This window comes from Ictidomys tridecemlineatus, chromosome 5 (genome assembly GCF_052094955.1).
Source record: "Ictidomys tridecemlineatus isolate mIctTri1 chromosome 5, mIctTri1.hap1, whole genome shotgun sequence".
Lineage (NCBI taxonomy): Eukaryota > Metazoa > Chordata > Mammalia > Rodentia > Sciuridae > Ictidomys > Ictidomys tridecemlineatus.
Window position 1 is genome coordinate 162,995,546 of NC_135481.1, and position 144,179 is coordinate 163,139,724.

Genomic DNA, 144,179 nt, shown 5'->3' on the forward strand with positions numbered 1-144,179 from the left:
TTTCTTCTTTCCTAAGGTAGGGTGGGATATAAAACCATGGTGGTTCCACCCTGACCATGAGGTGAAAACAAAGAAAGATTAGAATTCACATGCTTTTAAAAAGGGGGAAAAGGGCAAGGAGGGATTAAAAAAAGTACATGTTCTTCTAAAGTTCAAAATTACACAGCAGCTCTTAAAAAGGCACATAATCTTGTTTCTCTTCAAGGCAAAGAACATAGTCTGACAAATAATTTTGGCTAAGTATTTTATATATCCTTCAGTCTTCAGTTTCATTTTAATATCAAGGTTGTTGTTTTTGTTGTTTTCTTCAAATTTTATAGCAGTCATGACAAAAAGTCTGTTTTCATTTTAAATGGGCCAGAACTCTAAAGGATCTCTCATGTTCTTCCTCTCATTCCATGGCTATGGTCCTCCCACAGAAGTAACAAAAGAACAGAGGAGGAAAAGGTACAAAAATGCCAGCATGAGCAATGTTTTCCCATCAAATCAAAATTTATATATATTTGTAGGTTTTCAAGGAAAACATTTTTTTTCTCTTAGGTTGAACAGACAAAAAAGATCCAAATCCCTAGATAATAGCATCCTTATGAAAATAAAAACAATGTGACCCTGCAATGCTTACAAAATATAGATGTGGTATTGAGTTATTCTAATTACTTGATTTCAGCCAGTAAATGATTTATAGATTGCTCCTTGCTTCAAAATGTATTAATTTTCTATGTGAAGACTATCGATTTCTGATGAAAATTCTGGACTACAGTAACACTGAATAAAATATTTATTGTGACTTTTCCGTCTGTGACATAAGATTGTTTAATTTTCCTAGCTCTCCAAATGACACGGTTGCAGAACCTCTTTCAGCTGGTCTTGCCTGAAAATAATAATGATAAAGATTCAAGATATTAGAAATACATATATGTAGTCCTTATTCCCTTAATCTTTTCATATAAGAAAACCCACCCTAAGTTAATAAACAATGAAAAATAAACAGAAATAATGTTACCTGAGAATCATGATACTTCCATCCTATCATGTAATAGATCTGGTATGTGGCAGGTACTGAACCATCTTCATTTCTGTACATTTCTATAAAGACAAGTAATAGTTAAAGTCTTAAAAAATGCAAGTGGGGAAAAAATTTGCTCAATAAAACTCACCTCCTGCAAAGATAAATGGGTACTAGGATACCATATTTCACTGTATAATCATCACCACCACATTAATGTATGTTCACAAGTATTCTGTGCATCCTACTCTGTGCATCCAAAGACAGTTTTAGTAAATTTAAAAAAAAAAATTGTAGTTGTCTTTGTTAATTTTTATGTTGTGCTGAGGAGCGAACCCAGTGCCTCATGTATTCAAGGCAAGTGCTCTGCCACTGAGTTATAGTCCTAGCCCACAAATGATTTTTAAGTGATACTAGCACTTTTTTTACAAAAAAAATTTGGCACAAAATCTAATACGATTATGTAGTGAAATATGGCAATTGCAGGGTTCTTAGAATGCCTTACACAAAAAATTCTTAACATGGAGAGACTGACAATAAGCAGATAAGGGTTATTTGGAAAAAGATACAGAGCTACTGCATCTATATATCCGAAAGGAAGAACATGAAGTCTGATGGTACTTAACAGTTAACAAGAAAGCACTGGCAATGTTAAGGGAATTAACATGACATGGCCCAGGTGGAAAAAGCAGCCAATCCTTTACCTCTGTAAACCGCTGCAGCTGCCAGCATTGTTTCTCTGTGTAGCAGGGCTTTCCTATTCCAAGAACAGTTACTCTCACCCATACCTACAAGTATACCAAAGGCAATTTGAGAGAAAACAGCAAATACTCAGAACAGCTCAATATCACTGATTTAACATATCTTATCCAAAAATGAATCTATCCTCAGTCTCTGATTGTCATGTATAGTACAATAACCTAAATCTCATTTCACTTTCAGATTATAGGTGCCTGATTCTTAAGCACAATTATTTGAAGCCTCTTGAATATTAAGACAGGTAAAGAAATCAATTTTTAGGAGGGAAACCCCACAGTGTTTTTCTTACTAAGACTAGTCTAAAAATAAGTTAGTTTGACAAAAGTAAGGTGACTGGCCCCTCAGATGAGTCATCAGGATCGATAAGTACCTTTCTAAGAATGTCACATCTTATGCCTTTTAGTTGTATTCTTTTAAAAAGGACAGGATAATGCCACAATGCCTTATTCCTTCTAAGCCAAAAATGTAAGCATTCTTTTCAGAGACACTTCCCTTAATATCTTAAAATTTATTTTTAGACTTCTTTCATTAAAGTTGATGGTTATGAGTAGGATATTATTCTACTATCTGTTTTTTTTTAATATCTTTTTATTTTGTTTACTTGTTTTTATGTGGTGCTGAGGATCGAACTCAGGGCCTCTCACGGACGTGCTAGGTGAGAACTCTAACACTGAGCCACAACCCTAGCCCTATTTGTTTTGTTAAATGTCCTTTATTTCTTTTAAATACTTTTTTAGATTTTGATAGATCTTTATTTATTTATATGCAGTGCTGAGACTGAACCCAGTGCTTCACACATGCTAGGCAAGTGCTCTACCACTGAGGTACAACCCCAGCCCTTATTCTACTATTTGTTAAAAGTTAATGTTGCATATTTGATTTTTTAAAATATATAAACAAAATTACTATAAAAGACTACATTTTGATCCAGTCTTCAAAATGAAAAGAATTTTTAAAAAGGAAAATTCTATTTATTCTTTTTTTTTTTTTTAAAGAGAGTGAGAGAGGAGAGAGAGAGAGAATTTTCAATATTTATTTTTTAGTTCTCAGTGGACACAACATCTTTGTTGGTATATGGTGCTGAGGATCGAACCCGGGCCGCACGCATGCCAGGCGAGTGCGCTACCGCTTGAGCCACATCCCCAGCTCATATTTATTCTTTTATTTATTTATTGTACTGAGGATTGAGCCCAGGGCACTTAACCACATCCCCATACCTTTTTAAGAAAATTTTTTGAGACAGGGTCTCCTAAGTAGCTTATGTCCTCACTAAGTTACTAAGGCTGGTCTAATACTTGTGATCCTCCTATCTCAGCCTTCCGAGTTGCTGGGATTACAGGCATGCACCACTGTGCCTGTCTCTACTTACTATTTACATTAAACTTTACTACACTATCAAATGTCAGTTTCTTACTTTTGTTTTTTCTACTTTCGCAAATCGAGAAATGAATGAACTCAATATCAGTATTCAATAGATAGTCTTCTAAGTTTTCAACAGCTTTATTAAAAACAATCAACAAGTTAGCTGCAATAACTAAACCTTTCTCTTCTTTCCAATCTCAGAAGGTTCCTGTTATCCTCTAAAATAATGAATCTGATTCTAAGTCCATCCTACATCCTTTGAGTTTAGTGGCATCAATTCATGAAGAACAATAGATATAAACTAGTAGATTAATCATCAAGAAAAATGTGGAGCTTATTCCTGCTGTCAAGAAGCAATTAGACTATTTTAGAACTATTACTCTGAGTCTTCAGGGTGACCAAACTAGATGCCTTCTAAAGGCTTCTACATAATTTAATTTTAAAACATTCTCTTACATAGTAAGTAAACATAAACTGAGACTTACATTGGAAGAGTTATTGCTGATGAAGAATATATTTTCATTTCTGTTAAATTTCCCATTGCCCTGGCTTACTTACAGAGTAGATATAGACAAAAAGAGGGGAAGCCAGATTAACTGTTTTTTAATGTAAACATGTGATGCACCAGACATTCTAAAATGCCTTTGAAACAACCAATACTTGGATATACTAGTTAACTTTATTAGACATATGCTGTCTCTGCAGGTCTGGCCCAGACCAGCCATGGAGAAATGCAAAGAGCACTGCCATATGCATTGGTGATAACTGCTGCTATAGTAGTTCATTCTTCCTTCACAAGAGAAACATACTGCCTTACTTTCTTTGTGGAAGCAGTGTAGAGTGGTGGAAAGAATCCGTATTTTGGGATCATAATGCTTTATAACCTGGGACAAAGTGATCTAACCTCTCTTAGGCTCAATTTTGACATCTTTAAAATGGAATGACATATAATACATTATGATGAAGCTTTACTGAAGACTACCTAGGAAAAATATTTCTTACTTCAGAAGTATTCTGGGCTTTGGGATAACAGAAGAATCAAGCCAGCAAATAATTGTTTAAAACTCTCACAGTGTTTTTAAGGTTAAGTTCAACTGCTTACTAAAATTAAAAAAACCTTATGATAGTTTATCAGGAACAATACTTGGTATTGCCTAAAAACAATAAGTGAACTTACCTTAAAACCACTGTGAAAGCCTCGAAAATTTCTCATGCACTCATCAGTTGATAGGTAACATGTTTTGTAAAATTAGTCAACATTCTGGACTTTTTTTTTTCTGTGAATTAATAATAATGGTAGCTTAAATGAGACATAAGCGCAACCATTGAGAAAAAAGTATAACACCAATATAAGACACAAAAACCAATTTGAAGGTAACATTCTAGTCAGCAAAGGAGCATATCTGAAGTCTCCTAGGCTGCTCTTATCTGCCATAAACATTTTCCCCATCCTATCTGCTCCTGACATTTTACATAGCAGAGTGGTTGAGATTTAAGGTTACGTGACTTAGGCTGCTTGCATGTATAATTCCTGACTACTTACTAACTACATTATCTTGAACAGTAACTTCTCTTTGTGCCTTAGTTCCCTTATATATAGTCTTACCTTCTTCATTAATGATGCTGGATGGTGAGCTTTCTAACACACTAATCTGACTATTCATCTTTAGGCAACATTCTTCCAAGATACTACAAGGCTCAACTGAAAATTCACAGAAATCTCTGATGCTCTATTGTTTCCTACCATCTCCCCATTCTACATAACCAAGCAATACTGAGTTACTGTATAGTGTTTTCATTGGGAGAGTGAAGAATCTGCATATCTTCTTATGACTCCATAATTTTATAGGAGCTAGAGCTAGTTGTATCCTAGATGTAGAATACATGCCCTCCAACCAAAGCAGACCACTTCTGGTATATTCATTATAATTTAGGTGCTGCCTTTTTTGCAAAAGTTTCCCTAGACATATTTAGGGCTTTTTCCTTATGTTTCTCTCATTTTACAGTTGAAGGCTTGTCTATTTCTGTGGATGGGTCTGTCTGTCTCTCTCTTCTAGAATATCAGCTACTTGAAGGTCAGGAGCTATGTATTTTCACCACTGGCTCAGTGGTTGGCACATGGTACACACTCAATAAATTTAAGTTAATGAATATAATATGCATCAGTTAATGTTTATATCCAATTTGTTACATATCACTTTTTAAAGTTATATTTAGATAATTCCTCTTAATCCTCTTATGGATCATAGATATAAAGGACCAAAGTGTGCCAGATGTCATGGTACACACCTGTAATCCCAGCTACTCAGGAGGCTGAAGCTAGAGGATCTCGAGTTCTGGGTCAGTTTGGGCAACTCAGCTAGACACTGTCTCAAAATAAAAAAATAAAGGGCTGGAGAAGGTAGTTTAGTGGTAGAGCACTTATCTAGTACATATGAGGTCTTAGGTTCAATCCCTAGTACCACCAAAAAATTTAAAAAAAGACTCAAGTACATGACTTTTGTAAAAGTTCTACAGTAAAAGAGAAGAACTGACAAAGTCTCTTGAAGGTAAATATTAGGAATAGTTCTCAAAATATCAGACTCATTTAAAAAGGTTAGAGGAAAGTTTTACCACTTGGGAAGGGACCTGAGGCAAACTTCTGGGGAGCTAAAAATGTTCTATAAATTGGAAAGTGGTTAAAAATGCAAGCAGCTCTACCTATAAGACTAGTGAATTTTACTGAACACATATGCCAACTTCATTTTTTAAAAAAATATACATATATCAAGTATGCAGTAAGGACTTTGGATTTAAAGTATAACATTTAATGTGAGCACAGACAAAAGATTTCTGTGCCTCAAACTATGCACCTGTAAAAACAGGATATCTGAAAATTGTACTAAGCACAAAGAACCATATTTTAAAATCAGTGGGCAGTAACCTTTTCCAACTGATAGGTCTAATTTCTAGTCTCTTTTCCTTCTTGAAATGAATCATGAGTACAGCATTTATTATAGAACAGAACAAAAATAAATACCATTATTTGAAGAACAGTTTTATCATTGGAGCCTAAATGAGAAATAATCAGCTCACTACTATCTCTAAGGCTTTGGATAAAGTGGGCTCCCTGATTATGTCAGGGTGAGTTTTAGTACTTGGGGGCAATACTCAGGAAGAGGGTTTTGTGATTTTTTTAAACTGATCGTCTAACATTTTGAGCATGTACCTATAGGATTCTAATTCTGCACTATATATAAAAGGTGACTAAAATGATGTTTTCAGCTACTCAATTTCTGCTTGCAAAGTTGACAGAGCACAATACTCAAGCCAGACAATGCGTGAAACGGATCTTATTACCAATAGACAACTACAAGCTAACAGGATCAGTTAAGACAGCATCAAAGCAAGAACTGGAAGCAAGAGTTTGGTCCCAACTCTGCCACTAACAGTCAAGTGTTCTCTTTTCTCACTTGTAATACAGGGGTAAAGTAGTTATCAAGAGGACAACTGAAGGAAGCAAGCACAGAAATGCTTGCAAAACAAAACTATAAATCTATAAATAAAAACTAGGTAGGTATTTTTATCATCCTATTTTAAATTATTTTATAATTTTTCAGGACCACATAAAGGCTACCCCATGTAAATATAATTCTGGTTTCACGGAATACACATTTAATTCCTCTAGCTTCACCCATTTCTATGCCCTTAGTGAAAAAGAAAGCATTTCACAAAGTCTCACAAAGGAGGTCAGCTGAGGGTCACTTTTAAGAAAATCACTTCTCCAGCAGCCTTCTCAAGCGGCTTGCATACCTCACCTCTTTAGGAGTTGGGAGGTAGGGTTTGTGCCCTTGCTGCTCCCCAGAGCCTTTTTCATGCTGCTACTTCCTCCACCCTCTGAAACACCCTGCTGAGTTCCATACCATTTGGCCACAACCACCTCCCACTCCTGCTCGCTGTCAAACATAACAGCTTCATCAAAGGGTTAAACACTTGGCTCAATTTTTCCCTAAACTCCAGTCCTGCCACCATCCTGGATGACTTCAATGTTAATAATCATCAAATTCCATGGCCTCTAAGATTTTTTAATTTACTCATCTTTGGTAAAATTTTCTATTACCCTACCTCTGTCTTTGTATCTGGGGTAAGTCCCAGCCTGAGAGTTATCACTATCATTATTTTACTTCCCAAATCAAACATCCCATTTTCTGACCATATCTTTCTATTCCTCCAGGATTTTCAGGTACTTCAACCACAACCATTCTCTAACTGCTTTTGGAATTGCCACTGCATGGCTTCTTTCTCCCAATTTGTTAGCTCATTTGCCCCTACCCCCATTTCCTTTTTTCTCCAGTCTAGATTCTTTGGCTAATCATTTCAGTTACATTACTGCTATATCTTTTGCTTTTGTCTTTGTCTCACCAAGCAAAACCCCAACCCAAACTAACCTTGCTTATATCTGCTTATCTGTGTCTAATTCTCAGTTGCCAACTACTATAGATGTATCTGACCAAATTCAAATGCACCCTTCAAACTCTGTAACTTGTCCTGGTTGATTTACCTCCCCTTTCTTTCCAATGACTATTTTGAATCTTCCAACAATTCTCTAACTTTTGATCCTTTCATTCTCAACATATGGTATCACTTTGTTTGAAAAAGATAAACCCATGAGATTAGAACTTCCTGTTATCAAACATAAACACCTACATCCATTAGGACCATCCCACTTCCCTTCCTTCTATAAAACTGTCCCTCCCCTTATCCAATGTCAACTCCATCCTTTTTATCTCATTCTACCTTCTCTGAACCTGATATCACCATTATCATCTTCTCTCTTCTGGAGTCATCTCTCCTATGGAAGAACCTGAGTTCTTACACTCAGCAGTTAAATAAATTCGAGTCTCAGGACAAAATAAAACAAAACAAAACAACCCTTCATCTCATCCCCTATTTCTCTTTTTCCAAAAGTTGTAACCTTTTCATACCTCACTTCTTCAGTCAGACCTCTTGAGCAGAAGGTATCTGCTCTCTCTTGCTCCTTGCCTTCCACTTATATCTGAACCTACTCCCAATACCACTACTACTCTACTACCCTAACTCCAAAAAGGAACTCTCACCAAAGTCACCAATAACCTTCTAGTTCTTAAAGCTAGTGAATTTTTCTTTCAGTCTGCATTTTGCTTTTGATGCTGTTGAGTGCTCCTATTGTTTTGCAACCCTTTCCCTTGGTTCAAGGAATTCTAAAACTTTTCTGGCATTTCTGTTGGCTATTCCTTCTCAGTCATTCTGTAGCCTCATCCTTCTACCTGGCTGTTATATAAGGCTCCTAGGGGTCAGTACCAAGGAACTTTCCCTATTCATTCCATGCTCTTATCCCAGGAAATTGCTTCACAAATGACTCACAACTTTAACCATGCCAGTGGTCTTCTACTTATAAACCCAACTACCTACATGACATCTCTGATATTCCAAAAGCACTTCACACCTGATATATTCAAATATGAACATAAAACGTGAATATAAGAACTGTCAGAACTGTCTCTGCTCACCCACATTCATCTTCTACTCTTTGTCTGTGAAGGGCACCAACCATCTGGTTATGAGCTAAAAACTTGGCAATTATGTTTGAAATACTTCTGTCCTTCATCCATCCACACATCAAATTCATAGGAAGAACTGTCAAATTTCCCTCCTAAATATCTCTGGGATGCATTTTCTTTTCCCAATTTCCAATGCTACCACTCTAGTATAAATCATCATCACCTCTTGGAAAGCTTTACAGCAGTAAGTCTCACTATTAGTTTACCTGCCAATTCTTGCTTTCAGCCTATAAATCTTATGTTGTGTTCCCCCTATTAAAACACTTCAAAGGGGCTGGGGATGTGGCTCAAGTGGTAGCGCGCTCGCCTAGCGTGCGTGCAGCCCGGGTTCGATCCTCAGCACCACATACAAACAAAGATGTGTCTGCCAAGAACTAAGAAAAAATAAATAAATGTTAAAATTCTCTCTCTCTCTCTATCTCTCTCTGTCCCCCCCCCCTCACTCTCTCTTTAAAAAAAAAAAAAAAAAACACTTCAAAGGACATTTTAAGGACAAACAACCTTAACAAGGTCCTAAGTTCTGTGACCCCTATTTATCAACTGTTTCATCATATGTCCTCCTTCTTCCCTGTAGTGTAGCCAAAATGCCTTCTCAGTTTTTGTCATATTCTTTCTTACAAAGGGCCTTTGCATACGCTGTTTTCCTTACCTGGGACTTACTTTCCTTCCCTTTCCACCTTTATTTTTTTAAAAACCAGCCCAATTGCATCTTCCTCAAACAAGACTCCTTTGAGTCTCTCTGATCAGGATCAATCCTTGATAAAACTCTAATCCTAAACCTATCTAACTACCTGCTTCCTTGTACCTGAACCTGAGATGCCAACTTCTGCTGGAGAAAGTCACTGATATGTTCTACCATCACTAGAAAAATCCTGCCATCTTTCTAAAAGCAGCCAGAGCCCTAAATACCCCTACTTCACAGAACTGACTGCAATTATAATTTAACACTTATCTTTGTGACAACTGTCAAGTGTCTGCCTTCTCCATTTGAAATTATAAGCTACATGAAGATAGTATGCTTTCTCCTCATCAATGGATCCCTAGTGCTTACCCCAACGCCTGCCAGAGTGGACTCTCAAAATATATCTCTCAAAAGGAGTCTAAAAATTGTTTAAAATGCATTACCTTGTAAGTCTTCCATCAATTCAAACATCCCAGGATAGTTAACTTGAATTTCATCCGTATCCTATTTAAGAAGGAAAAGGAATATCCATTTGACATTCATCAATTAAAAAAAAAAAAAATCCAAAGTTGAGAAGGGGCTGTAGAGATTTCCTAGATAAAGTCTTCATGGTAAGCAGAAAATTTTCTTTATAATATTCTTTACAGTTATTAACTGGCTTATGCTTGACTTAAGAAGATCTCAAAATGTTGAATAAATACTTTTCACTTTAGACCTTGTTCTATCTCATTCTCTTATATTATGACAGAATTATTCCTAAAACTCCATCAACTGGTTATAGTTCTCTCCTTGGGAACAACATGGAATAACACAATTCTGTACTCTATAAACCATGACCCTTTTCTCTTAAGTCTCTGAAAATTCTTCCAGGACAAAACAGTTTTGCTTTTTGGCAAGGGAGCCAGTCTTGTAGATAAAACTTACAGATCCTTATATGTTCTGACTACATTTCACAGGACATGGTCAATATCAATCTTTCTTAAAATGCAGTACCAGAATTGAGTCAAATACAGTCATGTCCCAACATGTTTTCATCCTACTACTACTTCTGTTTTTTAAAATATTTTTTTTAATTGTAGGTGGACAATTTATTTTCACTTGGTGCTGAGAATCGAACCCAGTGCCTCACACATACCAGACAAGTACTCTACCACTGAGCCACAACCCCAGCCCCTTCATTATACTTTTAATAATTCAGCCCAAACTATACTGGCTTATTTGGGAAATGAGCACATTGCTGCTTCATGTACAATTTATTTCTCAAATGAACTACTGAATAATGTCTCCCCCTTCTTCATGATGTTTGACACCAGAGTTCATTGTTGATACAGTAGCAGAGATCACTGATGCTTCCCAAATATCCAGATGTCTTTGATACTTCTCAGCCTCAGACATTCTTTTCAGGCCAAAAAAAAAAAAAAAGAGGTGCCAGGTACTAAAGGGCTTGTGAGCCTTTCCTTGTCATGTCTCTTTTGCTGTGGTGACCTTAAAGGACACAAGGGCCAGATGGCATAGCTACAAAAAGGCGACGGGAAGCTGGAGTGTAACTCAGTAGTAGATCACTGTTCAGCAGTGAAGCCCCAGGTTCATTACCCAACACTGGAAATATATAGAGCTCCAAAATAAGATGTGCTGTCCAACCAGTATAAGGCTGTGATGTAATAAAATTTTACTGTGTTAAGAACTAAGGTGAAGGAGTTTGTGTCTATTGGAAACTAGTTCTAAATAAATGTCATTAATAGATGACCGACTAAATTAAGAATATCTACCAACCAACTAAAAACAATGAGGTAGATATGTCTGCAGGAGAAGGTTTCCAATATCTATGAAAAAGAAAACAAGAGTGAATATGTTAAAAAGAAAAATGTGCAGATTACTACATATGTGGGTTAAAATCTGATCTATAAGGAAAATTGTTTTGAAAGGTAAGTATAGGATATAGTTAACAAATCTTTGGGGGGAGAGTCAAAGTATCAGTAGTTAGGTGGAGCTTTCTTTTCACTTTAGACCTCGTTCTATCTCATTCTCTCTCTCTCTCTCTCTCTCTATATATATATATATATATACACACACATATATACATACACACATTTTATGAATTAAAAAAACCATTTGCATGGATCAGGTTGTGTGAAGGGCTTTTATTAAGACCACCTTTGGATAGTTGGATTATGAATATTCCATCTATACACATTTCTACACTAACAAACTATTTCAAAAGAGACTCTGGCTATGGGTGGGTGCATGAGATGGGGTAAGAGGTTCTAAGATTAAAAACAAAATTCCTACGAGGCTGATACTTAATTATTAAGCAGTACCCTTTAAAAACAACTTTTCAATAAAACCATCTAAAACTACTATCTCCATCTCAATCAAAAGAATATCACCACAGCTTTCAAAAAGGCCTTATTCATGGGCTAGGGTTGTGGCTCAGTGGTAGAGTGCTCACCTACCATGCATGAGGCCCTGGGTTCAATCCTCAGCACCAAATAAAAATAAAGATATTATGTTCACCTAAAAAAAAACCCTAAAAAATAAATATATTTTTTAAAACAGATCTTATTCAAATTAATCTGCAGTCACCCCATCCCCACACTCTCTCCTGATGTTTTAGAGGCTTTACATTACCCTAGATTGTTTTTTCACTTCAATTACAGATTTGTAACAGCAATATAGGGGATAATTCTTAAGAGGACAGACTGTGAAGGTAATCTCTTAAATATTTTAAGTAAAATATATATTAGAGATTAAAGCTTTAAACCAGTGGTTTCTGATTTATTTTTAGTCAAGATCTCTCTCAAGATCTGACAAAACCACAGGTACTTTCCTTCCAATCTGAACGATGAAAAACAAATTTGCATGTTATATTCCAGGATTGCTGAACCCTTTAAAGTCTACTGAGAGGTCCACTATAAATCCAAAACATCAGGCAGGAATCTTTACTGTTTTCACTGCTATATTCAAAACCTGAGATAATGTCTGGTGTATAGAAGGTACTCAATGTTTGTTGGAAAACTAAATAAATAAATAAAATAAATGGAATAGAAGAACACTCACTGTAGTATTGTTCCTACTGGTTAAAAAATAGAAAACATAAATATTGTTCAGAGGGAAATAATTAAATAAAACCATGGTACATTCATACTAGGAAACAAAATGTAGAAGTTGAATAGGAGGACAAATATATCTACATTGATTTAGAAAACTCTAAAATATACCAAGAATAAAAAGTACATTTCAGAAATATTCATATGTATAAGTGCTATATATAGTACTGTAAAGTAGTTCATGGAAAAAAAAAAATCTGGAACATTACACACCAAACCGATAATAGTAAGCTACTTCTGGAGCAGTAGTTCTCTCAAAAAGTGGCTTGGTGAATCCTGGGATCTCCAGAACCCTTTTGGGAGCCTATAAAGTCAAAAAAATTTTCATAATAATATTAAGATATTATTTGCCTTTTTTATTTCTTATTCTATGGAGGTGTAGATTCTTTCAGAAGCTGTATGGCATGTAGTGTAGCAAAAATGTAAATGCAGAAGCAGACATGAGAATCTAGCTCTCTTTTATTAAGGTAAACATTTCAGAAATTTGTAAAACTGTGAAGTAATGACATTCTTTTTTTAAAAAAAATATTTTCTAGTTATTGATGTACCTTTATTTTTTATTCATTTATATATGGTGCTGGGGATCAAACCCGGTGCCTCACACATGGTAGGCAAGTGCTCTGCCACTGAACTGAGCCACAACCCCAGCCCAACATTCTTAATTTCTTAATTCTTTAATTCTCAATTTTCTTTTTAGAAAATATAGTCCTTTTCCATAAAAAATAGGTTTTTGTATTAACAAGTAATTGGTATATTATTGTTAGCTCTAAATGAATTAATAAATACTAAAACAAACAATTTTAATTTCTAATATGTATTAATAAATACCAAAACAAACTTAATTTTAATTTCTAATATGTAGTCAAATAAATAGAAATCCTTTAAGGTCTTCAATAATATTAAAGTTTGTAGAGGCGTTCCCACACTAAAGAGAAAGCTGCCTTCAGAAGAAAGCCAAGATTTGGGGGATTAAAAAAAAATGATAGACTTTTACTTTATCTGTATAGTTTAACATAACATACATATATATAAAATATGTGATTAAAAATATATGCAAAAGTACAATGAACCCTCAATGTACACTTGCCTGTGTCAATAATGTTGGCTTTGTTTACAAACTCACGCAAAGCATTTTTTTCTGATTTCCAGCTGTTCAATATCTCAGCAAAATTTCTACTGACTCAGGCCATTTAAAAGTTTATAAAAAAATCAACACTAGACAGAGTTGGGAAGTCTTGAAGCTTATCTTTAGTTCCTAGCCTAGCCTTCCAGACTATTATTTCTTCCCTTTCCTGGAAGCCTCTTTGTAATATCAGAGACCTGCTAGTTTATACTGCTTGCTTTCTGTCAATACAAGGAAGGATATTACAATCTATTTTTTTGGTTGGTTAATTTTAGGAAATACATTTACACTAAATTATCTCAGATAGCTATTTTAATTTTAAGCCTATCAGCTCTAATTATGCAATGAGAAACTTTTTTTAAGAAATTCCAATTTTTTCTAATCAGGTTTAGAGATTTTCTAAGACTGAACGATTTGAAAAATCACAGTAAAGCTATTCAACTCATTTATGAAAAGAGTAATGAGTTCTTTAGAAAGACTGTACTATTGGAGGAGGATGCAAGGGGCCAATCACTGTTTTTCTAAACGACTCCCTCTTGGAAGCCTATTCCTGGAAAGTGCTAAAAGTACAAAAATGGGGAAAGAAGAAGGAAGAAGTTAATATTTATTGAGCATTTGTCATGGTCCAGCCATTTTACAACCTTTATCTTATTTAATATTAACAGCCACCTAAGGGGAATTGAACAGGCACTTCACAGAAAAAAAAATATGAATGGTCAACAAATATATATATAAAAGTTTATCATCTTTAGCTATTAGAGAAATACATTTTCATTTTTAAAGAAATGAATGCCCAAGGAGTGATACTGGACAAATTATATTGTTATATTGCGTGCTTGCAAATATGTAATAATAAATCCCATTATTATGTTCAACTATAAATCATCAAAAAAGAAAGAAAGAAAAGAGATTAAATAAATGAATGCTCAAAGAAATGAAGAAAATTACCTACATTCCTTCACTGGTAAAAGGGAAGAGTAAGGATTCAAATTACACCCAATGGACACCAATGCTATGTCCCATCACTGTACCATGCTGACTCCTTGTTTCTTCTGCACTGCCTGCCTTTGGGTCCTCTTTCTAAAACTCTTCAGTTGGGCTGGGGATGTGGCTCAAGCAGTAGTGCCCTCGCCTGGCATGTGTTGGGCTCTGGGTTCGATCCTCAGCACCACATAAAAATAAAATAAAGATGTTGTGTCCACTGAACACTAAAAAATAAATATTAAAAAAATAAATTCTCTCTCTCTAAAAAAAAAATTTAAAACTCTTCAGTCCTAATGGAGTAGAACATCCTACCTTCTCTAACTCAATATATAAGACTAGGCCTGGTTTCTGCAGTTTCTCATTGCTGCCTCATATGGCACTGTTTTAATTAAGAGATGGTGATGCCCTGTAGATATCTTTTATTCTATTATCTGTAATGCTCTAACTCCCATATTATATTTAACTATGGATTTAAAGATTCTGTAAATTAAAAATGCTGTAATTGAAAAATGGAGCAGTATGTTTAGAAAACAGTCTCCTCAATTAACTAGGGTACATTTTTTGGAGTTACTTATTCTGGTAACAAATACTGAAAATTTTACATTCCTGCCTTGTATCAATCAATTTTGTATTTATGCACAATAAGAATTGTCAATAAAAGCTTTCCTTGAACTAAGCAATTAATGGATTACTTGATTCTCTTGATAGTTACCACAGTCAGGGTATTAAAGCCAGCTCTCCCGAGCAGATGTCCTAGGTCATTGACAGCAGTAAAAGGAGAAATGTGTGGAGAAAATCCTCCTTCCCTTTCTGTTTCGGCTAACTGCAATGAACACCGAAGCTCATAGAGCGTGTCACCTCCAAACATTGCACCGACGAAAACTCCATTTGGTTTTAAAACATAATGAATCTGTAATAAATATAAGATAACAAAACTATTTAAAATTGTACATGTAGAAATGTTAAAAGAATAAATACATGATGTCTAAATCAGTATTTTCCCAAATTAACAATAAGATATATAACATCTAACATGATCACAAATTTCAGAAAGTTACTGCTGTATGATGAAGTTATAAAGAGAGATAATACACTCACTAGTAATAGTTAAATCTATTTTGATGCCTCCAGCATTGCTTTTATGGATTACAATTGATTTGTCTTTTGGGGGTATTTTATTAAAAATATTAATCTCTGTAAAAATATGTTGCATGTCTTCAAATTTTATAATAGACACACTTACTTTTATAGTCAGAAAAACACTGAAAGAAAAAAAATTAAGTGTGGTAGATTGCAAAAATCACAGTCCTTCCTGTGTCTGTGCCCTCTGAAATGACATTCTGTGATAATACATACGGAGTCTATTTCCTTTTCCCTTCAATTTAGCTGAATGTCTACTTCCTTTTCCCTTCAATTTAGCTAAATGTAGTAGAAGTGACAGTGTATTAGTTTCAAATCTAGTTCTTAAATGGCCTTGCATGCCTCACCTTTTCTCTTGGAGCCCTGCCCAGGTCCCACATTTCGAACAAGCCTGAGGTAGCTGGGTAGAGGATAAGAGACATACGAAGTGGAGATCAGCCAGTTGTTTCAGCTGAGGCCATCTTAAACCATATAGTTTCCAATGGCAGATGGTCACAGACACATGAATGAGCCACACCAGGTCCAAAAGAATTTCCTAACTATATCCAGCCCAAATTACCAACCCACAAAATCATGAGCTAAATAAATAATTGTGTTAAGCTACTAAATTGGGATTGTTTATTATGCAGAAAAAGGAAATCAATAGAGAAATCACAATTCACAGCATTAACCCACTAACAAATTGGTTTTCTTTAAAACACAATTATTTTCTATCTTTAAAGCAAAAGCAATTTATTATTTAGTTTTTGGTGGACACAACATCTTTATTTTATTTTTATGTGGTGCTGAGGATCGAACCCAGTGCCCCACGCATGCCATGTGAGCGCACTACCACCTGAGCCACATCCCCAGCCCCAAGCAAAAGCAATTTTTAATTGTTAACTTGTGCAAAATACTGGCCAGACTGAACTCTAGACACATAAATGTTTACCCAGTGATTCTCTTAAGATTATAACTTGTAACTAGATTTGACTGTTTTCAACAACAAAGACAAGGAGGACTTTTTAAAAAATATTTTTTAATTGTAGATAGACCTTACTTTTTCAAAAAAATTTATTTATATGTGGTGCTGAGAGTCAAACCCAGTGCCTCCCTCACACATGCCAGGCAAGTGCGCTACTGCTGAGCCACATCCCCAGCCTGACAAGGAGGAATTTTAACCACACTAAGCTCTTCTAAGCATTATCTTAAATTTATATTTAATATATCATAAAGTAATTACAAGTAGTAAACAAACAAAAATCTTTTTCTTCTTCTCTTATACCTCTTCAGTATTACTTCTTTCTCTTTGTCACTTAAATTTTACACACACACACACACACACACACACACGATTTATTCCTCAGCTCTTTGCAGCCCCTCTCTACCTTGTAGGTCTTATCATCAACTATGATTTCACAAAGATGACTTTCCAATTTCTATCTTCAGCCTGGACATCTTCCCAGAACTCTAAACTCATCTTGAACTGCCATTGTCATGGATATTTGTCTTAGCAAACTTATCACTGCCACGGCTCCCACTCCATTCAAGCAAAATACCTATTCTCAAACCAAATTCCTTTTGTAATTGTCGTATTTTGGTTAATTCCCATTTTCTATTTCCTTTATATAATCATTACCATCACCCTACTTTTGCTAATTATTCCTCCTAATATCCTCATCCAAAACTTTAAGATGATCCAAGCAGCATGGGAGGCTCAGGCAGGAAGACCACAAGTTTGAAGATAGCCTTAGCAACTTAGCTAGTCCCTAAGAAACTGAGCAAGACTCTGTCTCAAAATAAAACATAAAAAGGGATGGGGATGTGGCTCGGTGGTTAAGTACGCTGGGTTCAGTCCCTGGTACCAAACAAAAACAAAACATTAAGATGAACTTTTACTCTTTCCTCACTTTGATCTTCAGAGCTAACAAGTCATTAGACTATTTGCAGAATGCTAGAAACTTCTCCCTTCTTTTAACTCTTATCATTGTCACTTAGGTTTAGTTTCCTCAAGTCTGGACCACTGAAACAATCTCCCTGCAGTTTAACCAAATTTCTCCATGAATTCGTTTTCTAAGAAACGATATTATTGTGCAGGGTTATTTAATTCCCACATAAAACAGAACACCATAACTAGCAAAGAGTATGTGCCCAGCTATAGGATTTATTATCCTGCCCACCAAGCTTTTCAAACATGTCACTTTTCTCCTTAAAGTTCTCCAGTGGCTCTAAATTGCATAAAGAGTAAACTTCAGATTCCTGATCTGGCAACAAAGTTCCTCTTTTATGTGGTCCCAATATACCTCATCTCCCAGCACAAACTAATCCTCCAACAGCTTTCTTCATTGTTCCTTCACGCTGCTGAGGTTCTTATGCCTCCCCACCTATGCTGATTCTGTCTTCCTGAAATGCCCTCTCAATCCAAATCTCACCTAACCTCTAGTACTCAAGTAATTCCTTTCTAAGAACTTTCCTAGTCAACTCTAAGCAACAGTGATCTCTTTCTCTCCTTTGAATCCATTTTTTTTTTAACTTACTCCTCTCCTTTTCACTGATAAATGTTAGTTGACAAGCATTTCCCTAACACTTTCTACATATAAGGCATGGAGAAGATACAATATAAATAAATAGGATTTTAACCCTAAAATATTTTTAAGCAATTAAGGGAGAGAAGGAACCCAAGAGAAAATGTCTTTATGTCAATATTATTTTGCACAGTTATTAAGCCTTTCACATATATTCAAAATTTGTCTTTACCTCAATGTACATTTTTTTCAATGTACACATTTACATGCCAAAGAACACCAGCCCACCAGAAACATACCCAGCCCACAGAAGATTGTAGTTGATTTGATTCCATTCTCCAATTGTCACATCATGATGAAAACATCTATAAGTTTCTAGTAGTAAATAAGAGAGTAGTAGAATCAAAGGAAGGTTTCTTACCTGTTCAAGTGCTCTAGGAAGATCATTCACCCAATGCAAACTAAAATGTAGAAACATACTTATTTTAGCTTCATTAGTATAATTATCATTAATATGATAAAGCAAAAACATGGTGTTAATTATGAAGTCTGAAATTATATATCAATATTAGCAAATATTAGCAAAAGTGTTTTCATACAATCTTTAAATAATAAACATTTCTAGGGCAAAATCTTTTGTCTGCCAGTGAATAACTGTACTTACATAAAAAATCTGATATGATTATCTAACTAGTCTTCATCACTTAATAAGGTAAAAGTAATTTCTATTTGGCATTTCATCCAAATAGTAGTATTCAGAGGCTTTATTCGAAGAAAGAAGCTCATTAATTAAATCAATCAAGATATTTTCTGTTAGTCTAAAAATAAAATTATCAGCAAATAAAATTAAATAAAATAAAATTATCAGCAAATCTAAAACTTTCCCTAGGCAAACAGAATTATTCAAAGCTTAACTCAGTGAGTTTTCTGATAAACATCATCCTACCTTTTCTGCATTTTAAGATTTTATTGTAATTTTTTAGAGCAGTTTACAATTCATATCAAAACTGAGAGGATAGTACAGAGATTTCCCATATACCCCCATGCTGACACATGCAATCTCCCCCCTTATCAACATCCTTATCAGTATAACACATTTGCTATAACTGACATATCTACAATGACAAATCATTATCACCCAAAGTCCATAGTTTATAGTAGGATGCACTCTTGGTGTACCCTCTATGGGTTTAGACAAATGTATGATGTTTATCACCATTACCATATTATATAGAATATTTTCACTCCCTGAAAAATCCTGTGCTTTGCCTACTCATCTCTTATACCATAATCCCTAGCAGCCACTGATCTTTTTTACTATTTCCATAGTTCTTCCTTTTCTGGAATGTCATTTAGGTGGATCACAGAGTATATAGGCTTTTCAGATTAGCTTCTCTCACTTAGTAATATGTGTATAACTTTCCTGCATGTTTGGATTAGTACAACCGCTCTGGAAAGCCATATGGTGACTTCTTGAAAAACTAGGAATGGAACCACCATATGACCCAGCTATCCCACTCCTTTTGACTCTGTCTAAGGTTCTTTTCATAGATAAAGACTCTGTATATAATACAGTTTTTCATTTCCTAACAGAATGGGTTTCTAAATTTGCTCAGTAGGTATAAAAAACAAACAAACAAACAACAACAACACACTCAAGAAAACAGCAAAGATCATCAACTCTCCCAGTTAGCCTATGACTGAGGGGTTTTCTAGAACACAGGACTATCAATGCTAAAACTAGCAAAGTCCTGGGCAGACTATGATGGCTGGTCATCACAAAACAGTTATCAAAAGGTTTAAATTGGATGTGACAAGCACAACAAACCTTTGAAAGAAAATCTATTTGATTATAAAAACAAAGGAGAAATAAGAGGCCACTGAAAATATTTTCTTTTCTTTATTGAACTCAAAGTTCTTTGAGGATAGGATCTGGTCTGATTTCATATTTGTATTTTCTTCAAAGCATCTAGATTAGTGCCTCATGTAATCTGTTCAAAAAATATTTATAGTAGTTTTTTTTTTTTATAGTAAGTGTAAAGGTACATGGTAGAGAACACAAAGGAAAAAAAAATAACCTTGTAGACTATCTTTCTATAAGAAAGAGTTAAAGTTTGAGAAAACATCAGTTTTCCCTTATTTGCCAAATGACTATAAGAGTGCTCTAATACTTGAATACTATGGCCAGTATACTCTTTCAAACTCCTGTCCCCATCAATACCAATTCCAGAATACTAAGTTAAATTGGGAAGGAATCCCCTGTATCACAGATAAATCTGTTTTAGCCATTTGTAGAAAGTTGAGAATAAAGAGAAAGCTGAAAAACTAGCTCATATTATCTCTATCAGAAAGCACTATATCCATAATCCTTTACCAGAGAAATCTTAAGTTTATACATTAAACTACCTGGTTTGTAATTTTAAAAGTAAGTGATTAAGAATTTACTCCATTATCCATTTTTTCTACCCCATAAGAGTAAAATTATGGCATAAATAATCTATTTGTAACATATTTTTTAAAAGTACAAATGGATTACTAACCTTAAACTGCTTACCACCAGGTCAAATGTATTTTCTCGGAAGGGAAGAAATTCTTCATCAGCTAAAACACTGACAGTAGGAATTTCTGTTTCTAAGGAATTTTTCTAAAGTTTAAGATAAAAACAAAAAACAAAAAAACAAAAACATATTTATATAGGCTCAATTGCTAACACAATCATTGTTAAATAAAGTTAATGTTATATTCCCTGGTAGTTTCTCTAGGAAAAAAGTAGCACATAGAAGGTATTAAAAAATATTTCTTAAAGGACATTTAAGATCAGCCAAAAAACTGATGAGTTGATTAGAAAAACAAACAGGATACCCATCTCATACCATGTCCCCCGCAAAAAAACAATCTCAGAAAGTAGAAGCTTCCAGTGAAATAATTGCCATAAAGAATATTACATGAAAACATGGGTGAATACGTTCATACTTAGATTTTTTAAAAGTCTAAATATAACTCAAAAACTAGTCACTATAAGTGAAATGACTAAAATATTTGATGATAAGCTAACTTAAAACTTTTAAAAAGCAATAGACAATGCAAACAAACTGGGGAAAATATTTACAATATACAAGATAAAGGCTTAATATTCCTAAAAAACAAGCTCTTACAATCACCTAAAACAAGTTGTGAAATTCACAAGAAATACCAATAACCAAGAGATACCAACAGCTGTTTGGCTAAACCAGTACTCAAAGAGAGGCACCCCCCCCAATTTTTTTGAAAAAAGAGATTTTCAATTTTGCTTATCAGATTGACTGACAAAACAACTGACCCAGTGTTGAGAAAGAGAAGGAGGAAAACATATTTTCAAATAATATTATCATTCAATCTTTCTAAAGGGCAGCCTGGAGAAGTATTACCAAAAACTTAATATCAATGAATCCATAAATTCCACTACCAGAAATTCATTCCCAGACAGAAAAATAATTTGAGCAACACAGTTATTTCACATAAAGATATTTACTGCACTGCTAGTTATTGAGAAACTAGAAATATAACTGCTTTTCAATAGCAATTAAGCTAAATAAGCCATAGGATATTCATATATTGAAAAACTATGTAGCCATTTAAAAAGATAGTACAGACACAATTATTATTAACAAAAAAGAATGACATTCTGTGAAAAATGTAGAATGCCATAATATAGTGCATATAAAATTAGTGGAGGGGGACAGTAATATGTCTGCAAAGATACAGACTAAATCTCACCAGTTGTTGCCTCTGAGAGGGAGAACTAGGGGTGATTTTTTTTAATTTTTATTTTCTATACTGTTTAATTCTTCTTCATGTGTATCACATTTATGATCAGAGGAAGAAGAAAAAAAAAGCTAGCTATTTTCATTTTGAAGGAAATAAAGAACTGAAACTATTACCAGGAGATCAGAAACCAACAGTGTTAAAAGCTACCTACCAAAGCATTTTCTGCAATGTCTGTTTGGAAAAATTTTCCAACAGTTTCCTGCAATGGAAAAATTAAAGCTGATCAGATGATCAAAAACGAGCAAATATATAAATGTAGTAACAAATAAAACAATTGTTGAAAAGATTCATTTTTCAGCTTTATAAGGGTATTTTTCTGCCTAACAACAATATGGTACACAAATGCCTTTAATAACATATTAAAAAACACATTTAAACACAAGCAGCTTACTATATTAAGTACATTTAACTTTATTTAATAAAATAAAGAACACAAGTGCAAATACCTACATCCCTACTTTACTCCACTGTGTTAGGGTTCTGTATTAATTTTTTCATGGTTTAATATGCAAATTTCCATAATCTTGTGCCACACATCAAGATGAGCTTCCTACTTATAGTTACTCAAAGAATTTACAAAGGATAGAGGAGCTTACACATAAAGACTTAGTATTAGGGCTTAAAGGGTTTCATTTTCTCCATTTCATGTAACCTCTCTTCCTTTCAAAAGGAAAGGGTACTACACTATATCTGTTCCACATGAAAACTTTCCACACAGCTCTTTTCTCCAGGATCCTGTTCCTTCCATTTTCTCCTCTACCAATCTTCAATCTCTGTCTTCTAGTCTTTTCCTTCACCTTACAACTGGCAGAAGCCACACACAAACTCAATTCTAAGCATCTTCTAGTTATTTGGTTTATAACCCAGACTCTACTTACTGAGGTTTTCTTTATAATTTTTGGGACTCTATCTTCCTTTCACTGCTCCAGTAAACCTATTTCTGGAGGTAAGTAATGGCCCAAGCACCAACATAGCACTTTGTTGTTGCTGCTCTCAGTCCTGTTTCACTTGACCTCTTTGAAGCCCAACACTGTTAGGCATCTCCTAGAAACTTAAGTGCTTTTTCTTCAGGATCCCCTCCTCTATTAGAAAAGCAGGCCCCTTTCAATTCTTCCACATCTGCTTTTTCCTGCTCATAGTCTAGCAAGGGTACACTGTACCACAAAACTCTATGATTACCTGATCACTGCTGATTACCTGAGGATAAACAGTGTGCAGATAAATGCTTAAGGACAGACTCTTGAGAAAGAAGAAAAAGAAAAAAAGGCACTCTGGTACTGTTTGCTGATTTTCATGTTGTAACTACTCCAACAATGATGGATTTCATTCTAACAATATGGTATTGCTAGATGTGGAGCTGAGATGGACACAACTGACTTTCATGAGCCAGCTCCAGCACAACTCTGTGAGGGGTGAAGAATGAGACCAATCAACTTATCTGTTTCACTTGAAAATTGAACTAAGAGTCTTAGAAAGAAGGGCAGAGGTCCCTGAGTTGGAAGACCATGAAGACCTCAGGGTTCTGATATACACTTAATACCTGACTCTTAGCAGGAGACTTATTTGAAGCATTTGTCAACTTCCATGGTGTAAATACTTCTGCCATGGCTGATTTCCCAATGTCAATGAGCAGAGGATTGGGGAAGAGAAAAATGGCTTTTCTGAGCTGGTATGAGCCACCGTTAGCACTCCACTGAGGTAGGGTACTACTTGTACTGGGGCTACATACACTAATGAACACTAGGGATGGTCTATAGGGAAAAAAAAAGGATGAAGCTCTGGCCATGTAGCACCCATGTAATTCCAGAAAGCACAAGAACAAAAAGGTCTTCATACTGATATTTCAAAGTCCCTATTCCTTGTGAGGCCTGGCCAGATCCATAAATTACTTTAAGAACTCTGTGCAGGGGCTGGGTTGTGGCTCAGTGGTAGAGCACTTGCCTAGAATGCATGAAGCACTGAGTTCAATCCTCAGCACCACATTAAAATAAATAAATAAATAAATAAGAACTCTGTGCAACAACTGTCACTGCATTTCAAGTGGTTTGGGTGGACTTCTGCTTCTTACATCAAGAGATAGGCTAGGAATATCACTAAGTGATAGAGCACTTGCGTTAAGAATTAAAAAAAAAAAAAAACTTTCCAGTTGTCATTGGACCTTTATTCATTCATTTATAAGCAGTGCTGACAATAGAACCCAGTGCCTGACACATGCTAGGTAAGTGCTCTATCACTTAACCACAACCTCATCTTTCTTATTATTCCTGGCATCTTTGCTGGCTCTTCCTCATTCTTCCAGTTGTGAATGGTTGTTTTCTACATCCTTGCCTCAGAGAGCTTACCTATTTCTATGGCTTTGCTTGTAATCTCTGAAAGAGACTTCTAAATAAGTACCATATCCTCTACTTTGCCAGAATTACCTTGTCCCAAATCTTTTGCTATCTTTTTAAGATAGGCATTACTGCTCACATTTTATAGAAACTGAGGTCTAGAAACACTGGATAACTGCTCTAAGACCACACAAACAGCAAGTAGCAGAGCTGAAATTTCGAATCCCTATCTGTCCAACTTCCAACTCAGTGCTCTTAACCTCAACACTCTAATTCTAGCTCCCCATTTCCATCTACTTGCCAGATCTCAACAATCATATATTCCTCTGATACTTTAAACTCAACATATTCAAGATAGGAATCATCCCTTGCTCCTTGCTGCATTTCATTCTGATTTTTCCCAATCTCTAAAGTCTTAACTTTAAGATTATCTCACATTTTTTCATGCATTTATCATTTAACATATCTTCGTTGTAGGTTATAGGTACTGAGAATTAGTAATGAACAAAAATGAACAAATCTAATATGAAAAACAAACATACATCAGGGTTAATAAATGCTATGGAAACAAGTGAGTAGAGTGCACTACTTTAGAAAGTAGTCAGGGAAAGGATCTGTGATGAGGGGTTATTTGAGCAAAGACTTAACAGAAATAAGTAAGTTACACAAGTATCTTGGGGAAGAACATAGAGAACAAGTGTAGCACAAAGCTTTGGCCTGTTACATGACAAACCAAGGTTGCTAGGATTGCTAAAAATAAGATTTCCTCTCATGGAAGGAAATGTCAGGGCCATGTTAAAAAGCCATACCACTGAGGGCTTTATGGACTGGACTCTAGACTATGACTAAATTAGATGAGAAATCAACTGTTCCGAGCAATGGGCTAAAAATGACATAACCTACATTTTAAAAGGATTACTTTGCTGTTCGAATAGATTAAGATTCCAATAAGAAAGCTACTGCAAAAATCTAGGGAATGGAGTTGGGGCTGTGACACATGCTTAGCATGGGTGAAGCCCTGGGTTCGATCCTCAGCACCACATAAAAATAAATAAATAAATAAAATAAAAGTTAAATTCATTAAAAACAAATATCTAGGCAAGATGTGATGGTAGCTAAGACTGATAAGTAATGGTGAGGGTGGTTAAAAAGTAGTAGGACTACAGATATACATTGAAATCCAAGTAAGACTCACTAATAGTGAGTCATCAAGTTCTGTTAGGTTTACTAGGTCTCATATATCCCATCTTGTATATCTGCTGCCTCCGAATAGGTGGCAGGTCTTTATCTCCCATACCTGTACCACCTTTAACGCAGCCTCCTAATTGATCTATTTCTTTATCCTCTCCCTTCTTTTTCTTCCTGCATGTCATCCTCAAATTAATCTTCCTTAAACATTACTGTATCACATCCCATAGCATTTTAACTTCCCTTCTGCTCTGCTCTGTCTTCTAATGTTATGAAATTCTTTAAAATAACATGTCAGGTTCTGTGCCTCTGAAAAGCCAAGATCCCTGCGAATTTTTTCCTTTCCTTTAACTCCTGCCACATTTGAATGACTGTACTGATTCTATGGCATGTACTATTATCAATAACAGTGTTTTAGAAGCCTCATAAACACCCCCTCCCATCCCACACTGGTCCAAGTGTGTGTTTTTATCTACAAAGAAAATTTTACATAGAATTTCTACCTTAACCTTTGTGTCCAGCACAATGTCCTATACATAGCAGCTAAAAGAATGAATGTCTTTATGCTTTGAATTAGAAATGCAAAATAAAATGGCATGAATATTAATAGTCTCTTTATATTAAGATACAAAGAAAGATTTTTAACTGATGACATTAACATTTTTCTACGTAAAAAACTTAGCTTAGTCATATTTTTTTATAAAAATGTCGATCTAATTTTTCTAAACAGTGCCAGGGATTGAACTCAGGGACTCATGCATTCTAGGAAGGTGTTCTACCACTGATCTATGCCTCCAGCACCCGATTTTTATTGTGAATTAACACATTGTTTGAACAAACTAAGAACAAAGAGAAATACATATAGGCTTTTCAAAAAATATATATAATAAGTAGAAACACTGGATAAAATGAATTAGCAATTCTGATATAAACAAAATCTAAATCTTAATATGATTCAACTGAATTGATTGGCCAATTCTTTTTTTAAATATTTTTTAGTTGTTGATGGATCTTTATTTTATTTGCTTATTTATATGTGGTGCTAGGAATTGAACCCATTGCCTCACCCATATGAGGCAAGAACTCTATCACTGAGCTACAACACCAGGCCCTAGCCAATTCATTTTTAAAAGTAAATAGTTGAATAGATATACCTTATTCAAATGCTGTGCTATGTAACCTCTTCCACAACCAACATCCAAAGCAAGGGTGAAATCTCTAAAATATAAGACACAGGAGTTATGTTTTATAATACAGTCCATAAAATAATTAAGAACCAATTTTTTCTTCAGTAGAAACATTTTATTGAAGGCAATTCTTGGAAAATTATATGGTCTGTCTTTTCTGCCTTGCCTCGCAACTATATCCACCAGAGAGGATACTATAAAGAGAAAGTCTATCTAATCCAGTCATTCATTCACAGGACCTCATGAAGAACCAGTTTTACCACAAGGTGGCTCCATGATGTGAATTAAAAGAACAGATTTAATAACAGTGTTTTAATTTAACAATACATCCAGATAAAGAATGAAGACATTAAATGTAAATTAACAATGAAATACTATTGACTTAGTAATTATCCCATTTCTCAAATTCGTTGAGTATTAATATGCTAAATTAAATAAAAACATTTAATAATAGGTAACTTTTGCTAAAAATTTATCAGGCTCAAAGTATTAAAAGTTCTAGGTGTCCTGAGTTAAGTAGGTCAACATGGGTACTTTTAACTAATAAGGAGCAACAAAATTTTAATTCGGTCAGTTTGAATCTTAAGGCAAAAACAGTATCCTTCCTACCACGTTGTCCCCTTTAAAAAACATCATATCATACTATATCAGTATAGACATCTAATTATAAGCCATATGTTTAAGATAATTTATGACAAAAAGTTAAAACTTCATCTACTAGTAACATTTCTTCCCTAAAAAACTAGAAGAGTCCCTGTTCAATTTTTCTTAAAAATATATGTCAAAATTATAGAACACCAGTAGTTAAAGAACCTGTGGTGACAGTCAGTCATTTTCTGTATTTTTAACCTAATGTTCAATATCTTGATTATGAACATAGGCAATGTGGTGTAGTTACATACACAGGTTTTAGAATTAGAAAGACAAAAGTTCAGATTTTGTGTCTGCAATTTACTAGCCCTGTCACCACTGATTTAACTTTGCTATATTCCATTTTCTTCATCTAAAAATGAAAACATTACAACTTTCCATCAGAGTTGGTGTGTCACATGAAATAGTGCATTTAAAATATTAGGACAGTACAAACATTCAACAAAAATTAGCTAAATTAGTTATATTACTGATTATATAAACTTATTAAGAGAGTCTCAGATCCTACAAATAAAGACATTTAAGAGTTAAGTTTTGAAAAGTCAACAGAAGATCAATATTGAGAATATAAACTACTCTTTGTAAAAATAAAATATCAATGCAAGGATAGTTAGAAAAGTATATTTAACAATTTAATTCCAAATACTTATGTTTAAGACTTGCTATTAGGCATAATCACAGGTCTCTTCATAGACTTAACTGAGCTTTGTTCAGCCATGACATAAGTTTGTAAATTGAAATGGATGTAGAAAACTTAATGTTTCCTTTATTATATCACAAATGACCTATAATCCAGTCAAAATGATTACAGTAGTTTTTTGTTTTGTTTTGTTTTTCTTTTGGCTCTTTAAAATAATGGAACTAAAGAAATAAATGAAATGGGGGACCTATTTGAAACAATGAAGCATTTTTTTAACCTTAAAAATTAATTCATCCCAAGGTACTTACTTTGCAAAAATATATCTAAAATACAGTTGGAATTTGTGATTTTATAAAATTCCCTTTTTTACAGACAAATATAATAAATTCACCCAACCTTGGTTTACTTTAATGGATGGCTTTTAACCAAAAGTGCCTGTAGTCCCAGCTATTCAGAAGGCTAAGGCAGGAGGATCATTTGAGCCTAGGAGTTTGAAGCCAGCCTGGATAATACAGTGAGACCCAAATCAAAGGTAAAATAAATTAAAGTTGATTATATTTTAAAATAACCATCATTTACCTGGATATGTCATATATACGGTCTGCAATCCGATTTCCAACCTAAAAAATTACAAGAAGCAATGAAGTATATATGTCAAGTAGGTTAAACAGAGAAGTAATATTCTTTCCCCAGTATTCCACAATCAACAGGTTACTTATGTTTTAGCATGATGATAAGTAATTCCCTTTATCCTTTTCCTATTTTAACAAGAAAATTTCAAATCCTGAATAGGAACACAAAATATTCCAAGAAACAGGCAAATTATTCTTCAGAAATTAATTTAATGAAATCAAGATGAAACTTTCTTAAGAATGTGTGTGTATGTGTGTTTACAGTTTTACATTCCATAAGATCACAAAAATGCCGGGCTGGGGCTGTAGCTCAGTGGTAAAGTGCTTGCCTCACATGGATGAGGCACTGGGTTTGATCCTCAGTACCACATAAAAATAAATAAAGATATTGTGTGTTCATCTACAAATAAATAAATATTTTTAAAAAAAAGATCACAAAAATGAAAAGTAACAGGACACAAAAGGCAAATTAATGCCCAGATATATTAGCATGAGTATATGTAAAAGTGAAAAAAATTAGTTAGCTAAGATTTATTACAGAAAAGAGTAGATACAATGAAAACTAACAAATCTTATGGAACTCTTAAATGAGTTAATAATTTTTTGAGAGATATTTGCAAATTAGAAAAAGTCAAATCTGGGGCTGGGGTTGTGGCTCAGCGGTAGAGCGCTTGCCTGGCATGTGCGAGGCCCTGGGTTCGATCCTCAGTACCACATAAAAATAAATAAAGAAAAAGTCAAATCTGAATGAACCCGTCCCCCATCCTCATTCCAATTTAAAACAGGTCATTTTACTGGGCTACCTTCATCTGGCAGGAATAAAGATGTAGGGGTCTAATATTCCCTACATTTTACTCCCTCATAAACATCCCAGAGTTGCAATATGTGCTTTGTTGACAGGAGGAGTGGCAAGGAAGGAGGTATAGCACAAGTCTTTTCCCAGAGGAATTCACTTTGTAGATCATTCCTAATATCAGTGCATTTGTTTATTATAAAATAACTCTCATATCTCATTTATTATAAATCTGCACACTGACAAGGCTTCAAAATGTAATCCAGGTGCTTTTCTTGGAAGGAAATAGGGATTAGGAACACACATCTTCAAGTACATTAAGTACATGCCACCATGAACTCTTCAGGAGGAAACCAGTAACTGGTAAAATCAGTATAGTGTTGCACTGTTCCTTACAAATTGAGAGAGATGAAGTTTATTGACAGTTGACTTTTCTCTCTAATAAACTCTATCAACCTCTAAGCATTGTCTCATGTAAGGCTTCCTAAAAAGTGACACACTGACAATCACCTGATCAAGCCAGTGACTGCACAAAGTTGTGTTCAAAGTAGGGGCCTGATTAACGTGTGGTGCATTAGCTTCAAAAAGCTCACTGAACTTAACTCCAATTTTGCTCCACCCCTGAAGGAATATATTCTGATCCCTGAGTTCAGTGCCGTTTCAGTATAAACTCTCAGTCCATAGACTTCCTAGGCAGCAAGGGAAAGAGGTCCCTCAGACTAGAACAGACAAATCAGGAGATCTCAACTTAATTTTCCTAAAATATAAATAAGATCACATTACTCCACTGCTTAAAACCACTTACAGGCCTTACGCTCCTCTAGGGCAGTGCTACAAAAAAATCATGAGTACCAAGCAAGTAATGTAAAAATTTTTAGTGGCCATGTTAAAAAAGTAACAAGAACTACGAGAAATTAATACATTTTATTTAACCCAATATGTTAAAAAAATCATACTAACGTACTCAACAAAAAAAAATTGAGATAATTTATGTCCTTTTTTTGTATTCGGCCATTGAAGTCAGGTGTTTATTTGACACTTATAAAACATCTCAATTGGACTAGCTGCATTTCCAAGTCTTAGTAGCCACCAATGGCCAGGAGTTTACCATCCTGGATGGAACAGAAAGAGATTAAAATCCAAAGTCCCTAATAACGTGGGCCACCCTGACCTCTTTTCCCATTACCTCCGCCACTGGAACTTCATTGAAAGCTTCTATAAGGTCCTTTCGGACTCAGGGGCTTCACAATAGTCTTTCCTTTTACCTCTGAGGCTCATCCCACCTTACCCCACTCCCCTGGCCCATCGCTGCAGGGGCAAGTAGTTTGCCTGAGCAGCCGGGCCAGACCAACGCAGGCGCTATACCACTTGTTTCCCTCACATTACTTCTCTAACTGAAATTACATTTCTTGTTGTCTACGCCTGTCTCGCCTTTTCCCCCTTAAGATGAAACCATGGAGGTAACTCAAGCAACATTTTGCTGAATGAATGAATGAATGAAAAGGCACGTTAAAAAAATATCCAAGTCCAGCCTTTCTTTGGTGACAGTAGAGGCCGAGAAGAACACGCTGCGGGTCAAGGTCACAAGACTAGATCCAGTCGATCCAGGCCCAAAGAGAGTTCCCGGATCCGAACATCACAGGGTACGGACTGCCGGCCCGCGGTGTCCCCCAAACCTACCTCCTCTCTCAGGTAGTCAAACTTCATTGGCTCGGGCTGCTGGGCCGCCCAGTTCTTCTGTTTTCTCTTCAAATTCCGGTCAAAGATATTCAGGGCTCCGGGCGAGGTATTACCAAGGGGAAACACACCGGAAGCGACTTCTCTGCCGCCAAGGTTCGCTGCTAGGACCCTTGCCGCCGGAGGCCGTCGCCACAGGCGCCAGAGCCTAGCCTGTCTCAGCATCTTCAGCTGCGACGCAACTGGCCAGCGTGTTTGTCTTGCGCCTGCGCCCGCGCTAAACGGAAAGAGGTGAATGTAGAAGTAGTTTGGCCCAGTTCGCGTGCCGTTACGGCGGAGCGTCACGCGGAGGATTGTGGGTCCCATGTGAGGCTTGTGGAGAGTTACAACAAGGTGAGTGGGAATGGACTTGAAAAGAAGGGCTCTGGAGCGGCTGCACCAGTCTCTGACAGGATCCCCTTCGGATTTGTGAGGGGAGCTCCGCTTCTTCCTTCTCCGTCCTCGCTGTTGAGGCCCTCTCAGTCCTCTTCAAGGCTGCTTCTTTGGAACCTCAGTCCAGTAGGTTCCGCCTGAAGATTGGGAGATGGGAGGAGGCGTTGGTTCTGGGTCCAGTCTGGTATACCTGCGTTAGAGGGTGGGGTGGACTATCTGGATGAGGGCACGCATCCAGAGGTGAGATCAAGTCGATTTCCGGTCTCTGAATATTTGATGTTTGTAGTGTGCTTTATTACATTACCTCTACTAGTTGGATGAGACGGTACCAACTTCGTAAGGCTGTTCAGAGGATTAAGTGCTATAATGTATCTAAAATTCATAAATGCATCAGCGAAACATTTTTTTCTCGGGATATGCAAAAATTTTTTTTCAAGTTTAAGAAAAACCATAGCTTTAGAACCGGCCTTCGTTTTTGAAAGAAAGCAGTACCTTACAATTTGATCAGTCCGTTTTTGCTCTTAACAATCAATGACTTCAGACGGTTTGCAAAACTCAAAACTGGGTAAGCCGAATCATCAGAGACTTTACAAGGGACCACTGCTAGTTCATTTTCTCTCTCTCACTTACACACACACACACACTTTCTCTCTCTCTCTCTCTCTCTTTCTTTCTCTCTCTCTCTCTGTGTGTTTTGGGGGATCAGCTCATGTGGGCCATAGTCGCTTCTACACAATTAATTATAGAAGGAAGTGGTATCCACTAACTAAAGTGAGACTTACGTGGTACTTGGAGGATGGTTGAATTTAAAGAGGGAACTTTGTAAGCTAACCTGATTTGATTGGTCTGGTTAGTTGCGAAGCTAACCTTGTAGTACTAAATGCTGTTGGGAGTAGCAGGAGGTAAAGAATAATAGAGAAAATGGGACCGTTTGAAGAAACAAGTGAGACCAATTAAAGCTGGGGAATCTTCATTACGTCAGCTTTCAGCCTATAATTATAATACATATAGGTATACAGCTAAAAATATGGAAATTCTAAGTGAGTGTAATGGGCTAATAAACATTTGCCCTCTTCCATAAAACCTTGAGATTCTGCTTGGTTTTCCTTAAATTTGTTTCTTCGAATGATTTGTAATAGCTAAGAGGATATTTTTATGTTTTTGATTTTCTTGCATGACCCCGAATAATTTGGAGAGATTAAATAAGACTTTTTACTTTTATTTTATGTACCTTTAACTTAGAATATGTTATGAATTAATGTTTTAAAAACATTTATATTAAGTATTTAAATATTATTTGATACTTAATATTAAACTAATATTTAATATTAAATAAGTATTTGATATTGATTTGATATTAAGTAATATCTAAATATTATTTACATTTCATTGATGTATGTAACGTGTTTTATTTGTTTTTTAGTATTTGGTTTCTTCAAACATTTGTTCAGTGAGAGATTTTAAAATGTCATCCAAACAAGAAATAATGAGTGACCAGCGGTTTAGACGAGTTTCAAAGGATCCCAGATTTTGGGAAATGCCAGAAAAGGATCGAAAAGTCAAAATTGACAAGAGATTTCGAGCCATGTTTCATGACAAAAAGTTTAAATTGAACTATGCTGTTGATAAAAGAGGGCGCCCCATCAACCATAGTACTACAGAGGACTTGAAACGTTTCTATGACCTTTCAGATTCTGATTCCGACCTCTCTGATGAAGATAACAAAGCACTGAACCAAAAGAAAATGAAGAAAAAAACCCAGACCAAAAATGAAATAAAGTCCAAAAATTTGACTGAGAAGAAAAAAAAAGAAACTGAAAAAGTTAGTCAAAAGGATTCTGAAAATAAAAATAATGTAGATAATTCTGAAAGAATTCAGCAAAAGAAAAACATATGTAGATTTAAGAAGACAGATTTAGAAATAAGTCCCAAAAAAGATAGTGAAGAATTTACACATAAAAGTACACAAGTGAAAAAAAACATTGAGTGTAGTGCAGACTCTTTTCCCAAAGGAAAACTAAGGACAGTAGGCTCAAGCACCTCTGAAATTGGGAAATCTACCAAAATCATTTGTCCGAAGACAAAAAGAGAAAAACAATCAGGTTGGTTGGAAAGAATTAGGGATTCTTTGATGTTAATCATGTTTATTTTTATATTGATCTTTTAAAACAGTAAACAGTTATGATAAGTTGGGAATGTTTAAATGCTTATATGTAAATCTAAAACTATGAAAGAAAAAATAACAAGATTTATTTTTTATTTAGTGCTAGAAGGCAGATGTAGAATTCCATTCTTAATGATTTTGATTTGTGTTGGGCATTAGTAAAGGCTATATGTGCTAACCAGATAAAGTGTTAATATGTAATCACTTCATAAGAAGAGATGTGTCTGAAGGTAAGGAGAATTGTATATTCATGTATTAATTAATTACTTTAAATATTTGTGACTAATTTGTGGTAGCTAGAACATGGGGTATGGTTCCCCATCTTAAGGCTTTTGCTAGCTTATTTGATGCCTTCGAGCAAATTAGAAAAAGGTATACTCTGAACACATAGCTCTGCAGAGCTCACAGTTTGGTGGGGGATAACACTTTTGAGAGAAGTAACAGGTTGTTTTCCCCTGAACTAAGCCGCTCTGCAGGATACATGGTTTGATGAGTAAAGATGGCTTTGATTTCAGCCCTTTCTCCTTTGTAGATGCCCATGTGCAGATAATAGCCCTCTAAACTCTGTGAAGTGGTCCTAGTCTAAAGTAGCACTATCCAACAGAAGTGCATAATTTTTGAATTTTTAATAGCCATGTTAAAAAGTGAGAGGAAGGGGCTGAGGTTGTAGCTCAGTGGTAGAGTGCTTGTCGCCAATGTGTGAGGCACTGTGTTCCATTCTCAGCACCGCCTATAAATAAATAAAATAAAGGTTCATTGACAACTAAAAAATATTTTTAAAACATTGAGAAGAAGCAGATGAAGTTAATTTTAATAACATATTAACCAGTTATATATAAAAAATTTAGTTTGTAATCAATATTTTATAAATTAATGACATTTACATCCTATTTTTGCACTAATCTCAAGTTGAATGAGCCATATTTCAAGTGCAAAATTGCTATTTATGGCTCCTTGCCACTATATTGGACAGCATAAATCTAAAGTGGAAGAAAATCAGAACCAGAGAACAAAATAAAATAACAGTGCCATAAAAGATGTTTAGCAGAGAGCTATAGTAGTGCATAAGAAGGGGCTGCTCAAGATGTGATAATCAGATAAAAAGTGCTAGAAGATGCATTGTTTTGATTGAGGTTTGGAAAGGATTTAAGTTTGAGGATCAAAGTATTCTACATATAGAGAACTATTTGAGCAAAGTTATGATTATTCATGTTGAAAAAGAGAACCATTTGTGATTAGATAAAATCTTGAAGAGGTAAAAGGGTAATAGATATAGAAATGACTATTTGGAACTAGGTAAGAAAACACCTGGCATCTAGTTTGTATTTACATGTTAACTGTTTAATAAAATTTTGTGTTCCCTCTGACAGCAGGAAATTTTAAATATTGATGTTGCTCATAGTTGATGTTGTAACTGAAAATTGGTGGTACCGATGAGCCAGATTGGCTACAATTATAGTATCCAAGGAGGATAGGCATTAGGATAAGACAGGAAGGTCTTGAGACAGGAATCATATTGGGAAAGTAGGAAGTATTAGGCAGTGGGCAGAATTCTAAATAGTAGAGATGAGGGTTTCTGGGACGGGGTCCCATTTCACTTGTAGCAGAACCAGACAGCAAACCTCATGCAAAATAGAAAAGAGATACGAATCTAATTACTGAAATTGAGTAAAATTGGACTGAGATCACAAGGTTGATGTGATGCTGAGTTTGTGAAGTAAGCTAGTCTAGCATCCTTGAGGTTCCTGTTAGTTTAGGGCACTGGATTAATATAACATCATTTTAATCCTTTCAACTGGTTTTAACAGAATATTCTTAAAATTCTTTTCTCATTTAATTTTATCAATAACCTTGAGAAATGAAAGATATATCAAGAAGCCAAGTTAAAGTGATTTATGTAAGAAACACATGGAACTGGAACTATAATTCATGTCTTCTGACTCTTTTTACCCCACCATGTTGCTGGCGTTATTTATATTGGTTCCACAATCTGGAATTAAATGCAAGGTCTATAAGGAAAAAAATAATATAAGGAGTTACAGTTTCATATTTGTCATCATATAATGTTCACGAGGGGTTTCGAGCTGTAGCTGAGTGGTAGAGAGCCTGCCTCAAATGTGTGAGGCACTGGGGTCAATTCCCAGCACCACATAAAAATAAATAAAGATAGTGTCCATCTACAACTGCAAAAATAAATAAAATGTTCATGACCAGCACTTGTAGGCCTAAGAATTTATTTTAAGTAAATAATTGGAAGTGTGTGCAAAGAATATGATTGCAGCATTATTTTTAAATTAAAAATGTTAACCTAAATCATTAAATGATTGATTAAAAATTATAGTAATACAAACATCTATGATGTGTAAAGTTTTAAAAATAGATTGTTTAATATCACCAGCTACTTTGAGAAAAATTTTGAGGGTTATATACCAAAATAACCCTGAATGAGAAGCTACTTATCATCTTAATTTTCTTCATTAAGCCATATTTTCTTAATTTTTTTTGCAGTGTACATTCATATAATTAGGGAGAAAATGGTAAAACAGCTTTTTAAAAAGTAGGTAATAAGTAGTAGTGTTTATAATAACTACTAGACCAGTTAAAATTGAAGAATAGGGACAGTCACTTATTTTGTAACCCCACTTTATCTAAAATGAAGCTTTGGGGCTTGGGTTATGGCTCAGTGGTAGAGCATTCTCCTAGCGTATATGAGGTCCTGGGTTCAATTCTCAGTACCACATGAAAATAGAGTCCATCAACAACTAAAAAAATTCTTTTCAATAAATAAATAAAAATAAAATGAAGATTTGTATGTTGTGGGCTCATATGTAATTATGTATTATTTCAACATCTTTGAAAACAACCACTGCATCACGTCTGTGACATTAGGAATATTTAGAATAAAGCTAACTTTTAAAAGTTAATTTAGTTATCTTATTTCTCAGTATTGCTTAAAAGTGAATTATGCTTAACTCATAATATCTTACTTTCACTTTTATGTTCTTCTGATGCCCTTACACAGAACTCATGATAATACCTTCTTTTTCAAATTGCTAGCCAGTTATTTTTATTACTGTGTACTTTGTGAAGCCAGAAATCAAAGCCCATTTCCTTTCCTCCTAACAAAATGCCTTTCATTCAGTTAATCTTAAGTCAAATGATATCTGTGCAAAGTCTTTCTTTTCATAAATATTCTTTGCAGACAAACTTAAATGTCTCTGGGGCTTAAAACATGGATTCATAAATCAATAAAATTTTTCCTTATTTATGAACTATCAAGGATGGGAATTATGTTACATATCATCTCATTTCCCTTCAACTGTTTCAATGCTCTGTATATAGTAGATAATGAATAAATACTGTTAAGAGTGTAGGACTAAGAGAAACCAAGTTTCAGGTTTTTTTTAAAAAAACTTTTAAAAAAAATTTTTTGTTGTATTTTGTATACCTTTATTTTATTTATTTATATGTGGTGCTAAGGATCAAACCCAGTGCCTTACACATGCTAGGCAAGTGCTCTACCAATGAGCTATAGCCCCAGCCCCAAGTCTTAAACTTTTAAATTTGCTTTTAATTCTCCAAGGTTTGAGTCTATGAGTAAGCAGAAATGTAAGCATCAACTTAAACATAATAAATTATGTAGGATATGGGGAGACACACACACACAGTAGTGATTGCTTATAGAAGTAAGAAACAAGCCTGAACGGGCTGGTTTTTTAGTGCTGAGGGCTAAAAAGGAATCCTAAACAAAATATCTTGATAAATCAGTGACTCTAAATAACAGTTAGTTACAAAGTTCAAAAACAAAAAAGTTATCATTTTTCTCTTTATAGGTAATCTCATCGAAATCACAATTTCTGTTGTCAACCACATATGAATGAGTCAATTTTATCTCACAACTCTGAGCTGTATTTCTTAATAACTAGCAGCCTTATTTATTGATGTTTTCTCTTGGAAAGGCACTTTAAATTTAATATATTCAAAACTGAATTCATAATCTCCCTTCACCAAAAAAACTAATTATTTTCCATTGTTTTCTATTCATCTAGCTAGCTAGCTAGCTAGTTAGCTTCCTGGTTCTGTAAGCCAAGAAGCCAGAACTCATCTTTGACACTTCTGAAACTTATGTTCCTTGTATCAAAAACCCCTGTCACTGATCATTACTTTTACCTCCTTAAAGACTCGGAAGTCTTCACTTCTGTACAATTCTACTGCCACCAATCTAATGCTATCTTCATTTCTTGTCTAGAGTATTCTACTGTCCTTCAGAAAGCTCCATTCACATCTACTTTTTACTCTCTCCAGCCAGTTTTCCACATTAACAGTCAAGGTGACTTCAATTTGCAAATCTGACAGTGTCCTTTTGAAAACATAGCAATGGTTTCCCATTTATTTTAAGAAAAAGTCCATCCAACCTGATCTGCATGGTTTTTGGATATTATGACTCCTATGTGAATCTTTAGTTCTATCTGTTTCTTAAGTGATTGCTATCCACAATCCAGACAGGATTATTGACTTTTTCCAACTGGCAGATCTTTAGATGCTTTCTTTGCTGTTTATAACAAAATTCCTTTATCTATTAATCTAATTTGATTATTTATTTTTCAGATAGTAGCTTAATTATATCATTTAGAAACCAGTATTATATGTTTTCAGAAAGCATGATATAACTTTCCTTTTTAGAATTTATCCAAGTTATAATTTCTTTTGTTGTGTATATAGGTTTGATTGGTTTTATTTGATACCTGTTTATTGATCTTCTTCATTCAAAGTACAGTGAGGACATTAATTACTTCATTTTTGCCAGTGATTGTCTAAGATAGGCCCGCCATAAATATCAAAGTCTATTTGCATGAGCTGGATATATTTTAAAATTTCTATTAAATAACTTAAGTAACGCTGAATTTTTTCATAGAAGTTTTATTTTTACTGTATAAAATGTCACAATATCTTGGATTCAATTTAATTCACTGTGTACTTTTCTCCTCCCTTAACATTTTGCAACAGTTCCATTCATAGTGGCAAGTGACACGAATGGTAAAATGTTTGACAAAGACACTCTGGAGGAAGATTCAGACAGTGTTAGTGAAATAGGAAGTGATGAGGAATCTGAAGATGAAATCACAGGTGGTAGTGGCTCTTCAGCTGATGATAATGGAAATGAAGATGATCAAAAGGAAGATGAAGATAGTGAAGAGGATACTGAAAGTGACAGTGGCCCTGATCTTGCAAGGGGTAAAGGAAATGTAGAAACTAGTTCTGAAGATGATGATGATTTGGCAGATTTATTTCCAGAAGAGCCTGGTTTTGAGCATGCTTGGAGAGAATTAGATAAAGATGCTCCTCGGGCTGATGAGGTAACATTTTAAATAAGATTATTTATGAATAACTTGTTATAATTATCTTGTATGAATAGTAAAATCAATATCATGAAATTAAATGGAAAGGAAACCGTCAGTGTACCTCAGTAGTAGAACACTTGCCTAACATGCATGAAACTCTGGGTTTGATCCCCGACATCACAAAAAATAAAATAAGTTAAAAAACCTTTTTTGGTAATAGTATTCTTTGTGTGTTTTGGAGTTTTTGGTTTTTTTTGTTTGTATTTTGTCATGCTGGGAGTCATACCCAGACAAGTGCTCTACCACTAAGCCACCCTTGCCCCCCTCCCCTAACCACATAGTAATATTTTTCATGATTCTGATTTAAACTTCTTGATATGGAATATGTTTATATAAATTAGAAGATGTCTGTCCAAGCAGATAAAGAAAAAATTCTACATAACTAATTAAAATTCACTTGAAATTTTTACAAAATACTTGTTTTAGTTAGTAATTTACCTTCTGTACCTACTGCACCTTAGGGAAATGTTATGGGGTCACATAAGGCCCCTCCCATGCATGGGTGACAGATAGTTTGACAAATTTAGAGTTTAAAAAAAAATCATTTCATGTCCATGTTCTAATTTAAGAACTGAGAAGCAAGTAAGTAGGTTTTTTTCTTTTTAGGTTTTACTATTGTTTAACTCTCTGGAAGTTCTCTTTTACATGTTGAAACAGCTTAGATAACTACTGATAATTTCATAACTTGTGGAAAAGAAAGTATACTTTTGAATTTTTATTTTTCAATCATTAAAAATAATATAAATTATACAATACTTAATTCTTTTCCTTTCTCAGATTACACATCGGTTAGCGGTTTGCAACATGGACTGGGATAGATTAAAGGCAAAAGATTTGCTGGCTCTGTTTAATTCTTTTAAACCCAAAGGAGGTGTTATATTTTCTGTAAAGGTGAGAATTAATTTCATTTTAAAGTAAAAGTTCTAGATATTTAAAGTTAGATTTGACTTTTTTTTTTTTTTCCTCCAGTGACTTAAAATGTTGTGGCTGTTTTTTTCTTTTATAGAAAATAATTTATCTGGAAATTGTCCATTACAACTGGGCATGAAACTAATGTAAACAGGTTGTAAGTGTTAGGAAGAGGTAAAATTTTCTTGATGGATTATATGATTGTGTACACTTTAAAAGCCCAAATAAATTCAGGTTTGGTAAAGCAGTATGGTATAAGATAAATATTAAGAAATAATTTGCATTCCTCATTACTGGCATTAACCAATTAAGGGAAGAAATTCAAATTGCATTGGCAACAAAGGTAAAGTTTTTGGGAATTACCTTAATAAGTATTTTAAGACCTATATGAAGTAAGCTAAAACATGATAAATGTGGTAAGCCAGTGTAATGATTAAGTATCCAGACTTTGCTTCATGATAGACCTATGTCAAAGGTTCATTCTCATAAATTCTATGTGATCTTGGGTACTTAATGCTCTATTCATTTAGCAAATGGATATAACAATAGTACTTTCTGTGGTGGTTATAAGGATTAGGAGCTCACACTTAAGTCTTTAATACAGTTTCTGAAGTAGTTCACATTTATTTATTTTTTTATTGCTCAAAACATTACAATGATCTTGACATATCATACATTTGATTCAAATGGGGTATGAATTCTTATTTTTCCACGTGTACAGATTGCAGGATCACATTGGTTATACAGCCACGTTTATACATACAACCATACTAGTGTCTGTTGTATTCTGCTACCCTTCCTATCCTCCCCTCCTCTCCCTTCCCCTCCCATCACCTCTCTCTACCCCATCTACTGTAACATTTATTTATTTTTTATTTTTAAGACAAAGTCTCCCTAAATTGCATAGGACCTCACTAAGTTGCTAAGGCTGGCTTTGAACTTGCAGTCCTCCTACCTAGCCTCCAGAGTTGCTAGAATTATAGGTGTATGCCAATGTGTCTATCTCTTATTTAAATATTTTTAAATGTCACTTCTATAGTTTTATTGTAGTTTGAATCAAAATCTCAGTTCAAGTTAAGAAAAGGATGCCAATAGTTATCCAAAAGAATAAACAAGAATGGGGCTGAGATTGTCATTCTGCTTGAATACCTGTTGTTGAGATAAATGGACAAGTCATTGGATAAAAAACTTAGTTCATATCTTTACCTTAAAATAACCCAAGCTAAACTCCAGCATTAAGCAAATAGGAAAAAATTAAAAATCAAACCAAAGAAACAAGACAAAAAAGAATTATATTTTGTGAATTCTTGGGTTCTAGGAGATGGGTAAATAGGAGTTTTTAGATCTACAAAAGAAAAAAAAATCAGATGTAACTACATATATGCATTCTAGGTCAATTACTATGTAAAACTCAAAGTAGTAAGAAAAATTCAAATTATCTTGTTGGTAAATTGTGTATTTCAGACAGCTTAGGAAACATTAGGTAACAAATGTATATTAAGCTCGGCAATATCAAACAATGTAAATTAATATAATTATATTTCTTGACTCTGAAAGTAGCCAAGATTAAAAAAAAATACCAGTGAGAGTAAATTCTTTTTCTTATACCCAAACTATATTTAATTTATATGGTAAGAGTGTCAGCAGTTCTTTTCTTTAGTATTTGAAAGGTTTTTTATTTTTTTATTTTTATTTTTTGTAGTTGTAGGTAGACAGAATGCCTTTATTTTATTTGTTTATTTTTATGTGGTGCTGAGGATCAAACCCAGTGCTTCACGCATGCTAGGCAAGTGCTCTACCACTGAGTGACAGTCCCAGCCCTTGAATAATTTTTTTTAAAAGAACGCATTGGATAAACAGTATGACAGAAGTAAGTTGGATATTATAAAGTTGATTTTATTATGTTTTATGTCTTTCTATTTTATTTAAACCATTTAACCAGTCCATTTTCTTATGTTTTATTCAGAATTCCTTGAGCTTAGAACCTTATTTTGCATTTCTTAATTTTTCTGTTGGATCCTAGAGTCATCTTGCTCAAGGTGGTGTGTGGAAGAAATACTATTTTTTTTTTTTTTTTTTAATTTTTGTTCAAGTCCCAGATCTGTTACTTTTTAGCCAAGGTGATTTATTTAAAGGAAAGTCCTTGGGATGCTTTACTTTCCTGTAATGAGTTTGAAAGTGAATTGCTATTTTCATTGAGTAAAGTTGTGACTCTGAAAGTTCTTGACCTTGATGAGTCTACATATTGTATGGGAATGAATGTATAAATTACATCTATCTTATTTTTTGTGTTTAGATATATCCTTCAGAGTTTGGAAAAGAAAGGATGAAAGAAGAACAAGTTCAAGGACCAGTAGAGTTACTAAGTATTCCTGAAGATGCCCCTGAAAAAGACTGGTACTAAGTTGCTATAGAACATAAGCCTTATAAATTCATGTCATTATTTTAAAATTCTGGTTACTTTCACAGGACTAAAGTTTACATTTGAACCATATATGATTCAAACAGGTCTTATAAAACAGATTATAATCTGTCAGAAGTGGCACACTATTCAAACAACATTTTGTGCATATATTTATATATTCTTGGAAATATTGCAATTCTTTTTTTTGGGGGGGTGGTATCAGGATTAAACTCAGAGGCACTCGGCCACTGAGCCACATCCCAGCCATAGTTTGTCTTTTATTTAGACCCAGGGTTTCACTGAGTTGCTTAGTGCCTCGCTGTTGCTGAGGCTAACTTTGAACTCACAGTTCTCCTGCCTCAGCCTCCCAGGTGGTTGGGATTACAGGAGAGTGCCACTTAGCCCAGTGAAATATTGCAATTCTTGAAAAACATTTCATGATTAAACTGAGTTAAAACTTTTCCCACCCTCATGACTCTGAATTAGTAAGTTTTGCGTTTTTTCTGAGATGTTACTTTCTATGTAAGTTGTACTGAAACTATTTACCTTTAAATTATTTAGGTTTTTTTACTTGAGGGGCTGGGATTGTGGCTCAGTGGTAGAGTGCCCGCCTAGCATGTGCGAGGCCCTGGGTTCCATCCTCAGCACCACATAAAATATAAATAAATAAAATAAAGATATTGTGTACAACTAAAAAATAATAATATTAAATAAATATTTTTTTAAGAGGTTTTCTTACTTGAGATTAAATAGAAAAATTTAAAAGTACACAGTGGGTACTATAGAAAAAAATTAAGATAACTTTAAAAAGTCACTAGGTGGAGCTATATGTACACTTAATTAAAATGGTGATTAAATAGATTGGTGGGAAGAGAGGCATATGAAAACCTTCAAAGAATATGCTATTATGTGAAATTAAACTTAAAGCTATTTAGACTTGAAGACAGATGAATCTGGAGCAAACATTTTGCAAGATCAGGAATTTCTTTGTAATAGAGCTAATGCTTTCCAAGCATATTTTATAATGTGGTAGTTTGGTCCAGTGGATTTATTTGAAAAGAGTGTGTATTGTAGCAGAATGAACAAAATATGTATTCTAGAAATAAAATTAAGATTGTTGATAAGTATATGTAATTTCCACACTCCTTTTCTAGATAATAAATTTTTAAATTGAGCTTAAATATTTAATGTTCATAAAGGAGAAGTTATAAAGGAGAGATGACTTGATTGAAGGCTAGCTTGTAATTATTTTTCTTTTTTTTAAATATTTATTTTAGTTGTAGTTGGACACAATATCTTTATTTTAATTATTTTATATGTGGTGCTGAGGATCAAACCCAGGGCCTTATACGTGCGAGGCAAGCACTCTACCACTGAGCCATCACCCAACCTGTAGTATATTTTTCTTAAAATAGTTATTTTTATTTTTTAAAGGCAGATAGATTTCTGTGTTTCTATATAAGTAAGTTTAATGATTTTTTTTTTTCTCCCTTTAGGACCTCTAGAGAAAAATTAAGGGATTATCAGTTCAAACGACTGAAGTACTATTATGCAGTAGTAGATTGTGATTCTCCTGAAACTGCAAGTAAAATTTATGAGGATTGTGATGGCCTGGAATTTGAAAGTAGCTGTTCTTTCATAGATCTAAGGTAATTCAGTGTGTGTCATACCAACTACATCTTACAGCACAGCATGATTATAAGAAGTAAAATACTTGAGCTGGTGGTACTTTTTGTTGTTTTTTGTTCTAGAAGAATTATTTGCTTTTTGTAGTTGAATTGTCATATAGAACCTCACCCCGAAGAAAGTGAAATCATTCCCACATTTATGCGCTTTTAAACACATTAAGTGTCTGTTTTAAGATGGTGTATTTGTGTGATGGTATATCTTTGCAACTCTTTTAGAGCTTGGGAGCAGATGAAGTACCTAAAAAAAAAAAGCATTTAAGAAGGAGCAAAGGAACTTGCTAATAGACTGTTATCTCTAGATCTGCACTGTCCAATATAGTAGCCATTAGTCAAATCTGGTTATTTTAATTTGTTTAATATAAAAATTTAAAATTAAACTTGCTCAGGCAACTGGACTAATTTTGGACAGAACAGATACCATCTGCCATCTTCACAGAAATATTCTGTTGGACAGAACTGGTGTAAATGCTGTTTCAGTAAATGAATGGCATTACATACTAAAGTGTTTGTCAAGAAAGGTACACTTTATTATATAAACCTAATAAATCTTAATTATCCGTTTACCCCCCAAATAATTTTTAATAAAATGTATAGCACATGCTTTTTATATGTATGTGTAAACACTCACCTATATAAATTGTGAAACCTAAATATAATGGATTTCTTAGCTCTGTACATTTTTTCCCCATTCCTTAGCCTAAGCCTAAAAATTGTCAAATTACACCAGCTAATTTACTTTTAAAAGCTGCTTATTTGTGAAATGAAATTGTAGTATAATTTTGTTAAGGCTTTTGGTCTTCAATCAACCTTAAACATTTCCTTAGTTTTAGTGATACCTAATGGGCATGAACATTTACCATTAATAATTCTGTTTGATCTTCAAGAGTATCATAAAGCAAGCTACTGACTGCTATTAGTAGTCTCGTCTTTGTGAAACATGATCGATCCATGTGTGTTTGCACTTGTATTAACTGGCTCCTAAATATAAGGTTTCTATCTATATAAGTATTCACTCATTTATGAATTTTAGAAATTTTATACCTATGTTATTTTTAACACTGTTTGCCTTTTCTGCATGGGTGTTCTATAGAAACTTTAATATTGTTTATATGTATAAACTACAACTAATTAGTTGAGAATCTAAATGCTGCTTGTTAATCACTGAAACATATGTTTAAATAAATTTATTTATTTATTTTTGCTTCTTAGGTTTATACCAGATGATATTACTTTTGATGATGAGCCTAAGGATGTAGCCTCAGAAGTGGATTTAACAGCATATAAACCAAAGTATTTCACATCTGCTGCAATGGGAACATCAACGGTATTTCTTAGATTTTAAGAAGAGATTTGTGTATTATTTACTTACAGCATCTTTAAAAATGGAAAGTATCAACGTTTCAATGCTCAAGTACAAATAGAAATGAGACATAAGTAGGCTTATATTATCTACTACATCTGTTTGAACCTGTTTTCGGATTCTAGTTATACCTTTAGGCCTGAGTCAATCACCTGCTAATATTTCTTTACTTCTGTCTTTCCCACACTCTTAGTCAAACAGTTTCTTTGGGATTGGAATATAGCTCAGTGGTAGAGCACTTGCCTAGCATGGCCCTGGGTTTAATCTCTAGCACCACTTAAAAATACTCCCCCAAACAGCTAAATTTTTTAATAAGTAATATATTAGCTATTAATAGCCTAGTGAATAGGAGAAAGAAAGTAACAAATTTCCTCAAATGACAGTTAAGCAAAGCTAGTGAAAGTCTACAACAGGAGCATGTTTTCTGCTGATATTGTCAAACTACCCCTTTTCACCCCCCAGTACTGGAGATTAAACCCAGGGCTTCATACATGCTAGCCAAAGACTGTACCATCAAGCCTTTTAAAATATTACTTTGAGATAGAGTCATGCTACATTGTGCTGGCTGGTCTTAAACTTGGAGTCCTTCTGCCTAGCCTCCAGAGTAACTGGGAGTATAGGCAGGTGCCACTGCACCTAGCATAATTGAAAATTTAAAACAAAACAAAACAAAAAAAACAGAAGCAGAATAATTTAGGACTATTAGTTGTCACATTAATACTTAATAAGAAACAGCCAAAGGATTTCTGTGTGTTGAAATAATTTGTTGCTTAGTGGACTGATTTCTTCTGTTCCTTACTCTAAACCTCTACCCACAGCTATACTTTGTAGCAGCCACACTGGCTTTCCTTTGCCTTTCCTGTACTCTCCAAGAAGGGGCTAGTGGCAGAAGGAGATCTATATCTGCCACCTGCAGTGGGAACTATATGGTATTGATTTAGTTACTGAGTATAGTAAAACCCTACTATAGTGTGGAAAGTAAAGTCTGAAAAATTCAGTCACATAAAATGTAAGGTCATGTTATTTTCAAAATGAAATAGTGGCCTTAGCTAGCCATCAAGTCTTGATTTTTTTTTTTTAGTCCTTACTGTATCATTACCATTTATCTTAGTTCCAGCAATAGACTTAATATCAGAGTAGGGATAATTCTAAATCTTTTTTTAAAAAATTTTATTTGTTCTAACTAGTTATACATGACAGTAGAATGCATTTTGACATTGTATACAAGTTGAGCACAACTTCTCATTGCTCTGGCTATACGTGGTGCAGAGTCACTCCAGTGGTGTAATTATACATGTATATAGGGTAATAATGTCTTGTTTCATTCTACTCTCCTTCCCATCCCCACAGCCCCACCCCTCTTCCACCCCCTCTGCACAAACCAAAGTTCCATCATTTATCCCTATCTCACCCCCTATGTCCCACCCCCACTATGGATCCACATATGCTTATCAGGGAAAACATTCAGCTTTTGGTTTTCTCCATCAAACTTACTGTGCAACATTGATTTTTACTTCAAATAATGGAGTATCCTGCCTGTAGCAGAGAAATAGGAAAGAAATGATATAAGTTCATTAACACTAATTCCCTTGCCACAGGTAGAACACTGTTTATTAATCATGTCATTCATATATTTTTTTTAGCATATCTTTACTTGTTTAACTTACAACTGTTAAACATCCAAAATAACAGTATTCTTATTCTTTAACAAGTGTGAGTTGTTGACATTTCCATATTTGTTTATTTTGTTTTCATTGGTAAAGGTGGAGATAACTTGGGATGAGACTGATCATGAAAGGATCACAACACTCAACAGAAAATTTAAAAAGGAAGAGCTTTTGGACATGGATTTTCAAGCCTATTTAGCTTCCTCTAGTGAAGATGAGGATGAGTTAGAGGAGGAGATACAAGGTACTTGCTGATCTTTTATTAACTGTCATGGAAATATATCCTTAGCAGTAATTTAAAGGGGAGAGTCTTAATTCTTAAGCCATCTGCAGAGCATATTCATATTCATAGTATTAGATACGTCTTTAGATAGTTTTTGAAAAAAAATTTTTTAAGTGTTTTTTTAGCCTGAATTTCTTTAGCCATAAGCATTTTATTTAAAACCCTAGACTTAAAAAGAGACCTGGCCTTTTATACTTGTTGCGATTTGTATATTTATATAATCTCTCAATGAACTTGTAAAATGCTATGTTAATCCTCCTTTTTAAACAAAGAGATTGGGGATTAATTGAATATATTTTACATAACATTTTTTTCAATAAGTTTAGAACATTCACTTCTGAAATTAAGACTTGCAGCCTTAACTTATTGAAGTCTGAAAGCAAAAATAAGCCAGGCATGGTGGTGCACAACTGTACTCTGAGCAACTTGAGAGGCTGACTAGGATTGCAAGTTCCAGGCCAGCCTCAGTGACTCAATGAAACTTTGACTCAAAACAAGAAAAAATTAAGAGGACTTGAGATGTAGCTCAGTAGTAGAGCATCCTGGGTTTAATCCCTAGTACTGAAAAAAACAAATAAATAAATAAAGGCAATATTTCTTTAAACCTTTGTTTTTATTAATTTATTTATACATAGTGTTGAAAATCGAACCCAGTGCCTCACATGCTAGGCAAGAGCTCATCACTGATCCACAATCCCAGCCTTCCTGAATAATGTAGTAATCTTTAAACAAGTTTCATATTATCATCAAGTGTTGTAATGCTACTTATTTTTAAATACCACAGGTTGTAATATTGCCATTTTGTACTACCTTTAAGTTTCACCTCTTCCTGTGCTCTTTTTTTTCTTTCTGAATCTGGGATCATTTTCATTCTTCTTGAATATGCCTTCAGAATTTCCTGTAGTGTGTGCTGGTGTCAAACTGTTGAGGTTAGTTTGTCTTTCAAAACAGCTTTATTTTGCTTTCATTTATAAAGAATTCCAAGTTGGCATTCCTTTCCACTGCCATATTTATAACTTCATTCTGTTATCTTCTGACTTGTCTTTAGAAATCAGCTACCTTTTTAGACTTTTTAAAAGTTTGTCTAGTCGCTTTTAATTTTTATTTATTTATTTCTCCAGTTTCACTATGATGTTTCTTAAAGCTGACTAATTTTTGTTTATTGAAGTTGGGGTTTGTAGGGTTTCTTAAATCTATGATTGGGTATCTTTCATCAGTATTGTAAAATTCTCAGCCATTGTGTTTTCAGGTGATTTTTCTCTTACCCTTTTGGTACTGTTAAATATGTGTTAGAGCTTTTCACTGTGTCTTCTCTATCTAGTAAATTTTGGGGGCTGGGGTTGCAGCTCAGTGCTAGAGTGTTTGCATGTGTAAGGCACTGGGTTCCATACTCAGCACCACATAAAAATAAATAAATTTTTTATCCATTGTTTCCATTGCATTTTGGATTTTTTTTTTTAACCAATTTACTGCTTGTCTTTTCAGCAGTGTTGAATCTGCTAATAGATCTATCCATTGAGTTCTTAATTTTTGTTATTATATATTTCAACTTCTGGAAGTCCTTTTCCCTTATTTTTCCTGTCAACAACATCATTTTTATAAGTTTTATACTCACTGCAGATAGCTTTAACATATTCTTTTATTTCTATAAGTAGTAAGCATGTTTTTATAGTCTGACAGTTTCAATATTTCATATATTTTACATTGGCTACTATTTTTTTAACAAGATGTTTATCTTTATTTACTTGGGCCTTGTTATCTTTGTGTGCTGGTTTAATATCTGATATGAGGTTATCTTTCTTAAGAGAGTGAACTTCATTTACTTTTTTCAGTCTACGACCACATTTCTCCAAGTTTTAAGGCTTCTATGGATCAAAAAGTAGGAAATGCTTTCAGAGTAAACTGAGTCTTTAACACTGAGATCATCTCTCCAGTGTTCCTTTCTTAATTTTGACGTGGTAATTCTCACTAACTTATCAGTTGCTTGAAACATTTCTTTTTTTTAAGTTTCTAGAGCTTTTTAAAAGATTTTTAAAATATTTCATCCAACTTTATGTTTTCAGTGAAAGGATTGATCTCAGTTACCTACTTTGCCTTATAGAAACAGAAAAATTCTCAGATTATTTTGATTCATTTAAGATTTTTCTTTTGATGATTGATATGGTTAATGGTTACTTTTAAATCGTAAATGCTGTATGCTTTAAATAACCAAAGCCCCAAATAAATGTTTCCTGTATTAGATCTGTCTTGAAAATTTGATTGCTTGGTTATAATTTCATGTCATTTTTTGCTTGATAACATATGCCAGATCCCTTCACATATTCATTCTTTTTATCTAATAGAAGAATTCCCAACTATGAAAAATTATGAGTGAGAGGATTATCACTGATATAAAGTGAAGAACCATAAATGTTAAACATGTAGATAAGTATTTTAAATTAGCAAAAATTAGTATCTTTTAACTTAATAATTTATAGTTTGCTTTTTGGTTTTCCTTTTGCAAAATATATTATTTTTATAGACTATTGATAAATAAATGCAAAAATGCTTCTTTAGTTTTAACATGGGGCCATTAAGCCTTGACTTTCTTAGATCCTGTGATTGGTCTATTACTATTTCTTTTAGACTTTTGAATATAATGCTTCATTTTTAAAAGTTTTTCATAAAATACTAGTCTTGAATAGTATTCCATACATGGAATGGAAAAATCATGTTTAATCATTCTAGTTTATTTGTTGAGACATCATGTAATAAAACCACATAATTGCTTAAGTATTTAATAGTCTTTGAAAATATATAATTTGCAATGGTAGTTATGTTGGGCACAAAAGACTTCACATATTTTTAAGGCCTCGGTGGCTGTTGCTTATTTATTTTTTTGGCATTCTGAAGAACTAAGTGAACATTTTATTTCTTGGTGCTGTGCTTTTTACAAATAACCTTTATGTCCTTTTCCCTGATAAATGTGGAGAGACATATATTTATTTATGTTTTCTTTTTATTTGTATGTCTTTTAGACATTTAGCACTTTTCTGAAAATTCTGGATAGTTTTTCTTATCTCAGCTCTAAAATACAGGGAAAAGATAATATTCCATGAATATTTGTGAAGTTTGGATCCAAGTTTTTCAAGTAGGTTTCTTTGGTATGGGAAAACTGAATTAAATTTTTAAATGGCATGATTGACATTAGGATACATAATATTATGAATAAATAAAGATTAATTTGTCAGTACATTCTCGTTAAGAACTTGGGTTTTATGGGTTTCAAATCCTGACTTCACCACATAGTGAAATAACGTAGATTAAGTTTTCTAACTGTCTTCCCTACTTCTTTCTTTCTGTATCTATGAAAGAAAGATCATAATAATACCGGGATCATGGTTGGAAAGATTGAAATAATGTACATAAATTAATCAGTATACTACCTTGCCTTATATATTTTTATTTCTTAAAACTTTAAAGTTTTGATTAATACCTGTTCATTTGAAATATACTACTTATTAAATTTTTTTAAGGTGTGCCTTTTTCGTCAGTATTTCAACTGAGAGTAAAATTACTTTTATCTTTAATTTATTTCCTCTGATAGCTACATTAGTATACTTGAATGCTTTCGAGTTACTAGATGCTCCTGATTATTGTTTATGAGAGTAGTTTACTCTTAAATTTTTTTAAAAAACTACTTATAGAGTACTAAGACTTTCACAAAGTATTGTCCTTGAATTGGGGGGAAAACCAGACCTACATGAGTTATTCCACATTTTAGAGCTGGAAAAAATCAATTTAAAGTAAGCCATCAGAGTCTTACCACTAAAATTTCAACCTGGAAGGAGGTTGCTTCTAATTATGTTTTCAGAAGTAAGCTTTTAATAGAAAGAAATACATTGCCATTTTGTTAATGTGTTCCTGATGTTTTATCCATTGAATTACAGGATTCATGACAGAATTCCATCCAACATTATTATTGTGGCACAAACAGGAAAAAAATGAACTTCAGCTGTTCGAGTGAAAATGTGTGATAGGATGGAAAGAATGTCCATTTTGCCATTTTTTTATTCTTTTAGAGGGAAGGGAAAAATACACACACACACACACACACACACACTCACATATAAAATTATTCAATTTTTCCTTATCACTTTTCTTTTTAATACATAAGGAGAATACTCACACTGATGTTTCACAGGTATCTACTTAGTAATGTCAAACGTTTTTGGTGAACAGTAAGCCATAGGTTTTAAAAGGAAGGGATTTCATTATTCTGCTTCTAAATTTTCCTCTACTAGGGACATTTAGTCAATTCAGTGTGTCTGTATGTTTTGCATTAAAACCCAAGTTCTTAATTTATGTTTTTGACTTGGAGAATTACAGTGGAAATGTAGAACAAACAAACTTCACGTATTAGTTTTCTTTGATATTTGTTGCCCATGAATTTTATACTGTTTCTTTGTATTCGAATTATTTTTATGAAAGTAGGAAATGGAATTGTGAATGTTTTTCCACACAGTGAAATTAATTGAATTAACTCCTAATTTATTTGTTTTCATCATTAGTAAATTAAATTAACAAGATCCTTAGAGTAAGTGTGATTGCTTATAGTCAAATGGAAAGAAATTAGTGTTCTTAGGTTTGGATTTTATAACTTCTTTTATCTCTTTTCTTCAGCCTAAGAAGCTAAATCCATCTACCAAATTCACTCCAAAATATTCAGAACATTTGATTAGAATATTTTTTAAGGTACTGGATGGCAAGGCACAGAAAGTCCGCTGTCTGTAGTTCTTATTAACTTGCAGCTTAAAAGGAAGAGAAGTCTAAGGGTGTTGTATAATTAGAGAATTATTTTAAAATATGATAAAAAAGGGCAGTTCCCATGTAAAGTACTATAACACTGCTACCTTATATTGCAGCTGAGTTTTATTATACATAAGACCTAAGTCTTTCATTTAATTCATTTGCTTGTCAGAAGTTGAAGTCCTTTTTCAATATTCTGTGCTTTCGGGGCTGGGATTGTAGCTCAGTAGTAGAGCGCTTGCCTATCATGTGTGAAACACTGAGTTCAATCCTCAGCACCACATAAATATAAATAAATAAAAATGAAGATATTGTGTCCATCTACAACTAAAAAGATAAAAAAAAACCCTAAAATATATATTCTGTGTATGTCTGATAACATTGTTTTAGAAAATTGCTGGAGTAACTGTGAGATCTAAACACTGGAATTAGAAATGAATTGTTTCTGTGTATTAAATTATATTGATTTTTCTGTTAGGTGATGATGGAGTCAATGTGGAAGATGGAAAAACTCAGAAGAAAACTCAGAAGGATGATGAAGAACAAATTGCTAAATATAGACAGCTCTTACAAGTTATTCAAGAAAAAGAAAAGAAAGGCAAAGAAAATGATATGGAAATGGAGATTAAGTGGGTTCCAGGTAAGAATTAGATACTAAATGTGTTCTGGTTTTTCTTTATTTAGGGTTTTGACTGCATTTTAGATACAAAGGTAAAGAACCCAACTCTTCTTTGGAAATACAAGTTTAGAAATCTTATTTTTCAGAACTGTTTTGGTGAGGAAATTAATGTGGCATTTATTACTTCAGGACTAGCATTTTAGAGTCTTACAAACATACTCTTAATTAGTTTCTTTGATCTATTAACTATAAATTATTACTACCCATTAATGAAAGTAGACTTTTCCTAGGCCTGACTCTTGTACTCTTAGAATATAGAAACTTGAATCTAGTTACAATGTGATCTGAAATTACTTCATATACTTCTTTTCAAAATATGTAATTCTCAAGTGGTCTTTCTCCCATAATCCCTCCTATCCTATTCATGAGGTTTCACTAACATATAACATGTATTATATATATATATATATAGTCTTTTATCACAATTTTTTATGTAAAAAAAGAAATATGGTGTAGTAGAGTAGTACAACACTAGAATAATGCTAATTAAAATAATGTCAAAGCTAGGATAAACTGGAATTGTTCTATAGCACTCACATTGTATTTTTTTCCAATAGTCTTGGGGCAAGTCATCATGTGCTTTTGCAACTGATATCATTTTTGCAGATTTCTGCTGTTTACATTCAGTTGTTCCCTCAGTATCCTTGGGGAATTGGTTCCAGGATCCACCATTAATACCCATATCTACAGATGCTGAAGTCTCTTATAGAATAAAATGTTCTGTTATTTGCAAGTAACCTACGTAAATCCTCGTGCACACTTTAACCTTCAGATTACTTATAATACCTAATACAATGTAAATGCTCTGTAATAGTTGTCTTACTGTTTTGTTTAAGGAATAATGACAAGAAACAAAGTCTGTTCATGTTTAATACAGACACAGTGTTTTAAAGAAAATATTTTTGATCCAGAGTTGGTTGAATCCATGCATGCAGAATTCATGAATACAAATTTTTGCCCATGTTAATGAGAACTTTTGGTCTGTAGTTGTCTTGAAAAGTCCTTGCTATCAGGATAATGCTGACCTCATGAAGTAAAATGGGAACTGTTCCCTCTTCCATTTAGTAGTACCTTTTTATCTGAACTTTTTCATTTGTGGATGTAATATTAATAAAATGAAAATGTAAAATGAATTATCATCTATAATTCCACTACTGGTATTCAACCACTGCTTAGATAGATTGCTGTTGAATATACTATTTCTGTTTAGCCATATTTGTAATCTTTCACTACAATAGATCTGTGGAATTGAAAAGAAAAATGACAGGTTGATTCTAAACCCACAAATATCAGTCCTTTCTTAAATCTCTTCACTTTCATCCCTAGCCAAGTAATTGGCTTGCTGCTTTTTTTTTGGCCTTTTAATTTGAAAGACTGATTTTTTTGCACAGATGTTTTTTCTTTTTTCCCTTGCAGTAGAACTACTTTTATGTATGTGAAGACTAGTAGAGAGCAACCAGGCCACAGTGAGAAGCAGATGCTGGCAGTCAAGCTAACTTATAGTTAGTTTTGTGACTTCCTCCCTCACATAGTAACTGCACATATGCTGTGGATCAACCTGTGGTTCTCTCACAAGCTGTTAAAACTACCAGTGTCAAAACCTCAAATGTTAAGTCTCACATGCCAAGTGTCTAGGATGTTATAAATAATCTATAGCTTTTCCATATCCTGAATTATTTTCTTAGGATAGCTTCCCAGAAATAGAAGTAAAGGGCATGAATATTTTTTGTATCTTGAGGTTATTGCCAAATTTCTTTCCAAAAGTGTTATACCAGCTTACAATGCCTTTAGCAATCAGCAGAAGTGCCAGTTTCATGGAATTATCATCACTCTTGGGTGTATATATATTCTTTTTCTTTTAATTGAGTGGAGAAAAATTAACTTTCTCAAACAATTACAATAATGTTTTAAACATTCTACACTGTAATATTTTTGAAAGCCCTGGATTACCTGAACGCTTATTATATACATGCATATGTGTACATGTGAGTATAAAAATATAAAGGGTCTTTTACATACTCTACATCATATGAGATCAATGAGCTAATCTTTCTGAACATTAGTTTATTCATTTGGAAAGTGGGACTAATAATTCCTTTCTTGTTCAATTTAAGATATTTATAAGGCACCTTATAAACCTCAAAGTATGGTTTATGGCATTTGTGTTTTGGTGGATTTGTGTGTTTGATTTTCTGCTGTTATACTTTAGTAAACCACAGAGGGTCAGTATGAGATTATGTCATTCCTTGGTCCTTCTGTTGCTTGAGTCTCCAATATACTTAATTCTTCAGAAAAATAAGTACCTTTAATCATTGTTTGGTTTGATTTTTAAAAGAAATTTTAGTTCAAACTACTTAAACTTTCTCTTTTTACATTGGGTTATACAAACTTGTAACAAGAGTTTAATTCCTGAAGTATAACTTATTAGGGGAGGTAACAGGTTCATGGTTATAACAACTGAAATGAACTACTCTTTCTATTGATATATTTTCCTATGGAATTGTAATAATATCTTATTAATTAGAATTATAAATTATAAAAATGTTAATTATAAGTTGTTAATTTGATGTATGCAAAGTAATATCTCCTATCTCCATGTGCTGCTGAAGTTATCCTTCTTGACTCACTTTAATTACTGGATAAAGTTATGCATGTAATTAACATATTAGGTTTTCATCAATGCATTTGCCTCAGTGAGTTTGTGATATACCTATAAATGAAGTTTATATCAGTTTTATTTCTTACATAACCTTATCTGTATTAATAGTTCAATTAATTTGCATGGCAATACTTTTTTGTAGATAATTAATGCAAGCTGAATAATAATAATACCTATGGAATTTTATTTAGAACATGAACAAACAATGTGTTCCTAAAAAGGAGCTGGGGATATAGCTCAGTTGGTAGAGTGCTTGCCTCACATGCACAAGGCCCTGGGTTCAATCCTCAGCATCACAAAAAAAGGCCTCTTTTTTTTTTTTTTTTAGCTGAGTCTAATTTAATAGACACTAATGAGAAAAGGATATCTGGTCTTTTATTCTACTCAACATTCTTCAGTGCCCCAGCTTTCATAGTTTAACCCATCAAATACTTACTGAGCACCAGTTGTATACAAGAAATTATTCTAGACATATGTATGAAAGACATACACAAACACCTGATCTTGTGGATCTTATATTCTGGTGAGAGGAGACAGATGATAATCAGACAAGAAAAACATTTGAGCAGAGACTTAAGAAAGTAGAGAATGAGCTATGCATAGGAAGACTGAAAGCAGAGAAAATAACATGAGTTGCTTTGAAACTATAGTTTATCTGTTGTGTTTGAGGATTAGTAGAAATAACATTGTAACTGGAGTGGAGAGGGTGGAGAAGCAAAAAATAGAGGGCAAAAGGGTAATTTGGAATCAGATTTGAAGGTCTTGTAGGCCATTAAAAGAGTATGAACCTCTCCTGTGAGATGAAGAACATTGTAGGTTTTGAGCTGAGGAGGAGGATATGACTTTTATTTTTAATGGGATCACTTTTGGCTGCTCTGGCTAGTAGATTAAAGCCAGAAAACGGAAAAAAAAAAAAATGGGGAGTAGTTGCAATAATGGTGAAATAATGAAGATTATGATTAGAACATGTTTGCAAGAGAACATCAAAATTCTTTTTTTTCCCCAAATGTTAATTTGATGATTCCAATGTCAGATACCAACTAGACATTGTAAGGAATCAAATAAAAGTTCCCGGAAGAAGTCAGGGATAGAGACATAAATTTGGGAATCTTCATTGTATAAACCTCTGAAAGTGAAAGAACCAGGGTAGTGAATACAGGTAGAAAAGAGGCTCAAAAATAGATATTCATGCCCTCTAGCATTTAGAGGCAGAGGGAATGAGGAGGGACCATCCAAAGCATCTGAGAAGAAACTGCCAGAGCTTTGCAGAAGGAAATTCAGGGTTGTGGGACATACAGTAAAGAGAATTTTAATGAGAATAGAGCTCAATAAAATAAAGACTAAGGATGACCATTGGATTTGGCAAAGTAATGATCATTGGTGATATCAATGGTTCTGGTGAAATGGTGAGGGATGAAAGTGACTAAATCAAGACTAGGAGTAGAAGAATTGGAGACAAAAAGTATAGCCAAGTCCTTATTCTAAAATATTTGATAGAAAGTTGCAAGCACCATGACACTTCATCTCAAAAAACACTTCACTGCATAACTTGTTAATACAAAGACATTCTTCTACAGCAAGTATAATGCCATAGTCATACCAGGGGAAATATAATAGTAAAGTTTTTTATTTCAATAATCTATAGTTCTTCCCTGATCCAATATCCAGTTGACTAATAGAATCCCACTATCTGGTTTTGTCTGTTTGCTTATAATTCATTTAATAATTTTTGAAAGAGTCCTCTATAAATGAGATTATATATGTCCCATTGCTTCACATAAAGATATATAATGTTAGTTTGTCTTGTTATTTGTGATATTAACTTTACTCACAGCAAGTGGCATCTGGCTGATTTCTCCATTGTAAGGGCACATTTTTTCCTTTGTAATTAGTAAGTAGTTTGGGGGAAGTAACTGTGTGAATATCTTGTCTTCCAGCATTTTACCTGGTGGTTTTAGTATTTATTGATAATCTATACTTGAGTATATTGTTGGTTGCAAAATACTAATTTTCTGTTTCTTTCATTCCTTCTATATTTGTTAATTAGCACTCTAAGTAGTAGAGATCCTTCTCCAACCATTTTCTAAGTTACTATGTACTCATGGTTTGACAGTTCTTAAATAGGTTCCTATAATGGATCACAGAAAAATGGATAAGAAACCAGAAAGGAAAGTGAAAGCAAGAAATAATTTTCTTTAAAATGAGAAAAGTAACTACATGCTTTATGCCTCTGGGAATGAGTTAGAGATAGAAAAAAAAAAGATAATTCAGAGAACTGTGTTCTAAAGTCAGTAACAAGAGTTGGGATATTTTTGTACAAGTGGAGAAAATGGCTTCTGGTAGATGTGCATATAGTTAGTTCATCCATTTTAACAAGAGAAAAAAGTTGTTGAAAGAGAGTGCAGGAAGTCAGACATGGTGGCACATGCCAATAATCCCAGATGTTCTGGAGGCTGAGGCAGGAGGATCATAAGTATAGGGCCAGCCATGGAAATTTAGACCCTGTCTTAAATCAAAAAAATTAAAAGAGCTAGGAATGTAGCTCCATGTAGAGTGCCCCAGGTTCGATTCCTGGTACTGCAAAAAAAAAAAAAAAAAAAAAGAAAGAAAAAAGAGAGAGAATGCAGAAGGAAATGTATGTAAATAGGATTGCTAAGCAGTAATAAGAATCCCCTTGTCATTTAAAGAAGATGAGTTGTCATGATTGCATGTTTTTCTTTAGCTACGTTTTTTCTTTTTAGTTACATATAATATTAGAATTCATTTTGACATAATTATAAAAGCATGGAATATAATTTGCTCTAATTCAGTCCCCAGTACGTCCCCTTTCTGTCCGCTCCTCCCTCTCCCATTCTCTTCCCTCTACTCAACTGATCTTTCTGCTATTTACAGTTTTTTTTTTCCAGTTAATGTCTTATATTCATGATGGTGAGATTCACAATTCATATATATACAAAGGAAAAGTTGGATCAGATTCATTCCACTGTTTATCCTTATCCTTTGTTTCTCCCTACTCCAAATATATATTTTTTCTTCCATTGGGAAGTTTAAATACACAAGCATCAAGGACACGAATATATGGCTATTGTGTTATTCATTCTTTATTCAGAAATAAAATGTTTTGAATCAGTTGCACATTCCTTTTGTTAGGCAGCCCTATTCCAAACATTTTCAGACATCTCAAAACCTGTTCACTATTTACTTTTGGCTATCTCTATTTCCATTTATTGCCAATGTATTCATTCTTTGAAATATATTTATTTACAAAAAAATTTTTTTTGTTTTTAGTTAGAAGTTTAAAATAACCAGATGTTTAAATTTTTGAGTTGAGTTTAGAGGAGGACATTAAATGGAAAACCTGAACTTAAAAATAAGTTGAAAGAATTTGCAGTTTAAGCTGGGCACAGTGGCGCATGTCTGTAATCCCTTTGGCTTGGGAGGCTGAGACAGGAGGATCATAAGTTCACAGCCTCAGCAACTTAGCAAGACCCTGTGTCTAAATAAAATACAGAATAGGGTTGGGGATGTGGCTCAGAGGTGAGTGCCCCTGAATATACAATCCCTGGTGCCTCCCTGCCCAAAAAAAAAAAAAAAAAAAAGTTTGCAGTTTGCCTCCTATTTTTGTGATGGAGAGGGTACCAAGTCACAATGCACTGTTGTAACTTGCACAAAGTCTTACAGCTGGTAAGTGACTAGAATTTTAAAATTTAAATGTGTGCTCCTTCCTTGAATCAGTCAGTTAACAGGTTACCTATAAAGGCTTTGTAAGGTATAAGCTGAAACTTCATACTGTGCAAAAACATTTGAATCATGTGTGGAATGTGTAATAAAAATGAGAAGCAGCTAAAGTTATGTAAAAATGTTACTAGCACATTTTCTCCGTAGAGTTGCTGGGAAATTTCTCAGTGCTTCCTGAATTATTGAAAGATCTTTTTTTTTCCTCAGTAACATTAAGATTTAGGTGTTTTGTTTTTTTTTGGTTTTTTTTTTGTTTGTTTAAAGTCTTCCAAGACTATTTAAAAACTAAGGGCATTTTTACATAAGTAGTTTCTCAAGATGCTAAAATTCTCATACCTTAAAATGTTTCAGGTTAATTGATCTCTCTATTCTTTTTGCCTCCATAGAATCCCAGTTAAATATATCCATCAATAAGGGACTCTATTTGCAAGTGTCTAGAATGAGTCTTTTAATGAAGTCCATTCTTTACACATGTATCACACCAATTGTACTGTTTGCCTTGTGCCACTATTTTCAGACCATAGTACTTTTTAGAAAAATAAGTTGTGATCTTTTGGAAGTCTGCTCAAAAAGAGAGAACTTATAACTTGCTGCATATATTATTTTCCCAGAGCCCACAGCTATGCTTTTTGAAGTTTTAAGTTCTTTAGTCTTTAAAGCAGGACTTTTGCCTATTCTATTTCTGATTTTCCCACATCATCATCCTATCTATTTACCAACTGTCTGGCTAACAAATTGTCATTTTTCTTTGCATATGTTCCATATGTTATTTTGAGAGAATTCATTCAAACTACTTGCTTTCAACAGTTCCATTATTGCTGTCTTTTTCCTAAAATAGAAGATTCATATAACCCATAAATTTACTACCTTAACACATTCAGTTTTATACATGTTCTACAACTACTTGATTATATAAGGCCCCAGTTTTATATTTCACTTTTTTGTTTCATTTATCATTTATTTTTATGTGTTTTAAAATAATTTCATGTTTGTCTCACATTCCATTGCATTTCTGGTTGATAAACTATAAATCACCCTCCTAGTGGTAAGATTTTAGGCTCTTTATAATGTCTTGCTATTTTGGATAACATAATAACCTTTTACTGAATTTTCTTGAGAAAGAAATTCCTAAGAGTAGAACATCTTGTGTCTCTTATCATGTATTGCTTTTTGAAAGAGTTCTGTTAATTTGGGTGCTGGCTGAGGAACAAATTATTTTTTAGTTTTTGAAGACTCAGAAATGCTGATAAAATTATACATAAAGCTAAATCTAGTTTTTATAGTAGGTTCTTCAGATTTTGAAGCCATGTAAAGGATTAGGCATAAGTATTTTTTATAGATGTTTGGTTTGATACAAAACTTAACCCTACTCTGGGAGCATATGCTGCATTCCTATGCTCTCAAAGATTTGCCAGTATTTTTCAGTGTTTTTTGGCTATGCCCTTACAGATCTTTCTTCATTGATGATAGTGCAATAATAATTTTAAGCTTTGAGGTCGAAGGTGAAGCTGGTAAAAACTTCTGTAGCTTGAAATGTGCCTAGGACTGCTGATTTGCTGGTTTCTTGTGGGAGGAACCCTGTGTTATTTCTTATACATTTACAACATTACCTTCCTTGCTTTAATCTTTGAGGGTGTGTGGAATAGCTCTCATTAAATGAGTTATCGAAAGACATATAATTAAGTCTGCCCACTCAGCAACATGGAAAACGTTTATCTTTGAAGTTATTTGGTATGAACTTGAAAATTTGATCTTATATATGCCTAAAGATAAGTGCCACTAGTTTAACTTGGATGAGTTTCCTTTGGTATTTGGAATGATATGCCTTATGAGTAAATTGAAGCATGTACTTTGAAGGCATATGCATTCCCAAGAATTGACTTGCATTGATTAGGGAAGTCTGTTTAAGACTTAACCAAACTTTTTTTGTGCATTGTCAGCTTCCATTGTCATAAAACATTTCATTTTAGGTTCCCATTGCTCATTTTTTTCTGGGAATATAAGGAGATTAAAATGCCTTTCAAGTTATTTGGATGCATTATTTTAATTTAGAAGAATTATATTTTAAAATATAGTTGAGTGAAGATAGAAGAAATTTTCACTTACTGGATGCCTGTGATATATCAGGAACTATTAGGTGTTTTATTTATTTAATTTTTTTCTTGGTAATTTTTAAAATTATTTCTTATATACATGACAATAGTGGAGTGCATTACATTCATAATTTTTATCCATTCACAGCACAGTTTTTCGTAACTCTGTATATAAAGTATGTTCACACCAAATTATGCCATTATATATGAGCTCTCTTCTTTTATTACAATTTTTAATACACCTTTATACCACAATTTATCATATCTGTTTGTATCTAAGGTATGTCGACACCAAATTCACATCTTCATACATGAATTTTATATAATAATGACCGTCTCCTTACCACTATCCTTGTTATTCCCCTTCTCCCTTCTTTTCCCTCCTACCCCTATTCCCTATCTAGAGGTAATTTTCCACCCATGCTCTCCCTCCCTATCCCACTTTGAGTCACCCCCCTTATATCAGAGAAAACATTCGGCATTTGTTTTTTTGGGATTGGCTAATTCACTTAGCATAATCTTCATTTAGCATAATCTTCACTTAGCATTGGAGAAGATTATGCTAAGTGAAGTTACTAGGTGTTTTAAAAACAATTTTATTTATTTTTTTCTTGAAGGTCCTTGTTATAAAAATTTATTTATTTTTTTAATTAGTTACACTTGACAGTACAATAATCTTGACATATCATACATTTGAATCAAATGGGGCATAATTTCTCATTCTGAGTGTACAGGTTGCAGAATCACATAGGTCACACAGTCACATATATACATACAGCAATACTAGTGTCTATTTTATTCTGCTATCCTTCCTATCCCTCCTTCCCCTCCCCTCCCATCATTTCTCTCTACCCAATCTAATGTGACACACTTCTTTTTTTTTTCCCCCTCACATCATCATACATGTGATCTGCAAACAATGAGGGTCTCCTTCCTTCTTCCATGCAATTCCCCTTCTCCCTCCCTTTCCTTCCCACCTTTCTTCCCTATTTAGTGGCAATCTTCTTTTCATGCTCTTCCTCTCTATCCCATTTTGAGTCACCCCCCCTTATATCAGAAAAGATATTCGGCCTTTGTTTTTTAGGGATTGGCTAACTTCAGTTAGCATAATCTGCTCTAATGCCATTCATTTTCCTGCAAATGACATGATCTTGTTATTTTTTTTAATGCTGAGTAATATTCCATTGTGTATAAATGCCACATTTCGATAAATAAAAGAATTTGTAGCTAGAAAACCAGCACTTCAAAGCATTTTGGGCAAAATACTAAACGAAGAGGAAATGAAAAACAACAACGAATATCAACAGTGGGAGGTAGCACAGTAAAGGGAAAAATTAATCAAGGAGGGAAAACGAATCAAGTTAAATAACAAAAATAAACAAACATGGCTGGAAGTATAAAACCATATCTCAATAGTAATCCTAAATGTTAATGACTTAAACTTACCAACCAAGACATAGGATAGTAGACTGGATTTAAAAAACAGATCCAACAATATGTAGCCTACAGGAGACTCATCTGATAGGAAAAGACATACACAAGCTGAAGGTGAAAGGTTCAGAAAAATCATACCACTCACATGGACCTCGGAAGCAATTTTACATTAAATTCATAAAAGTGGTTAATACCTTACTTTGCAGAAGAAAAAAATGGAGACACCTACTTGCTTAAGGTAAAAAGCTGGGAGCAAGAACTAGTTCAAATCTTCATCTATCTGCAGAACTCATTAAAAATATTTAAGGGATACTTCTCTGGGATGCTAATTAAATCTGGGGCCTAATCTCTTAGTTTAACGTTCTTGCCAGTCTGAATGTGGTTACCATTGTGTGCACAAAGATAAATAAGACCCTCAGAGAATCTTACTTGAGAATTTGGGGAATTTTTTTAAAAAAATAGTAATAATTTACCTGACACAACCCACTTTGTGCTATTAAAACCTCTTAAAAGTGTGAGAACATTTTAGTTCACAACTAGGATCACATCTGACAATATCTGAGAAAGGCTTCTGATTAATAAGCTGTTCTGAAGGTTTAAAAAAAAGGCAAAGGGAAACTTTTAACATATTTACTGTTGGAGACTCAGACTTCTAGGCATGTATATTACTAGTTGGTATTTCAAGATTCTGATGTCTTTTTGGATCCATAGAATATTTAATCTGTCATAGATTTCCTTAGTGGGTAATGTCACCAGATAATTCATCAAAATAGAAACAGTGATTGCTTATAAAAAAGGCATGGAAATATTGAAGCCCTAAATTTTAATATTATTTTGATTCTGCATTAGTCTAACTTTTTTTATGTTGTATGTAGGAGATTGCCAACACAATATACTCAGTTAATTAAATATACAAAGTTGAAAGAGTAATCACCTTAAGTGATTACTTTGTTTTAAAGAGTTCCAACTATCTTACCATTAGTGGATGCCAAATTTGCCAAAATATTGATCCTTTAACCCTTAGTCCAGCCAGAGCCCCCAGACTATTTCCTTATCTGATTGCTTTTTAGTGTGCTATACAAACATTGTCATTTTATAGATCTACCATAATGGGAAAAAGGATGGGAAGACACTACTTTTTAAGTAGTTATTTGGAAAGTCCTTTTTTTTTTTTCCAGAAAGAAGTGCAGAAGTTCTTATCTGTAATTTTGCTTTCTGCAGTTTCACTTACTCATAGAGACCAAAAATATTAAATGGAAAATTCCAGAAATAAACAATTCCTAAGTTTTAAATTGCATATCATATTCTGAGTATTGTGATGAATTTTGTGCAATCTGGCACATGGCATGTGTCATCCCTTTGTCTAGCATATCCGCACTACATACACTACCAGTCCTTTAGTCATTTAGTAGCCAGATCAGTTACCAGATTTATTGTTTTAGTAACATACTGGTTGTAATATAAAATTTAGTGCTATACAAGTTTCAGGCATGCATCAGGGTCTTGGAGTATTGTCCATGGATAAGGGGGAACCACTGTGGTCATAAAGTATGGGTAATATATATAAACTCATCTGCAGAAATGTGGAAGAACGTAGTTAGACTGTAGCAAGAAAAACACTCTTGAATTTAGATGTAACTAGCTGTTATGAAGATTTTTAAATATTAGAATGCTAGAGAGAATTAAGTAATTTTTTCTTTTATAATAAAAAAATTTGAAATTGATTTAGAAATGTCATTTTAACTGTACCCCAGCCTCAATATATCATATATTCATAGCTTCTGTGGTCAGAAACTTTCCCAGATAGAAAAATAATTACGTACCTGTGAATTTCAGGTCAATAACTTACAGATGAGTTTTTCAAATACAGTGTATAAAGTGAGACATACTTATAATGAAATTTGAGATAGGATTGACAGTTTGATGTGATGATAGAAAAGGCCTAGAGGACTTGAAGTCAGAAAATCTGGGTTTAAATACTTATCATTTTGGTAAAGATTAAATCACATCTAGTTTAGCACACAGTTTTCAAAATGTGTGCCAAAAAAGCATACATTCATTCATTACCTTTTTAATTTTTCAATTTTTATTTAGAAACAATCAGATATTTAAATGATAATATATGCATGCATACATATATGTGTATATGTGTGTGTGTGTGTAATTTGAAGAAAAATAATTCTGAAATTTCTGATATTCGCGTAGACATGACCAATTCTATAGTCCTATAGGTGATACCCCAATTCCATCCTCCTACATTTTGTGTTAATCATTCCCTTCCTTTTCTACATATTTTATGACAGATGCATGTTTTCCCAACAATCTGTTGTTTTTTGTTAATTCTGAACTTTATAAAAGCATCTTCTGTACTCTCATGTCATTTGTGCTTTGCCATTGAAACATTCTGGTTTGTTGTCTATGTTGTCTTGTATATGTGGTTTATTCATTTTCACCAATACATGGAATTCCATTTATTAACTATCACAATGTTTCTAGTCTACTGCCAGTTATTATAGTTTATTGTTATTACTAACAATGCCTTTTAGAATATTATATTTGTTAATATTTTTCAGCTTGTCATATAGGTATATATTAGAATTTCTTGGATATATATAGAATTTCTTGATTGTGGAGCATCCTCATAATTGTATTTACTAGGTCATGCCTAATTGTTTTCCCAAATGCTTGTACCATCTTTACTCTTATCAGTAATGTGAGTTCCCATAGCTCTTCATCCTTACCATTAATTGATATTGCCCAACTTTCACAATTTTGCTAGTTAGACATATAATCAATGGTGTTTTATTATGGTTTAATTTGTATATTCTCAAATATTTATTGAGTTCCTATTATGTACCAGACTCCAGTCTTATTATTGGAGATAAATTGCCAATTAAAATAAAGGTCCAGACCTTCGTTGGGCACTATACTCTAGTGTGAATGGGTTGTGATAGGAAACAAAGGATTTACTAAACAAATTTAATAAGTAAAATATGTATTATCTCAAGTGGTGATCAAGGACTATGAAAACAAAAACATGAAGCCCAAAAGGGCAATAGAGAGTTCAGGGTTAGGAATGGCTAACAGTTTAAACAGGATAGTCTGGGAACTCTTCACTGAGAAAGTAACATTTGAACACAGACCTAATTGAAGTAATAAATAAATAAATGTGACCACCAGGAGTTATCCTGGGAAAGAATATTTCAGGCCAAAGAAGCAACAAATTTAAAGCATCTCCAGGAGGAAACATTTTTGATATGTCCTGGCATAATGGAGAGACAAATATGGCTAAAGCAAAATGAGCCCTGGTATGGAGAATGGAAGATGAGGTCAGAGAGGTATTCAAATCGTGAAGGGTTTTATAGACCCCTAAATGATTTAGGCTTTTACTCTTATGTGAGATGGGAAATGGAAGTGACATGATTTGCCTTTAGTATTTAAAGAATTATTCAGGCATTTTATTAAACTACTAAATGAAGATGGTCATCACTTTGTGGTTTCTGTAAAATGACTTTATGTATTTTGGCTACTTTTATCGTTGTCTTATGTTTGTCTTCATGATACACAGGTGTTCTTTATATATTTTGAGCTGATATTTTATCAGTCATATGTTTTGCAGATAATCTTTTGCTAGTTGGTGATTTTTCTTTTTTACTGTGTATAATGTCTTTTGAAGAACAGAAATGAATGATATGGGAAATTTGTTAAACTTGTCCTTTTATTCTTAGGTTCACAATCCTTGGATTAAGACTCTTGCCATTGGCTCATTGTGGCCCTCTTTTATTTATTTATTCTAATAATCAATAAATGAGCCCATCGCAAAAGGTAGAACTTTGCAGTGATTTACAGAATTACTTGTTTGGTCCTCCCCCTTTTCTCCATTCCGAAGGTACCTGTTATCCACATTCACTATTCATTCCTTTGCTTTCCATTGTGTATAATTTTTTAAAATATTTAATTGAAATTTAAGGATTGAATATGTTCAAGATATATAGCATATGGATCTGATATATGTATTATTGTATAATGATTACCACAAGCTAATTAACACATCCATCACCATTCATGCTATACATAAAATCCTCAGAACTTGTTCAACATAACTGAAAGTTTGTACTATTAGATCAACATGTCCTCATACCTACCACTCTCCTCTTTCAGCCCCAAGTTCTAGGTTTTAATTAGAGCAAGATGATGACATTGTTTGGAAATGTAATGCACTCCTGCTGCTGATGTACTGTGAATTCCATAGAATTTAGTGGTAGAGAGCTGGAGGGGCAAACAGGGACAATAGTGTAGATGTATAGTTAACTTTAAAGGAATTCAAGCATGGATTGTTATGGGAAAATTGATGATTAGAGGCTTTTTATGGTAGAAAAAATGAATAGGAATAAAAGATAAGAGATTATTTCTTGTGGAATTATTTCTGGAGTTAGATGGTGGTGAGGCTGAAAATGTTGAAGATTAGAGAGGGAAAAGTATCTTCTGTTGTGGATCCTCTGAGCCAGTCCCCCTGATAATCTCTTTTTGGGTTGGGACACATTTACTCTGAGTTCACAAGAGATGCAAGTGAGGAAGCCAGTGTGACTAATGAACATACTATCTTTTTTTTGTACTAGGGATTGAACCCAGGAGAACCACTGAGCCATATCCTCAGCTTCCCACTCCCCCACTCCCTGCCTTTTTTTTTTTTTTTTTTTTTTTTTGAGACAGGGTTTCATTAAGTTGCTTAGGGTCTCACTACAAGGCTGAGGGTGACCTTGAACTTGTGATCCTCCTGCCTCAGCCTTCTAAGTCACTGGAATTATAGGAATATACCACCACCCCCAACTTGAATGGATTATCCCCCAGTGTACACTTTTGAATCATGTCAAAAGAGGCATGACCTTATTCAATAGTAGTCTTAGGTCCCTAACTCTTAAAATCTATTATCTTTGAGATTTTGAATTAAAGGACAGTTCACCTAAATCTTTTTGATTGATTGTTTGTTTTGTTTCTTTTGCTTTAACGCTTGCTTGTCATTAGTTGGATACCCAGAATCCTGAATTGAGAATCTTTCAACAATTCTGAAAACTTCTCCAGCATTTTCTCTTTAAGTATTGTATTTTCTTCATCTTATTTGTTTTCTGGAACTTCTGTTTGATATGTATGGTATTTTCTCACTCTGTTTCTGAAAATTCATATTTTCCCTTTGAATCTATGTAGCATGCTGTGTAATTTCTTCAGTTTTCTCTTCATTAATTCTTTTTCTGCTGTCTAGTGTGCTTTTGAACTTAGCCTTTGACTTTGTATCATTTCAACTGTGTTTTTCCCCAAAACCTGATTCATGCTTTTCATGATATAATCTTTTAATTTCCTCTTGTGTTTTTTAAGTGCTGATTTTTTTTGTTGTGTGTCTGTAATTCCAAATTCATAGCCTTTATTGTTCTGCGTTGTAGTGTTTTGTTTTTCCTTACTCTGGTTCACAGTGAATTTTGATTGTCTCTCTTTGTCTTGGATCTTTCTTGTAGGAATTTCAGGGGCTGGGTCAAAAGTGCTTCTTTTAGAGAATATTTGCCAGGTGCCTGAGGGCATTTCTCATCCAAAAACTATTCAAACTGAATTAGATTGAATATTTGGGGCCCCAAATGAGTAGTGTGAATTCCAAACCCATGGATTTGTGGGCTTGTGGTTATAAAATCTCTGGGAGGGAAATACATTTTTACTTCCCTTGAACTGCCTGAATTCAGATCCCAAACAAGCATCTATCCCATCTGAATTGTAGGGGGAAGAGGTACATCATTCACTGAGGGCAAACTTAAGGATCCTGGCTCTAGTGGACTTTGATGCGATCTCCCACCATGATCATACTACAAACTTTGTCTGCTTCCTTGGCCAGTAGCCCATAACAATTCAAGATCCATACTAGACCATAGTGGAGTAATGTGTGGGTCCCCAATAAAAACTCCCTGCTTCTGAGTGAGTTTAGTAGTTGCATCTGAGCCTCTTGTTTTGAGTAGGGTCTAAGAAAATCCATTTGTTTCCTTATACCTTAGCCATTCGTTTAGAAGTTTTCAACCTTATTCATAAGCATGTGTGAAAATAACAGTAGAACAAGCAAGTAATTATTCAATTCTCCTATCACAAATTAATGAGCAGAATGGCTTCATCAGACAAATGAGGCCAGAATTTTAGTTTGTTAGTAGGAAAACTTAAATACATTGTTAAATTACAAACTGCTTGAAAGGCAAAGAAAACATACAGATAAACTGCAGGCCAGTGCAGGAAAAAATAGCTACTTAATGAGACCCAAATGTTGTCTTGTATTTGAAGTCAACTTTTTAGGAATATTTGATTCTAAGAAGCAGGGAAAATTTGATTTACAGAAAACTGAATATATTTATAAGTGGGACCTCCCCACCCCTTCCAATAGGGATTAAATTGAGGGCCTCACACGTTAGATAAGTACACTACCACTGAGCTATATCTTTAGTCAGGAAGGTATCATTTTAAAGGAAGAGTAAAAGGAGGTTTGGAAGAGGTTAGAGAAAAGATAAGCTCAAATTCAAGACAAATGCAAAACAGTTCCTACCCAATGAAATAGCTCTTAGACAGTCAACAACAAGAAGTATTAATATGTATATTTCCAGCAAGCACTTTGGGGATGTCTTCTGTGGATATTCATTGAATGTTTTGGGAGATAAAGAATTTACAGTTATATGGAAAGCAATTTCCAATCTGAACATCCTACCTAAAACAACTTCTTGTCCTCATTTTAGCTGTTTGTGTTGTTTCCATATAGTAGATATAAAGTATTCTTATGACAGTAAGTACAACCAAAGTGCATTTGTTGGCTGTAGCTGAGTGGTGATTTTTGTTGTTTATTATTATTGCTCCTAAGGATAGTTTTTATTTTACTTTAAAATTTTACCTCTCAGCCTACATGTGCTATATGACATAGCCTTCCTCTAGCCACTAGGGTTGCCTTCTTTTTTTTTTTATGTCTTCTAATATTTTTATTATATTCTTTTCTATAAATATGGATATGTTGTGTGTTTATTTTTTATTTATATATGACAGCAGAATGCATTACAACTCTTATTATACATATAGAGCACAATTTTTTCATATTTCTAGTTGCATACAAAGTATATTCATACCAATTTGTGTCTTCATACATGTGCTTTTGATAGTAAAGATCATCACATTCCACCATCATTTCTAACCCCATGCTCCTTCCTTTCTCCACCAACCCCTCTGCCCTATCTAGAATTCGTCTATTCCTCCCATGCTCCTGTTCCCTATCAATACCACTATGAATCAGCCTCCTTATATCAAAGAAAACATTCAGCATTTCATTATTTGGGATTGGCTAACTCCATAACTCCACTTAGCATTATCTTCTCTAACTCTATGCATTTACCTACAAATGCCATGATTTTATTCTCTTTTATCGCTGAGTAATATTCCATTGTGTATATATGCTGCTTTTTTTTTATCCATTCATTTATTGAAGGGCATCAAGGTTGGTTCCACAGTTTAGCTATTGTGAATTGTGCTGCTATAGACATTGAAGTGGCTGTGTCCCTGTAGTATGTTGATTTTAAGTCCTTTGGGACTTAAATCCCAAGGAGTGGGATAGCTGGGTCAAATGGTTCCATTTCCAGTTTTCCAAGGAATCTCCATACTGCTTTCCATATTGGCTGCACCAGTTTGCAGTCCCACGAGCAGTGTATGAGTATGCCTTTTCCCCTACATCCTCGCCAACACTTATTGTTTTTTGTATTCTTAAAAGCTGACATTCTGACTGGAGTGAGATTCTGAAATCTTAGAGCAGTTTTGATTTGCATTTCTCTGATTGCTAGTGATGATGAACATTTTTTCATATATTTGTTGATAGCTTGTATATCATCTTCTGAGGACTGTCTGTTCAGTTCCTTGGCCCATTTATTGATTGGGCTATTTGTTTCTTTTGGTGCTTAGTTTTATGAGTTATTTATATACCCTAGAGATTAGTGCTCTATATGTTGTGCGAGTGGTAAAAATTTGCTCCCAAGATGTAGGCTATCTATTCACCTCACAGATTGTTTCTTTTGCTGAGAAGAAGCTTTTTAGTTTGAATAGTTTTAATCCATCCCATTTATTGATTCTTGATATTAATTCTTGTGCTGTAGGAGTCTTATTAAGGAAGTAGGGGCCTAATCTGACATGATGGAGATTTGGGCCTATTTTTTCTTCTAATGGACGCAAAGTCTTTGGTTTTATTCCTAGTATCTTGAATTTGGTTTTCCAATTTGTTGTTCTTGTTTGGAAAATTTTCTGATATTATTTCATTGATAGATTGTTCTTTTTTTTTCCCCCTTTGGAACTCTATGCCTTACTTTGTCCCAATAACACTTAAAATTGATCTTTTTATGCTATCCCATATTTCTTGAATATTCTGCTCAGGGTTTCTTACCATTTTCTCTCTGTGGTATACATTCTTTTCAAGATTATATATTTTGTCTTCTTTGTCTGAGGTCCTATCTTCGAAGTGGTCTAATCTGTTGGTGATGCTTTCAGTGGTACTTTTAATTTGGCTTATTGTTTCTTTCATTTCAAGGATTTCTGTTTGTTTTTTCTTTATAACCTCTATGTCCCCATTGAAGTAATCTTTTGCCTCCTGTATTTGTTTATGTAACTCTTTTTTGAAATATTTTGCTGCCTATATTTGCTTTCTTACATCATGGTTTAATTCACAGAGCATTTTAATTATGTACATCCTGAATTCCTCCTCTGTAATTTCATCTGCTGTGCTGGCTATGGATTCTAATAGTGTGGTATCTTGATTTGTTTGGGATACTTTCTTCCCTTGTCTTTTCATGTTAATTGTGTGTCTTCCCTTCTAGTTCTGTGAATCCAAGATATTACCGTGTTTTCCCTGTTGTAGGCTTATAGTGCCCCTGTAGGATTCCAATACCTTCCTTTGAAGGTTATTGACAATGTTTACAGATCCCAATATAAACAGTATACCACCTAAAAACAAATAGTTGCTAATAGACATTTACATTTGGTCAGAATGTTTAGAAATGATGAATTCAATTATTATCTGCAATATAATCAGTAGGTTTGTAAATGGGTTTACAGTTTCTGATGGTGGATAAAGAACTGGAGGTGAGGTGTAGGAAGATATGCTGAGGAGGTTGGAGGTGAGGATAAAAGTTATTATATCTTAGTAAGTGTGAAATAGAAATCTAAAGAAGTAGGTTAGTAGCAGGAGAATAGAGAGTAAGTAATTTTGGGTAGACAAATAAGAGGGAAAACAATAGAGTACATAAAACAAATACATATTAAGAAAAATAAAAAATGTCAAAATAGTAAAAATTGGAGAATGAAGAGAAAAAACAAAAAAATATATATAGCACAACTGGAATATACTATTCAGTTGTCTCAAACTTCAATATCCTAATTCGTGCCAAGTACTTGGTTTCATGTATGTTGGGGATGTGAGGGCAGGAGTATACAGAGGGAGAAGAAAGAAAAAAAGAAAGAAAATATCTCAAAGGAAGAAACAAGGATTGTTTAGTTTGAGATCAGTATCTTTCTTGCTTTCCTTCTCATCCAATAGGTGGAGATATGTGTTGTTAGCTGGCATCTCCGCCCTCAAGATGGTGAAGGTAACCAGGAAGGTTTGGTTGTTCTTGGGTAGAAGGCAACTGGAAGTGGTGTGTGGCACCCACCAGTCCCTGAAAAGAGATAGCACCTCAGGGGTCTCTTTTTGGGCCTGTTCCTGTGCTATGAGCACCTGGTCTTAATCTCCTTATCTCACCTGAAGACCTCCTACCTCCTGATCTCTGTTAGTCTCTAAACTATATCACTCTCACTCTCTCCCTTACTGCTTCCTAATAAAGACATTTCTCTCTGGGTCTCTTGTGTGTGGTGCTTTGGGCACGCTGTGCACCTGCCCTGAGAGCTGTTTTTGTTGGGCAGTCACTGTGCCAGTTAGTGGCTGATGGGGAGAAGCAGTTGCTAGAAACTGGGTACCTTCCAGCCATAGTTCCAAACTGGGAGTTGACCCCACTAAAGATGGTGATGAAGGTGACCCAAGATGGAGGCATTTGCTTTCAACGATGGGGTATTGGGTCAGGTGAGGGGAGTTGGGCAATGGCATTGGATGATGAGTTCAGAGACTGGATCTGTGGCATGCAGTGTTTGGCTATGGCTGTCTTTAGAGCCTGTGTGTAGATCCCCAGTATAGGTGGGCTACGATCATAGGGGATTATCTTCGTTGCTGCAGAGTCCCAAAATGGAGACAACCAGGATAGCCCCACATAGGTTGATGGGTGTCCATACAGGAGTGGCGATCCATATAGGAGTGGAGATCCTGTGCGTGGGTAGCTACCAGGTGTCCTATGTGGGAGCTGCATCTGGGATTTCTGCTGGGGTGGGTGGTTGAAAGTTTTGTGTGGGTGCTGATTCCAGTAGTCTCACTTGGGTACCCGCTAGTCCTGCATGGGCAAGTAGTTGGGAGACCTACTTTGACACTGAGATCTGGAGCCCTGTGTGGGTACAGTGGCTGTGATTCCTATCTGGAAGCAGGAATATCACTTGCAGAAAAGCAGTATTCTCACTTGAGTCTCAGGTCAAGGAGCCACACAGAATGCTGCCTTGAGAGGGATGACCTGCCATCTTGGATCTCATCCTATATGGTGAATTATTTTTATTGATTTCTGTATGTTGAACTAACCTTTCATTCCTGGGATGAAATACACTTGATCATAGTGCAGTATCTTTTTTTTTTTTTTTTTTTCAAAAAAGAACAACAACAAAAGTTTCTGGGGAAAAAAAAAGAATTTTTAAATCTAAATTCATCAAGGATACTGGTCTGACGTTTTCTTTCCTTGATGTGTCTTTGTCTGGTTTTGGTATCAGGATTATACTAGGTTCGTAGAATAAGTTTGGCAGTGTTTCCTCCTCTTCTATTTCATGGAATCATTTGAGGAGAATTGGTTTTAATTCTTTAAAGGTCTGGTAGAACTCAGATGAGAATCCCATCTAATCCTGGGCTTTTCTTTGTTGAAAGGCTTTTGATGGCTGCTTCAATTTCATTACTTGAAATTGATTGAAGTTTTCTATATCTTTCTGGTTCAATTTGGGTAGGTCCTATGTCTCTAGGAATTTGTTCATGTCTTCTAGATGTTCTAGCTTATTGGAGTATAAATTTTCAAAATAGTTACTAATGATTCTTGGGATTTCAGTAGTGTCTGTGGTAATATGTCCTTTTTCATCTTGGATTTTGAAAATTTGAGTTTTTTCCCTTTTTCTTAGTCTTGCTAAGGGTTTATCAATTTTGTTTATCCATTTAAAAAAACAGCTCTGTTTCATAGATCATTTTTTTAAATCTCAATTTCAGCTCTGATTTTAATTACTTCCTATTTTCTACTTATTTTGATATTGGTTATTTTTTTTCTTTTTCTAGGAACTTGAGATGTAATGTTAGATTATTTATTTGGTATCTTTCTATTCTTTTACTAAATGAGCTTTCCTTAGAACTGCCTTCGTACTATCCCAGATATTTTGATATGTTGTATCACTATTCTCATTTACTTCTAAGATTTTTTTTATTTCTCCCCTGATGTTTTCTGCTATCCATTCATCATTCAGAAGTGTACTATTTAATCTCCGGGTATGAATGTGGTTTGTGTTTTTATCTTATCATTGATTTCTAATTTCATTCCATTATGATCTGATAGAATACAAGTTATATTATCTCTATTTTTTTTTTTTTCATTTTCTAAGATTTGCTTTGTGACCTAAAATATGGTCTGTTTTAGAAAATGTTCCATGTACTTCTGAGAAGAAAGTGAATTTAGTATTTGATGGATGAAATATCCTGTAGATGTCTGTTAGGTTCATATTAATTGTATTTTTAGTTCTGTAGAATCTTTGCTTAGTTTTTATCATCTAGTGGTGAGAGAGGCCTGTTAAAGTCACCAGTATTATTGTACGGTGGTCTCTTTGATTTTTTTTTTTTTTTGTGGAGACGATACTGGGGTTTAAACTCAGGGGCACTCAACCACTGAGCCACATCCTCTAGCCCTATTTTGTATTTTAGTTAGAGACAAGGTCTCACTGAGTTGCTTAGCGCCTTGCCAGTACTGAGGTTGGCTTTAAAATCAAGATCCTCCTGCATCAGCCTCCTGAGCTGCTGGCATTACAGGTGAGAGCCATCATCCCTGGCTAGTCTCTTTGATTCTCTTAATATTGAGAATAATTTTATGTACATAGATACTCCATGGTTGGGGCATAATTATTTACAGTTGTTATAGGTTGTTGATGTATAATTTCCTTAAGCATTATGAAGTGACCTTCTTTGTCTCTTCTAATTAATCTTGGCTTGAAGTCACTTACCTGATATGAGAATAGCTATCCCTGCTTGTTCCTGTGACCCATGTGAACGGTATGTTTTTTCCCATTCTTTCTTCTTCAGTCTGTGGATGTCTTTGCCTATGAAGTGAGTCTCTTGCAGACAGCATATTGTTGCGTCTTGTGTTTTAATCCAATCTGCCAGACTATATTTTGTGATTGAGAAATTTAGACTGTTGTATTCAGTGTTGTTATTGAGATTATTTTAATTCCTACCACTCTAATTTACTTCTTAATTTTACATTGAACTTGATTCTCCTTTAATTGACTATTCTAGTATAATTCCTCCCTATGCTAGTTTTCATTTTTATTTTTCATTTCTTCATGAAATATTTTATTGAGTTTGTTTTGTAGTGCAGTCTTTCTAGTTATTAATTCTTTTAGCTTTTGTTTATCATCAAAGTTTTATTTCATTATCAATTTGAAGCTTAATTTTGTTGGGTATAGTGTTCTTGGGTGGCATCCATTTTCTTTCAGAGTTTGGTATATATTATTCCAAGACCTCCTAGCTTTTAGGGTCTGTGTTGAGAAATCAGTTGAAATCTAGATTGGCTTACAAGTTGTTTTTGTCTTGCAGCTTCAGAAGTTGTGTCTTTATTCTATAGGTTAGGTATTTTCATTATAATGTGTCTTAGAGTGGATCTATTATAATTTTGTGTGTTTGAAGTCGTATTTGCCTCTTGTATTTGAATTTCCATCTCATTCTTAAGATTTGGAAATTTTTCTGATATTATTTTATTGAAAAGATTGTGCATTCCTTTAGGTTATATTTCAGAGCCTTCCTCTATCCCAATGAATCTTAAATTTGGCCCTTTAATATTATCCCAGATTTCTTGAATATTGTGTTCATGGTCTCTTAGAAATAAAGTCTTTATGGTTGACTTTATTTTCAAGATTATATGCTTTGTTTTCAAGGCCTGAAAATCTGTCTTCAAAGTCATCTAATCTATTGGTGATGCTTTCTACTGAATTTCTAATTTGGTTTCTTGAGTCTTTCATTTCCAGGATTTCTGTTTCGTTCTTTTTCAGAAATGCTATCTCCATATTAAAGTGATTTTTCACTTCCTGCATTTTCTGATTTTACTCTTTTCTTCATCTTTTAGCTTATACAACAGTTAAACTATGGAACTTTCTAAATTCCTTCTCTTGACACTTCCTCCACTATGGTATCAATGAAGTCCATTGTTGAAGCATTATGGGCTGTTTTGGATGGTTCATTTCCTTGCTTTTTCATATCGTTTGTATGTCCACCCATCTGTTAGAATAGTTCTCATTTCTTTTAAGTGAAAAACTACTTTGTGAACTTAGCTTTCTTAAGAGTTGGGTAAATATCCAAATAATGATATTTTAATTCAATGTGTGGCCTCTGCTGATCCCAGAACTACTTTAAGAGATGCCATTTAATGACTTCTGAGCCAAACCTTTTTTTATTCAGCCTTAAAAGAAACAAAAACTTATAGCATTTGTTCTCTATGACTCCTCAAATTCAGGTATAAAGCTATAATAAGGTTCTAAAACAGGTCAAAAAGATCAGTTGTGAATTTTAATACTTATAACCTTAAGTGAGGGCAAAAGAAGGGAAAAATAATTGTGAGTGAGAGAGAGAGAAAAGGTATACAAGAATAATTTACACTAAGCTAGAAAAGAGAAATAGATGAATGGTGAGTGTTTGAGGTAGTAGTAGATAATGCAAGAGGATTGAGTAGGGCATAAGAGGAACAAGCATAAACTAGAGCTAGAAAAACAAGGTATGAAAATTTATTCCAGTTAATAATACTTTACATCATTAGATACATTCAAATGGGTTGAAGGTTCAATGCTGTTAATTGGGTTAACAATTATCTTTCAAGTTAAAGAGTTATTTATGTGATCAAAGATGGCATTAGAGTTGTTTATAGTAAACCATGTCTTGGTCATGGTTTAGTATAAAAGAAGAAAAGTCTTGTTGAATCTTGGATTGGATTTCATTGGAGTTGGACATGTGGCTTGGCTGTTTTTATCGTACATAGTAATTCAGTAATTTCTATCGTATACAGTAATGCATGCTCTGAGGTGCCCATGTGATGACTGTGGGTTTCCGTATACCTTCTCCCCTCTAGTGGGTCTTTTTCATGGTAGTGAAGATCCTGGTGCCTATCTGAGTACAGGAACTCTGTCTGGTTGTAGGTTTTCCACTTCTGTGGTGCAGAAGTAGTCCCCTGACTGACACTGCTCTCTGAGGTACTGTAGTGAAGGATCTCCTGGACTCTAGTTTCCACTGCCTCAGATTGTGAATGGCAGCATTGATTCCCTCTGTTTACTAAGTCTGATACAAGTTCCTGCAAGCATCTAAACAATGCACTGTTACTTGGCCAGTTGTGATCCTGGGTTAGGCTGTAAGATAGTTAAGGTTAGGATCAGCTTGTTCCTACTTCATAGATTCTGGGAATTCTTCTGCCAGGTCTCTGTGTCCCTGCACATTTGGGCAGCTTTCATGGTATGGCACATGATTCTGGGGACCAGACCCTAGACTTCCCTTTGTGGCTCCCCTCCCCCCTCCAGTATCGGTGATCAGAGCATGGTGAATCCACTTTGTTCCTTGTTCTAGGACAAAGCTGCTTTGTTGCTGTCTCTGAGTCTGGTGATCAGTTGCTGTGCAGACCTTTCTTCCCTCACTTATGTAAGGTTGAGCTGGGTTAGGCACACCTGTGCCAGGTCACCACCAGTCTATTCCCCCTGTTCTCAATGAGGGATTGGGAGAAGGGGTTTCAGCAATTTTGGGGTACTAGTAGTCCTTTTAGAAGTTCTTTCTGGCCAGATTCTTAAGAGGTCCCACTGCAGGGAAATGCCCTCTGGTTTAATTTATAGCTGTCTGGACAGGGGAAGACACCTTGCTGATTTAAGGGAATGACTGGTCAGCTCAGGGTTCCACATGATAGCTATAGACCCTGGCTCAGCTTTCTTTTCATGATTTGGTTTTAAGCTGTTTGCGCTATTTTAAGAACCCTTCTGTTACTGTTGTACTTTAAATTTTGTCAGTCTTCTCAACTGTTTTTTAAGTGGGTGAGCTTAAGAAAATGCCCACTACCCTCTCTCTGTTGCCCATCCTTGTCGCGACCCCTCGCCAGCAAGGAGGACGCGACACAGGATTCTTCTTTCAGCAGTTTATTCAGGCCTTTACTTATGTGTCTCTGGAAGCTTCTCCTACTACTACTACTACTACTACTTCACCCGAGCGCCCCAGCCTTGATAAAGCACATCAAGCCCCAATGCACAACTGCCACGTGGACCTTTCTCATAGGGTGTTTTACAGCAACGTGCCAACTCTCCCAAAATAAGGAGTTGTTTATCACAGGCCATGGCGCTTATCAGCGCCATCTTGTAATGGCGGCCACAGTTCACAGAAACGGCTCACCACACATCCTGGCTTCTCATCTACAGGTCTGGGTTTAGGAGTAGGCCAGTCTTTTTTTTTTTTGGTACCAGGGATTGAACTTGGAGGTACTTGGCCACTGAGCCACATCCCAGCCCTATTTTGTATTTTATTTAGAGACAGGGTCTCACTGAGTTGCTTAGCACCTCTCTTTTGCTGATGCTGGTTTTGAACTCAAGATCTTCCTGCTTCAGCCTCTGGAGCTGCTGGATTACAGGCATGCACCACTGCACCCAACTAGGGCACTCCTGAGTTTGTTTTCTTCTCTGGTAACTTGTCTTCCAGTCACTCCAGTTCTCAGACGATGTAATATCAAGTCTTAGAGCATTTGTTTTATCACCTGCCTCTCAATTCAGCTTTTCTTCACTGCTTTCTTTATATTTTATGAGAAGATGTAAACATGTTGTCTACCTTGCTTTCACTATTTTTTCTTTCCTCAGCTTTGTGTTTATAAACAAAGCCAGTTGCAGTACCTATATTTTAAGTTATTCATGCCCTGTCCTTTGAAGACTTTTGAAACATTTGTATAAGTAAGGTCAGTAAAAGGGTATATTCTTGTTTTAGTGGAATTTGTAAGAATACTTACAAGTATTTTTTATATGTATGCAAAATGCCAAACAAATTCAAAATGGATTATGCTGAAATTATTATTGTCATAATTGAGTCAGCTACTTTCATGGTTGGCTTTGAAAGGGGGTTTTACAGTTTATTTGTAAGATTATTGCTGTTATTTTTAACTAATTTGGCAGTCCTTGGATATACACTTTAAATTTTTTAGAACAAATGTGTGCAAAGATAAAAACAATTATAAAAAAATGAAGTTGTTTTTCAGTCACAAAATGGCTTCTCTCAAATGCAACTAAAACTCTGAAGAATGTTCTTGTGCATTTGCCAGCAGGCTTCTGGGGTAGGCATATTTTAAAGACTTTGAACATAAACAACTGTGATCTGTGGCAGAAGATTTAAATGACCTACTGGTGACAATGAGAACAAAGCATTTTTAAGTTATCATGGTGTGTTAATTCATTGCAATGTGTTTGTTGTTCTCCTATATTTTGGTATGTTAAGTGAGAGCCAGGCAAAAAATTAAGATTGTATTTAACTTAAGAGACTATTTATTTATTGTTATTAAAAGAAAACTTAAGTACCAGAAAATATTATTTCTTAAGAATAAATATTTCATGAATTCTAGACCTAGCAGTTAAAAAGAGAAAAAGAATGACATAAACCGCTTAAAGATAAAGACCATTTATTTTGACCTTCTAGTTTTGAGATTCATTTTTTTTTTGGAGTAAATATTTTCCAAACAAACCACTTCAGGATAAAGACCATTTGTTTTGACCCTAAAGTTTTTTGAGATTCATTTTTAACCAGGGTGAATATTTTTTGAACATGAAAGATCAAACACTTGGCTTGAAATAAGGATCCTTTCTTCCTGACAGATCTTAATTGATCTGTTTGTTAGTTAAGTATTTATTATGCTTAAATATTGTGTAGAATTGTCTCTAATCATTGTTTAGAATAGTGATTCTCAACCATGGGTGATTTTTGTCCCTCTGTGTGTCTGGAGACATTTTTAATTGTCATAGATAGGGCTACTCAAATCACCAGATATACTGCTTAATATCTTAGAGTGGACAGGATAGCCCTTCACATCAAAATTATCTGGTCTAAAATGTCAATAAGGCTAAAATTGACAAACTCTGATGCAGAACTTACAAATGTCATTGCTAATTAGTATAGAAACTGAAGGACTTTTTCATTTTTCTCTGGACCCTTTTTTAGCCCCTGTAAATATTTTTTGCAGAGGCCCTAGGATCCTTAAACCAAGATGATCACTGAATAACCATAAACAAGTTGAACTTAGTATGCAAGTTTTTTCAGCATAGTCTTCTAGGGACGTGATCTGTTGCTTTCATCAAATTCTGAAGGTATCCATAGCTCCACTGATGTAATTACTTAAAATAGATAATACGGAACTACCATTGTGCTGAACTAGTTTAAGTTTTGTTTATCAAAATTAATTAAGAAATACTTCCTCTTTTTTTAAAAAAAATATTTTTTAGTTGTAAATGGACACAATGTCTTTTTATGTATTTATTTTTATGTAGTGCCGAGGATTGAACTCAGTGCTTCACACCTGTGAGACAAGCACTTTACCACTGAGTTATAGTCCCAGCCCAAGAAATGTTTTCTTGTTGAAAAAAAGTCTCTGGTCAAAATATGGTCTACTGTCATGTATATCTAAAAAGAACAAATTTTTTTAAAGAGAAAAATCTCTTTCTTAATATTTTGAAGTAATAAAATCCAAATGTATGAGGAAATAATAAAATATAATAGATTATTATTTAAATATCATATATTAACACAGTACTATGCATTTAAATTTGAGATCAGGTTGATTATATGCTGGTTCACATGTGATTTATGTAAATTATTTATTTTGTTATTTGAAATCATTTTATCAAAAATCATCTTGTTTTATCAAAAAAATTTGCTGCTTTCTCCAAAATGAGGCTCTCAATTTTCCTATGTGCTGTTTATTGCATCATCCATAGATGTGAACATTGGTTTTGTATCTTTCACATTTCTCCTGAAAACTATTTAGTAACATGAGCTTTTTTTCTCATAAGAGATATTTTTGAATGAAAGTTATGTTTCTGATTTGGCATCCAATAAATCAGAGATTCTACCAACAGTGTGTCATACGAACAAATCTTCATAACCTTGAGTATGCATATAACTTAATACTTTTTAAGAAAATAAAATAGAAATTTAGAGATTAAGTCTTGGCTTAAAAGCCAAGGAAGGGACCTTAGAGAGCATCATTCCAGCTGTTTCAGACTTCTTTTTATTTTATTTGTTTTTAGGTTTATGTGGTGCCAGGAATCGAGCCCAGTGCCTCATGCATGCTAGGCAAGTGCTCTACCACTGAGCCACAACCCCGGCCCCCTTACGAGATATTTTGAGGGAGAAAAAAAGTGCATTGGGAGGGAGGGATTGCATACTTCTGATATATACCATCTTCATTTTACATACAGGGAACCTGAGGCCCAAACTAGAGTGGGGTGAGAAGGGTTGGGGCAGCCTGAGGACTGACCAATCCTGGAAGACCTCAATATTGCCAGAATAAAATAAATGTAACTCCTCTGCTGTCTCCTTTGATAATAGATTTTTTTGGCGGGGGGAGGGGTAGAATTTTTGGAGAACATGGGTGGCGTAGGGTGGGACTTCAAATATTTAAATGACAGGATCCATTTTTTTAAAATAAATAAAATAATTTGAAATGTTCCTTTCAAGAGAGATACGGTCAATCCACATCATCTTCTAGATATATTCTAAATCCTGTGAATTCCAAAGAATATTATATAATTCTCTTTTTTTGCTGATATGTATAAAGAGCCTAAAAACATTTAATAACTTACCTACCAACACACAGCTAGGAAACTGCATAGCTGGAAATTCATCTCCTGATTATCCTCCATATGATTGGTCTACAAAATAAAGAAATGTATGAAACATCTAGAAACATGAACCAAGAACAGCAGAATATAGGAACGAGATTGTTATAAAATACAAGAACAAATTATAGCATTGAAAGAACTAAATCATACAAAATAGAATATGGAATTGATGGTCCTTTTTATCTTAACCATGTGGCTTTCCAGAGTACTTGAAGGGAAATTGTCATAATTCTTTGCTTCCAGGCTATAGTGGGGATTGGTTTTCTAATCAATTTTAGTTAGTCACATGTAGTTTCCAGGAATACAGGCTCACATTTGAGTAACAGAAGCAAGAAAAGATAATTTTGTTCAATTAATTAGTAGTCATTTTCTGAGATTTTGCTTCAAATTTTTTATTTATTGCCAAACTATTATAACAGATTCAGTATATATATATATATATTTCTTCACTTACAGATCTAAACTATAGCTAGATCAAAATACTAAATACCATGGCACATAGCCATGTATTGGTTTCTTCAGAAATAATTTTTCAATATCAAAACTGAAGTCACTGATGGAAAAATATTTTTAACTTTAAGAAATTTGATAGACTCTTCTATATACAGAGAACTTGCCGAGTTGGAAAGGATCTGTTGCAGTCATCAAGTTCTGTACAGAGCACCAAGTATAGAACACACTGGATACACAATAAATGTATTTTGAATTTGTGGATGAAATGAGTCCAGACTTAGTCCAATAAAGGGAAAAAGGAAAAGTACAAGATAACCTGAAAGTTTGCACTACATGGAATCAAACAGAATGACTGCTTAAAATCTTGAGTGACTACTTCATTGACCACTTAAAGATCTACTTGAAAAAATCTTCCCATACACTGAGAGCTTAATCACTTGGAGAGTTATTACATTTAGAAGAAATTTTAATGCCTAACTAATTTTAAAGGAAGTTTTAGAAAAGAAGAGAGGTACCATATTAATGGGGGTAGGGCTGCTCAAAACAACTTAGCGAAATAAAGGTTGAACCTAAAAACGGGAGGTTTCCTTAGTGGTTTGACTTTTTGTTGAGTTTGTTGATTTCTTTTGATTCCATCATTAGATTTATTAAGGTTATTAGGAAAGTTTGTTGGCTCCCTGTCATTTTGTGATCTTCAGGTTCTATACATGTTCATTGTTGCATATTATCTTGTTACTCTGTTAAATATGCATAACATATTTGCTTTGTTTTTATATTCTTTTAAATAATTTTAAACTAACTTATTTGGAATTTTCCTTAGGCCTTAAAGAAAGTGCAGAAGAAATGGTCAAAAACAAATTGGAAGGAAAGGATAAACTGACCCCTTGGGAACAATTTTTAGAGAAGAAGAAAGAGAAGAAAAGACTGAAAAAGAAACAGAAGGTATCAGTGATAATCATGATCAAATATTTATTGAATACCAACTCTGTACCAGAAGGCACCAGTTCTTGGTATCCATTATCTCAAACTAGCTACCCACTGGAGTAGACCATGTTGTCACTCCAATTTTAAGAAAGAAGAGGCACAATTGCACCAGGCCTCATAATGTTGTACAGTACCGAGCCACTGCAAATACTGCACTCTAACTAAACAATGTATTTGATTTAGGTAGCATATGAATGTGAACATCAAATACATTGTTTAGTTAATATCTAGATATAAAACAGAAAGATTCCATTCTGTGAGGCTGTTTTGTTTGTTTGTTTGGTTTGGTCTGAATCAGACCAACTGGCAATTGAACCCAGGGTGCTTTACCATTAAGCTGTATCTCCAGCACATTGTTTAAAATTGAGTTTGTATTGTTTGAAAAATTCTTTTTTTCTCTTCCACCTTTTTGTATTGGTGCATTGTAGTTACATATCACAATTGTATTTGTTGTCACATATTTATTGTTACATATTCACACAAGTACACAACATAACAATATATCTCTCCTTTCCCTTTTCTCACCCCATTCCCTTCTCTCCCCCTACCGCCTGGTCAGTGTTTGTAGAAATGGATAGTAAAATGAAGCTATGGGGTAAAAAGCCCTGCCCCCATTGATATGGTACCTCTCCTCTTTTCTAAAACTTCCTTTAAAATTAGTTAGGCATTAAAATTTCTTTTAAATGGAACTCTCCAAGTGATTAAGCTCTTAGTTTATGGGAAGATTTTCAAGTAGATCTTTCAGTGGTCAGGGAAGATTTTCAAGTAGATCTTTCAGTGGTCAATGAAGTAGTCACTCAAGACTTTAAGCAGTCATTCTGTTTGATTCCATGTAGTGCAAACTTTCAGGTTATCTTGTACTTTTCCTTTTTCCCTTTATTGGACTAAGTCTGGAATCATTTCAAAGTTAAATATATGAGTATATATATTGCTAGATATGTGTTACAATCCTCCTACTTAAGCTTCTGGAGTAGCTGAAATTCAAGCATGTGCCACCACACCCAGCTAAAAGCTTAATTTTAGATTAAACTACTTGATACAAAAGAAATATATATAATTTTTCTCTGTATACATAGTTCTTATAAAAAGGTAATTGTGTATTTTTACATTCAACTTTAAGACTCTTGCTGGAGAAACCAGTGATGATGAACTTCCCCCTGATGTTGATTTGAATGACCCGTACTTTGCTGAAGAAGTTAAAAGATTAGGTAAGCCCAGTCTAAATTTGTAGTATTCATTTGGAATCTAAAGAAAAGGATGACATGGGTGGAAACAATGTAAACTGATGATTCTTTTTAAATTGCTAGAATTTGGATGGCTCGGCTCTCTCTGGCTTATAAGCAATACCATCCTGTGAGGTCCAACCATTGATCATATTGGGAAGGGTCAACATAAAGAATGATTACATCATAGGAGATTTTTGATAATGTGGTTAACTTAAATATTTTAATGGGGATTTCTTTCTAGGAATTATCCTGATAGCCAGTCAAATGCACTCTATAAAAGAATGAAAGGGAAATAGAGGAATAGTCATCTTCTTGTGCTTTGGCTACATTTTTATAATACATCCACTCTAGGTCTCTCACTGCAAAGACTATGAAAAATTAAAAGTATGAAATGAATCTGTGTTGATCTATATATACTTTTTAAAATTTATATATGCAATTATGGTATAACAACTTTTTCTGTTCAGTAAACATCTGTTTCATTTTATATCTTTTATATTTATCATGCTTGATTATAGGTAAAAGCCAGCTTTTTTCTTACTTCCCTTTTTGTTTCAACCCCTAAACTACCTAGTATCTCATTTCCAATATCCAAAGAGCCTTGTTTCCATTGCAAATGCACCACTCATTCTTTTCATTCTTACCTGTTAGTATATGTCAATGTGTTTGGTAAAGTTTAGGCCATACTTGAACAAGTCAGTACAGAGACACTGAAAATAAATATTTTCCATTTACTGTCATGCAATTTGCCTTCCCCTAATTTTTATACCACACACATGAACCCCAAAAGGCTCACTTTTGGAACAACTCCAAGCTGGCATTGTAAAGAGAAGGATTTTATGAAGTTTCCCCTGTTTCTTGCCCTCTTGACCAGTGGGCCAGAATAGTTCTCAACAAGAAAGTCAAAATTGCCTAAAATTATTTCCTGGTTGTTATAGCCTTTTAGCACTGACATTTTATTGAAGAAAAAGAGATTGAGATGAATAAAGTCTGTTATAGGATGTGAGATGCTTGGGAAGTGGAAACTTAGCATATTATGCTTTTTAACATACCTTTGCCATCATTTCTAGATGATGAGGGATTTTATCCTTATCCTGTGGCTAAAACAAAGTTTATAATGGAGAAATGTAAAGCATTTAGTTTCCTTTTTCTCTGTCCAAAGTGCTTCATTTGGCATGAGAAATCTGGTCAAATTGCAGAAGTCTTAATAGGATTCAAAGAGTAAGTTAAATAGTTTGATTTCTTGGGGTAGCCAGTTTTCTGGAATCAGCACGCACACGCGCACACACACACACACACACACACACACACACACACACACATATATAAAGTGTTTTTCTGTGTTTATTCATTGTATCAGGAAATATTTTGGTTGCCTACCAGATGCTGGGCATTCTGCTAGGTTAGAGAGAAATACCAATAAAAATAATTGCAAGATTGTAATCTCTCAAGGAGTCTATTTTTAGCACATGTTTGGTTTTTACATAGAAGAGTTCTCATACTATGAAAATTCAGTAAATGCTTTAAAAGAAATAGAGTAATATAGAGAATATACGTAGGAGGAAAAGGGGAAAGAGGAGTTTACAGAGGATAGGCAAAATGGCCTCTCTCAGGTGATGATATTTAAGCTGAGTATTGTAGAATGAGGAGTAAGGCATAACTGGGGAAAGAGCATTGTAAAGGAGGGGAAAGTGGAAGTGAGAAAGAAAACAGGTTAAAAAAAGGCATTGGAGACCTCTTTTGCAGAGAGATCTAAACAAAAGATGATGATGGTTTAGACTGGATGCCACTGATAGAAGTGGAAGGAAAAGAGAGATCGGGCTTTAGATTTATTTTGAAAATAGACTTGCTAATGTATTTGAATAAGGAAGAAACTTAGCCTAACTCTGGGGTTTTAGATTTTAGTTTCTGGGAGAAGACCAGAGACTTACTGAGTTAGGAATGTAGGAAAAGTAGGTTTGGGTGGGAAGTAAAGTAAATAGATCTATTTTGGGCAAAATCACTTTGAGATGTCAAGTAGATATCCAAAGGTGTAAGGTTAACATTTAGCCATGAGTATGAGAAATCAGAGCTATCAGAGTACAAATATATACTTGTGAATCAGTAGCATGCAAATGGTACTTGAAACATTGGTACTGGAAACAGAAAGCGTTGATAAGAGGTTTCACCTACGGTCAGGTGAAACCTTCAAAAACTACTATTACTCAGTCATTCTGGAGGAAGTATTACCTGGAAAGTAGGGAAAAGCTTAAGAACTTGAGAAGGAACATCTGTGAATTAGGAAAAAATTATCACAGGCCTCTTGTAAACCAAAAGTGGAGAAAAAGTGTATAAAAGGAGAGAGATGATAATGTCATGTGCCAGTATTCATACAGAGAAGTGTCCTATAGAAACCAGTGAGATATAGAGAACATTGGGTCATGTTAAAGGTAGTTTCAGTAGGTTAATAATAAAGTACAAGTGAGTGTTGAGGAAGTAGAGATTGAGAGTGAAGAACGTTTTCCAGGAGTTATATTATAAAGTAGTAGCTGAATATGGGTAAATAAAAATTGAGTTTTGGTTTGATTGGGTTTGGTGTTTATTGTTTGTTTTTTAGATGCAAACTTTGAAGACTTGCTTTAATCCTTTTCGGGTTGCTCTAGTAGAGAATATACAGAAACTAGGGGAGATAAATGCACAGGTGAAGTCCTTGAGAAGGCAAGGATAGAATCCGGAGCATATTTGGAGGGATTTGACTTTGAAGGAGTCAGGATGCCTTCTTTCTGTCAGGAGAGAAGACAAGTAATACTAATGCAGATACATATATATGGGGTCAGGAAGATGAGGGATTTTCATGGTTGGTTAGGATTTATCCTATTTGTTCATTCATTTACAAAGGTACAGATAATCTGAGTGGGCTTGTAAGGTAGGGGCCCAAGAAACAGATCATTCTGGGAAGAGTTATTGCCTAAGACTGTTGATTAAATGAACTATCAGTAAATGAATAACACTTAAAGGAAAAGTTTTGGTCATGGGCTAAGAATGAAGAAAGATGGGTCATATAAATCTGAAGATCAGTCCAAATGCAAAACCATAGAATGTGCAACAAGGGCAGCAATAGGGAAAGCCAGCCAAAGAAGAGAACCAGCTAAGCCACACAGATTGGTTTACCAAAGGAATGTGTCCCTTTTGTTTTATTGATTCTGGGAATTGAACTCAGGGTGTCACTCATACTAGGTGCATACTTTACCAATGAGGTACACCCTAGCCCTTTCTTTTTTTTTCTTTTTAATTAACTTTTTGATTTTTTGACAGCTAAGTTATTCAGGCTGGCCTCAAACTTGATGTCCTTCTTCCTCAGTCTCCTGAGTAGCCAAGATTACCAGTGTGTGCCACAGCATCCAGCAGAAGATGTCCCTTTTGAATAATGCCAAATTATAAAAAAGCTATATACACTCATTCATTTGTGTATCCATTCAGTAAACCAATAATTATTAAGTATTGAAATTATCCAGTCTTTTCCCATTACTTTCAGCATTTGTTAGAAGTTATTTATAGAAAGTCATGCATCACATAATGATGTTTTAGTCAACAACAGACCACATATAGGGTGGTGGTCTCATAAGATTATATAACCTAATTACATAGTAATCATCTTGGTTTGGATAAGTACATTCTGTGATATTCACATAACAATGTCACTAACAATGTAACCATGAGCCTTGTCATTAAGCAATTTATGTCTGTATAGGAAAATAATGTCATCTTTTCTCATACTATATATTTTAATCTGACTACCGAAGGTAAAAGTGAACTTTAAAGAAATTGTATTAGATATATATCATGTATATGCACAAAGAGATGGATTTAATGAGAAATTTTTACTCAGTTCTAATCTTTTTCTGCCCAGGATAAACTAAATTTGTACTTCACAGTATCTGGAAGATATAAGAAGAATAAATGTTGTTAACATTTTGTACTCATGATCCAAGAAAGTAATAGAGGATAGATGGAAACTTCCCTTTAGCTTTAGGGAAGTGGATTCCTATAAGGAAATAAAAAAGAACTTGTATTTTTTATTTGGTGTCCTCTAATGTCCTTCTTAAGAGGACCTTTATAGTAGGTTATACAAGGGTTGGATTTTGGTTCAAAATTTACCAGATTGTGATTTTTAAAAAATATATAGATACAAAAAACTCAGGTGACTTATATAAGTATATTAATTTATCACAGTATTGCCTTCATTATTAATTGTCAAGACATGAGATTTTGGAGGATATAGAGCTACTTTCCAATAATATTTGAGGTGTAATGAATTTGGCTCACTTGTGTTTGGGAGGATATATAGTTCAAGTTCACGGTTGAAACAGCACAAAGACATTATAACAAATTTGCTCTAGGCAATCCCATAGAGCAAAACTTAATACACCTTTCAGATATGAAAATATTGAGTTCATTGACTGATGCCAGATCTCATGTTTGGATTGGGTTAGGAGCCAGCATACTATAGATCTTCTATAATTGTTTCTTTATTTTTTTTCCCCTAAACTTCAAACTTGATATCAAGTCAGAGTTTTGAAAATATAATGTACTTCTATGATAATTAAGTTTTTTTTTCTTTTTGAAATGAAACATGGAGGGAAATTACTTCTTGTTTTGCTAATTACTTAAGTTATTCCTCCCCCCATTTTTTCTGGTGCCAGGAATTAAACTCACACGTACAAGGCAAGTGCTCTATCACTAAGCTGTACCCGACCCTTAATTTCATAAACTATTTAATAACATTTGGTTTTTGAAAAAGTAGAACTGAAATAAAACACATCAGTATTAAAATATGTCCTTTGTCTTGACATTTTTAGATATTTGATGTCATCATAATAATATAATGTTGTACATGCATTTAATTCATTTCATCAGTATGCTGAGTGCTTATAATGTATTGCTTGTATGTGTTCTGCAGTTTACAAATAGTTTTATTTTATATTCTGTCATCTGATTCATATTTCAGTCCCGCTTTATAGATGAATAAACAGAAGCTCAAAAAAACAGTTGAATTGCCGAAGGGCCAGGTGGTAGCTGGTATTATCTGAATCTGAGCATGCTTCTGCAAATACATTGTAAAGACCAGAGCCAGGGCTAGTGCCAGGACCAAATGAAGAAGAGAAATTGCTTGATTTTTCAAGCAAAGCCAGAATGTATCACCCTAGAAGATAAACAGACTGCTAAGGGGAAGTATTCTTTTTTTTTTAACACAGTACCTTTATTTTATGTGGTGCTGAGGATTGAACCCAGGGCCTCGAGTGTGCTAGACAAGTGCTTTACTGCTGAGACCCAACCCCAGCCCCAAGGGGAAGTATTCTTCAATGTAGGAATCTGATACAAAAAGTGAATCACTAGGGGGTTTACCGCTCACCATCTGGTCAGTACTGATAGTATGTCTGCCTTATAGTAAACTCTTTTTTTCTCACATGAACTATTCAACTAAAAGTTCTAGAAGTTTTTTATGGAAAAATTTTCTGATGCTGTAAATAACTGAAGATAGAATTTCCTTTATAGATTTTTTTCACAGATTGATATGTTTGCAACATATCTCTTTCTATAAATGTATTCTGACAGTTTATTATTTATTTATTTATTGCATAAAGGGATAGTAACATTCATTTAATTATAAAACTCAACATCTGATTTGGAGTCTGTGTTGGTATTTGACTTATTAGAATTGATTCATATGCACTTTTTGCAGCAGTCCTAGACTTCTTAATTTCCCAAAGATTCCCTGAGAAAGATAATATTTTAGAACAGGAGCTTTCATTTCCTTGGTACTTTGTATTTAATTTAAGTCTGAGAACTTTCCAGAGAGACAAAAGAGTTAAAAAAAATTAAGATGTGCCTTTTTAAAAAATATATTTTTTAGTTGTAGTTAGACATGATACCTTTATTTTACTTATTTTTATGTGGTGCTGAGGATCAAACCTCGCATGTTCTAGGCGCATGCTCCACTGCTGAACCACAACCCCAGCCCAAGATGTGCCCTCTTAATATGACCTTGTTAGAAGTGCAGAAAGGATCTCTATACATTATTTCAACTAAACAGTTCAGTCTAACACACAGTAAATTTTTGTGAGCAAAAAAAAATTTCATCACACTAAAATTGGATATCATTTTTAGCCTTGACAATCTTGGAAGTTCTTTTTTTTTTTTTTTTTTTTTTTTTGGTCCCTTCCCTTGCTGCGATCTTCCTTTCATGTTATTTTTATAACTTTTCACCAGGTTGTTATAAAATCCAAAACACTTCATTGTGGGCTCTTTGAAATTATGTTCTGCAGCTGTATGTGAAGATCTTTATCTCCTTTATGTATTAATCATATGCAGCCTGATTTTTCACCCTGCCACACAGTGATCTTCTGCATATGGCACATGTCCATTCATTTTAGAAGGCACTCTTGAGAGCACAGGAGCAGAGGAGATGGAGTTCAGGCGCTAAGAAAGTAGAAACTTGATACTTACATATTAAAATGCATACACAAAGAGAAAAGGTTAAAATCATTCCTTGAAAAACATTTCAGATAGGACTAATTAAGATTTAGGGAGAAAGGATACATACAATAAATATTTCTTCTTAGAAGAAGTACAAAACAAATCCCTTAGTAGCATTAAGATGAGCCTGGCAGCACTTTTATGCTGGAATATTCTCTCATCTGGGCATGCCCACAGACAGGTCTGCATGAGTACAGCACACACTTAATAAACATGAAGCAGTTTCTAAAGTCTTGACATTAGGCTTTCCTTATCTTACTATCCTCCCTTAGCTATTCAGCCACCATTATGTGTTCTGTGACTTTAATATCATTATTTCACAACAAAAATGCATTTTAAATTGAAAAGGCTATTACAGGGAGAATGACATTTGATAGCCAAGTGATATTGTAGTGATTATCAGTAGAGAGCCTGAGCCATAATTATTGGGTTTGAGTCAGATTCCTTCACTTGCTGGGCATAATGGCCTATCCCTGTAATCCCAGTGACTCAAGGCTAAGGCAGGAAGATGGCAAGATTGAGGCTAGCCTCAGCAATTTAGTAAGACCCTCAGCAAGATCCTAGACCAAAAATTAAAAAAAAAAAATTCTTTCACTCACTAAACCTGAAACAAATCACTTAACCTCTCTATGCCTCAGTTTCCTTATCCACAAAATAAGGATTATAATAAATAATAAAATCTCATAGAGTTGTTGTGAAAATTAACATATATATGTATATATATGTGTCTGTATTATATATATATATAGAGAGAGAGAGAGTGTGTGTGTGTAAATAGAACAGTACTACTGCCTGTGTGTGTGTGTATGTGTATGTGTGTGTGTGTGTGTGTGTGTGTGTGTGTGTGTGTGTGTGTGTGTAAATAGAACAGTACTACTGCCTGGCACATAGTAAACACAATATAAGTGTTGTTACCACTTATAGAGATTGTTGGTTTCTCTACAATGGAAGGCAGAGCACAGTTTTTTCAAAGAAGACCATGTTCAGCAGTTTAGATAGGACCATACCATTCAAGAGTAACAGAACATGGCTTTGTAGATAATGAACCTTCCCTTCCAGCTCTTCAGACTGGAAGAGATTGATCTTTCATACTCTAGCACCCTGACTCCAACTCCCTTTGAGCCCTACCACTAACATAGACATACAAGTGAAAAGAAAAAAAAAATCACAATATCAGCATGATCACCAAGGAATCCAAGACATTTATGTATAATAAGAATATAATGAAAATAATAGCAAGCACCTATATAGCACCAGGTGCCAGACATTAACTACATTTTTCCAATTCACTGCCATTAAATCCTTACTAAACCCTTAAAAGGTAACTGCCATTATTAAAATCTCATTTTATAGAAAACTACCATAGCTAGAATGTGGCAGTTTCAGAATTGAAATGAAGCCAACTTCTCCAAAGCCAGGTGTCCTTAATTGCTGCACTTTTTTTATTCAGAATGAGAGCATCTTGTGGGCTAAAAGTTTTGAGTCAGAAGTGCAAGTCATCATTGATAATTCCAGTAAAAATATTTGCAGTAAATTATTTATATCTGTTTTATCCCTGAATTGCTAATTCTTAATTAATGTAATTTACTTAAATAATTTGGTTTATATAATAAAAGGATTTTTTCCCCCTTCTTCCCTGCATTGGGGATTGAACCCAGGGCTCCACTCGTGCTAGACAAATGCTCTACCATTGAATTACTAAATCTACAAATATATTTTTATAGTTTTATTCTGTGGACCAAAGAAATCTCAAGTAGGCAGTTGAAATAAATGTTTCGAATTGAGAGGAATTAGAGCTAGAAATAAAAATTTAAAAATTAACAACATAGAGATGTTTTAAGTAACCAGACTGGATGAAAGAATGTTAAGAGTTGCATAAGTAAACTATAGATCTGAGGACTAAGCCCTAAGGTCGTACAATATTTACAGGTCAAGAACATGCGGAAGAAACTGTAAAGGAACCCCAAGAATATGGTGGAGGAGGAAAGAGAGGGAAGTGACCCAGAGGCCAGGTGAAAATAATGTGTCAAGAAATAGTGGTTTGGGTCTGGGATTGTGGCTCAGAGGCTGAGCACTTGCCTTGAAAGTATGAGGCACTGGGTTCAATCCTCAGCACCACATAAAAATAAATAAATAAAATAAAGATATTGTGTCCATCTACAACTGAAAAAATATTAAAAAAAAAAAGAAAAGAAATAGTGGTTGGTTTTTAAGTTGAAAGATCCATGAGGTTTGTGTGCCAATGTGAATAATTTAATAGAGAGGGGAAGAGAAAAGGGGATTATTACTAGAATGGGGTCTGAAGTGGCAAGAAGGCAGGAGATTGACATATTAGAACAATACAATTCATTCATGCAAGTAATAATAATCAAAACACAATGATTACTCTGTACCAGGCTCTGTTCTAAGCACTCTACTTATTTTAATAATGTAATGCTCCTAATAGTCTTGTGTGGTTGGTAACAGTTACCATCTTTGTTTTGGATGACTATGTTGAACTACCGAGAAGTTGAACAGTGATACTAGTAGGTTTCTTACGCTGGCATTCTAGCTCTAAAACACATGGTCCTGCACAATAGTTTTCCTGTGGCAACCTCTGAAAGTTCACTTTTTATTGCTTCTTTTTTTTCTTTCTTTTTTTTTTTTTTAGCAAAAATAGGAAATAAGGTTATGAGTGAGATCAGGGTAGGTATGAGTTTGGGATATGAACTTCCTTTCTCTCTGATCTTACTGTCTATCCCCATCACCCTATCTCCACAGAGCCTCACAAACCTTCCTGCTACAACTTTGTCGTTCTCTTTTCATGAATACTCTTCAAGTGTTGTCATGTCTTACCTCCTCTTTTTATCCAGGTCATTATTTATATGTCACCTTTTGAAGAGGGTTTCCTTAATCACCCTAACTAAACCAGCTTCCCTATTCAGTCTCCAAACTTTTTCTCCTTTACCCACATCCTCCCTACTAGAAAGTAAACTTGATGAGACAGGTTTGACTGTCTTGTTTACTGCTTTAATAGCACCAGCACCTAAAGTAGTGCTTGTAACATAATAGGTATCTGTTAATATTTGTGAGATAGAAAAAATAATTTTCTTCTGTTCATTGGCAGTTTCCTTTTATCTCTTAATTACCTGTTTTCTGTTTTTAAGTGTTAATATTCTTTTTATTGGTTCTTCTAATATAACAATAGGATTCATAATTACAAAAGCATGGAATATAATTTGTTCTAATTCAGTCCCCAGTACTTCCCTTTTCCTCTCCTCTCCCTATTTCCTTCCCTCCTTTCTGCTATTTACTTAGAGTTTTATTTTTTTATCCCCCTCCCTATTTTGGATTGGCTTCCACATATCAGAAAATATTCAATCTTTGACATTCTAATTCTGGCTCATTTTACTTAGTATCATAATCTCCAGTTCCATCTCACTTATCAGCAAATGCCATAAAGTCCTTTTTTCTTTTTTCAGCCTTTAAGGATTAATATTCTTAACATGATATCTTTATGTTGGAAAAAAAAGTGGTGTCATAGTATTAGCAACCATTTATTTTTTTATTCTAATTTGTTATGTATTTCATATTCACACATATAAAGCACAATTTTTCATATCTCTGGATGTACTCAAAGTAGAGTCACACCATTGGTGTCTTCATATGTATACTTAATAGCTGCCATCTGACTGGAGTGAAATCTTAGGGTCATGATGTCCATCTCATTCCACCATCTTTTCTATCCCCATGCCCCCTTCCCTTCATCCCCTTTGCCCTATCTAAAGTTTTTCCATTCCTCCCATGCTTCCCGCCCCCCATCCCCATTATGGATTAGCATCCTCATATTAGAACATTCAGCATTTTTTTTAATTGACTTACTTCACTTAGCATAATATTCTCCAACTCCACCCATTTACCTGCAAATGCCATGATTTTTTTTCTCTTTTAATGCTGAGTAACATTCCATTGTGTATATATACTATAGTTTCTTTATCCATTCATCTACTGTAGGGCATCTAGGTTGGTTCTGCAATTTTGCTACTGTGAATTATGCTGCTAGAAATATTGATGTGGCTGTATTCTTGTAGATTGCTGTTTTTAAGTCCTTTGGGTATAAATGGAGGAGTGGAATAGCTGGGTCAAATGGTGGTTCCATTCCCAGTTTTCCAAGGAATCTCCATATTGGCTGCACCAATTTGCAGTCCAACCAGCAATGTATGAGTGTGCCTTTTTCCCCACATCATCACGAACACTTATTATTGTTTTTATTCTTAATAGTTGCCATCTGACTTGAGTGAAATCTTAAGAGTAGCTTTGATTTGCATTTCTCTAATTGCTAGAGATGTTGAACATTTTTTCATATATTTGTTGATTGACTGTATATCTTCTTCTGCAAAGTGTTCAGTTTCTTGACCCATTTATTGATTGGGTTATTTGTTTTTTTGCTGTTAAGATTTTTGAGGTTTTTGTATGTCCTGGAGATTAGTGCTCTATTTGATGTGCTTGCGGTAAAAATATGTTCCCATTCTGTAGGCTTTCTGTTCACTTCATTGTTTCTTTTGCTGAGAAGCTTTTTAGTTTGAATTTGTCCCATTTATTGATTCTTGATTTTATTTTTTGTGCTGTAGGAGTCTTATTAAAGAAGTTGGGGCCTAATATAACATGATGCAGATTTGAGCCTACTTTTTCTTCTATTAGGCGCAGGGTCTCTGGTTTAATTCCTAGGTCCTTGATCCACTTTGAGTTGAGTTTTGTGCATGGTGAGAGATAGAGGTTTAATTTCATTTTTTTGCATATGGATTTCCAGTTTTCCCAGCATCATTTGTTGAAGAGGCTATCTTTTCTCCTATATATGTTTTTGGTGCTTTTGTCTAATATGAGATAACTGTAATTATGTGGGTTAGTCTCTGAGACCTCTATTCTGTACCATTGGTCTACAGGTATATTTTGGTTCCAATACCATGATCTCTTTGTTTCTATTGCTCTGTAGTGTAGTTTAAGGTCTGGGCAACCATTTATTTTTAATATGAAAATGTATAAACAGAAAATTTGAAAGTTAACAGTAAAGATCATTTGCTCACAATTGTTAACATTTTGCCTTTTGTTTTACCTATATATTTTTATCGTGTTTCATAAAGCTACATAACTAAAAGATATTAAACACTAATAGCATCTAATGTTTGAATTTTCAGTTACACTGGTGACTTATAGCTTTTTTTTCAAACTCATATTCAGTCAGGGTTCACACAATACTTTTATTTTTATCTCTTTAGTTGATTATAGTTTTAAAGACCCATGTGCTTTTTTCCTTTATAACATTTGCTTTTTCAAAAGCCCAGGCTAGTGATCATTTGGAAGGTCTCACGTTCTAGTTTTTCTAATAGTTTCTTGTCCCTCTGTCCTCTGTATTTGTAGTAAGCTAGAAGTTAGACTAGTTATTTGGTTAGATTTATATTGAATATTTTTGGCAGGAGTATATCCTAGGCAATGCTTTATCTTTAATTCATATCACATCAGTGAGCAATGAATGTCAGATGTTCCAAAGACCACTTGATGAATGGCACAGTACCCAACAGGGATCTTAGGCTCTGCTAGGCAAACTCAAAGGACTCAAATGTGTCACACTTGGCACCCACAGGGATTCAGGCCAGAAGGCACATCAGGGCAGCATTCATATTTCTCTCTAGTGCAAGTCTTCATAGCAGTCAATTCAGTAGAATAGCTCAGACATAGGGAAAGGAGACAGAATATTCAATAGTCATCTCTATAATGTCCCAAATAGGAACTGATTTCTTTTCAACAGCTCCTACACATGACTTCTAGATCTTTGCATATCAGACTTTATATCAGTTATAAGAGTTACTATGGGCTGGGTTTGTGGCTCAGTGGTAGATCGCTTGCCTAGCATGTGTGAGGCACTGGGTTCAATTCTCAGCACCACATATAAACAAATAAATGAATAAAGGCCCATCAATAACTAATAATTTTTTTTAAAAAAAAAGAGTCACTGTATCCATGAAAGCCAAGAGCATTGAGATATCTAAATCAGGAGCCACTTTTACCACACATAGCTTTGCCCAGTAATACAGCCAGAAAATTAGCTGAAGATCATATTTGTCTCTAGAGAAAGCAAAAGAGTTTTAACTTAACAGATAGAGGCCCATCAAATTGTTATCATAAAGTTAAGTTCTTTTCATTTTGCAAGTGACTTTCTATGTGTGGTATTAAAGAGTTTATATATTCAAATTGCTTGGTTTCCCCTTGTCCTTCCCCACACTTCTTGATTTCCTCAGTGTTTTTATGCGAAGAAAATATTTCTTCTGTAGCTGTTCCCTGTTCTATAGGGTTTGTTGTGTAGGTGTGTGTGTGTTTAGTGTCTAACTTCTAAATAGACCTGCATTTTATTTTCCTGTATATCATGAGGTAAGACTATAACCTAATTAATTTTTTCCAAAATTAAACAAATTGCCCAGCACCTGTTGTTGAATAATCTCTTCTTTTTTCATTGAAAAGAACAAAGAATATTGTTCTGTTGTCTTCCTTACATAGAATAGGAATGTTTTGGTTATTTTACTTCTTTTTTGTTTGTTTATTTATTGATTATGGAGGAGGAGGATTGAACCCAGGGCCTTGTCTTGCTAGGCAGAACTCTTTCACTAAGCTATACCCCCAACCCTATTTCAATTTTCAGTATATTTTATCACAATTTGTCTTAATATTTAAGTCTATCTTATTTTATTTAGAATCTCCTGAAATTGCTTTTATCATTAATGAATATTGAATTTTATCAAATGCTTATTCTGCATCTGTTGAAATTATTTGATTTTTCTTTTTTGCTGATAATTTAAGTTATACATTACTTGAAGAGGAAATTTCTTCTTTATCATGTTGTCACCTCATCCAGGAACATTGTATTTATTCTATCCATATTGATATCCTTCTTTCATTGTTTTCTTCTTTAGTTTTCACACATTTTAAAATTTTGTATTAGTGCATTATAGTTATACATAATACTGGGGTTCATTTTGATATGATTATATAAACATGGAATTTGATTTGCTCCAATTCAATTCCCAGTACTTTCCCTCTCCTTCTCCCTCCCCCATTCCCATTTCACTGTTTTACTGATCTTCTATTTTATTTATAGTTTTTTAAAATTAGTACATTATATGTTTTTTTTTTTTCTGATAAATGGATGCTTATCCACAATGGATAAGGGGATGAAGGAATTTTGGATTGTGCAAAGAGGAGTCAGGGGAAGGGAGAGGCAATGGAACTGGGAAGGACAATGGAATGACACAGACATTGTTACCCTGTATACATGTATGATCATACTACTGGTGTGACTCTACACCATGTTCAGCCAGAGAAAGGAAAAGTTGTGCTCCATTTGTATACAGTGTATCAAAATGCATTCTACTGTCATGTACAACTAATTAGAACAAATTTTTTAAAAAAATTTTTAATCTTGTTTAAACTAAAAGAAAGAAAACAAAAAAAATTAGTACATTATAGATATACATATAGGTGAAATTCACTGTGCTGTATTCATATATATACATAGGATATTTGGTCAGTTTCATTCCACCATTCTTCTCTTTTCCTATCCTTCTACTCTCCCCATCATCCCCCTTAAACTCCACTGATCTTCCTACTGTTTTTGTAGGATTCCTTCCTGCCCCTTCTTTATTCTTCCTATTTTGGTCTAGCTTCCATATGTAAGAGAAACCACTGGACCTTTGACTTTCTAGGTCTAGCTTATTTCACTCAGCATAATGTTCTCCAGTTTCGTCCACTTAACAGAAAGTGCCATAATTTCATTCTTCTTTATGGCTAAGTAAAACTCCATGTGTGTATATATCACATATCTCTATCTCTTCATCTGTTGACAGGCACCTGGTTTGGTTCCATAGCTTGGCTTTTGTTAATTGAACTACTCTAATCATTGATGTGACTGCATCCCTATAGTATCCTGATTTTAGATGTTAACCCCAAGGAGTGGGATAACTGATTCATGTGGGGTTTTATTGTTGTTTGTTTGAGGAATCACTATACTGCTTTTAAGAATGGTTGTACTAATTTGAGTCCCACCAACAATGGATAAGTGTACATTTTTCCCCCCTCATTGCCAACATTTATTTGTGTTCTTGATAATTGTCATTCTGACTGGAATGAGGTGAAATCTCAGGTAGTTTGAATTTGCATTTCCCTGATTGCTAGAGATGTTGAACATTTTTTCATATATTTGTTGATTATGTGTATTTCTTCTTTTGAGAAGGTGACACATTGATTTTTAAAATTACTCCTAGATATTTTGCATTTTTATTCATAGCATAAACAGATTATTGTTGTTCTGTAATTTTTAATTGTCTTACATTGGTTTTCGTGCCAGGTATAAAGAAAAAATCAGTGAAATCTGCAAAAGATGGTACATCTCTGGAGGAAGAAACTGAAATAGAAAGACAAAAGGTAAAATGTGGTCATTATTACATGCTTAGTAGATATTTGAAATGTGCAATTTAATTGAAGTTGTTCATGTGAATTTTGATTGTTTCTAATTTTAAAAATAAATGATTTTAGTGATGAAATTTATACATAAATTTTATGTAATTATATTTTAGCAGTATCCCAGCAGCTTGGGAGGCTGAGTCAGGAGGATCACAAGTTCAAAGCCAGCTGCAGCGCTTTAGCAAGACCTATCTCAAAATAAAAAATTAAGGGGCTGGGATTGTGCCTCAGTGGTAGAGTGCTTGCCTAGAATGTAGGAGGCACTGGGTTCAATTCTTATTCAATTCTCAGCACTGCATATAAATAAATAAAGGTCCATTGACAACTAAAAGGAAGAAAATTAAAAATGAAATAAAAATTGAAAAGGGCTGAGGATGTGGCTCAGTGGTTAAGCACCCCTGGGTTTAATCCCAGATACCAAATAAATAAATAAATAAAATCTTTGCCAAATGAATTTCAACTAGTAGAATGCCTAAAGCCCAGAGTATATCCCTTTATGATTAAAAGAAAATCTTCTCATTATTAAAAAATTTTTACTATAACTAGGAAAATTTTACTATTGAAACCTAAAAATATTACTGTTAGCTTTAATTTAATCTGAATCCACCCTGTAACACAGACTTTGCTATTATGGCTTGTGGAATGCTAATTTCTGTTTATATAAGTTTTCATCAAAACTGCAGTGGATCTTATGCTTCAGTGACTCCGAAGGTCCATAGTTTATGTATTCTTTGCTGAGGAAGGAATTGGAACCAACATGCCCCTGTGACTGGTGTTCACATCATTGTCTACAAATGAGTCACAGGTTGCCAAAATGCTGCATCTAAATACATTTTTCTTTTCTGTTTATTACATATAAGTAATACTCATAAGATTATTTAAAGAGAAACAAAGCGGGCTGGGTTGTAGCTCAGTGGTAGGTAGCTACATGCCTAGCATGTGTGAGGCACTGGGTTCAATTCTCAGTACCTCATAAATAAGATTAAGGTCCATCAACAAGTAAAATAAATAAATAAGTAAAAATTTTAAAAACTAAAAAGAAATGAAAATCTTTGTGGAAAATGGCTCTGAAAAGAATTCACTGGTAAATGCCAGTTCCAGAAATAAAGGAAGTCGAAGCAATCCAAAGTGGAAATATAGGAATATTTGCAAAGGTCAGGGAGCATACTCTATTTTCTCTAGTACATGAAGTTGTTTACTTGATTTTTGGTGGGTGTAGGCACTGAGTATTGAACCCACAGGTTCTTTATCAATGAGCCACATCCTCAGCTGAAGCTAGTCTCAATTGGCAATCCTCCTGCCTCAAGGATTACAGGTGTGTGCCTCCATGCCTGACTTGTTTGATTCTTTTCATTTTTTAAAAAACTTAATAATATGTTTGATAAATGTATGTGTGTGTGTGTGTCTGTTTGGTGAAAACAGACATACTAGATTTCAGAAGCAAATGTTAAGATTCTACCCTCAAAAACAGTGTCAGTGTTGAAAAAGTAAAGGCAACAGAAGCAAAAGAAATTCTCCTTGTTGTTAAAGTGCACATCTGGAAACTACAGTTTGCATCACAAAATAGATTTAGTGTCTTTTGGTAGATTTAGTGTTATTGCTTAAAAAGAGCAAGCTATCATGTCTCTCCCCACCCTGAGGCTGATGGTTCATATCATTGTCTGTGAGTAAGCCAGCATCTTGATGAGGTTTTCTATTCTATATTCATAGTATATAAATAACAGTCTTAAAATAACAGTGATAAAAGAAACCCACTTTTTTACATTTGAACTTTTTCTTCTCTCCACAGGCTGAAATGGCTTTGCTCATGATGGATGAGGAGGAGGACAGCAAGAAACACTTCAATTATAACAAGATTGTGGAGCACCAGAATCTGAGCAAAAAGAAGAAAAAGCAACTTATGAAAAAGAAGGAATTAGTAGAAGATGACTTTGAGGTAACCAAGAATACAAGTTATTAGTTTCTTAAAGGTAGAATTGAATCTAAAGTTAACTGAGGAGGTAGAAATTAAGTGTAGTCAAAGTTACCCTTAATAATGTCTTGAGAAGGGCTCATGATGGAGCCAAAACTACAAGCTAACATAGGTCATCCCCAGTGTAGATCAAATCACTCTTTCTTTGGTTAATAAGCAGTAGGTGAAATAGTTGACTTAGTCTTGGTAGCCATGTTATATCTAAAAAATATGTAGCTTTTATTGTTAAACCCACACTCAGAGATGCTCATGCTGGGAAAGGCTTGCTTCATTAAGCCCAGCAGAGGAATAACAGATTCATGTCATACTGGGTTACACTCTGGCTGTGTATAGTGCCAGCACAGTAGCCCATGCTTTTTTAATTATTGTTCTCTTATTTCCATCACTCCTTCTTTTTCCTCTTTGCTGAGTACATAATCCTAATGGCCACAGAGTCCTTATGCATGACTTTGAGCCCTCTACAGAAAACTTACAAACAGCCAATAAAATTAACTATTTAAAGATTTCCAACAATTAACATAGAAGAAAAGACCCAGAAGATAGAAAAATTTTAAAGAATGAGTATAGTATATAGATAACTTCTGATTAACATGAAGAAGGACTTGGAGGCCTCTTGAGGCTCCAATTTGTATGAGTCAGTTTTACATTTATTTCACTGAAGTTGTTGGTGAATTGATTTTCTAATGAAAAAAAAAACAAGTAATGATTTGTAGTCAAATCTCCTATAATAAGAGCTGCCTTTACACATTAATAATCATGCATAAAAAATATTTTTCATGAGATTTTCTTTGTTGTTTTTGGTATCACATCTGACCTTACTATGATCCATCTCCAAGTAGATTCATGTTTCTCTTTCTGGTCACGCTTATTCCTGGCAATACTCAAAAGCCTGGCTGAAGTGAAGAATACACTCTTAAATGTGGAACTGTAATGTTTTTATAGAAAGGTAGAAGATAAATTTAAGGCTTGTATCTTACTAGATCTTTGTCTTGGGGTGAATTCCTTCCCATCAAGGTTGTTAAATCTTGATTCATGAGTCATCTTCAGTAGCTACTTTATCTTGACACCAAGTTAAAAATGTCTTCAAAGGTACTCAGAGTGTAATAATTTTGTACAAAACTCAGCAGGAGACATCCTGATTGGCTAATTGATGCTGGACAGAAATCTATTTCATGCTGTAAACAAGGGGTATCATTCCTATAGTCAAAGTAGTCATTGTAGTTTAAAGCCAGTGTATGGACCACTATAGTTCCCTTTCAAGTAGATTGTCCTTATGCAATAAGAATGACAAGCCCTTCACCTTATGGTCCAAAGGTAGGCCTTAAAACTTCACTGAAATTCTTATAATAACTCAGTGCAAAATGCTCAGATGTGTATTTTATATGACCAACAACATGCTACCTTTCTAAATTTGGCCTCATGTCTGGGCTTTTGTTTACTAATTTTTATTTTACTTATTTATTTATTTCTTTTGAATTTGCAGGTAAATGTTAGTGATGCACGGTTTCAGGCAATGTATACTTCCCATTTGTTCAATTTGGATCCTTCAGACCCTAACTTCAAGAAAACAAAAGCTATGGAAAAAATTCTTGAGGAGAAAGCCCGGCAAAGAGAACAAAAAGAAGAACTCACTCAGGCTTTAATAAAGAGAAAAGAGAGTGAGTTTGAAAAGACATCACAAAAGAAGTCTATTGATCCTGCCTTATCAATGCTGGTTAAATCTGTAAAAAACAAAACAGAACAGTTTCAAGCAAGAAAAAAACAAAAAGTCAAATGATGATCTTGTTTCTTTTTGGATGGAGATGTATACAGAAACAGAATGAATACTGAGAAACTGCTTTTCAAGAATATGAAAACTTTTTCTGACCATACTAAAATTTTTCTCTGTACATAATTATTGTACCTAATTGTGGATGGCAGATTTGTACCAGTATTCCTACAGATTAATCTTAATTAAATTACCTGAATTATAGGATTTATAACAATTTTATATTTTATGAAGTTCAGTTCCTACTAATAGAAAGTTACTCTAAGTTAGTTAGTTTCTTTTTAAAAGACTTTACAATTCTGTGTAAAAACAAAGTGGTATCTACTCTTAAGTCCATGTCACAGGTTAGTGACAATTTGAAAATAAGGATATGTAATAATACATTTATTTCTGTGAAAGCAGGAGGCAAATTTAGATAGCTACTAAAATTATTTATTTTCTAGCTATAAAGGATGGAAGCCAAGAGCTTTGTTGTTTGTCATGCTTAGTAATTTGTTTATGGAATTAATTTATAAATAAAAGCACAAAATATTTTTATTATTTTGCATAGAACTGATTTGTTTCACTTTATGTACCTCAAGTAAACTGCTCTCTGGAAAAAAATGTATGAAAATGTGGCTTTAACTCTTTTTAAGAGGACAACTCCATGAAAAGGCAGTTCCAAGTTTTCATTGCTCATAATTGCTTTTGAAATGTTCGTGAGGTCTACAGTGGTTTTTCTATTTGTAGCAGCAGAAAATTCTTCTGTCTGTCCTTCAGATTTTTGGAATGCTTTATAAGGGTGGATATGCTGCTATAGAGTTTAAGGAAGACTTAATTCTTTTTAAAATTAAAACAAAACATTCCTTCAAGGCCTTAATAATCTTGGATCTCATCTGGGCTAAGTTTTATAAATTATTAACTGACCACTTGAACAGGAAAATTAAATGTGCTATATATAAGTAAGTGGAAATAAAACCAAAATAGTTGCTTAGAGCAAATTATAAATATGGTACCTTCTAAATGGCAGTAGGTGTTTGGCCAGGCATACGGTTAATAGTAAACTTAACATTTTGGGTATAAAAATTCAAACTTAATAATATAGCATATGTTTTAAAGAGTGAGAGGATAAAAAGTCAGAGCAATTTCAAAATAATGAGAGAATTTAAATGGTTTCTGAAAGGGAAGAGAAAAGAAGACATTTAATTGTTCATTCTGACAGGGAGGAAAATGCAGAGCATCTGAACAGAATTGTGTTTTTTTATAAAACATCGTTAGGTTATTCAGCCAAATAAAACATTCCTTTTGATACATACTTGAATTCCCAGTCTTTTCTCATCACTGAGTAGTCATGAATCTTAATATGTTTGAGTACAGTCTATAAATAGTTCAATAATTATTCTTATTTCATTCTTTTTAAGGAAGAAGTTTTGTTCCCTTAAATTGTTAATCATAGGGTAGGGATTATTACTCAGTTTGATTTTAAGGTTCCTGTTAAACTGAGCCTTTTGGTGGTTTGGCTTGTTTTGGATTTTTACTTTTGAACATTTTTTTTTTAATCACTACATTTAATTATAAAATCTCAATTTGCTAGTCAGGCACAGAATTATAATAGATAAGTTGAACATGTACACAGGCCTGACTCATTTTCTCAAAGAGTTGATATATTTTATGTAGGAAAAAAAATGAGAATAGTTTTATCAGATACCAAATTCTGCTAAATAAACTATACCAAAAATTTTCAAATTATTGAGTTCTCAAATTATTGCTGGTGATAAAACTCAGGATAAAACATTGCCACTGTAACAATTCAGTGAATAAGTGAGGGTAGTTTTGGTGACTCTGAAGGTCACATTTTGGATTTTTTATTGTTGGAACCATGAAGAGTAGATCAACAGTAACATCTAAAAAGGACCTTAATTGGTGACTCTACTAGTGAAGCTGTAGTTTCTCAGAATTTCATAGAAAATCTTGGATCAGCTTTATGTAGGGTATAGTTGCTACTTATTCTTAGAGGGAAATACATTAGAAAGACCTAGCAGAAAAGTGAAGATTATACTCATTCTAGATTCATTACAGAGTAGGACAATATTAGATTGTGTTCATTAGAATTGCTTGGTGTGTCTTAAAAATCTCAGGGGCCCAGTCTGCACCCCAGACTAAATAATCCTGGTAGGTTCTAGGCATGGATATTTTTTAATGCTTCCCAGGTAATTCTATTGTGCAGCCAAGGTTGGGAACCACTTCTTTGGAAGGAAGGAGACCCAAGGAATTTGCTTTGGGGTTCACCGGATCAGAGACTTAAATGAACTTAATATTAACTGTGTCTATTAGCACTTGCTGTTTAACAAACACCTCAAAGTGCAGTCGCTTGACAAGGCAAACATATTAAGAATCTATAGTTGGGCTGAGGCTGTAGCTCAGTGGTAGAGCGTCTGTTTCACGTGTGAGGTCCTGGATTCAATCCTCAGCACCACATAAAAATAAATAAATAAAGATACTGTGTCCATCTACAACTAAAAAAAGTATTTAAAAACAAAAAAGAATCTAGATTGACTGAGGATTAAGGGTCAGCTCAGCTGAGACTTAACTAGATTCCACTCAACTGAGATGCCTCCATGTTGGCTAAAGGATCTCTTTCTCTCCCATTACCTATAATAGGCTTCTTTGCATGGTGATAGAGTGTTCTCAACTACATCAAAAATCCCAATACACAAACGTTTTTACATAACGCAGTGTCTTATTTGCTGTTGTTCTTGTTGGCCAAAGCAAATCACAGGCCAAACTCCAAATCAACAAGTGTCAATGTTATAAAGCAAAGGGATATACATACAATAAGCCATAAGCAAATTAAAGGTCATAATTAAAACCATCTACACATGATTTTCGTTTCCTTTTCTGTGGAAAGGGAACTTACCATCCATCAGGCAATATTGAACAAGGTTTTTTTCCAGTTTGGGGCAATTACAAAGCTGCTATTCATATACAGTCTTGTATGTGAAACAGGTTTGCACTTTTCTTGGGGAAATACTAAGAGTAGAATTCTGGGTCATATGGTTGGTTTATATTTAACTTTAGAATAAACTACAAACTTTGCATGAATGTAAATTGGTCTGCAGTCTTGTAATGTTTTTTGTCTAGTTTTGATATCAGGATAAATACAACTTCATAAAATGGAGTGAGAAGAGGAATGAATACTTGAATTTTCTGGAAAAGAATGTGCAGAATTGTGTTATTTCTAACTTACATGTTGGGAGAATTGCCAGTGAAACCATGAAGTTTTCTTAATAGGAAACTTTAAATACAAGTCCAATTTCTTCAATACATGCAGGACTATTCAGATTATCTATTCAGTAAATTTTCATAGCTTGTAAGGAGGCATTATTCCATATAAATTATGGAATGATGTGATTTTTTTTTGTAATGTTCTCTATCCTTGTAACATCCTGAGAATCTATGGTAATATCCCCCGTTTCATTCCTAATATTGGTAAATTGTGGCTTTGCCATGTATTTTTTGACCAGTCTTCATAGAAAGTTATTAATTCTACTTATTAATTTTGAAGAAACAGCTATTGGTTTGACTCATTTTTCTCAGATGCTTTTCTTTATCCAACTCCTGTGAAAAGACAGTCCTTGCTCTCCAGAAGCCAGATTTCTAGCTAATCTTGGCGGTGTGGCATCCCAGAAATAAACTTCCCACAATCCAGCAGGCCACGGCTGTACATATTTCTCTCTCTCTCTCTCTCTCTCTCTCTCTCTCTCTCCCCCTCCCTCCCTCCCTCCCTCCCTCCCTCCCTCCCTTTCTCACTCCCTCCCTCCCCTTTCCCTGGGAATTAGCGATTTCCTATATTCACAATTCCTAAAAGTTGTCTTCCCTAGTTACCTCTTAGTTGTTAATCCTTTTAGTCTAATTCCATTACAATGGATAACTCTTTGAACTTTCCCTGTTTAAATTATTTTATCTATCTCATGATTGGATCCTCACTGGTACTCAAGCATACAAAGATAAACTAGTCACCTGGACCATATTGGGTCTTTACTGGTTGCCTATTGCTTGTAGTCTTCAAAACTTTGCAGCTTAAAACAAACCCTGATAATTGACTATTACAAGATTTGTATAGAGCTTCCTGGAGAAGGCTCACCTATTCTCTCCTTGGCATAAGCTGTGGTGATTGCTGAGAGCTGGAGGGTTTGCATCCAAGGTGGTGCCTTCACAGGGCTTGCACGTTTGTGCTGGCTGTTAGCTGGGATCATGATAGCTGAGTTTCAATGGTGATGAAAACTCACTTTTTATGACCTAGTCTCACAAGTTGGAGTATTTTGCCATTCATACTCTATCAGCAGAGGCAGTTAAACAGGTCTTTCCAAGTGAGAGGATGTAAAACACACCCCCTAATGAAGTGACAAAAGTTCTGAAAGACAATATCTGCCCAGCAATATTGTTAACTAATTTTTGGAAAATGACATCTGCTACATTTGACATTTGATGAAAATCTACCCCTACCTTTAAAAAATGTATTATAGTCAGCCCTCCGTATTCTCTGCATGGGCTCTGCATCCTCAGATTCAACCAACTCTGGATGGAAAATATTTGGAGAAAAATTAGGTCTGTGCTGAATGTGTACAGAATTTTGTTTTGTCATTAGTCCCTATATAATATTATAAAAACTATTTACTTAGCATTTACATTTGCAGAGTATTCTAAGTAATCTGGAGATGACTTAAATTTTATGGAAGGATGTGTATAGGTTATATACAAATACTGCACAATTTTTTATAAGGGACTTGAACATGCATAGATTTTGGTATCTGTAGTGAGTTCTGGAATACCAAAGAATGACTGTATATGACAGTAAATGTTCCATTATTTGAGATTACCTAAATCTTTATTTTTTGCAAACATAGAGATTACATAATAATTAGCAGATTATTATGTAATATTATTACATAATAATTAGAGAAAACTTTGCACAGAAGCTAAAGTACAAGGGATCATTGAGCAGGATAGATCGAGAAAGGTCCCCAAGGAACTGTAAGTGTCTATAAATGAAAACACTGTTTCCTTTTTTCCATGTTCCATAGAAATAGGCTCATTTAGTGAAGCAAAGTGCTTTCCATAAATGAAGATTTACCCATTCTCCTTTACAACTTGGTGTAGAAACAAATGACAGCTCCTAGAAATCTTTGAAGTCAGCATACTAGCAAATTTTGTCTCTTTGCTTCTCTTCTTTGACTCTTACTTCCTGGAATACAAATGCAATAGCTAGAGCTTTAGCAGGCATCTTGGATCCTGAAGACAAAAGTTGCATTCTACTTCTATTCTATTATACATTCTATTATCAGTAGTAAACTGGAAAAAGCTGGATCAGTGAAGACTTTGTAGAGCATCATCACCATTTCATCCATGAACTGTCTTATATATATGTATGAATATGTGTGTGTGTGTAAATATACACACACACATATACATACATACATACACACACACACACACACACATTTGGTTGTATATGGACACAATATATTTATTTTTATGTGGTGCTGAGCATCAAACCCAGTGCCTCACGTGTGCAAGGCAGGCACTCTATCACTGAGCCCCAGCCCATGAACTATCTTTTCTAAGATAGTGATAGAAAAATCAAACCCCATCTTGTGTAAGCCTCTTTCTCAGATCTATGTTATTTACTATTCCATCTATATCTTAATTAATACAAAGACAACTATAGTGTGGCATTGGGCTATAGTCTTTGTGAACTATCTTGATCTATTTTGAGAATATTGCAGATCATTTCTTCATATTCTTAAAGAAACTCTATTACATTGTGGTCACACTGTTTGCAACTTGAAATTGCTGGAATATGATGCTCAGTACTCTATGGTTCCCAGATTTCTGGATGTGGACATGAGTCAAAAGAAGTGAGATAAACCCCCTTAGAAGGCAGTTGGGACCCTTTATTCTACAAGCACTACTGCCATTATAGTTACAAACTATTTTCAGCGTCTCTGGGTTCACATTATCACCTTCCTCTAAAAGTTTATAAAGGAGCATTTGCCAAAGGCAAGCCAGAATCAGACACATGGGAAAATGAAAAAGTGTGAGAAGCTGTGCCCAGCCTTAAGTGTGGGTTCTACATTACTCAAATTTTGCCAAAATATGGGGATGGAATCTCCACATTGTGTGACAGTGCCAAAGCAAATAGAATAACAGATTATATTGTGTTAGGGAAAGTTGTGAGAAATGTCTGCTTTGGGGTTTATGAGTTCTCTTCATTAATTTTTAAAAATTAAAATTGAATCATTATCGATCATCACTACATGTGCTATTTCTCTTGCATAAGCTGTCATGGGTTTTTTGAGCCTTTTTTTTTTTACTAAAATCTGAAATTAATTAGTATATTTTCACTCGGACCAGTTGAAAATAATACACCTTATCATATTTCAAAAAGTTCATCTGATGAGCAAGGCAGGAAGTGGTCAATAGAATGTATTAAATTAAAAACTTTTTTGGAAAAAAATTCGAACTAAACTAAGAGTTGAGAAGGAAAGACATTTTAGTTAGAAGTAGGATAACTAAAAACTGAAGCAGGATTTTTATTTTATTTTTTGGAAACAGGGTCTTGCTGTGTTTCCCAGGCTGATCTTGAACTTGTTGATTCAAGTGATCCTCCCACATTAGCCTCCCAACTATCAGGGATTATACGTATATGCTATTAGTTCCATCTTGGAACAGGTTTATTCTGATAGGAGCTCATTAATTGACTAAATAAAAGCTATGGAAACTATGATCTGATCTACATGTTCCTCCTTTTGGATCTATTATCTGGACTTGGAGTTCTATGACAATTTTAGTGTTCTGGAGAACCCAAGAAGTAACAGAAACCATCTAGGAACTGTTGTGTTCCTTAGCATTTCTTTGGTTTGAGTGAACCTCAGTTTCCCTATCCATTGCTTTAGAATTGTTGCACATAATATAAACCAACTGTATTAGTCCATTTTCTGTGACTTGTAAAGAAAAGAGATGTATTTCAGTTGTAGAGGTTGAAAGTCTAAGATTGAGTGGCCTTATCTGTTTAGTCTTTAGTGAGGTGTCCCTTGGGTGGGTCACACATGATAGATAAGCAAAAGGGGAAAGAAAAGGCTGCAACCAGAAGAGGCCAAAAGCACAGGTGGCCTCACTTTATAACAATTCACTCTCATGAAAGCTTACTCACTCCATCAAAAAACAGCATTAATCACTTCCAAAGGTAATACCTCCAAATGACCAAATTACCTCCCACTAGGCTCCACCTCTTAAAGACCCAACCTCCTGAACAATGCCACACTGGGGACCAAAATTCTAGCACATGACACATTCGAACCACAGTACCAACTCAAACTAGCTCAAGCAAAAATGTCAAAGTATGTGGAAATGGATATTTATTACAAGTCACCTGTAGAGTCTCATAGCACAGAATATAAAGGCAGTGCTCAGGAAGGGACAGGGAGTAGCAACTATAATATTCCCAGGAATGCCCCTTCACTCATCTCTGTTTTCCTTTATTCATCTTGTTTACTCATATCACTGCCAAAAGACTTCTCAGTCCATTGAGCAGATGAAATAAAACAACCACACCAGAGTTTTTACATTTTGGGTCCATTTTTTTGCAGGTGGATGTGATGGCACATGCTATAATCCCAGCAATTCAGGAGGCTGAGGCAGGAGAATTGCAAGTTCAAGGTCAATTTCTGCAACTTATTGAGACTCTGTCTCAAAATAAAAAATAAAAAGGGCTGGGAATGTAGCTCATTGGTAAAGTACCCTGTGTTCAACTCCCAATATTTAGGAGCGAGGGCAACGAGGAAGAGGTTTTCCCTTGTATTTACAATTAAAGAATAAATTTTGAATTTTTCATCTGGATGCCATTAAAACTAATGTACTATATAATAATTGTATATTATTGTACACAATACAACATTAAGAAAAACAGAAAATTTACTTGTGAATACTACATACTAAAACAATTTTAAAAGCAATTTTCTGATTACTATTTTGTGATTTAAGTAATAACCTAGAAGATGGTCCGAGCAGTTAAAACAACTAAGTGAAGGCTGAGGTTATGGCTCAGTGGTAGAGTACTTGCTTAGCTTGTGTAAGGCACTGGGTTAAAAAAAAAAAAAAGCCTAAGTGACAAAGGATCTTTTGTGTCTATAAAAGAGAGGTAAAATGTTAAATCCATTGACAACTGAAGAATTTTTATCTTTTCTGTGTGAATGATGACTTTTGTGTTAAAAAATCTGGGGAAATGTGTTTGTTTAGAAACTGTTTTAACCTTTGTCTTTATGGCACATAATAAAATTCTTCATAGTCACTCAATATTCTTCAAGGAGGAACTTCTGTGTGTAATCTTATTTTGCCTGGAGCTAGAGGGACATAGACATCCCTCTTTGACCATGTACACATGTATGCTTGTGTATGTTGGATGTTTGGAAGCATCAACTGGTAACAAGGATTGCCACCAGGGAGCACAGAGGAGAGGAGGCTTACTTTTCTCCAGATACTTCCTTGTATGGTTTTGTTTTACTGTGAATAACTTTTAAAATTTCCTTAAATAGTTTAAGCTCTAATAAAGAGACATGCAATAAATGAATGTGAACTGGACCCTTTTGATAAGGCATATCATTGGGATGATGGTTGAGCCTGCTTTAATATTAACTGGTAATGATAGATCTGTGTTAATTTTCTTTCTTTTGGAGGGGGTTGAGGATATCCGGGGATTGAACTCAGGGGCACTCCACCCCTGAGCCACATCCCCAGCCATATTTTGTATTTTATTTAGAGCAGGGTCTCACTGAGTTGCTTAGCACCTTGCTTTTGCTGAGGCTCAGCCTCCCAAACTGTTGGGATTACAAACCTGCGCCACTCGGCCTGGACTATGTTAATTTTCTAATTTTAATGGCTGAATTTTGCATCATCAGAGAATATATTTGAAAAAAAAACATTAAATTGTCTAGGGATACTGGATCATTGTGTGGTAGCTTACTCTCATATGGCTTAGAAAAATATCTGTACATCTTGCAACTTTTCCATATGTTTGAGATTTTTATTTTAACAAAACAAAGTTGTCTTTTAAATATCCGAGTTCTAAAAATGTATGGAGAATGTGAATGGGCAAGGTTAAGGCTCACTTTGTGGCCACTGTTCACTTCATTACCTGTGGTCAGCAGGCCCAGGAGGCAGTTCTCTGAACAGTTTCAAAAACAGAGATTGGGAAAATGCTCCAGTAGATGTCCCTGTGCTGACAGTAGACTTTATCATGATTCACTGGTCATAGATTAGGTTTTTTTTTTTTTGGTAACTTATCAATATTTATTCATTAACCTTGCTAGTTTCTCTCTTTTCTTCTTTAGGAAAGAGGCCAGGGCTAGGGCATTAGCTTTATGAAATGCATTAAAAATCTATGACCAACCTGGGGGCACCTGTAATCCCAGGGACTCAGGAGAGTGAGGCTGGAGGATTTCAAGTTTGAGACTAGTCTTGACAATGTATAGAGACCCTGTCTCAAAATTTAAAAACAAAAGAGCTGCAATATAGTGCAGAGGTAGAGCACTGCTGGGTTTTATCTCCACTAGTGTGTGTGGAAGGGATCTAAGTCCAGATTCAAAACAGCATCCAATGTGGAACTCCAGGCTTGTGCTCATACTGTCCTTACCTCTGCTCTCCTGGTGAAAATCCTATTCTAGTGATTGCAGATGAAGTTGTATCATATTCTCTGCCCTGGACAATAAATAACCTCGACTGTGGAACATTTTGGAGTACAATGAGAATGAGAAAATCATTCATGTTTCTCATTAATTCATAAGCTATGCTCATTCTGTACCTTCCTCCCTGCTTTGTTATCCTGCAGGGTTCCCTTCCTATCTCCCTGGGAGTATTGGACACAGCTGCACAGCAGGGATTTTCCTCCTTTTGGCTTTTACAGCATTTCCCATAAAACCCTAATCTTCATTTGCCATGTCTCATCACCACTAAAGAATGCTAAAGTTATCTGATGTAATCAAGCATGATCATTTAAAACTACCCGAGATGTTTCCTTTTCAAGACGGAAGCATCCAAATATGTTCTGAAGAGTGTCTTTCCCCCAAATTATCATCAACTATGGAAATTTTTCAGGTGGCCTCTGGCATTTAAATATGGTCTGTTCCTTTTCAAAGGAAAGGGATAAGAAGGAAAAGTAGTGGGTAGTTTTGTATCATCTTCACAATCAACTCTTACTTTTCACAGGCCACCAAGTAATGATTAATTTTGGTGGCACTATGTCTGCTTCTCCATCTTTTGAGCACTTAGCAGTGAACTTTCTCATACCTTTTGAAGTTCTTTGTAGCCATTGGACTTTCACTGGCCAATGAAATATAAACAAAAGAGAGTATGTCATGCCTACATGGAAACCTTAAATATAGTATAGGATTTGTTGTATTCTCCTCCCCTTCCCAGTGTCACTCTGAGAGTCAGATGGACAGCCACTATATTGTTCATGCAAAAAATCAACCTTGTTTAAGTCCTCTAGACTGGGAATTACCTGTTTGTACCACACAACCTAGTCCATCTTGTCTGAGGATGTCTCCTTGCCCCAACTCTACCATTCTGGGCTGCTTCTTCCTCCTGACCTTTTATGTGTACAAACAAGGAAAGTTTCTTTTTCCCCTAGGAATTGACTCATGTTTAAAATTACATGTTATTTATTATTTTTATAAGAATTTTGTTTTTAACTATAATGACCCACTTGTGAGACAACTTTTCTTGTGACTCAGTGAGAGATTACATTATACTATGGTGGGCAGATATTGGGATATGTGCCTTGATGCTATGTCATTGTAGTTCAGTGTCCAAAAGTCTGGCATAATACAACTTTGACAATGGTAAAAATAAGCTTGAAGACACAAGACAAAGAAAAGCATTCCTCATGAGAATTGGTGTGTAGGAACTATCATAGTGGAGATCAGTGTAGAATTTGGAGTCAGTCAACCTGTTTTTGAATCCCAACTCTGCCACTTACTACAAATGATTTGGAGCCAGTGATTTAACCTCTTCAGTGCTTACTTTTTATATATTAATATGGTAATCTTATTAGTATTGTTATGGTTGGAATCTGATGTTCCTCCAAAAGCTCATGTGTTGAAAGCATGGTTCCCAATGCAGAAAGGTTCAGAAGTCCAGCTTTTAGGCAATGGTTAAATCATGAGGGCTCTAGTACTGGGGTTGTGGATCACTGGTAGAGCACTCACCTAGCACATGCGAGGCATGGGGTTCGATCCTCAGCACCACATAAAACATAAATAAAAATTAAAAAACAAATTATGAGGGCTCTGACCTCATCAGTGGAACTATATCTAACTAGTGGATAAATCCACTTAGTGAATTAATTCATTGATAGCTAAATGGACTACTGGGAGTTGGGACCAAGTTGGAGGAAGTAGGTAACTGTGGGCATGACCTGGAGGGGCCCTATCCCTTCCTTTTTCTCTCTCTCTTCCTATCTTCCATGAGCTGAACAACTTTCCTCCACCATGCCTTTCCACCATGATATTTTGCTTTACCTTAAGCTGAAAGCAGTGGAGTATGCCTACCATGAACTGAACCTCTGAAACTGTAAGCCAAAATAAACTTGTCCTCCTCTACGCTGTTCTTGTTGGGTATTTTGGTCACAGCAACATGAAACTGACTGAAACAAGTACCTATTTCATAGAACGATTTCAAGAATTAAATACAGTATTTCATCTTGTTATTCTTATTACATTTCAAAAAATATTCTTTATGCCCTCTTTTCCCCCAGTTCATTTCACTTTGACATAAGCTATCAAGTTCTTTTTCTTCCTTGACTTGGAGCCTAATTTTGCAACTGGTCATTCCTCTTGAGATAATTGCATGCAAATTCAAATGTGAAAATATTAGTTAAACTCGTTTAGGATTCGAACTTAGTATTGCTGAATACTAATAAGAATAAGAGAAAGATAAACTTTACTCAACTTTTAGATCTAGAAGCTATTAATATAAACTACATAATGGCATGGTGTCCACCATTTTAGGGATAAGAACTTAAGCAGTGTGACTCAAGTACATTTCCCTGGCTCCTTGGTGTCAATAATTTGCATGGTGAAATCTGGAGGCTAGGAAGACAGATTGCCATGGCAGGAAGATCTTTGCAAAGTCCAATTGTTATTGGTCACTCAAAAATCTTCTGTCTTTCCACTTCTACCTCTTTGAAAAGAGAAAGCATGCCTTCAGATTATATTGATCTTTTCATCTCATCTTTGGGCAAAGCTGGGCCTCAACTCCAGGTGAGTTAAAGTTTTATGATTTGCAAGTAAATGAAGAGATTTAGTGATAGTATAATGCATAGCTCATGCATTCAAAGGAACAGTTAAACAGCCTACCAAATGACAAGACTCAGGTCCCACAAAGACTCTTTCCCACAGTAAAGACTCTTTCCCACTGCCAACCTTCTTGGCAGAAGGTTTCCCACAGTAGCTGGAAACCTTCTGCCAAGAATCTCATTGTCTCAGAACTGTCTTACATGTTAGCAACTCTATTCAAGTGGCATAATCCTGAAAGAGAAAATGTAATTGGTCTATTGTGGGACAGGTGATCCCATCTATTCCATACCTTTTGTCCCTAACCCTCACTAATAAGGGATAAGGAAGGTTGGTTTTTTCCCCAGGAGTAGAAGAATGCAGAGGGGCAAAGGATAATAACTCAGCCACTACATTTTCCCCCTTTCCTTTCCTCTTTTTTTTTTCTTGGTGCCAAAACATGAGAATATTTTTTTTTAATTTGTTCTTTTTTTGTCATACATGGCAGTAGAGTCAATTTTAACACATTTATACAAACATGGAATATATCTTATTCTAATGAGGATCCCAGTCTTGTGGATGTACACGATGTGGATTTTCACTGTGACATAATCATATATGTACATAGGAAAGTTATGTCAGATTCATTCCATTGTCTTTCCTATTCCAATCCCCCCTTCCCTTTATTTCCCTTTGTCTAATCCATTGCACTTCTGTGCTCTCCTTGATCTTGTTTTGTGTTAGCACACATGTATCAGACAAAACATTCAACCTTTGATTTGGGGGGATTGGTTTATTTAACTTAGCATGAAAGTCTCTAGATCCATCAATTTACGAGCAAATATCACAAAGTCAATTTATGGGTGAGTAGTATTCCCTTGTATATTTATGTCACATTTTCTTTATCCATTCGTCTACTGGAGGGCACCTAGGCTGGTTCTATAGCTTAGCCATTGTGAATTTACTTGCAATAAACATCAATGTGGCTGCTTCACTGTAGAATGCTGACTTTAACTCCTTTGGATACAAACCAAGAAGTGGTATATGCTACTTTAATTCACTTTCAATTAAAGACTTAGATTTTATTTAAAACCAAATTAATATAGGGTGGCAACCCAAGCCCATGTTCCAAGTTTGAAAGTTAAATGATTTTTTTTTTAAAGAGAGAGTGAGAGAGGAGAGAGAGAGAGAGAGAGAGAGAGAGAGAGAGAGAGAGAGAATTTTTAATGTTTATTTTTTAGTTCTCGGCGGACACAACATCTCTGTTGGTATGTGGTGCTGAGGATCGAACCCAGGCCGCACGCATGCCAGGCGAGCGCGCTACCGCTTGAGCCACATCCCCAGCCCCAAGTTAAATGATTTTTATTATTTTTTCTTCATATATATATATATAAACAATATATTGCAACCTTTGAGATATGAAAGTGAATACCTTTTTCATGGCCACAGAAGTATATTGATTTAAGAAAGAGTGTTGATCTGGTTTAAATCTTACAGATTTACCAAAGTGATCTGAGAATTTCTCAATTCTCCTGGAAATATACCTCATCCAAATGGATGTATTTCTTTTTCTTATATTTGTGGAGATCAGGGCTAAAAATATTGCTTCATTAGAAGGATGAAAAAGAAGATCCTTTTCTATACAAGTGGTATTCATTCTCTGAAGGGGAAAAGACATTCATTGAGTGTTTACCAAATGATTCTTGGGAATTTATTTTTATTGAGTGTCTACCAAGTAAATTAATATGTTTTGAGTGTCTACAAAGTATTTCATGGGATAGAGAAATGAGGTCAATCAGCCAGGCTTGAGGATTATTGTTATGGTTTGAATATTAAATATTCCCCCAAAGCTCCAATGTTAAAGGGGGTGCTATTTGGAGGTAGTGGAAACTTTAGAAGTTGAGGCCTAATGGGAGGAAGTTAGGTCACTGGAGTATGCCTTTGAAAGTGGGATATTAGGAACCCCATCTCTTCCCCTCTCTTTGCTTCCTGGATGCCATGAAATGTACAGCTTCCTCTGTCACATGTTCCCTGCCCCAATGTTCAGCTTCAGCTCAAGACTCAAAACAATGGAGCCAATACACCATGGACTGAAATCATTAGCCAAAATAAATATTTACTCATTATCAGTTCAGTGTCTCAATTATTTTGTCACAGCAATTGGAAGTTGACTAACACATTCTATGTAGAGGCTAAAACCAAATTGGGTGGGGTTGACTGATGATATACTGGCTAATACGCAACCAGAGAGTTAAACATTAAAGAGAAACAAGACTCAGAGATAAAGAGGAAGTGACTGCAGATGAGATTGGCAACTGAGATCCGTGAGGTTCTCTGGAATTCTTACATCAATCTATTTTTACTTACATTAGTTTGGGGGTATTTCTGTCCCTTCCTACTCAATATTTTCTGAATGTATCAAATGATATTAGTTCTTAACAACTTTGCTGATAATTTCACCCATGATGTTGAATGTGAATTTATTGAAAACACTATATTTTCACCAAAAATTGTGTAACATTCTTGGAACAAAATAGCACTTCCCATTTAACTGGATTTTTAGTTAACTGCCTTAGATTCTATGAAAATAAACTAATTTCCTGCAGTTTTTGGATGTAAAAATAATATATAAAAATGAAGAGTTCAATACCTACCTGTTTCCATTTCAAGCAATTACAAATACTACTACTATAAATATTCCTGATGTGTTTATGATGGATACAAACAACAATTTCTGCTGGGTACATTCCAAGAGAGCGTGTGCTGGGCAACTGGAAATACATGTATTAGCTAAGTCCCCCAGAATGATAGAAAATGAGGGAGGCAATCCACTTACAGGTCAGAAGACAGGTTTTAGCTTCCCAAGCCTTGTTGAACTCTTATGAGAGGGATGTGGCTCCCTGAAGACAGTATTTAGGTATTTTCAAGTTGAAAAGCTATTTTACCAGAAGAAGAGATTCCGTGATCCCAGACTGAGCTCTGCCTGGAACAACCTAAACCTCAGTGTGCCTCAGTGGAAATCACAACATCCAGGTCCACAACCAATAAGCAGGTTGTGCTATATTTACTTTCTCTGCTTGGAAAATTTAGATGTGGGTGGCTGGCTCCCAATGTCTCTTTCACTGTTTGATTTAGAATTGGGTTTCGCTTTGGAGAGCAGAGATTATTTTTCATAATGTACACTTTTGGGCATTTGTTGTCAAAGATCATAAACTGGGAGTTGTCATAATATATAGCATTAGAAATAATACAATCTCCCTTAGGATTGCTGCAGGGTTCTGGCAGATTTATGCTTTTTGGCATGGGGATGGGGATTGTATTTTTGCACTTTATTTTATATTAACATCCAAGGGCACATTAGAGAGGATAAACTGTTCACTTGGATATCTGTGGAGGCACTGACATTTTTTTTCCATCTGAATATTTTCCTTCTGTATATCATTCATTCTGCCCTAAACGACATCAAGCTGCTGCCTAAGAGAACACAGGCCACATATTTTTAATAACTCTGAAAAACAAGTACGGTAAGCATTTTTCCTTCCATTTTACCCTTGGAGAAACCTGAGACTCAGAGAATTTGTGTAACTAACATTCCCCAGATTGCACAAATAGTTCATAGCAAAAAGGACACCAGAAGTTATGACGCCTCTCTTTATTCACTAAACTACTGTGAAATGCCCCCAAACCACATTCACATACGCTGGGTCCAGATAATTTCACCAGGTATGGTCAATGTACCCAGAACAACTGTATTTGTTTTACAGTATTTATTAATGATACATCATGTGCAAAGATCCATTTTAATAATTGGTTAATATAGGTCAAACCATCGAACTGGTTAGGCTTGTAGGAGTTGTGGAGAGCGGTGACAGTGACTGGGAGACCAGTCTGAAATTCATGGCTGTGGAATACTTGGTGACTGGGAAAGTTTCCGTCAAAGGCATAGGATGCCCGGTTGCTATGAAGATGTCCTCCATGCTACAGTCTTATCAGCTTCATCCTTATTCTCAGGCATGGCAGCTCCTGCTAATGAAGGAACTTCCTTGTTAAGGTAACCACAATGATTCACCAGTTCCACTGCTCCTGAATTGACCCATAAATTAGTGACTTTAAACAATGAACTTTCTTGAGAGCTGCACAATGCTCTTAACATTGCACATTGCAACTGTAGAATGTAACTAAAGAAATACCTGCATACTGTTGCTAACTCCGTAACTTTCATGAATACAAAGAATAATGCTTGCATAGTCTTTAATCTGATTAAGAGACATATATAATAAAGATTGCTGGTGTAATTCTTTAGACCTGCTTCTCCATCAGAGAGCAGCGCTCCACTGAACCCCAGCTATCTTATCTTCAAGATCTGCAAGTGTGACTCTTTACCCAATCTCCCATCGCCCCTCGCTGGAACCTGCTTCTTTGGCCACGATGGTGGTGACACACAGTGATATTCCAGCTCTTCCACTGATTTGCTTTCTTAATTTTCTGGTGGTGTTCTGTCTAGGTATGGAGGAATCCTATCAATCAACAAAACTTTCCTCAGAGGAAACAAAAGTATTTTAAGTAATATAAAATATTTTAGGCCAAAATCATTCTAAATGGAGAAAAATTGAAAGCATTCCCTCTAAAAACTGGGACAAGAGAGGGATGTCCTACTTCACTGTTTCTATTTAACATAGTTCTTGAAACATTAGCCAAAGCTATTAGGCAGATGAAAGGTAAAGAAGAACTCAAATTAGCACTGTTTGCGGATGATATGATTCTATATCTAGAAGACCCAAAAATTCCACTGGAAAACTTATAGAACTAGTAAATGAATTCAGCAAAGAAGTAGAATACAAAATCAACACCCATAAATCAAAGGCATTTCTGTATATCAGTGACAAATTCTCTGAAAAGGAAACGAGGAAAACTACCCCATTTACAATAGCCTCAAAAAAAATAAAATATTTCAGAATCAACTTAAGAGAGAGATGAAAGACCTCTACAACGAAAACTACAGAATGCTAAAGAAAGAAATCAAGGAAGACCTTGGAAGATGGAAAGATCTCCCTTGTTCTTGGATAGGCAGAATTAATATTGTCAAAATAACCATACTACCAAAAACACTATACAGATTTAAGACAATTCCAATCAAAATCCCAATGACATCCCTCATAAAAAGAGAAAAAGAAGTCATAAAATTCAACTGGAAAAATAAGAGACCCAGAATAGCTAAAGCAATCCTTAGAAGGAAGAGTGAAAAAGGGGGCATCACTATATCAGACCTTAAACTATACTACAGAGCAATAGAAACAAAAAGAGCATAGTATTGACACCCAAACAGACTGGTAGCCAATGGTACAGAATAGAGGACACAGACACTAACCCACATAATTACAGTTATCTCATCTTAGACAAAGGTGCCAAAAAACATACACTGGAGAAAGGATAGCCTCTTCAACAAATGGTGCTGGGAAAACTGGAAATCCATATGCAGCAAAATGAAATTAAACCCCTATCTCTCACCATGCACAAAACTCAACTCAAGTTGGATCAAGGACCTAGGAATTAAACCAGAGACTTTGCGTCCATTAGAAGAAAAAGTAGGCCCAAATCTTCATCATGTCAGATTAAGCCTCTACTTCCTTAATAAGACTCCTACAGCTCAAGAATTAATATCAAGAATCAATAAATGGGATGGATTCAAACTATCCAAACTAAAAAGCTTCTTCTCAGCAAAAGAAACTATCAGTGAGGTGAATAGAAAGCATACAATTTGGGAACAAATTTTTACCACACACATGTCAGATAGAGAACTAATCTCTAGCATATATAAAGAACTCAAAAATCTTAACACCAAACAAACAAACAAATAATCCAATCAATAAATGGGCCAAGGAAATGAAAAGACACTTCTCAGAAGAGGATATACAATCAAACAACAAATATATGGAAAAATGCTCATCGTTTCTAGCAATCAGAGAAATGCAAATCAAAACTACTCTAAGATTTCATCTCACTCCAGCCAGAATGACAGCTATTAAGAAGACAAATAACAAAAAGTGTTGTTGAGGATGTGGGGGGAAAAGTACACTCATACATTGCTGGTGGTACTGCAAATTGGAATAGCCAATATGGAAAGCAGTATGGAGATTCCTTGAAAAACTGGGAATGGAACCACCACTATTCCTTAGTCTATACCCAAAAGACTTAAAAACAGCATACTACAGGGACACAGCCACATCAATGTTTATAGCAGCATAATTCACAATAGCTAAACTGTGGAACCAACCTAGACTCCCTTCAGCAGATGAACAGATAAAGAAAATGTGGTATATATACACAATGGGAATATTACTCAGCAATAAAAGAGAATAAAATCATGGCATTTGCAGATGAATGAAAGGAGTTGGAGAATATAATGCTAAGTGAAGTTAGCCAATCCCCCCAAAACATATGCTGAATGTTTTCTCTGATCTAAGGATGCTGATTCATAATGTGGAGGGGAGAGCATGGGAGGATTAGATAAACTCTAGATAGGGCAAAGGGGAAAAGGGGAGGGAAGTAAAGGGAGGAGACATGGAGGTAGGAAAGATGGTGGAATGAGATGGACATTATGACCCTGAATACATGTATGAAGACACGAATGGTGTGACTCTATTTTGTGTATAATCAGAGATATGAAAAATTGTGCTCTATATGTGTAATATGAATTATAATGAATTCTACTGTCATATATAACAAATTAAAATTTATAAAAATAAAAAAAGAATATTCCTTGAAAACCTCTTAGGAAAGTTATCTTTGGAGTTCTCTAGAAATGGGCCACGTTGGAGAAAGACGTACTCAGTAAATACTGCTAGGCCCTTTCTCCTTCCAACCATTTCTGTTCTTTTTCTTGGGTATCGGTTAAACTAGTGGACTACCAAAGAGTCATCTTTTATGAAATGTATACTGGAATCATATAATTGGCAAGAACACAGCATCTCAGCTGAGAGCTGATGGCATATACCTGCCATCTTGTTTGAAGAATGGAAAGTCAAGCAGAGATTCTCCAGCAAGTTAAACTGTGTCATCGTTGTCTTCTTCTTCTTCTTCTTCTTCTTCTTCTTTTAAATTTTTTTGTTTCAATTGTTGGAGACTTAAATTTTTATTTATTTATTTATATGCAGTGCTGAGAATTGATCCCAGTGCCTCACACATGCTAGGCAAGTGCTCTACCACTGAGCCACCACCCCAGCCCTCATGTCTTCTTCTGTAAGCTGAGCATTCATGTGTTTCACCCCGACTATGTTCAACCTCTCCCCTGAAACTTACACTATTGCTCATTTTTCTTCTTTCACTATTCTAATGGCATATCTTAGATAATACTCTTTGGCTTTAACTACCAGAAGTCAACTCATGCTAATGTAAATAAAAAGGAGGAATTATTACTATATGGAGGTGTCTGGCCAAACTGGAAGATTAACATGATGAGTCGTCATATGTTCCCTTCCTGGTATATACTTTCCTTATCAGTAGTTGGAGGTTTCTCCTCCAAAATCTGGGTGGTTCTGGGGACACTGAATTCAATTCTAACTCTTGGATGGAACATGGGGCCTAACCTCCCCAAATCAACATAATTCATTCTGTCCCCCAACTCCATGGCTGCAGTGGTTGATGGTGAAAGGGGCAAGTGACTTTTGTCAGTCCATTCAAAGTGAGTCGTGGACTTTAGTGAGAATTCTGACTCTCTTCTAGATGATGCAAAGCAATCATGTAATTCTGAGGGCTGTGGCAATCATATTGACCTTGGCAGAGTAGAGAGAAAAGCAAAAAGTCAGGTCCCTGGTAATATCTTTGATTCATTCAATCAAGTCTTTCCCGAAAAGAGAGTCCTATCTTTTCAGTTAATCAAGCCAATAAAATCTCTCTCCTTCTCTCCCCACCCTGCCATTCTTTCCCTGTTTTGTATCTCTGTCTTCCTGTCTCTTATACCTTCTGTCTCTTATACCTCCTTCCTCTTTCTCCTCTGTCTTTTCCTCCTCTCACTTTTCCTCATCCTCTGCTCCTTTCCCCCTTCCCTTTACTCTTTGGACTGTGCTTGCTGACCATATAGCCGAATATGGTTCCCCCAAATGACTGACAGTTCCCAAACTCACCTCAGTTTCAGCAAACTGCCCACATTGAATTAGAATGTCTTGCCCTAATACCACATTTCTGAAGGCAGGAATTTGATTGGTTCAATCTACTACTTGTAGCCTAGAGCGGAGAGTAAGATAGTGGAGAGATTGGAGAGGCAGGAGATCCACACTCCACTGCTGATCTACCAACCATAGCAGTTATACAGAGGAAAGCTGGACAGATCTCAGATCAAGTTAGTATCCTGATTAACCAGGTGAGTCACAGACCCCAATAATTAAAATGAACTGAAGGCGATGAAAAAAAAAAACTGAAGTAGAAGATAGGTTGTCATCAGATAAGACATATTATTATTTGGTTTTTCTTCAACAGAAGCAAGAAGAAGCAATGTTCTTTTGAAGAAGTGTATGTGGTACAGGATTTCACCAAAGCAACCAAAGGCAATTTTTAGAAGCCTTTTGAAAATAAAATTCTAAAATTCCTTTGACCACAAGAGATGAAAGATGGATGACAGGAAGCAAATGGGGAAGGGAGAAATAAAGAACAGCATGAGTGGTTGAGGACTTCTGTTCAGATGAATTGCTAAAAATGATTACCTGTTGACTTAAGAAAGATCTGGTTTTAAAAATTATGATTCTTTCAAATAAAAGTGCTATGAATTTCTTTTAACTCTGGCACACACAAAAAGCTTCTGGTTCAAGACTCCATGTTATGATTATCCCTTTGTGGTGGTAGACACAGTTCAGGAATGTTCTCTACTTAGCTGAGCTCATTCTTCTAACTCAGAAATGTTTCAGATTCTTATTCATTTCAAGTTTCCTTGGGGACAAGAGAGCTTTGAACTTCAGAAAATTTGACTTGGTCTTATTTCAAAAAGGTATTCTTAATGAGCATATTTTCCCCCCAAGAGATCCAAAGACTGCATTTGGATGTTTTAAAATATTTTAGTAGTCAGGATTCTTTCAACAGAACCTCAATACAAACTAGCTTAGGCACAAACCGGAATTTACTCATGTACCTGAGACATCTAAGCTTAGGCATGCTTCAGGCATGAATTTATATTTTAAGTCTTCAATAGATATTAACAAGCATCGAGATTTCATGTGTTCTGACGTGTGACCACCCATGTTTATAACACTGTTCACAATGGTGGAAACAAAATAACCATAGATACCCCAACAGATGATGGATAGACAAATGTGGCATAGCCCTACCATGGAATATTACTTGGCCATAAGAAGAAAAAAAGTAATGGTACATGCCATGACATGAATGAACACAGAAGACATTATGCTAAAGGTAATGAGCCAGACATAAAGGGACAAACATAATATGATTTAATTTATATGAAATATCCAGATTAAGCAAATTCATAGAAACAGAAGACAAATTTCTAGAGATTGAGAGAAAAAATGGATGAGAAATAATGCTTAATAGGGCTTTCTTTTGGGATGATGAAAATGTTTTGGAACCAGATAGAAATGGAGGTTGCATAACATTGTAAAAATACTAAATGCCACTGAACTATACATGTCAAAATGGTTAATTTTATGTTATGTGAATCTTGAGCCTCTGGATATGAAAAATAATGAACTATAGAAATGATTATAGGTGACCGTATGACCAATGTGATTCTGCAACCTGTACAATCAGCAAAATGAGAAATTATACCCCATTTGATTCAAATGTATGAATTGTTAAGATCATTGTACTGTCATGTGTAGCTAATTTAAAAAAAGAAAATGAAAAGTAAAGGAAAAGGAAACCTTTAAAAAATATTTTAGGTGTTCTACTCTTACAAACAACAGTAGGGTTTTTTTTTTGGGGGGGGTACCAGGGACTGAACTCAGGGGCACTCGACCTTTGAGCCACATCCCTACCCCTATTTTGTATTTTATTAGAGACAGGGTCTCACTGAGTTGCTTAATGCCTCGCTAAATTGCTGAGGCTGATTTTGAACTCGAGAAGCTCCTGCCTCCGACTCCCTGAGCCGCTGGGATTACAGGCGTGCGCCACCACATCAGATAACAATAGGTTTTTAACAATTTAAAAATACTGCCTAAATGTGGTCATAATCACAAATAATTACTATAGTGTTCTTATACTTGGTTTACATTTTCATTTTTTAATTTTAAATAATGTCAGACTACTAGTAAGTTTGCAAGAAGAATAAAGAACTTTCCTATGCTCCTCACCCATCTTCCCCAATTGCTAAATTTGTGCTAAATTTGCTTGATTATTCCCTCCCTCAAGTGTGTGGCAGAGGGACGGAGCTCGAACTCAGGATCTTACACCTAAACTAAGCATGTGCTCTACATTCTTAGCTTCCTTCCTTCTTTTCCCTCCATTTCTACATATCTAGTGTGTGTGTTTGTTCATATTATCATTCTGTTTTTAAGGAAGCATATTTTAGGGTCAAAAAACAATAACTCAAAAGTCTGATGCTTTAACATGCTGAGCATTTTTAATTAAAAGAAATTGTAGAAATGGAAACAGTGGCACATATCTATAATCCCAGCTACTATGGAGGCTGAGGCAGGAGGATCACAAATTCTCACAAGTTGCTCAGATAATTGTCTCAAAATAAAATAAATGGACTGAGGATGTAGCTCAGTGGTAGAACATTTGCCTAGCATGTGTGAGGACTTGGGTTCAATCCTTCGTACCCTCTTTTATGTATAAATATAGAAGACTTTAGAAGCCACCTGGGCAAAGAACTTTCTTTTTTCAATTTTATTTTTATTTTGTTTTATTGACACATAATATTTATACAAGCTTATGGGATCCATAACATTAGTTCACTACATACACATATATATATATAATGATCAAATCAGAGGGATCAGCATTTCTATTTCCTCAAACATTCATCATTTCTATGTGTTGGGAACTCTGAGTTTTTTTGTAACATATCATAAATTGCTGTAGACTATAGTCATGCTACTGTGTTATAGAACACCACAATTAATCCTTCAGTTTAACTGCATCTTAAATACTTGTCATCTTACCTCTCTTATCCTCCTTATCCTTCCCAGCTTTTAAAACCAAGAAATCTCTAACCTTCTCCCATGAAGGGAGGGACTTCCTCTGGAATTCCTTTATCTGTCTTAAGACCATATCACCAAAGAGAACACCCATTCCCTCCTTGAAATTTCCTTATCTATGAAGGAATAGGAGACAGAGGAATAGAAACATACCCCATAATCTTTATCATAAGATATCAATCATCGGTCTTTGAGGTTCATTCACATTCCAAAGAGAATCATTTTCAAGGAAATTTCTGTTTCTTTGGTCCATTCAACTTTTCTAAAGTCATGTACTACTCCTTAAAGTCACCTACATTTCCCACCACCTTTTAAAGAAAAATAGATAAACCTGTAATTCTCACTGGGTTGTCAAGTAATCACACTCATGATTTTTCTGTTTGCGAGTGTTAAATAGACTTCTATGCCTTTTTCTTTTATTAATCTGTTTATTGTCAGTTCATGCCAGTGAACCCTCAGAGGGAGATGGGGAAGCTTTCCCTTCAAACTTATATATGCAGCTTTCATATTCTATGAGTCCATGAATAATTGTGGAAATTGAGGCAAAGCAGCAAGAAAAATATAAATTATGGTGCAGGGTTTTTTTTGTTGTTGTTGTTTTGTTTTGTTTTGTTTTGTTTTTAGACAGAATATCACTAAGTTGCTGGTGCTGACCTCAAACTTGGGATCATCCTGCCTCAGCCTGGCTAAATTATGCTATAGTTTGAATGTATTCCCTCCAAAATGTTGCCAATGTGATAGTATTAAGACATGGGGATTTTAAGAGGTGATTAGGCCATGAGGTGCCTTTATGAAAGGAGTTCTACTCAGTTTTCAGCCAGCTTGCCTTTCTCCCTTCTGCCATTGAACACCATCACCAAAGCAAATGACAGTACATTGGTCTGGGACTTCCAGGCCTCCAGAACAGTGAGAAATAAATTTCTGTTCTTTAGAAATTACCCAGGTTTGGGTCATTTGTTATAGAAATGCAAACAAACAATGAACAGACAATAATTCACTGCCTTGACTTAAGTAAAATCTAAATGCACCATTTGGGAGGAGAGTGGCAGAATGGGGGGGTAAGAAGGTAGTGGTGAGGGAGAAAGTTCCCCGAAGACTGTGTGAAGAATGGGTGGCTGCCAAGATGAGTACTGGGGTCACCAGCACAGGAAACAGGGGGCAGGATGGCTCTAGTCCAACTCCTTAAGCAGGGAGCCTGCTCAGCAAGCTACCAACCCCATCTGCCCCCATTTTTGGTTCTTCTTTGTACTGTATTTGCTGTCCTCTGCTTTTGAAGATAACACCACCAGTAATACTCCCCAGCTGGAAGTGCAGGTGTCATAAGACCAGTGGCACCCAGCAGACTTCTCACACTGGAAACATATGGATTTTCTCTTTGTTTCGGGCTGTGATTGCTACTCAGTCTGGTATTAGGTACAGTTGGTTTTCAGGCTCATTAAAATGAGTCATCTTCTCATTCTCACATGAGCAAAAGCCTCTCTAAGCCACAATAAATACTTATCCAGTTTCAAGAGAACATTTTCAGAGAGTTCTTTTTAAAATAAACACAATTGTATATTGAATAAGAGGAAGAGTTTAACAAGGTTATTTAGTCTTGAGTTATCACAGCTCTATACTGTATGCATTGATGATGAGGTTGGTTTTTTTTTTAAAGGCATTAGAAAGGTCTAAATTTATTAATTTCAACTCCCCTAGAAACAGACCCTGAGACAAAAATCTATAGTCTATCTAGGATGTGATCCAGGGAAGGCTAATGTAGAAAGTGAGGCAGGGAAGGAAGTCTACAGGGTGTGTTTATTGATAGGCAGATTACAGCTCTGGATAACTGGAGTTTAATCCTACTGAAGTACTCTTGGGGAAAGCACACAATAGTCACTTTGAAGTGATCCTACCCAAAGGCTAAGAAAGAGTGGAGCAGAGTCTGGTCTAGCCAAGAAACTGTGATCAAAGAGGTTGAGATGCTGGTAGTTGGGATTTAGGTGGGCCTGTACTATGGTAGAAGTACTCAATGGGTTATGATTGAATCTGTTACATACAAGGTAGACAGGGTTTATAGTTCTATCATTTTACTGTTTGGGAAGTAGGCTTACAGACACTTAGTGAATTTCCCAAAGTTACATGATACACCAAATTCTTTTTAATTACAAGTTAATCTAAAACCCAATTCAAACTGGCACAAGCAAAATGGAGAACATATAGGCATCTAACTGAAAAACTCGGGGGTAGATCTTCAGGTCAAGGTGGGATCCAGGAACTCAAACCATGACTTTAGCATCATAGTCTGGCCACTTCTATCTATACACATTTATTCATTAAATTTTAAAAAAATGTGTTTCCAAAAACTAAACCAAAGAAATATTTTTTAGAACATTTTATGAACACCATAACTTAACTGAGGGAGTGAATTACCTATGGTCATATTGTAAATTAATTAAAATAATTAAATATCAGTGAGAAAATAAAGAGTCATGTGTCACATAACATTTTGGTCAAATATCACACATACAACAGTGATCCCAAGAGATTGTATTGTGATTACCCCCACTTAAGCAAAAATAATGGTTATTTCAGTATCTACCACTATAAATTCTTTGTGTGTGTGTGTGTGTGTGTGTGTGTGTGTGTGTGTGTGTGTGTGTGCACGCGCAGAGGGAGAGGGTGTCATCAGGGACTGACCCTGGGCCACACATAGGCTTGGCAAGTGCTCTTCTTTGGAGCTGCAACCCCAGCCTTTGAAAAATTTTATTTTGTAGTCAGGATCTTGCTAAGTTGCCCCGAGTGGGCTTGAATTTGCGATCCTTCTGTCTCAGCCTCCCAAGTACTTAGCCTCCCAATCACCACCATGTATTCTTTTGGTTTGTCCAATCCAAATAGGAGAGTTAGTCCTCATTCTGTCCCAAGGTGCTAATGTCATGGATCAAGACTATAAAATCTAGGTAGAAGGATTCACGTGATAACTGAGGGTGTTTCCTGGTGTTGAGACCTACAGAGAATGACTAGTGTGAAAAGTTCTAGAAAATGCTGAACAAAAAAACAAGGGGTCAAGTTAGTTTTGGCAAAAGTGGGATTAAGTGCCACAAGGCTGTAAGGAACCAGGGAAGATAGTCAGGAACCTAGGTGCATAGCCAAAACAAGAAGGAAATGACGGATCATTCCACAGTATGGGCTTTCTGGAAAGCAGTCTCTGAGATGGCATTCAGTGTGCAGAATTTTATTAGGGGGTGTCCTTGCATTCAGTGCCTGAGGAGAGAAGGGGAGAGGAGCAAATTGGGCAGAGAGAGCTGCAATGTGAAGTGTTATAATTTGGATCTAGAAAGTCCCCCTAAAGTCTTGTATTAAAAGCATGGTCCTCAATGTAGCAAGTTTTGAAGTGAGGCTTTTAGGCAGTGATTGTATCATGAAGGTTGTGACATCATCAGTGGATTAATCCTTTTGTGTGGATTAATACATTGGCACCTGAATGGACTTCTGGAAAGTGGGATTTAGCTGGAGGAAGTAGATCATTGGGGGTGTGCTCTGTACAGGTTTATCTTCTTCCCAATCTCTTCCTTTTTTCCTGTACTTCCCAGATGCCACGAGATGAGCAATTGTCCCTCAATTATACCCTTCTGCCGTGATGTTCTGTCTCACTTCAGGTCCATGACAACGGAAACTTTTAACAATTAATTGAAACAATGAGCCAAAATAAACCTCCCCCCTTGTGTGTGTGTGTGTGTGTGTGTGTGTGTGTGACATATTTTCGTTATAACAACATAAAGTAGACTAGTACACAATACTAGTGACACACTCAGTCAGTCCATGGGAAATTCAGAAGCCAGAATGGGTTCTGAGTCTTCAGAGTTGTCCTGAGTCTTACCAAGATAGTGGATCTTTGATGAGTCATTGGGGGTGAGCTGTCCTTGTAAGGAAATATCTGTTTCAAATTTCTATAACAAAATACCTAAGGCTGGATATTTTATAAAGAAAAGCAGTCTATTTAGTTCACAGTTTTGGAGGCAGAAAATCCAAGATCAGATGGGACCCTGTATGAGAATGAGAGATCATATTGTGATATAGGAAGCCAGAAAGTGGTAGGGCCAGGCTTATATTTATAAAAATTCTTCTCTTGGCAATGAACTCAGGGTCCCATGAGACCAAATGTGTTAGTCATCTTTGTGTCATTGTGACTAAAATACTTGACCAGAACAACTTATCGGGGAAAAGTTTATTTTGAGCTCACAGTTTCAGAGGTTCAGTTTGAGGACAATCAACTATGTAGCTCTGGCCCCAAGGTGATGCAGAATATCATGACAAAAGGGTATAGTGGAGGAAAGTCACTTAGTGCATGATAGCCAGGGGACACATAGAGGGGGTAGGGGGAGAGAGACATGCACCAGGGACAAAATCTAAACTCCAAAGTCATGTTCCCAGTGACCTACTGCCTCCAGCTACATTTTACCTTCCTATAGTTACCACCCAATTAATCCATTCACATTTTTAATCCATCAAATGTTTAAGTTATAGATCATGTGATCTAATCATTTAACCTCTGACCATTCCTACATTGTCTCACATATGAACTTTTAGAGCCAGGAGTGGGAACATAGTCAGCAAGATGACAATGGCAGTAAAAAGGTCACAGAAGACAGAGGCTAGAGTATCAAAGCCTGCATAACTTTCTTCACAATTTTAGTAAGGACTGGTCCTTCACCTGGAAGTGGTTCCATGAAGTGTGGACCCCCAGATCTTCAAACATTGCTATGAACTCCTCTCTTATACCTAAATGCCCCCCAGTTAATGTACTCCTCACATTTCACACAGTTGTATGAATGTGTTTCCTTTTACTTTGAAAGTTGATTTCTTTCTTCTTTTATTATATAGTTCAGTATTTATGAAAAAGCTTTTAGGAATTAATACAAGACCAAAGTAATTTGAAGCCCTCAGAGCCAAAAGACTTTGGAAGAAAGGGTTTCAGGCCTTTGAAGCATAGATGGCAGCCAATGCCTTGAACTATTTAGATTTTCTGGGCAGGGAAACTCTGGAATATTGGAAAGAGAATTTCTTCTTTATACTCTACTTCCCTGTCTACAAATTGTTCCATAGGTCGAATATTGAAATGGAAGAGTCTTACATTTTGATCTCCAAAAATTTAGAGGAAGGGAAAACAAAGAGAAAAAACATCAGAAGAATAAAATTGTACATTTGTGGTACTGGAAAGACTACAGGATTAAAAGCCAAGCTACTTGGTTTTCTGGTCCCAAGTCTGCCACTAAAAGTAGCTGTGTGACTTTGAACAAGGAGCTGATATTTTCTTGGCTTCTTTGATGAAAGGAAGAGCCCTGAGCCCGGTCATCTTTAAATCCCACTATTGTTTCCCCCACTTCACTACCACTACCCTCATCTCTTTTCAAACTTGTAAAACAGCTTTATCCTGGGTTTTCCATCATCCCTTTTTAAGTTTACTCGGTGGAACTCATTGTGTCCTGTCCCTGGATGAAAATTAGGCAGCCAGAATGACTTCTTGATAACTCATAAGTAAGATGACTTCCCAGTCTAAGATTCTTTTTAAGTGTAACAATTGCTAGGTTGAAGTCAGCAATGTGCTTCCATATATAGTAACTCACTTGAGTCTCACTAATGTTAACAGGCCTATTGAGGTAGGTTGTGCTGATTATAATGGTTTTACCATTTTGCTGCTTGGGATTCTTCCTGGAAATCCAACTAAAAGTCAGCTCAGTCAAAAGTGAGAGCTTATTGTCTTGTGAAATCTCAAGCCCAAAGGTAGGTCTTCTGGTTCAGCTAAACCAAAAAGCTCAAATTATTAGTGCCTTGTCTCTCTCTAGAACCTACCACTGTTCTCTGTGTATTTATTAATTGTAAAACAAATATTCATGGAACACCTGCTATGTGTATTTTCAAAAAGATCTTAATTAGCTTTATTTTTGATTCTAGAATTGCACAAAATTGCATTCCATAAAACAGAATAAGTACTCCCACATTGTTCTAGGCAAAAGGGGTACAGTGAACAACATAATGTATTCAGAATAGTAACTAAACACATAACTGTGTTCCAAAAATACCCATGAAATTTACATTCTTACATTCATAGGAATATTCATAGAACTCACATCATACTGGAAGGAGAAGGCAGAAGCAAACAGATGAATAAAATATGCTATTGCCATAATCCATTTTCATTCACTGGTTCTATCCCGCATGTGTTAAAGTTATTCCCTTAGTTGTTGCCTCCATCACATATCGTTGAGTATCCATGCATGCAGAGCACTTAACAAATTTCTGTAAGCTTCCCAGCTTGCAGTGACATGGAAGCTCTGAGATGGAAAGCAAGAGAAATATGTATAGCTGAAGTGAGTTATCTGCTGATGGTTGGTCGGCACAGGATTGACTGACATAAAATTGTGGAATGACAAATTATGAGATGAGACAAGGTATTTTGAGATAGCTAAGATTTCTTACACTTGACTGCCTGAGGACTCATACTTCAAATGATGCCAGACGTTGTCCCATATTACCAGAACATGCTTATGGGGACATATGTCTAACCAGCCACCAAAACCAATATTACACTGTAGCAGTTAAAACTGCCATTTCCCAGTATCCCTGCTGGATTTCTTCCATACTGTGTTCTTTCTGACATTTTGTCTGAGTTCATCTTAACATTCATTAGGCACATAGAACAGACTTTCTTGCCCCTATATACACACTGTCTACAATTCTACTACTAAAGATTATGGTTTGTGATGAACATGGTTGCCTATATTACCCATTTCTCTTTCCTTTCCTAAAAGCACATGTGAATTGGGTGACAGTAGTCTAATTCTCAGCTTAAGAAGTAAGTGATAATTGGTTTAAGGCAATCAGTGCAGCCCATCTTCCAGCTTTAATGACTGGGATAGAGACTACTATTCTCAATGATTTCTGGATGTGGATGAGAGTTCATGTTATACCCAGTTGTTTACTGGTAGCCACCTTGTGCCACATAGAGAACCAGCCTTGGGATGAAGCAAATGCTGTGGGAGGTAGAGTCAATGTAGAAACACCCTGAGTTTAACTTACCTATAGATTTCTCAGTTACATGTGCCAATCAATTTTCTCCATGGTTTAAACCAGTTTGAGTTTGGTTTTCTGTGTTTTTCAATTGATTGTATTCTACCTGGTTGCTTCTTTGAAAATGATGACCAAATTTCAAACTCAACTAACCACATAGGTTTATGAGATTAATTACCTTAGGCCTCATTTTTCAGGATGTCTCTAATCTGTGGAAGAAAATATAATTATTTATTTGGCATGATTCCACTATGTTTCCTCCCTAACATATATTTGCTCACAAGTATAGAACCTCAACATCCTTCCAGAATTCTGGTTGAAGGAGTCTGTAAGACAGAGATCATTTCTCCTGCCCCAGTACTGGGGAGTTGAACCCAGGGTATTGGGGGTGGGGGCGGTATCACTAAGCTATATCCTCTGCCCTAAATTGCTGAGGTTGAATTTGCATTCCTTCTGCCCCAGGCTCCCAAGTTGCTGAGATTACATCCATGCACCACCATATCTGGCAAGAGATTTGCTAGGTTTGGTGGCCCATGCCTGTAATCCCAGTGACTCAAGAGGCTGAGGTAGGAGGATCAGAGTTCAAAGCCAGCCTCAGCAACTTAGCAAGACCCTGTGTCAAAGTAAAATATGAAAAGGGATGGAGATGTGGCTCAGTGGTTAAATGTTCATGGGTTCAATCCTCAATTAAAAAAAAAAAGGTTAGTTAAGAATATTGAATAAATTTTAATTTCCTGATTTTGGTCCTTGATCTATGGTTATATAAGTTGTACCTTTGGTGAAGCTGAGTGAAAGATATACAAGTATCTGTTTACTATTTTTGCAATGGTTTTGAAAGTTGGAATTTATTTTAAAATAAAAAGCTAAAGTGTTTTTAAAATTAAATAATAAAATGCAGGTTTGAAGTGGTCCTTTGTAGTACATTGATTAGAATTTTTCCTACTATCATATTTCATGAATACAGAGAGGTTTGGGGTCTCCAAGACTTTCCTGGCAATTTATTCATTTATAAGATTCAGAATTCACAGTTCTGTCCTGGAAGACACCAAGCTGAAGGCAATCTGTTTATTTCTTTCATGATGCCTTATTAAGTGTATCTGACCTGGTGTTGGAAGAATGCGAAAAACATATTTGGTTTGAGAGTAAGATAGATGTCAATCCAGAAAAATTTAAAAGCAGGCAATTGTTCAAATAAGATTTTCAGTTTCAGATTGGATAGTAAAATGATTTGACAGAGAAATGCAGAAGAGACTCATCTAAGAGGGTTGTTTTGGCACCAACGAATGAGCTGTAAGCCAGCATTTAGAATGGGTGAGCCTGGAAAATAGATTTGGTGGAAAAGGAGATGATTCACTCACTAATAATAATAATAATGATAAATACTGCTGACAAGGAACTTTTAATTAGCAAATGGAAAAATAGGCCCAAGACATGAGTCAAGTCAGAACAAAATCTCTTTAAAAAATGAACATTTGTTAAGTAGCTCCTAGACCTGGAATCTGCTGACATTTCCCCCCCCCCCCCATGTGGGAGATATGTTCTTTCTTTCAGAGGAAATCTAATTACATTCCCACTGAGTTAACGTGAAGATTACTCTGAAATGCATCAGAAAAGCACTTCACAGGATATTTGTTTCATTCTCCAAGAACAAAGAACCATCTTAAGTCTTATTTTTCAGAGTCATTAACTATGATTCTGATTCATATTTTGCAATTGGAAAAGAAAGCCAGGACCAAATTCTGGGAAGTGAGCTTAATCAGAAGCCTTAATGTGGAAAGTTTGGAGGACTTCCTGTCCCAGAATGAGGCATTGACTGGCAGTGAGACTATGTCACTCTCTGGGTATTCAGTGGGAGGAAGGGTTAAAGTTCTGTGCATGATGTTGTGGGTTTCTATGTCAGAAGCAGGCCATCCTATGTTTAACAGGATCATCTCTGGTTACTTTTTTCTACCATCTGAGAGAAAATTCCCTAAAATGTCTTCTTCTTTTTCATTTAGTCTACCTATTCCTTCTTTTCCTCTTCTTTTTTTGTCATTTTACTTCTTCTCAGGTCCATACACACAGAATTCTTTGCCTCTAATTCTTTGTAAAATGAACTGCAGAGTTTCATTTTGCCTAATTCTAGGGGGCAAGATGTTGAAAACAGGAAAAAAAAAAACATTAAAATCTTCCCCCTCTTCAGACTTTCCAATTCCAACTTCAGTTTCTATTCATGGTTTGGTGGAATCATTAAAAAAAAAAACCTCATTTGATTAGTTTTATTGTGGGCCAATGCAGATCTCCATCATGGAACTACCACCAATATCTTTGATCTGTCTTGTATCTCCTAGAGGAGCTGGGGTTAATTGGATTATTGCTCCCGATTCTTCACTGCTTATAATAGCATTTATATGTTGATGTTTTAGCCAAGGGACTTTTCAGTGCCTCCAAGTAAAAGAGACAGGGACTTCTTGGTTTCCTGTCTAGCATGTAAGGATCATGGAAGTCACTACACCATCCTAACAGCAATTAAAAATCTGAAGAAACTAAAAAACCAACAACTCTTCTTAAACCTCTTATAAAATTGAGGTCAGAGGCTAGAGCTCAATGGTAGATCATATGCCTATCATGGGTAAGGCTCTATCCCCAGCACAAAGGGGAAGAGAGGCAGGGGGAGAAAGAGAGAGAGAGAAACATTTAGTATATTTGAAAGTAGCTAGTAGAGAGGATTTTGAAAGTTTATAACACAAAGAAATGAAAAATGTTTGAGGTAATGGATATGCCAGTTACCCTGAACTCATCATTGTGAAATATATATTAAAATACCATTCTTTCCCCTATAAATATGTACAGCTACTTTGTGTCAATTAAGAATAAAGAATACATTTACAAGAAAGGAACCCCTGAAATGGAAATGCAAACAAACAAAAAGACAGAAAAAAAACCTCAGAAAGGAATATCCAAGAACTGTGGTACTGCTACAAAAGGAGAATATGTATAGTGGGAATAAAATAAGAAGAAAGAGAATGAAATGAAGCCATGTTGGAAGAAACAATGATTGAGTATTTCCTCAAATTAATGCCAGACACCAATTCATGAGTCCAGGAAGCTCAGTGAATACCAAGCAGGATAAATGACAAAAACAAATGAGCCAGTGTGGTGGCACATGCCTATAATCCCAGAGGCTTGGGAGGCTGAGTTAGGAGGATTGCAAGTTCAAACCCAGCCTCAGCAACAACAAGGTTCTTAGCAACTCAGTGATACCCTGTCTCTAAATAAAAATACAAAATAAGGCTGGGAATGTGGCTCAGGGGATGAGTGCCCCTGAGTTCAATCTTCAGTACCAAAACCAAAACCAACCAAACAAAAAACCAAAAACAAATGAGACAATAATAATAATAATAATAATAATAATAATAATAATAATAATAATAATAACTTTAGGCATATTATATTCCAGTTTCAGAAAATCAAAGATAAAGAAAAAATATTTGAAATATATTAATGGACAAAATATCTGACCCATAGAGAAGAAAAGATAAGAATTATATCCAACTTTTCTTCAGAAACTATGTAAGCAAGAAGAGAATGAAGTGAGATATTTAATATTTGAGAGAAAAAGACCCCACCAAACTAGAACTCTGTACCCTATGAAATTATCTTTCAAAGGTGAAGGAGAAGCTGTGCATGGTGGCACACCACTGTAATCCCAGCAACTCAGGAAGCTGAGGCATTAGTATTTAAAGTTCAAGAACAGCCTGGGCAATTTAGCAAGACCTGGTCTCAAAAAAAAAAAAAGTTAAAAAGGGTTGGGGATACAACTTGGTGGTAGAGCATCTCTGAGTTCAATTCCTAGTGGAAAAGAAAAAAGAAAAAGAAATAAAGACTTTTTCAGACAAACAAAAACTGATGGAATTTGTTGCTGGTAGACCTGCCCTGTAAGAAATATTAAATTAAGTTCTTTAGAAAAAAGAAAATAAAAAGTGGTTTGAAACTTGCATCTACATAAAGAAAGAAAGAGCATCAAAGAATGAATAAGTAAAATAAAAATGTTCATTTTTCTTTTTCTTGATCGATCTAACAGATAACAACTTGCTCAAGATAATAATGGCAACAATGTATTTGATTATATATAAGTGAACCAAAGGACACAATGACATGAAGGACAGGAGGGAGGAACTAGGAATATTTTGTCATTGTAAAGTACTCGCACTGCCTGTGAAGCAGTATAGTATTATTTAAAAGTGGACTTGGGTTAGTTATGAATGTATATTGCAAATTTCAGACGAATCACTAAAAAATTTTTAGAATCATAAATGATGTGCTAAGAAAGACAAAATAGAATCATAAAATGCTCAACTAAAACCACAAAATGTAGCAAAAGTGCAGAAGACAAAAAATAGGAATAAGGGCCACAAGTAAAAAACAGTAGTAAATATGGTAGATATTAATCTAGCTGTATCAATATCACTTTAAACATCAAAGGTCTAAATACACTAAACAAAAGAAAAAGATTGCCAGAATGGGGCACAAAACAAATACCCAACTGTAACTTTCCTATAAGCAACCATTTTAAACATAAAGATTTATATATAGATAGATTAAAAGTAAAAAAGTGTTATTGGTAGAGCTCAATAGTAGAGTGCTTGCGTAGCAGGTACGAGGCCCTGGGTTTAATCCCCAGCACTGCAAAACATATTTTTAAAAAGTTGACCAAATTGCTGGTGGAATTGCAAATTGGTGCAGCCAATTTGGAAAGCAGTATGGAGATTCCTTGGAAAGCTGGCAGTGGAACCACCATTTGACCCAGCTATTCCTCTTCTCAGACTATACCCAAAGGACCTAAAAACAGTATACTACAGGGACACAGCCACATCAATGTTTATAGAAGCACAACAGCTAAAATGTGGAGCCAACCTAGATGTCCTTCAGTGGATGAGTGGATAAAAAAAATTGTGGCATTTATACACAATGGAATATTACTCATCATTAAAAAAGAACAAAATCATGGCATTTGCAGGTAAATGGATGGTGTTAGAGAAGACTATGCTAAGTGAAGTTAGCCAATCCCCCCCCAAAACAAATGCCAAATGTTTTCTCTGATATAAGGGAGGTGACTCAAAGTAGAGTAGGGAGGGAGTGCATGGGAGGAAGATTATTTCCAGATAGGGAAGAGGAGTGGGAGGGAAAGGAAGGGAAAAGGGGAATAGCAAGGATGGTGGAATGTGATGGTCATCATTATAAAAAATACATGTAGGAAGATTTGAATTTGGTGCCAACATACCTTATATACAAACAGAGATGTGAAAAATTGTATATATATATATATATATATATACATATATATATACATACATATATATACATATATATATATATAAAGAATTGTAATGCAAAAAAATAGTACATGCATAATAGCATGTACTATTTGGCACAAACATACTTTATATATAGAGTTACGAAAAATTGTGCCGTAAATGGGTAATAATGAGTAATGCATTCCACTATTGTCATGTATGTAAAAAATAAATTTAAAAATTTTGATCAAAGATAAACTATACAAACATTAAACATAAAGTAGAAGAGTTACACTGATTTCAGACAAGGCCAACTTTGATCAAGGAAAGACATCAGCAATAAAGAGGGGCATTGCATAAAGATAAGGGTTAGTACTCCAAGCAAATATAATAGTCCTTAGTGTGTCTGCATCTAATAACGGACCATCAAAATATGCAAGGCGAAAAATAATAGAATAGCAGGGAAACAGATGAATCCACAATTATAGTTGGAGATTTCTACACCCCTCTGTTAGAAATGGACAAATCCAGTAGCAGAAAATCAGTAAGAACATAGTTTAATGCAACAGCACCATCAATGTGACATCTATGGGTTACTCATCTAACAATAGCAAATTACACATTCTACTCAAGCTCATGTGGAATCTTCACCAAGACAGATCAAATTATAGACTATAAAACACATCTGAATAAATTTAAAAGAAATATAAATCATACAATGACTACTTTCAAACTTTAGTGGAATTATATTAGAAATTAATAATAGAAAGATAGGAAAATCCCAATATACTTGGAGATTGAATAACACCCTTATGAATAACACATGAATTAAACAATAAATGTCAAGATAAATTTAAAAATATTTTGAACTAAATGAAAAATACAACTCATCAAATGTTGTGGGGTGGACAATCAATAAATGGGCCAGGGAACTGAACAGTCACTTCTCAGAAAAGGATATACAATCAATCAACAAATATATGAAAAAATATTCAACATCTTTAGCAATCAGAGAAATGCAAATCAAAACTACTCTAAGATTTCATCTCATTCCAGCAAGAATGGCAGATATTAAGAATACAAACAACAATAAGTTGTTGATAAGGATGTGGGGGAAAAGGCACACTCATATATTGCTGGTGGGACTGCAAATTGGTGCAGCATATATGGAAAGAAGTATGGAGATTCCTTGGAAAACTGGAATGGAACCATCATTTGGCCCAGCTATCTGACCCCTTGGTCTATACCCAAAGGAAATAAAAACAGCAGACTATAGTGACGCAGCCTCATCAATGTTTATAGCAGCATAATTCACAATAGCTAAACTGTGTAACCAATCTAGATGCCCTTCATTAGATGAATGGATAAAGAAACTGTAGTATATATACATAATGAAATATTACTCAGCATTAAAAGAGAATAAAATCATGGCATTTGCAGGTAAATGGGATGGAGTTAGAGAATATTATGCTAAGTGAAGTAAGCCAATCCCCCAAAACCAAATGCTGAATGTTTTCTCTGATATGAGGATGCTGATCCATAATGGGTATGGGGGGGGGAAGCATGGGAGGAAACTTTAGATAGGGCAAAGGGGATTAGGGGAAGGGTAGGGGCAAAGGAGTAGGAGAGATGGTGGAATGAGATGGACATCATTACCCAGTACATGTATGAAGACACGAATGGTGTAACTCTACATTGTGTACAACCAGACAAAAAAAATTGTGTTCTATAGGTGTACTATGAATTGAAATGCATTCTGTTGTCTTATATAACAAATTAGAATAAATAAATAAATAAATTTTTAAAAGTGTGGAGTGGAGTCAAATCAGTCCTTATAGGGAAATCTATAGCAGCAAATAAATATGTTTGAAAAAAAGAGAAAGATTTAAAGTCAATCATCTAAGCTTTCATCTTAGGAATCTAGAAAAAAATAGAGCAAAGTAAATCCAAAGTGGTAGAATCGATAGAATATGCACCTCATTTCATTGTTTTTTTTGAGTTTGGTCATGTATCTTTCTTTAAAGAATGGAATGTCAGCAGGTACCATATAAATAAAGGTTTCAAATAGGCTTATATGGTTTGGTTTGGTCTCTTGTGCTTTTGCCATCTTCACGATCATGCCCTAGGTAGCTGCTGTTTCTAGAATTAGAAGTCCATGGAGCAGTCTTGAACTTGACTTCCAGTTCTATAGCCAAGCCTAGTCAACTTAAAACATAAAGTGGAATTTCTGCCAATCTGAGAACCTATGCTTGTGAAAAATAAATGTTATTGTGAGTCAGTGAAATTTACTTGTTACACAGCACTGTTGCTGACTGATAGAGGAGACTCTTGCCTTAATATTCCCAGTAAAGAACACGTTTTTTAGTTTATACATTTTACCATTGTGTGGACTTTTAGGGGAAGCACGTCTTCTCTGCCATCCTTTCTCAAGAGTAACAAAGAGTCATGTGATCTGACTCAACCAAATGTTGCCTTCTCCCAGAACCTTGAAGTGATTCAAGTGATATAGAGAAGAGATTATCTCAAATTTATTTCCTTGAACTAAAATCAGCACACTGTAGTGATACATGCATACAAATGTTTATAGCAGTACAATTCATAATAGCCAAGTTATGCGTTCAGCTTAGGTGCATGTAAACAGACAAATGGTAAAGAAAATGTGAGACACACACAGACACACACACACACATAAAATGGAATTTTATTCAGCCATATAGAAAAATGAAATTATGTCATTTGCTGGTAAATGGTTGGAACTGGAGAACACTATGCTAAGTGAAATAAGCCAGACCCAGAAAGTCAAAGGCTGAATATTTTCTCTCAATATGGAGGCTAGAGAGAAAAAAGAAAAAGAAAAAAATAAATGGTAGGAGAATCTCACAAAAATAGAAGGGAGACCAATAGAGTAGAGGAAGATCAAGAAGGAGGGTGGATGGGAGGGTCTGAGGAAATACTGGGGATCAAAATCTACCAAAGCATTCTATGTCCATGTATGAGTATATCACAATGAATCCCAACTATATATGTTAATAATGTACTATTAAATTAATAATAATAGAAGGGAGGTAGGTCAGTAGAGTAAGCAGATGGAGGGAAGAGGGAAGAGAAAGGGAAGGTAATGGGGAATGAAACTCATTAAATTATGTGCATATTCAAATATGCCATAGTGAATCAAACTATTATGCATAATTATAATGCACCAATAAAAAACAAAAAAATATATTCAATTAAGTTACAATAAAAATTTAATTTTGGCAAAGAGTATCTTATTGGATTAATAGCATAACCAGATTTTTTCTTCAGTAAGACTAATATTCCTTTAGTTGTTGCCCATTTTTCACCTTTCCAATAAATTATGTAATCACCTAATTTTTGACTAATTTCTTGACTACTATTGTTTGTAACCAAGAAACCTGACTGAACAGCTCTTCTGAGATGTAACTATTTAAGAATATAAAATACTTCTAAATTTATTTCTAAGATTCTAAAATCTCTGGAGCAAAGGGATATTTTCCCCCACTAAAACTATTTTTTGATATTTACATGAAACAATACCAAATTTCATTAACAATGAGTGTTAATCAGAACCATAATTCTGAAAAAAATTCTTTCTTCCTTTAACCTACATTAACATTATCTTTCTAGAAGGGTCAATATTTTTCAACTCCAGAAGACACATATACCTTCATCTTTTTCCTTCATCTTTGGTAAACTGGAGGTAATGAAAACATCTGTTGTAGCCACATCACTGTTTATAGCAGCACAATTCACAATAGTTAAACTGTGGAGCCAACCTAGATGTCCTTCAGTGGATGAATGGATAAAAAAATGTGGCTTTTATACACAATGGAATATTACTCAACAATAAAAAAGAATAAGATCATGGCATTTGCAGGGAAATGGATGGCAGACTATGATAAGAGAAGTTAGCCAATCCCCAAAAAAACAAATGCCGAATGTCTTCTCTGATATAAGCAGGGTGACTCAAAATGGGGTTGGAAGGGAGAGCAAGGGAGGAAGATTACCTCTAGATAGGGAATAGGAGTGGGAGGGAAGGGGAGGAAGAAGGGGAATAGCATGGATGGTGAAAGGAGACCCTCATCATTGTACAAAACACATGTATGAAGATGTGAATTTGGTGTCGACATACCTTATATACAAACAGAGATATGATAAATTGTGGTATAAAGGTGTATTAAGAATTGTAATGCAAAACTAAACAAACAAATAAATAAATAAGAAAATATCTGTTGTTAAAAAAAAAGACCCTCTCTGAACTAGGTTATCATTGTGAAGTGATAAATTCTGGAATTAGTGAGTATGAAAATTGCTTACTCATATTACATGAAACAAATTAAGCTTAGCTAAGATAAAGACTAGCTCTAAAAGGATATTTGGATAAAGAATATTCCATCATTTGTAAGACTTTGAGAGTTGGTGAAATGAATATCAGAAAGATAAAGGGAATGCTCAATATTATATGTTACTAGGGAATTACAATTAAAACATTGAGCTACTACTATATACATATTTGAACAGCTAAAATCAAAACACTGACAACATCAAATGCTGTCAAGAAAGTGGAGCAAAGAAACTCATTGGTGGGAATGCAAAGTGGTATAAACACTTTGGAAAATGGTTTGGAAATTTCTCACATAATTAAACACTCACCATATGATCCAGCAATCATATTTCTTGCTCCTTGCTGTTTATCCAAATGAGATAAAAACATATGTGCACATAAAAGCCTGCACATGGATGTTTATAGCAGCTTTATTCATAATTATCAATATCTGGAAGAAACTAAGATGTCCTTCAGTAGGTGAATGGATAAACAAATTGTGTTAATTCATACAATGGAATATTATTCTACAACAATAA

The 144,179-nt window shown here is 34.9% G+C and overlaps 2 protein-coding genes across 6 annotated transcripts; one reads left to right on the top strand and one right to left on the bottom strand.

Annotated features, from left to right (window-relative positions):
* Window positions 1-760: 760 nt before the first annotated feature.
* Ndufaf5 (NADH:ubiquinone oxidoreductase complex assembly factor 5) lies at window positions 761-31,376 on the bottom strand. 3 transcript variants are annotated; one of them, XM_005320466.4, is made up of 11 exons: window positions 31,155-31,376; window positions 28,629-28,669; window positions 26,726-26,789; window positions 22,205-22,252; window positions 20,787-20,890; window positions 18,668-18,707; window positions 15,315-15,512; window positions 9,832-9,892; window positions 1,711-1,794; window positions 1,004-1,086; window positions 761-871 (listed from the first exon to the last, which is right to left on the bottom strand). In XM_005320466.4, the coding sequence occupies exons 1-11, from the start codon at window positions 31,374-31,376 to the stop codon at window positions 779-781; spliced, it is 1,038 nt and encodes a 345-aa protein (XP_005320523.1). In that variant the 3' UTR covers window positions 761-778. The 3 variants fall into 3 exon arrangements, with proteins under 3 accessions (XP_005320523.1, XP_040131901.1, XP_040131900.2); XM_040275966.2 differs by lacking the exons at window positions 761-871; window positions 1,004-1,086 and adding an exon at window positions 4,305-4,404 and having other exon boundaries at window positions 1,712-1,794; XM_040275967.2 differs by lacking the exons at window positions 22,205-22,252; window positions 26,726-26,789; window positions 28,629-28,669; window positions 31,155-31,376 and adding an exon at window positions 16,090-16,142 and having other exon boundaries at window positions 20,787-20,885.
* Window positions 31,377-31,387: 11 nt separating this feature from the next.
* On the top strand, window positions 31,388-104,057 carry Esf1 (ESF1 nucleolar pre-rRNA processing protein). Of its 3 annotated transcripts, none has more exons than XM_005320467.5 (14): window positions 31,388-31,544; window positions 33,007-33,685; window positions 38,755-39,104; window positions 39,927-40,040; window positions 42,355-42,455; window positions 43,959-44,111; window positions 45,360-45,474; window positions 47,274-47,421; window positions 52,727-52,888; window positions 83,385-83,506; window positions 84,669-84,756; window positions 99,665-99,741; window positions 101,570-101,716; window positions 103,236-104,057. In XM_005320467.5, the coding sequence occupies exons 2-14, from the start codon at window positions 33,049-33,051 to the stop codon at window positions 103,527-103,529; spliced, it is 2,508 nt and encodes an 835-aa protein (XP_005320524.2). In that variant the 5' UTR covers window positions 31,388-31,544; window positions 33,007-33,048; the 3' UTR covers window positions 103,530-104,057. The 3 variants fall into 3 exon arrangements, with proteins under 3 accessions (XP_005320524.2, XP_021578821.2, XP_021578822.2); XM_021723146.3 differs by lacking the exon at window positions 31,388-31,544 and adding an exon at window positions 31,551-31,709; XM_021723147.3 differs by lacking the exon at window positions 31,388-31,544 and adding an exon at window positions 31,710-31,823.
* The last annotated feature ends 40,122 nt before the right edge of the window (window positions 104,058-144,179 follow it).

Coding starts and splice junctions, on each gene's coding strand:
- Esf1 (XM_005320467.5), top strand. CDS start 33,049: ATGTCATCCAAACAAGAAATAATGAGTGACCAGCGGTTTAGACGAGTT. Junction 84,757..99,664: donor TGAAGAAGTTAAAAGATTAG/GTAAGCCCAGTC, acceptor TTTTCGTGCCAG/GTATAAAGAAAAAATCAGTG. Junction 101,717..103,235: donor TAGTAGAAGATGACTTTGAG/GTAACCAAGAAT, acceptor TTGAATTTGCAG/GTAAATGTTAGTGATGCACG.
- Ndufaf5 (XM_005320466.4), bottom strand. CDS start 31,376: ATGCTGAGACAGGCTAGGCTCTGGCGCCTGTGGCGACGGCCTCCGGCG. Junction 28,670..31,154: donor TTGACTACCTGAGAGAGGAG/GTAGGTTTGGGG, acceptor GTAATTTTTTAG/GTTGGAAATCGGATTGCAGA. Junction 20,891..22,204: donor ACATTGCAGAAAATGCTTTG/GTAGGTAGCTTT, acceptor CTTAAACTTTAG/AAAAATTCCTTAGAAACAGA.